The 144,179-nt window shown below is 46.8% G+C and overlaps 1 protein-coding gene across 4 annotated transcripts; it reads left to right on the top strand.

The window, feature by feature from the left end:
- The first annotated feature begins 54,917 nt into the window (after positions 1 to 54,917).
- On the top strand, positions 54,918 to 124,921 carry RAD9A (RAD9 checkpoint clamp component A). 4 transcript variants are annotated; one of them, XM_086953261.1, is made up of 12 exons: positions 54,918 to 55,092; positions 64,563 to 64,767; positions 69,677 to 69,747; positions 73,244 to 73,384; positions 74,219 to 74,333; positions 78,054 to 78,153; positions 79,265 to 79,374; positions 91,163 to 91,269; positions 93,413 to 93,477; positions 103,837 to 103,959; positions 104,776 to 105,082; positions 124,457 to 124,921. In XM_086953261.1, the coding sequence occupies exons 2-12, from the start codon at positions 64,734 to 64,736 to the stop codon at positions 124,559 to 124,561; spliced, it is 1,278 nt and encodes a 425-aa protein (XP_086809387.1). In that variant the 5' UTR covers positions 54,918 to 55,092; positions 64,563 to 64,733; the 3' UTR covers positions 124,562 to 124,921. The 4 variants fall into 4 exon arrangements, with proteins under 4 accessions (XP_086809387.1, XP_086809388.1, XP_086809386.1 ...); XM_086953262.1 differs by having other exon boundaries at positions 55,049 to 55,357; XM_086953260.1 differs by having other exon boundaries at positions 55,087 to 55,222.
- The last annotated feature ends 19,258 nt before the right edge of the window (positions 124,922 to 144,179 follow it).

Below are 144,179 nucleotides of genomic sequence, written 5' to 3'. Positions count from 1 at the left end.
CACTTGTGAAGTAAGTTTAACTTTTGAGTATGGTTACCGCTTTTTGATATTCACAAACTGAGGGCCTGATTCACAAAAGTAAACTTAGACCAAAAGTCTAAGGGCCCGAATCACAAAAGTAATCTGAGACAAAATCCTAACTTTACAACTTTCGGTATTCAAAAAGGGCATTTAGGAGTAATAAAGTTAGGATTTTGTCTCAGTTAAACTTAAGTTTTACTTAAGTTAAACTTAAATCAAAACTTAAGTTTCACTGAGACAAAATCCTAACTTTACAACTTTCTGTATTCACAAAGGGCATTTAGGAGTAGTAAAGTTAGGATTTTGTCTCAGTTAAACTTAAGTTTTAATTAAGTATAATTTAAGACCAAAATTTAAAATTAACTGAAATTAAATCCTAACTTTACTACTCCTAAATGCCCTTTGTGAATACCAAAAGTCGTAAAGTTAAGATTTTGTCTCAGATTACTTTTTCGAATCGGGCCCTAAATTTAGACCTAAAGTCTACCTTGACCACTACTAAAGTTAAACTTTTGGTCTAAGTTAGACTGTTGGTCTAAACTTAGACCACAAGTCTAACTTTAGTAGTAGTACAGTTAGACTTTAGGTCTAAACTTAGACTTCAGGTCGACACTTAGACTTTCGGTCTAACTTTACATTTGTGAATCAGGCCCTCAGACTATAAGTCACTACTAAAAAAACACAAATAGCAGTAAGTCCAGCACTACACATGGCCAACCATTGGTACTGCAACATCCTGTCATAAAAAATAAAGAAGATAGGCACTTGAAATAAATTCAATAGAAAATTATGTTAAAGTGAATTAAATGAGTTTAAATACAATTGAATCTAAACAAACGCTAAAAAATATACAATAGTACATATTTATTACTTAATTATAAAATATGTAACAGTGTATTTTGAATGTAAAAAATAATGTAATAATACATTCTATAGAAATAATTGTATTGATTTTTATAAATTCTTTATTTCACTTTTAATCATTATTAAAGTGTATTGCAGAAAATATACAACAGTTATAATTTAATTTAATATATTTCCATTGATTAAAGTTTTAATTCAAAATTAATTTAATAGCGTTGTAGCATTTTTTGTTTTTAAGTTAAAATAAATATATACATTTAGAATAATAATCAGCATACAAATATTTGTGATATTTCTTTTCGAGTTAGATACACTTTTTTATGTTCCCCTATACTTTCCCTATATAATTTCTACTTGAGCAAATCTAATTTTGCATGGTAAAATTTGCATCTTGCACATGAGGACATTTCGGTACCACCCCACCTCTTTTTTTCCGGCATCCTTCCAAGGATATGAATGAGAGTGCTGAACATGACCTGTGCTGCACACCTCTTTGGACTCTCTCCAGAGATGTCAAGAAGGCCTTCTCACATTCAGCAAAAAACTTCACCCTTTATATTAGAAATGGGCTTACCAATTCTACAGGGGGTAGCATGGAGCAGAGCGGGCAGGCCAAACTCCAGAGGACATGTGTAAAGCATGACCCACAGACGACACACCGGGCACACTACAAAAGAGACACGACACCGCTTCTGATTGGAAAAAGAATAAGTTTTGTATTATCTCCAACCTGCAAAGGTAAAACACAACAATAGCAGTAATCACAAAAGGGCGCTAACTGGCGCCAGGGCAATGAATGCAAGGGGGATTATTTACAAGGAAAAATGGGAGAAATAAGAAAAAGGGTTAAGGAAGTCCATTAGTGTCCGGCTGAAATAAAAAGAATGTCAGGAAATGCATAAAACATAGGATCCATATTGCAGGGCAAACTCAGATATTAATCCTTGGCCTCACCTAGAAGTAAGCTGTAGGGGTAAAATAAATTATTAGGCGTGAAGACCCCTCATGCATGGCTTCAGCATACAATCCATCAATAGTCGTAAAATATTAGCCTCAGTGGTAACATCAGTCTGCATAGAACAGCCAGCCCTCTGCATAAAGATAAACATTAGCCATGGAAGCCCCTTGTGGATAAACTCCTTAGGCCAGCAACACTGTGCAAATATGAATGGCATCAACAGCGTTAACAACAGGAGGTAAATCTGAAACCTGTCAGGCCTAAAACACCTTTAACAAGGGACCTCAACATCAGCACCTGGGGCATATATCTCCCTATACCTCAGGGGTGTACTGAAGATGAACCTGGGGGCATACAACCACTAGACTTAACTCAGGGCATAGGGCATCCTCCTCGATGCGAGTACACCATTTAATACATCAACCCTAGGCATCTGGTCTATTGATGCCCAGCTCAGGAGCCTCAGTTCCTTTTGAGCCGCTTCAGTTTACCAGGGGCCAACGGGACCCAACTACAGTCTCCAGGGGGCAGGACGGCCTCCGTGGCAGCCAAACACTAGTCCCGGGGGCAATGAGGGATAGGCTCCCTCCTTGAACAACTCTGCATACAGGCGCCACAGCTCCTTGAGGGCACAATCCTCCCAACACAGCGCTCAGCAGGTACAGAGCTTAGAGTACACAGCGGCGCTTTGGGGGCAGTCACAACAGCGCTGACAGCACTCAGGCCAGCAGCAGGCAGTACAGTTCAGGCAGTTTAAGACCACCCAGGGCTTCTGCAGCACAGCGCTTCCACGATTATAGCGCATAGCAGGCACTCGGCAATTCAGTTCTTTAACAGGTCAGCGCTTCCCAGATTATAGCGCTTGGCAGGCAATCAGCAGGGCAGTCTTGGTCGCAGCGCTCTTGGGACACAAGCAGTCTTCTGCAGGCCAGCACTTCCAGGCACACAGCGCAAGGGGGAGGACAGTCCCAGCAGCAAGCCCCGGGGTTACACTCTTTCACCTCCTGGGCGGGGGTCCAAGATGCTCCTTCCCTTCTAGGTGCTTCTTTGCGCAAGTCTTGCGTGGCGCAGGGTCCGGGCAGCTTCAGGGACCTGGGGGGGCCCTCCTTCTTCAGGGGCCCGGGAGACAGAGCAGTAGGCACTACTGGGCCAGGTCAGCCGGTAGTGGGGGCATCTTTAAAACAGGGTGGTAGGCTTTCACCACCCCCACTCCTCCTACACAGGAGCCTGAACTCCTGAAGTGGGGCTTCTACTAGCCCTGGGGACAGTAGGGGGGTCCTAGATAGGTGCAGGGCCCAGCGCACAGGCCCAAGTGGTGGAATCCCCTGGCAGCAGGTCCCCTCACATTCCTGTCCCAGCTCTGTCTCTGCACATCACATCTCTACTGCTCTCCCTATACCAGAAAGGCTGGAAGCTTCTAGAAGGTCCCTCCAAATGCTGGGGTTGCTGGGTACCAGACAAGCTAACCCACCTCAGACAGGCGAACTAGTTATACTTGGCTCAGGGGGACGAGTAGAGCACCCTGGGTGCCAGGCTTTCTCTCCAAATGCAGGGGTGGCTGGGTACCTAACAACTAGACTGCTAACCTCCTGCAGTCAGGTGGCACAACGCATAGCCTTGGCAGCCATTTTAAATGCAAAACACAAATGCAGCATTTCACCAGGGTACATGTTTACATGGGGGGGAAATAAATGTACACACCATTGCATTGCATTTAACATTAACATGGCGTCTCACACCACACATGGCCTATTCAGTAACCTTTACCATGGGGGAGACATCCTACATTAGGGGGGCGGAAAGCGAAAATGTTTGGAAAAAGGGGCCAAGTGCAACACTTTACCACTCAAGCACTTTTTGATTTGGCAAACCACGATCTCCTTGACCTTCTGCACTGTCTTCCCACTTCCTGTCCTTTAACGCTGCCCTTTATCCACTATACCTTTACCTACCTAGAGCACTACTTCTTTTCTCATCTTATAGCCTCATGTCTCATCCTCACACTCCTCTGTTTCCACCACCTAGACACTTTAACTCACATAAGATCTCCGCTGACCACCTACCTCTAGCTTGAGTGCCACATGCTTTGGTAGTATAGATATATTATAATGCTCATTAATTGTTAACTCCAAGACCTATACCCCACAGAATGTTCCAACGTAATCCTGAGGCCTTCGTCTCCAATGTTTATCTATACTACTATTATAAAGAGAGAACTGTGACCTTTGAGCCAGGTAAACTCGAAAACTACACCACCAATCCAAACACCCAATACATGTTTGAAAACGTCAGGACAAGCAGAAGGACATAGGCTATATAAAAAAAGATATATATACCTTATTTAAAAAATTTACGATAAAAAAAAGTAGTCCCTTGGAAGTAGCTCCGGCCGCGACGTGCGTGCTGACATCAGCAGCGCAGGGAGGAGCGGCGTACAGGAGCCCGAGGAACAGCGGTGGACATGAGCGCGGGGAGGAGCGGCGAGAAGCGGAGGAGCAGTGGAGCGATAAAATCAGCAGCGCGGGGAGGAGCGGAGGAAGAGGTGAGAGAAGCATCCGCAGGTGCGCACCGAGAGACGGGCGGGGGCCATGAACACTGAGTGCTCAAAAAGCCTTTTCCTCAAAGTCGGGACTTAGGGGTAAACAAAGCGTGGGCAGAAGCAGCCAGGACCAACGACGGCGGGGGCCATAAACACTAAGGGCCAGATGTAGGAGCCCTAATACCGGTCGGCAATGGCCGAATTCGGCCGTTACCGACCGGTATTAGGGTTTCCAGATGTAGGGGGCCAATATTTTACCGATTCTGTAAATTTACTGAATCAGTAAATTTACAGAATCGGTAAAATACCGAATCGGTATATTTACCGATTTGGAAAATCCACATGTAGGTGGCACTCCTAAGAGTAACACAGGCCCTTTAGAATCGGTATTTTACCACCCAATCCTATTGGGTGGTAAAATACCGAATTCAGGTGTGCATGCACATCTGTGCATGCACACCTGTGCAATGTGACACACAGACATGCCCTCAGGGCATGTCTGTGTGCCACATGGCACACAGGTCTGGAATTGGGGTGCTAGAGGGTGTCAAAGTGACACCCCCTGCACCCTTGCAGGATTCGGTTTTACCGAATCGGTAAATACCGATTCTGTATTTCCCATTGATTCCTATGGGCTTCAAGGCCCATAGGAATCAATGGGAAATACAGAATCGGTATTTACCGATTCGGTAAATACCGACTCTTACAGAATCGGTAATTTTTTACCTACATCTGCCTCCTTCCAATTTACCGACTCTTAATTACCGAATCGGTATGAGTCGGTATTTAAGAGTCGGTAAATTGGATTTACCTACATCTGGCCCTAAGTGCTCAAAAAGCATTTTCTTCAAAGTCGGGACGGCGGGGAAAACAAAGCGTGGGCAGAAGCGGCCAGGACCAACAAAACGGCCGCTCTGCTGCGCCACTCCTGCTGCGATGCTGCCCCCAGCCCCCTTATGCCCCGGGCAACGCCGGGGCGGGCTGCTAGTTTTACTATAAAGTGCACTGTCACCTCTTGGTAGAGTTATCTATACACAAATGTAAAATAAATAAATATGTTACAGTCTATGGAGAGGTAGGAGTTAGAAAGTGTAGAGAGCCTGCCAAAACAACAGGTGATCTTTACACGCTCCAAGACCCAGTGCAAGAGACAATACTCTGCATTCTGTGTATTTGTCACATGCACTATCACCTGCGAGGGTAAGCGGATGCTGAGCAGGTGTTTGTGCCAAGCACTACCAAGGGTGGGTTGGTTAATTGAAAAGCCAGGTTGTCAGATTCTTGCAGAATTCAAGAAGAGAGGAGGAGGCGCAGATTTGAAGTTGGAGGTCCGTCCGCTAAATGGTATGACAACGATGTGACTGGCCAGTGGACACATATCATTATCATATGCAAATGAGTCCTGGTTAAGGGAGACTGGTAGAACATTTTAAACATGGGAGGGCAAAAGCAATCTCCCTTGATGGGGATAGGTATGAAGACCTGCCCCTTCACCAGGAATCCACCATCACCAGTCCCACAAAGCCCGGTCACCAAGGAGAGCAGTCTCCCTCAGAAAGAGGGGGCCCTTTGGCTGCCAACCCCACCTTCACAGCACCGCTCTGGAGTCCCATACCATGGTACAGGAAGTCCCTCCAGTCAGCTTGCTTGAATGTCGGGCTCACTGGTGGCAAAATGAAAAGAAAAACACAACAGCCACACAGGTAAGAAGGACATAGGGCTAGGGAGCCCCGTGCAGGCCTTTCTACTCCAATGTATTTATTTAGAAGCTTATAAAGCGCACAGCTACCCCCAACGGGGGTGTCCCGGCGCTACGAACGCAACAGACATGCACTCATTTGTCCTGACAATACTTCTCAGTCCAGCACAGGTTTGTGAATGAGTCTGCAGGTGTATGAATCCAACAAGCATGGAGTGTGTATGGACAGTGGATGTGATTTATCAACAAGAACAGTGTCAGAGCTCTACATGGCTTTTCCAGAGATCTGAGCAGTGCATCCCCGTGAGGAGGTTTCCTGGGGCCATGGAGCGGTCAGTGGTAACAGCGCTGCATCCTGTCTGGAGACGGTGGCTGACCCCTGGTCTCCTATGGATACACTAAGATTGCAATCCTTTCCTGCACTTGACCCTCTCAGCGATGAGACAGCACTCAAGCTTTACTCCAGGAGGTAGAATCCCAGACACATAAACATCACTCAATGAGGTCAAAGTTCACTCAGTGCTGAATCCTCAAAATGGCTTTTAGGGACCTCAAGGTGTTAGCTGCTCCTAAGGATGGGATACAACCTCAGATATTACTAAAGGCAGCTTGCACCTTTGTCCTGGGGCCTTTACCTGCTCTGCAGAGCCTTGGGGACTAGAGGCACCTCAGGAACCTTTCTTTCAGGTCTGACCACCTCTTGCCAGCAAAGGTGGGAGCCTGCAGGGAGAGTACAGTGTCACCCACGATTCGGTATATAGCCTGACCCCTGAATTCGCGATCCCTATCCCCAAAATGAGATTTCACCATTCATTCCTGTTAATCTTCCCCTGTCGGTCTGTCTGGTGACTCCTCCTCTTGGCCGGACACAGATTCACAGCCTCCACCACTCATCCAGCCTTTCAGCAGGACATGCTGGGCTTGTAAAACCAAAACACCTGAAGGCTAGGCCCCGAGAGGGCGGGGCTGTGCGGGGAGAGGTGTTCTCATGGCTGCTCAGAGGAAGGTGTGACTGAAGAGTTGTGGAAGTGAAAAACCACCAGTGGTGACCCTGCAACGCACAAGGCTGCTAACGTGATTCCTGCACCTCGTGGGGTTGGCCGGGCCAGTTCCAGTGAGTCACAGAGGCCAGTTTGGTGTGTGTCTGGTTTGAATCAACATAACCTCCATTGAAGCAGAGAATGGCTCTTTGTGGTGAGCTCAGCGGATGACAGTGGGCCTGATTCACAAAAGTAATCTGAGACAAAATCCTAACTATACAACGTTTGCTATTCACAAAAGGCATTTAGTAGTAGTAAAGTTAGGATTCCTAAATTTACTACTACTAAACTGAGAAAAATCCTAACTTTACGACTTTCGGTATTCACAAAAGGCATTTAGTAGTAGTAAAGTTAGGATTCCTAAATTTACTACTACTAAACTGAGAAAAATCCTAACTTTACGACTTTCGGTATTCACAAAAGGCATTTAGTAGTAGTAAAGTTAGGATTCCTAAATTTACTACTACTAAACTGAGAAAAATCCTAACTTTACGACTTTCGGTATTCACAAAAGGCATTTAGTAGAAGTAAAATACCGAAAGTTTTAAAGTTACTGTTTTGTCTCCGATTACTTTTGTGAATCGGGCCCACAGACTGCACAGGTCTGAAGGAGCCAGCAGTGCACCTTTACAAAGGCGCCATGACTGCTGTACACAAACACAGGGCTGCTGTCTGCACATTCACACCCTGTGGAAGCAATGAAGCAAGTGCCCGGCTTGCAGAAAGAGAGATGTACTCGTAGCTGGCCTACTATGAATCAATGCATAACTATGTACACTTAATCAGATGTATTTCAATGATAGAAAGTCAAAATTCCCTCCTGCAATTCGCATAAGGCCTAAGAATGGAGCAGAATAACAGTAACATTCAGAATCATTACTGGGACTACTTTGACAACGGCGGAAGGCTACAGTAAATAAGTTGAATATCACTTTTGCCTTTCACAACACAATCAAATTGCATGCTAGACAGAAAGAAAAATAACTTGTGGAGTTTGATTTCCACAACTGTGCACATCTTCAAACAGGTGTTAAACTGCGTGTTACACAAACCGATCATGTGAGCATGTATGAAATAGAATTTAAAGAACACAGTACAAAAATGTAACTCAAAATCAAGGCATATATGCTGAGTTGGCAACTCCATTGTTAGATTACAGACAACAGGAAACAACAAAAACAAGGGAAACATTTTTGACTTTCTCATACTTTAAAAAGGAAAAAGAGCAAATGTTTTTGAATGCTTACATAATATCCACGTTCAAACAAAAGAGTGGGTGAAATAGGAGATATACAGCCTTATTCATGAAGGCTAAATCGGCTCGCAAAGGGCCGGATTCTGAGAATCCGGCCCTTTGCGAGTGCGATTTTTGCATTTGGGATTCAGCATCCCAAATGCAAAAATCGGTAATTGCTAAATCGCTAAATTGCGAGGAACTACATTTAAGGAATCTCTATTTGAGATTCCTTAAATGCAATTCATGAAGCATTTGAAAATTGCGAAAATGCAATTTTGGGCCGCTATTTACCGAGAGGTCAGACCTCTCGGTAAATAGCAAAAACTTAGAAAAATGCTTTTAAAAGCATTTTTCTAAGTTGCATGTTGCACACACACATGTCCTTTGGACATGTGTGTGCGCAACACCTGTTTCAATTTGCATTTAAGGGGTGCTACAGGGTGTCCTTTGGACACCCCTGGCACCCTTTCAATCGCTATCTTATTTGCGAGTAGCAAATTGCTAATCGCAAATAAGGAATACTCCCCATGCATTCCTATGGGCCTTTTGGCCCATAGGAATGCATGGGGAGTTATTCCTTATTTGCGATTAGCAATTAGCTAATCGCAAATAAGGAATCAGTGGGAATCGCAATTAATATTGCGATTCCTACATGATTACCGTTTTGCGAGTCTCAGATAGCGATTCCTTATGATTCGCTATCTGAGCCTCGCAAAACGGCCCGATCATGAATCAGGCTGATAATAGCTTTAATAGGATAACTTGATGTGTTGCACTTTAGAGAGCCCAAGCCAATTGCTGCAGTCTGTATGCAGTCACACAGAGAATATAACAAGCATTGGCAATGCCAGTAGGCCTTGTTTATAAATAAAAGTGTCACTGATGGTTTTGGCACTCAATACGTCATCGTACAAGCACTCTGCAACTCATCTTTGCACTCACACATCCATTCATCCATCCACCGATTCCTTCTTGCATTCACCCTCGCACACAACCGCAATAAAACACACACAAGCAACAGCATATGCAAGGTAAATTAAAATAATGCAAGTAGAAAAAGAAAGCATGCTGCTGTCTAACCATGGAGGGCATATGCATGCAGTAGTGACACTGAATATAGCAGTGGAAGGGTAAAACAGTGATACTACATGGACAACAGCATTCCACAATAGCCTCCTAGTTTAGAGGAGGCATCCATTTGGAATGCAGCGCACTGCAGATGAAATGTGCGGCAAGCAAGTGACCCCTTACCACTTCCTGGAGAGCCCTATTATCCTCTCAAGAAACAGTAAAAAGAGGAGAAGCAAAGAGATGAAAGCAGAACTATAAAAGGAGAAAATGAAAGGAGAAAATTGAAAATTAAAGGACTAGCCAAATAGCCCTGACACTGAAGCGTACTCATTTTCCGTTGGATATACATGTTGTTCAGAAAATGCCATCATTCACAGGGCAAAAGAGCCTATGATTGATGTCGACTCAACCCTTACCCCAAGTAGTACACTCATGGACTGAAGCAGAGTGTAAATGGCATTCAGACTGACCAATGGCAAGACAGAGTTGACCCAAAGGCCCACGATGTGTTTTCATATATATATATATATAGATGTGATCAAGCCTCTAGGTGGAGGCGAAACGCGTCATGGCGGATTGCTGGCTTATTATTTGCACCAAATAAAGCACTAAGGATTTGCACCAGTACCTGGGTCTACTCCTCGTTGTTCTTTTCCATGAAAGGGAAGTTTTGAATGGCGATTTTTGGATATATATATAGATATGTATATATAGATAGACTAGCAGCCCGTCCCGACCTTGTCCGGGAGCAATCGGGCTTCAGGGCCCCCGGCCGCCCTGGCCCCCGCCCGCCCCAACATTGTCCGTGGGTCCCCCGGAGTAGCAGCCCGTCCCGACCTTGGCTTTAGGGCCCCCGCCCGCCCCGACATTGTCCGTGGGTTCCCCGGAGCCTTACCTCATCCTCCGCACCTCCCCGTGCTCCTGAGTTCACCGGTCCGCCGCTCCTCCCCTCTCCTCCCCGCCTGTCCGCCGCTCCTCCCAGCCTGTCCGCCGCTCCTCACCGCTCCTCCCCACCTGTCCGCCGCTCCTACCCGCGCTCATGTCCGCCGCTCCTCCTCGCTCTCCTGGACGTCGCTCCTCCCCGCGCTCCTGATGTCAGCACGCATGTCGCGGCCGGCGCTACTTCCATGGGACTACTTTTTTTTTTCTCATAAATTTTTTAAATAACGTATATTTTTTACATTTATATAGCCTATGTGCATCTGCACACCCAGACTATTTCAACCTGGACAGTGAATTTCGACCATGAAAATGTTTTCTTCGCCCCGATTGCTGCTGGAAATCAAAATGTCCGGGGAGCAAGTGGGACATAAATGTTCATACATTTAAACATGCGCACAGCTGCCTGAGGGGTACTAATTCATTAGGCCCAGGGCAGAACCAGTTAGTTATAATCTGGATTAATTGAACGATCATGCCTCAGAGTTGACTTCATTTGATAGCAAGAAAAGGCAAACTATGCAGCATAATGCATCACATTTTGTGATAGTATTACTTCGTTATTACAATTCTTAACACTGTCTGCGCGTCGGTTTTACTTCATTAATAAAAGTTTAACACCCTGATATAGCAATATTCAAGAGAAAGGTGACCAGTCAAACTTTGTGAGGGGCCTTCCATTGCACTGCAACTTGTAACCACACTTTTAGTCACTGTTGATAGGTGTGAGCTACAAACAAAACATTCTTTTTGTTAACCTCATAGAGGCTCGCAAACATCCCTCCCCAGTGCTGCGCTGGCCATTGGAACTAGTGCTGAATGGACGTCCAATGGTCGTGCGCAGCACTGGGGAGGTAGTGCTGCCGTCGGCCAACGCCCCGACGCAGCACTTAAGGGGTTAAAATCTTCAGATTATGCAGCAGTTGATGGATAATGTGGCAAATGTGGCAAACGACACAAAAATAGCATGAGTGCAGTGACCATGATTATAAGCACTTGCACAGGAAGACTCTCCTCAGACCCCCCAAAACTCGAAAAGAGGTGTGCAGAGGGAGGGATAGCTACGAACCTTACCTGAATTTTGGAAAAAGAACAGCAAAACACGTCTTTTCCTAGAGGCAAAACTCATGTGCTATACTCCCATTCTTGTAGTGTTGGGTCAGGTAAAAGCAATCAGTGGTTAGATGACTGGTTCTACAAATCATTAACCTGTCCTACACATTTCTTCTTGCGCCATGAGTACTGCATACATTCAAACGGAGCTCCCGGTCTCTGCAGGAACCAACCACACGTCATTAATAATTACGGTGCAGAGGCAAAGCAGAGGCACAGCACTGATGTCAGCACGCACGTCGGGGCTGGCGCTACTTCCATGGGACTACTTTTTTTTTCTCGTAAATTTTTTAAATAACTTATATTTTTTAAATTTATATAGCCTATGTCCATCTGCACACCCTGACAATTTCAACGATGTATCGGGTGTGTGGATTGGCGCTGTGGTTCCCGAGTTTACTCGCCTCAAAGGTTCAAAGTTCTTCCTTTATAATAGTAGTATAGATATATATATATATTTCTCCTCACTACGCCTCACCTCGGGAGGTATACGGATTTTATGCTTCTCCAGGTTTAAACTTTGTAATTCCGGGGCAGCGTCAAATTGCATGGGTGTTGCGAGGGAAAACCCACCGGAATGCCCATGGAACGCCTCCCTGGCGCAGAGTAAGGTGACACAGCAATGTGTGCGGCCTCCCCTTACTCATGATCTACGCGGGCCCTCAAACCCACGCACTGTGACTTTGCGTGGTTTCATAAAATTTTAGGAGAGCGCTGCGCCACACAGGTACTCCTTTATGCATACCTGCCAACTTGAACAAGAATCTCACTGTGTGAGGCAGGAGTGAGGCGTAATGCCGAGAAGTACCGAAGAGCAACTTTTGCCCCCAAACCTACTTCACCAAAAACAAAAATCTTGCTAGCCAGTGCCGATGTCCTGGGGTGTTTTTCCACCCCTTGATGCCCATGGGCAGTTCCAAGCCTCGGAAAAGCTGGAAGTCCACTCTTCACAGTGGTTTTCATCTCATTTCCTTGCCACAGTCTCCTTCGGCTCCTCACCGTGTGACCGTGTGATGGCAGTTGATATCGAGAGTCACACGGTGGTGCCGTGTGAGTCTGTCTAAGTGGTGCAAAGGTGAAGCATGAACGAGCCCCTGGCTTCGGGGGGCTCGTGTGGCCTGTGGTGGGCCTCGCCAGGTGCTTGTGATTCTCCCCGCCCTGTCCGAGGGGCTTTATTTCACCTCCGATCCCCGCTGGGGCTGGAAGGCTGCTGATCTCGGGGTGGGGGCCAGAGGGGCTGCGGAGGAGCGAGCGGTGCCTGGAAACCGTAAAAGCCGGCCTGCGGCTTTCCGGCGACTCCTGCCCTGGCGTCCACAGATTCCAGGAATTCCCTTTGATGCCGCGTGTTACTTCACCTCCTTCTCTCGCATACACTATTGCATTACCTTTTTTATTACTTTAATATACAACGTGCACTTTTCACTCTGTAAAAGTCAAATAAGCAAACAGGGTGGCGTATTACTGGTGTTCCTTGGTGATAAAACAATTTGCTTTTATTGGGGATGCGTGCGGCCGCGCCCCCTGCTCACATCTCATTCTTCAGAGCAAGAAGTGCTCAGTTTACAGAGCGGGCATCAGGTGACAGCGTGTGACGTGTATGTACTGATCGTGGGGTATTGTGTTTTACGACGAAGCAACGTGAATGTGCGTTCGCACGCGCACTGTCTGCTGGTGGGAGGCAGGCCGCCCCTCCCTGGTTCACGCCGGTTCACCCTGGTTACAGGCATGCCATCTCTAGCGGGTTAAAGTCATGCCACCTCAGACTGGTTAAATGCATGCCATCTCACGCGGCTCTGGTTAAATGCATGCCATCTCAAGCTGGTTAAAAGTATGCCATCTTGTGCTGGTTAAATGTATGCCATCTCATGTTGGTTAAATGCATGCCATCTCACACTGGTTAAATGCATGCCATCTCATGCTGGTAAATGTATGCCATCTCACACTGGTTAAATGTATGCAATCTCATGATGGGTAAATGTGTGCCATCTCTCGCTGGTTAAATGCATCCCATCTCCTGCTGGTTATATGTATGCCATCTAACACTGGTTAAATGTATGCCATCTCACGCTGGTTAAATGCATGCCATCTCACACTGGTTAAATGCATGCCATCTCACGCTGGTTAAATGCATCCCATCTCCTGCTGGTTAAATGCATCCCAGCTCCCGCTGGTTAAATGCATGTAATCTCGCGCTGGTTAAATGCGTTAAATGCATGCCATCTGGCGCGGGTTTAATGGATGTCATCTCACGTTGGTTAAATGCACGTTATCTGGTGCTGGTTAAATGCATGCCATCCCGCACTGGTTAAATGCACACCATCCCACACTGGTTAAATGCATGCCATCTCAAGCTGGTTAAATGTATGCCATCTCACACTGGTTAAATGTATACCATCTTGTGCTGGTTAAATGCATGCCATCTCATGCTGGTTAAATGTATGCCATCTTGGGCTGGTTAAAGGCATGCCACCTCACGCTTATTAAATGAATGCCATTCCTTGCTTTTTATGCGTGCCATCTCACACTAGTCAAAACCATGCCATCTCAGGCTGGTTAAATGCATGCCATATCACACTGGTTTAATATGTTAAATGCCTGCCACTCTCATGTTGGTTAAATTCATGCCACCTCAGACTGGTTGAAAGCATACCATCTTGCACTAGTTAAATTCATGCCACATTACCATGGGTAAATGCATGCCATCTCTCGCTGGTTAAATGAATGTCATTGTTTGCTGGTTAAATGCATGCTTACTCTTGTTCGTTTAAATGCATGTCATTTCACGCAGGTAAAATGCATGCCATCTCACACTGGTTAAATGCATGCCATCTCACACTGGTTAAATGTATGCCATCTTGTGCTGGTTAAATGCATGCCATCTCACACTGGTTAAATGTATGACATCTCATGCTGGTTAAATGTATGCCATCTTGTGCTAGTTAAATGCATGCCATCTCACACTGGTTAAATGTATGCCATCTCATGCTGGTTAAATGCATGCCATCTCACACTGGTTAAATGCATGCCATCTCACACTAGTTAAATGCATGCCATCTCACACTGGTTAAATGCATGCCATCTCACACTGGTTAAATGTATGCCATCTCATGCTGGTTAAATGCATGCCATCTCACACTAGTTCAAATCAAATCAAATCAAAATTAACTTTATTCGGATTTCATTATGAAAACCACAAAAGTACAAATTTATACTGTAAAAAAACACTGATAAAAATAGATACATTTAAAAAGTACATGATATGAATTAAAATGTGTTCACTGTTTTCTGTGCAAATGCATTTACTAGAGGCCGTTTTTAAATGAGTTCACGGAGTGCTCATAAGTTCATACGGTGTTTAAGGCACACTCTAAGATAATGCGCCACGGATCTTGAGACTGGTAGATTGTCCAAATGCTGCAGTGCCAAAAATGCTGGGCGACATCTTCTGATCTTCATTACTTTTAGGATAGGTAGAATCCATCTCTTCCGGAATGGTGTGTAGAAGGTACAGAAGAAGAGGACATGGATTGTGGACTGTGGAGAGGTGGAGTCGCAGGGGGATGGTGTTCTAGTGTATGTCCAGTTGTTTTGGGTGGGGAATGAAACCATGATGTGGAAAAGATTGAACCTGAAACGGGTTAACAGTAGCTTTTCAAAGTGTGTCAGGTCTTCCTGTAGATACGGTTGTATGGATGGAACAGATTGTATCATGAGGCTATGTTGAACTGCTGGTTTACCTATTTCTGACATCAGTCTTAGTTGGTTTAAGTGGGACAGACATATCTTTTTTAGTTCCTTTTTTGCTATGTCTGTGACTGACTGTGGGTCGTTGAAAAACCTCGATAGACCAATATCTGTGAGGAAGGTTTTTACATAATGAAGCCACCTGATCTTTTCCATGTGTTCTAAGTTCATGCAGTCCTCAATGATTGCTCTTGTGAGTGTACATTCTTCCGTTGCCCATATTCTTCGCCATAGCATTATGGGTTGGATCTTGATCAGATCTGAGATATATTCTAGTCCAAGTTCTAAATGGCATCCAAGGGTGGTCGTGCTCTTAGGGACTGCTAGTAAGAATTTGAGGAAGGTGTTTTCAACCTTTTGGATTTGCTCAGCGTTTGCCATTCCCCAAACTCCTGCACCAAAGATAGCCGTGGTGATGCATTTTGCGTTATATATCTTTAACATCTCCGACAGGGGTTTTTTCCCTAGGCGGAGAGAAAAGGCTTTTAGAGCGCCGACTGTTCGTATGAGCGATAACTTGCGGGAGTTAATTGCATCTTTCCATTTGAACTCCTCATCGATGGTAATTCCGAGATATGAGTAGGTTTTTGTTGTTTCAAGTGGTGTGTTATCTACTAAAATTGTTTTCATCCTTTTCCTTTTACTGCCGACATGCATCACGAAAGTTTTCTTTATATTTACTTTCAGATTGAGGTTGGTCATGAAGGTACAGTAGTAATTTACGGCTTTTTGCAGCTGTATTGGAGTTCGGGCAAGGATCACCGCATCGTCGGCGTATAGCAGTGCTGGAATTGGTCGCCGTCCTGCTGTTGGAAAATCTTTTGTGCCCTGCAGCATTGCTGCCTCTAGACCGTTGGTATACAGCGTAAATAAGAAAGGGGCCAGTACACACCCCTGCCTGACCCCCTTCCGTATTGGGAAGCTGTCTGTGAGCTGTCCTTCCAACCCGTATCTTACCTTGCCTGTGGCGTCAGAGTATAACTCACGTAGAAAATCTATGATTGGGGGGTCAATCCCCATGTCCTGCATTATTAGCCATAGTTTTGTGTGTACCACACAGTCAAACGCTGCCGTAAGGTCAACGTAGACTAGGTGGAGACTGGTTTTTTTGACACTTGTATACTTTGCGGCCAGTAGAGTTAGGTTCAGAACTTGGTCCACGGTGCTCAGGCCGGCCCTGAACCCGTACTGAAGATCTGAGAGGACCCCGTGTTCCTGAGACCATTCCTGTAGACGATTGAGGAGAATCCTTCCTGCCATCTTACCCACAGAATCCAGAAGTGAGATGGGCCGGTAGCAGGAAGGACTGTCTCTGTTACCTTTCTTGAAGATGGGAATTAGGATTGATGTTGACCAAGATTTAGGGAGGGTGCTTTCTTTAGCTGCGTTCAGTACTTTTGTTAGAAGTGGGGACCAAAGGTCAGGAAGGGATTTATAGAGGTCCATTGGAACGGAGTCTGGGCCTGGCGCTTTACCATTTTTTGCCGAGTTAATGGCTTTCTGTATCTCGTTGATGGTAAAGTGTATATCTAATGGATACTTCACCGGTGAGAGCGCTGGTCCAGTGGGTGGAGCTTCAGTTCTTGCCTCTCCGAAGACTTCTGAAAAGTACATCACCCAGTCTTTCGCGTTGATTGCTACGTCTAAGGATGGACCCTCCTTATTCCCCACCAAGAAAGGAGTCTTGAGTATTCTCCAGAATGCTATGTTGTCTTTTTGCAAGCTACTATTTAAAAGCTGGGTCCAGAGATTGTGTTGAATCTCTTTTTTTCGTTCTTTAAGTGCTTGCGCGTATCTTTTCCGTAGTTTGGCTATCTCTTCCCTGTTTCGTTCTTTCTTTGCTAAGGCTTTCTTTAGGGTAGAGTAGGCTTTTGTGCACTTGGTGTTAAACCATCCTTTTCTTTGTGTGTTGTTTTGTTTTCTAGGCTTAGTTAATTCATTTCCTATGGTTTTCACTATTCTGTCATAGTCAATCAGGATTTCGTCTGCGCCTGCTAAAGGATTTAAGCAGCTTTCGATGTATGGCCTGCATTTATCCACTATTCTTTTGGTGATAAGTTCCTGGTCTAGGGTGTCCCATTTTAAGGTAAAGCCATTTAATCTGTTTAACGTGAGATTGTCTTGTAATAATAGAGTTTGGTTGTCCTTTACTCGATTCTTGTGGCGATCAGGTTCGAGGTATATTAATTTGAGGGGATAGTGGTCACTAAGTACGTTGTTAACCACTTCAAACTGCTTTATAGAGTCTGCGTTGATGGTAGAAACCAGGATATAGTCAATTAGTGTTTGCGCCCCTCTTCCATGAAAGGTTGGCTTGAATGGGGTTGTTGGTGACATTATCATGTTTGCAAACCCTAGGTCCAGCTCAAAGATAGTGGCTTGTGTATTGTTTCCTTCTTCCGTGTGTTCCAAGTGAGTTAGGGGATTGTAATGCTCGTCGATGATCCCACAGGTAGGTGCATTACTTTGGCTGCAGATGTGTAAGTTAAAGTCTCCTCCCCAGATTATTGTGCGTGTAGTTTTTGCAAATTTGGTTTTTTGCATGTTTATTTTTTCAGTTATTTCACTTAGTGTTTTGGATAGGTCTTCTGAGCTCATATTGTTGTAGAAATTTACTATTGTATAAGAAATATTGATGGTAACTTTGATATTGATTATTTGATAGTTCTGGTGAAGAACTACAGGTGTTATATCTTGACAGGGCCAAAGATTCGAGATGTATGTTATTAGGCCTCCTTTGCTTCTCCCTGATTGCGATTTGGTAGCTTTTGAAAAAAATGTTCTGTAACCCTGTAGGTGGACTGGGTCAGTCAGCCATGTCTCCTGTAGACCTCCTGTAGACATATTAAATCTTGTGTGTGCGCCAGTTCCAGGAAGGCTTTTTCTTGATGCTTTGTTGCAAGACCCGCCACATTCCAGAACAACAGATTCCGCTCAACTTTGTCTGTCAGATGGTTGTTAAGAGGGATGAGTTTTTCTTGTGTGCTTGAGTTTGGATAATCAATTATTTGATTTGTTTTGAGCAGACGTTTATTTAAAGGTGATGATGACAGTTTTTGCACAACCGGGACCAAATTACCATGTTGTCGTGTGGGTTCGGTCTGACGGGCTCCATTTGGTTTTCCCTGTTTTGGTGTATCATCATTTATTCTTAGTTTTGTTACGGGCTGAGTTTTTTGTATGATATTTATTTTGGAAGCAGTAGGTGGCAGAAGTGGTGGCGTGATGGTTTTATGCGGAAGATTTGAAGAATGGGGCTGTGATGGTGGTCAGTCTACCATATCTAGACAGCTAAAATGGTTAAATGTCGGAATTCCCAACCATGGTTCGTTATACATTTGTTGATGTGGTCTTCTACCGGAATTCCAGTCACCTCGGTCGCTGAGTTCGTATCCCCAGTCGTTCTGCGGATGGAACCTCTGGTTATATCCTTGTCCCCTATTTCCCTGATGCCAATTTCTTGGTCCTTGGTCGGGTTGGCTCCAGGACCAATTTGATGGCCAGGTAGGGTCCTCGGAGCGATGGGATTGTCGGGGGTAGAAGAAGGATAGACGTTTAACACTTATTCCTTCGTTGTATTCTGGGGTATCCCAAGAGCAAGTGTAATCGACTGCCCGTGGATTTTCAAAATTTATGATTATGCAGTCTCCTGGGATTGTTTTGGGCTGGTGTCCAATCCACGAGACTCTTCTTACCGTGGTTATTCTGGAAATGTTATTAGGGTGGTTGGGCCTGTTGATATTTAACCAGTAGCGTACTTTGTTTAGTAGGGACCATGTAGGTTCTTCTGAGTCTCTGCCTAATTCGGGGACGCCCGTTAGGATGGCTACGAACGGAGTTGCTTCGGGAGGGAGATTTACTACCTTTCTCCATCTCTTATTTGGTTGTCCTGTTTTGGTATTGTGGGTCTGTGTTTGTTCGAGTCTTGAAGGAGTCTCGGTTGGTGGTTTAGAAGGTTTATTTGTCTGTGCGACGTTTGCTGAGTTGGAATCTGTGTTTGATTGGTTTTGAGTACCTGTGTTGAGTATTGGTTTATTTTGATCGGACTTTGTTTTTACGGTGTTAGTTTGATTGATAGATTTGTTTTCTGGTTCTGTGACTGTTTTCGTTGTAGTTTTTGTGGTGGTAGTGTGGACTGGTTTGTTGACTGTTTGTTTTGGTGGGTTGGTTACATTTCTTTTTCCTGGGTCGATGGCAGCGCCTAGAGAAACAGGAAGATCATTTTTCTTTGGGATGGTGGTTGTTTTTGCAGAGGCTATTAATATGGCCACTTGTTTTTCTATTACCTCAAGGCTTTTTTGTAGAGGTTGTAGTTGATGTCTTATCATTTCTGCGATTTTGTTTAACAGTGATATATCTACTTTAGAATGGTTTGTGCCTTTTTCTGCTCGGGCAAGTGGTTTGTCTTGACGAATCTTATTGGAACTGGGTCTATTTGCGCGATCTTCAACTATGAGGACATCGGATATGATATTCTTAGAGGAATCTGTGACGACGATGTTCTCCTGAATTTGTTGACTAGCAGTATCTGGATTAGTGACACTTATGTGAACTGGGCTGTTAGATCGTAATTGTGAGGGGTTTTGTTTTGGAATTGCTCCTTCTCTTATGCCTCTTAGTTCTTGTTGTGTTGGATCATTGGTTGTTGGTTGGAGGCTTGCGAAGATATCAGGGGTCAGTTCAAGATCCTGTGAGGATTGCGAGTTTGACAGTTGTGACAATTGTGTGGTAACCGATAAGTCAACAGTGTTAGGTAAGGCGTGTATTTCAACATTTGTATCTGTAGTAGATTTATTTACGGGTATCGCATTTGGTGTTTGAGCCTGTGCCAAGGTGCCCATAGATGAGCGCCGTGCTTGGTCTAGCTCATATGATACGCGACGATCAAGCAACATAACTGTTTGATCTATGGTTTCGTTTACTTTATGTAGGAATTGTTCAATTGGACCGACAGTAGTTGTTACTTTTTTTTCATAGTTTTGCTTCTGGAGCCTCTCGTGGTCATTGTATGATTATTGAGCAGGTATGGAGCAGAGGTAATGACCTTGGGTGAATTTGGTTCAAAAGGGAGGAGTGCTTATACTTTTTTTTTGAGGAGCCTGTCCTCAGTGATTTACCTTTACTTAGTTGTTAGGGGGGTGCGCCCGGCCCGGTCTCCTCCGGTCTGTGACGGGCTTGGACGGGCCCACCCTTGGCCCAGGCTTCGCCCAGCGTCCCGCTCGCGTCCCGCGAGGGGGGCAGTGACGCCCTTTATGCGCCTCCTAGCGCGTCGTGAAGGGGGTGTGGCTGGAGACCTCGAGGGCTGCCGGGAGTTGTAGGCAGCCCCTCGCCTCGCTCCACTCGGCGGCCCGCTGTCAGTTGGCAGAAAACAGCAGGACGGCGGTGGAGAGGCGGTGGGGGGTCTCGACAGCGCGGGAGTCAGTGATGATGGCAGAGCCTTCCTCGCTCGCTCGGCAGAATGCAGGTCAGGCCGGTAATACAGCTGGGGTGCTTTGTTGAGAAACAGCGTGTGTCAATTTCCCTGTGGCAGAAACGCCCTTTATGCGCCTCCTAGCGCGTCGTGAAGGGGGTGTGGCTGGAGACCTCGAGGGCTGCCGGGAGTTGTAGGCAGCCCCTCGCCTCGCTCCACTCGGCGGCCCCGCTGTCAGTTGGCAGAAAACAGCAGGACGGCGGTGGAGAGGCGGTGGGGGGTCTCGACAGCGCAGGAGTCAGTGATGATGGCAGAGCCTTCCTCGCTCGCTCGGCAGAATGCAGGTCAGGCCGGTAATACAGCTGGGGTGCTTTGTTGAGAAACAGCGTGTGTCAATTTCCCTGTGGCAGAAACGCCCTTTATGCGCCTCCTAGCGCGTCGTGAAGGGGGTGTGGCTGGAGACCTCGAGGGCTGCCGGGAGTTGTAGGCAGCCCCTCGCCTCGCTCCACTCGGCGGCCCCGCTGTCAGTTGGCAGAAAACAGCAGGACGGCGGTGGAGAGGCGGTGGGGGGTCTCGACAGCGCGGGAGTCAGTGATGATGGCAGAGCCTTCCTCGCTCGCTCGGCAGAATGCAGGTCAGGCCGGTAATACAGCTGGGGTGCTTTGTTGAGAAACAGCGTGTGTCAATTTCCCTGTGGCAGAAACGCCCTTTATGCGCCTCCTAGCGCGTCGTGAAGGGGGTGTGGCTGGAGACCTCGAGGGCTGCCGGGAGTTGTAGGCAGCCCCTCGCCTCGCTCCACTCGGCGGCCCCGCTGTCAGTTGGCAGAAAACAGCAGGACGGCGGTGGAGAGGCGGTGGGGGGTCTCGACAGCACGGGAGTCAGTGATGATGGCAGAGCCTTCCTCGCTCGCTCGGCAGAATGCAGGTCAGGCCGGTAATACAGCTGGGGTGCTTTGTTGAGAAACAGCGTGTGTCTCACACTAGTTAAATGCATGCCATCTCTCGCTGGTCAAACACATGTCACCTCACGATGGTTAAATGCATGCCATCTCACACTGGTTAAATGCATGCCATCTCACACTAGTTAAAGGCATGCCATCTCACACTAGTTAAATGCATGCCATCTCTCGCTGGTCAAACACATGTCACCTCACGATGGTTAAATGCATGCCATCTCACACTGGTTAAATGCCTGCCATCTCACACTGGTTAAATGTATGCCATCTTGTGCTGGTTAAATGCATGCCATCTCACACTGGTTAAATGTATGACATCTCATGCTGGTTAAATGTATGCCATCTTGTGCTAGTTAAATGCATGCCATCTCACACTGGTTAAATGTATGCCATCTCATGCTGGTTAAATGCATGCCATCTCACACTAGTTAAATGCATGCCATCTCTCGCTGGTCAAACACATGTCACCTCACGATGGTTAAATGCATGCCATCTCACACTGGTTAAATGCCTGCCATCTCACACTGATTAAATGTATGCCATCTTGTGCTGGTTAAATGCATGCCATCTCACACTGGTTAAATGTATGACATCTCATGCTGGTTAAATGTATGCCATCTTGTGCTAGTTAAATGCATGCCATCTCACACTGGTTAAATGTATGCCATCTCATGCTGGTGAAATACATGCCATCTCACAATGGTTAAATGTGTTAATTCATACCTGCTCACGCTGGTTAACTGCATGCCATCTACTGCTTGTTAAATACATGCCACTCTCACGATGGTTAAATGCATACCATCTTGTGCTGTTAAAATGCTTGCCATCTCACACTGGTTAAATGTACTATCGCATGCTGGTTAAATGCATGACATCTCACACTGGTAAAATGTATGCCATCTCAAGCTGGTTAAATGCATGCCATCTCACGATGATTAAATGCATGCCATCTCATGCTGGTTAAATGTGTTAAATGCGTGCCATCCCACGATGGTTAAATGTATGCCATCTCGCGCTGGCTAAATGCCTGCCATCTTTCAGCGCTTAAATGCATGCCATCTCATGCTGATTAAATGCATATCATCTCACGCTGGTTAAAGGCATGTCATTTTATGCTAGTTAAAGGCATGTCAACTTGTGCTGGTTAAATGCATGACACCTCTCGCTGACTAAATGCCTGCCAACTTTCAAGTGGTTAAATGCACGCAATCTCACACTGGTTAAATGCATACCATCTTGCGCTGGTTGAATGCATGCCATCTCGCACCAATTAAATTCAGGCCTTCTCACGCTGGTTAAATGCATGCCTTCTCACGCTGGTTAAATGCATACCATCTCAAACTTGATAAATGCATGCCATCTCTCACTGGTTAAATGCATGTAATCTCGCGCTAGTTAAATGCGTTAAATGCATGCCATCTGGCGCCGGTTTACTGGATGTCATCTCACGTTGGTTAAATGCACGTTATCTGGTGCTGGTTAAATGCATGCCATCCCGCACTGGTTAAATGCACACCATCCCACACTGGTTAAATGCATGCCCTCTCACACTGGTTAAATGTATGCCATCTCAAGCTGGTTAAATGTATGCCATCTCACACTGGTTAAATGTATGCCATCTTGTGCTGGTTAAATGCATGCCATCTCACACTGGTTACATGTATGCCATCTCATGCTGGTCAAATACATGCCATCTCACACTGGTTAAATGCCTGCCATCTCATGCTGGTTAAATGTATGCCACCTTGGGCTGGTTAAAGGCATGCCATCTCACACTGGTTAAATGCATGCCATCTCACACTAGTTAAATGCATGTCACATTACGCTGATTAAAAGCATGCCATCTCACACTGGTTGAATGCATGCCATCTCACACTACTTAAATGCACGCCACCTCACGCTTATTAAATGAATGCCATTCCATGCTTGTTTTGCGTGCCATCTCACACTAGTCAAAACCATGCCATCTCAGGCTAGTTAAATGCATGCCATATCACACTGGTTAATGTGTTAAATGCCTGCCACTCTCATGTTGGTTAAATTCATGACACCTCAGACTGGTTGAAAGCATACCATCTTACACTAGTTAAATGCATGCCACATTACCATGGGTAAATGCATGCCATCTCTCACTGGTTAAATGAATGTCATCGTTTGCTGGTTAAATGCATGCTTACTCTTGTTCGTTTAAATGCATGTCATTTCACGCAGGTAAAATGCATGCCATCTCACACTGGTTAAAGGCATGCCATCTCACACTGGTTAAATGCATGCCATATCTCGCTGGTAAATGCATGTCATCGCTCGCTGGTTAAATGCATGCTTACTCTTGTTTGTTTAAACGCATGTCATTTCACGCAGGTAAAATGCATGTCATCTCACACTGGTTAAAGGCATGCCATCTCACACTAGTTAAATGCATGCCATCTCTCGCTGGTTAAACACATGTCACCTCACGATGGTTAAATGCATGCCACCTCAAGATGGTTAAATGCAATAAAAGCATGCCCCCTCAGGCTGGTTAAACACATGTAATCTCTCACTGCTTAAATGCATGCCATCTCAAGCTGTTTAAATGCATGCCATCTCACACTGGTTAAATGCATGCTATCGCACGCTGGTTATGCATGCCATTTCAGGCTGGTTAAATGCATGCCATTTCAGGCTGGTTAAACGTATGCCATCTCATGTTGCTTAACTCATGCCACCTCGCTCTGGTTAAACGCATGCTATCTCTCGTTGGTAAAATGCATGCCACCTCACACTGGTTAAATGCATGTCATCTCGCGCTGGTTAAATGCATTTCATCTTGTGCTGGTTAAATGCATGTCATCTCTCGCTTGTTAAGTGCACACCATTTTGCACTAGTAAAATGCATGTTATCTTGTGCTGGTTAAATGCATGCCATCTCCTGCTGGTTAAATGCATGCCATCTCAAGCTGGTTAAACGCAGGCTATCTCAAGCTGGTTAAATGTATGCCATCTCCCGCTGGTTAAATGCATGGCATCTCAAGCTGGTTAAAAATATGCCATCTTGTGCTGGTTAAATGCTGGTTAAATGTATGCCATCTAACCCTGGTTAAATTGTGGAACTTGACTAAAAAGCTCCCTTTTTCCCCTGCCGTCCCATCATGCACCCTATCCACCCTGACATCGACCAGGCAAGCCGATCCTCCTACTTCAAGCACAAACCCCGATGTACCCCCTCTTGCCTGCTCTCTTTCTCATAAAGCTGACACATGCAGAGAATAATGACCAGCTACCATGTAACCTACGGGTTTCCGTCCCGTTCGATATTTTCCCTTAGACAAGAATGGAGTCAGTCGGATGGTTGACTCGGAAACCCCCCCCCTCCCTAACTCTGTCACTGAACGAGCAGCTCTCGCTCATCAATGATTTCCTACGTTTGCGAGGACAGCCACGGGTTGGGTTAACAACCAAGGGAAAACCTAATCAAGCACACGAGACAGCCACAAAGAAGAATAGTTTAATACAGCCCATTCTCCTTCTTCCCAGCTGCACACACATACCATTGTGAGACATCACCGCCCTTTGTGTACGAAGTAAAGAACGCACAATGCCTCGTCCTCTTTACCTTTCCGACAGAAATGACCCTGTAACAATGCCTCAATTCTCTGTCCTCAGATACTAGCAACTCTGTAACTTGTCACCACAATCACGCCGATGCAATATGTTTGTCTATGTGTAAATGCTATTCAGGTTATTCTTTAAACGAGAACATGTATGCTATGTCTTCTGTATGATTACATCATGAAATGATTGAATCAAGTCTAAGGGAAACTCCTTCTTTTTGATTGTACTCGTACTGTATATAAGTGCTGTTATGTTTCAAGCAAAGTAGACTACTCCTGAACCCGCTTGGTGAAGGAGCTCTCCCTTCACTCGAGTTCTGGAATAAAACCCCTTCAACTCGAAGACCACGGACTCTGCTCCTCATTTTATGCATTACAATTTTCTTGGGTAATTATAGAAATTCCGAACGGCGTAAATAACTAGTTTTTTTATTTACCACATTAATTGGCGCCCGAACAGGTACGCTCCCTCTTCCCTACGCGCCGGCGATGTAAGTCGGGTCCTTGTCCCTTCCACACTTTCGACGGACCTCAAGTGCACACCAGCGGGGTGTTCCCGCTAACTCCCTCGAGACGAGGAGGAGGCAGACTGCGACTGATCATTCACACGAGGCGGTGAAGAAGATAGCGGAGCGTCCCAACCCAGAGCCCGACCAGTGAGAGTGCCGAGTCCGAGGTCTTTTGAGCCCCGAATTCCTGCGCAAGCGTCAAGAGTCCGATGACCAGGTCTTCAAGTTTTGCTTCTTGGTGAGTACCACTGAGATAGTATAAAGACGGGTTCCATTTTTGGGAAAACGGTAAAGACGTGTTTCATTCGTGAAACCGGTATGGTTGCACTATATTCTAGTGTATAAAGCGTTCGTTTCGTTTCTGTATATTCCAAGTCTTTTAAATCATAATTTGTTGAGTTTAAGAATGCCTCTGTTTTCCAAATTACGTACAATTGGCACCAAAAAGAATCTTTTAGAAAAACCAGTTAAAGTCCCGCCTAGGGACACTCCTGGATATTTCATGTACAACAAGCATGGATTGAGTGCCATATTATTTTTAGACCTTTGGGTAGACTATACCGAGAAATTAGAGATGGCGTATAGGTGGCCTGCCACAGGTACATGGGATATAGAATGTATTATGAGAGTGGAGGAAGAGTTATGGAAAAGAAAGGCGAGGCCCTCACAGACAGAAGCCATTGAGTTATGGCATAAGGAAGCGCATAGGAGGGCCCAGAAAGAACTAGGGAAAGTCGAGAAAAATAAGAGAATGTCGGAACAGGCTAAAGAAAAGCAATTACAGGAAGAAGGTGAGAAAGTCTTAGCTGAACAGGTAGAGAGAGAGAGAAATGCCCTTGTTACTGGTATTTATCCCGTTTTTGTCTGAAGAAATTGCAGAAGAACACCCCAAATCCCCGGTGAAAGTAATTCCCACTGCTCCCAAAAATTTCCTCCCTGCCTATCTGTCTGAACCACCACCCGCTTATGTAAACATGCCTAGAACACGCCCGCCTGCACGTGCTCCAGAACTAGTAGCCGGTGGTTCTACCTCTGATTTAGGAGTGTCCGGGAACGGGGCTGAGGATAAAGACGATGTCCCGCCTCTTGAGTGTCCTTACGACCCCGAACCCGGTAGTGGCCCAATGGCCACGATATCAGAGAGATTAAGACTAGCCGTGGGTCAACTCCAAAAGGTCCCTGATATAACGAAGCATTTGGATAGAGTTTACGAATTCATACGGACAGGTAAAGGTCCGGATACTCTGGTCCAGGTCATGAAGAACAGAAAAGTTCCCATCAGAGGACTGCTCCTGCGGTTCATCATAAATTGTCTGATCCGGGAACTAGACCTAGGTAAAGGAAGCGTAGACTCTGAGTTAATAGATCTTAGCGATCAGATACACCGAGGAGCACACGATCTGGGACATCAGATTGACAAAATAACTAAAAGACTGGTTAAGAAAATTGTCACTATTCACTCTGAGAAAGTCACACAGGAGGACGACTCAGAGGAAGATGATAGTCCGACACTAGATAGAATGAATTTCCTGGGTGTAGCGCGACATTGTCCTGGCTCCAAGTGGCGAACCCCACGAATGTTGCAGAAAATCAAAAGATTAGATCCTTCTTGGGAAGATCTTTTTCAGTCCACAGAAAGAGCCCTAGACGAATGGATGGACAATGAGACTCCCCTTACACAGCAAGTAAAAGAATTGGCCCGATCTGCCACCCATTGGATATCACAGCACCAAGTATATGGCCCAGATATAGTAGCGCAAATGTTCTTGGCTCTTCCCCTAGCAGAACAACGACTAGCAGGTATTTATATGGTCCAACACCTGGCTACCTTATATGAGAATAACTCCCACCGACCAGACAAGCTATACAAACTGTTACAGGAAGTAGTGACAGATAGATGGAGGTCTCGGGGACCGGAATTGATCAACACCGTTCTGGACCTGCACCTCCGTTTCCTGCAACTTACCTTAGCCTCCTCAGATCATGAACCTTACGGTATAGGCCAATATCCTTTACGAGAAGTCCACCCCATATCCCAGCCAGATGGTACACTGCAACGAATACATGTGTATACTCCCCTCACCAAGTTAGAGATAATGGAAATGAAAAAGATGGTGCCCTCTCACGAAAAAGATCCCGGAGGATTCCAAAGGGAACTGAAAGATATCCTCCAAATGGGTAGTTTTACATATCCAGATATAATAATACTCCTTAAAGTAATTCTACCTACAGGCATATTTGATAAATTGAAGGAAAAGGATTGGGAGGTGGGTGGTAAAAAGATCACGTGGACTGCCCTAGAACAAGAAGAGACAGACAGAAAACCAGGTGAAGGTTTAGGTGAGCGCGTAAGAGAACTGCCCAGTCTCCTCATACAGGTCTTGCCTCTGTTGTTGACAACGAAAAAGGAAGATTGGGATGCCATTTCTGCCTGTAAACAAAAACCAGACGAGGATACAGGTGATTACTACACCAGATTAGAGAAATGTTTTTCTATAAATAGTGGTCTTGCACATAACAGCGAGGCATATCCTCATCTTTTTGTGTCCAAATTGGTGGACAACGCCTTACCCTCCATCAGGAATAGAGTGTTGAAAGTTGAGAGTACCTGGCAAGCGAATAGTCCTTCACAAATGTTGCAGATGTTACAGTACCATCACAACAGAATAAGGGAAGAACAGGAACAGGAAAAGAAAAGGGTAAAAGACACAAAAAAGAAGGTACTGGTTGCACAGACGGCACCAGTAAATACGGGCCCCAAAGGTAATGTAGGGGCCAATAAAGGTACTTGCAACTACTGCAAGCAGCAGGGCCATTTTGTGAAAGAATGTCCAGTTCTGAAACATAACATAGCGACAGGAAGGACAAAAGAACGCCCACATACTCCTAGACCAGGTAACACTCAGCAGCCTCAGACCATTACGCCGCCACCGGTTCAGAAGCCCGCTACTGCTACCACACAGATGTACCAGTAGACAATCAGATTACCCCGAGTTTGAACCGTGTGCATGAGACAGCCTTGAGAGAGAAAGTGACTTGCCCCTTATTCCAGTTCCAGTAGATCAGAAAGGTCCATATGTACAAGCTCACTTACTGGGACAAGACAGAAAATTCCTCATAGACACGGGGGCGAGTAGGACTACCATAAGTCATAAGGAAGTCCCAGAGGTTCCTCTCTCTGGCTCACATAATATATCTCTGGGCTTTTCAGGAAAACCGATCATAAACAAAGTATCTGAACAAGTCTCTTTAGGAGTGGGTCCTCTGACACGTACTACTGATTTGGTCCTTACAGAAACGTGCCCAGAGAATTTACTAGGTATCAAGACACTCAAAGAACTAGGAGCAGTAATATGCTGTTCACCGGAAGGAGTAAAATTGTTCCTACGAGATTTCAAAGGACATTTCACAGTCAAAGAATTCGACCCCAGACTAAAAGACATCCCACAACAAAAAGCTCGACTGATGTCGGTTACATGGACATCACCCCACATCAAGTCACACTGAAGGAGGGTGTAGTCTTACCCCGTATACGACAATATAAGATTCCACCCGAGGCTGAACAAGCCTTACTAAAAATAATCCAAGAACTCATAGAGCATGGTGGGGTGATCGAGACTGATTCAAATGTTTGCAATTCTCCAGTTCTTCCGGTCCTTAAAAGGACTGATCCTCAGGCACCCCCGGTCTACCGACTGGTGGTTGATCTCCGAGAACTGAACAAATGTGTGATCCCACAATATCCGGTGGTCCCAGATATTTCTTCACTATTTACTGCCATAGATCCCGAAGCTGCATTTTTCACGGTCATCGACTTGAAGAATGCGTTTTTCAGCATTCCTATGCATCCCGACAGTCAATATCTTTTCGGATTCAGTTTAAAATGACGAAGCTTCAGGTTCACTAGAGCTCCCCAAGGCTTTACAGAAAGTCCAAGCATCTACAGCCAAGCACTAAAAAGACAACTTGACAGTATCAATATGCCTGCCAACACAGCGTTGATACAGTATGTAGATGACATCCTCGTCACTGCAAGGACAGAACCAGAATGTGAAAAAGCATCTCTCACAGTCCTACATTTCCTAACAGACAAAGGTCACAAGGTGTCTCCCTCAAAATTACAGTTCTGCGCACAGCAAGTGGCTTACTTAGGACATTTGCTGTCGAAAGAGGGTAGGCAACTAACACAAGAACGAATCCAATTGATTTCGACAATTTCATAGCCAAAGTCACAGAAAGAAGTCCGCGCATTCATTGGTCTCACTTCATATTGCAGACAATGGATCCCTCAGTATGCCCACATAGTCAAGCCACTCATACAGTTAACCACAGTGGAAGCAGCCACTCATACAACTCTCCCTTGGACATTGGAACACTCCCAAGCATTTGAAGCTCTAAAACTAGCTCTGTGTCAAGCACCAGTTCTGGCCACCCCGAACTATAGCAAGCTTTTTACCCTGTTCGTGACAGAACGTGACGGAACAGCACTATCCGTCCTCACACAAGACCAAGCAGGAAGAAACAGACCCTGTGCTTATTTTTCTAGCACATTGGACCCCGTAGCACAAGCTTTGCCTGCATGTCTGAAATCCGTTGCGGCTACAGCCCTGGCCATAAGACAAAGTGACTCAATAGTGTTAGGACATCCCCTGATAGTACAAGTACCACATGCTGTGGATGTCCTTCTAAACAGAACTCAGACACAACACCTGACTGTAGCAAGACTGACAGGATACGAACTAACGCTCTTTCAGCCACACATAGAGATCAGACGATGCCACGTATTGAATCCTGCTACCCTTTTGCCCTCAAGCTCAGATGACACAACACAACATGACTGTGTGGAAATGATCGACGTAGTGACAAAACCAAGACAAGACCTAACAGATGTTGCACTCCCAGATCCTGATGTAAGACTCTATGTGGATGGATCATGCATGAGGACAAGTGCTGGAGAGTTAGTAGCAGCCTATGAAGTAACAACGGACTGTAAAGTTATAGAGACCCAAAGAATTGACATTCTGTCAGCTCAAGCAGCAGAGCTCATCGCTCTGACACAGGCCTGCATATGGGCAAAACAATTGAAAGTGAACATCTATACCGATTCCCAATATGAATTCGGTGTAGTTCACAATTTTGGAGTGTTGTGGCAGGAACGAGGTTTCCTTACCTCACATGGGGCCAAACTACAGCATGGTCCCCTGATTCAAGCCCTACTAGATGCCATACACCTACCTACAGCCATAGCTATTCTGAAATGCAAAGCACATACCAAAGCTACAGACACCATATCCAAAGGAAATGACTTAGCGGACCAGACTGCTAAACAGACAGCCCAGAGTCCAGTGAACACATCAGACTCTCAGGTACTAACACAGACTGTCACTATGGTAGTGAGAGACCCCTTGAAAGATGTGCTAGACATACAGACACATGCCACCTCAGATGAAATAAAGAAATGGGCTGAACAAGGAGGGGTCCAGACAGATCAAGGTTGGATGACCAAAGACCGAACAGTGTGGTTTCTCCCTGATTCCATGGTACAAGTCATAATTGACACAGCCCATAGCCCCGCCCACCTAGGCGAGAAAGGTATGCTGGATAGTTTACGGAATATCTGGTTTAACAAACATCTGAGATCTGCAGCCAAACAAAAAGTAAAAACTTGCATGATATGTTGCCAATTTAATCCTGGTAAAGGTGTATCAGTAGAACAAGGTGGATTCCAGCCTCCTGACCATCCCTTCGAAGTCCTCCAAATGGATCATATCCAGATGGACAGATGTAGAGGGTACAAATATGTGCTAGTGGTAGTATGTACACTGACACGATGGACTGAAGCATATCCCGTCCCAGACTATGGCGCCCAGACAACCGCTAAGCAATTAGTGAGAGAATTCTTCCCCAGATATGGGTTACCAAGGGTCATTTATTCGGACAATGGACAACCTTTCTCCTCCAAATTGATGGAGGCTGTTTCTCTACTATTGGGATATTCCTGGAGATTTCATTGTGTCCGACACCCTCAAGCAGCCGGCCTAGTCGGGCGGCACAACCAGACCTTGAAAACAAAACTAGCCAAAATATGTGCAGAAAAAGGGATAGACTCGGTCACTGCCCTCCCGGTCGCTCTCTTTTATATGCGAATGGTGGCACATTCCCGGACGGGACTGTCCCCTTTCGAAATAACATTCGGGAGACCTCCTAACATCTGGGGTGTCCCTTCTCCTAGAAAACTGACTGACATTGATTCTAATATGTTGACAGATTACCTGGCTTCCTTGATGTCTGCACTCCAATCTTGTCGTTCACAGGTCACAGCAGCATTTCCAGACCTCACCACGCCTGGAGAACACGCAATCAGGCCCTGCGATTGGATATTGATCAGAAAGTTCGATCGTACCAGCCCCCTGGAGCAGAGATGGACAGCTCCTAAGCTGGTCCTCCTAACTACGAGGACCGCCGTCAAAGTGGAAGGACGCAAAGGATGGCTCCACGCTAGCCACTGTCGGAAATTTTTTGGACCTACACCCACAGACACTGTGCCTTGTCCAACAGCTACCAACGCCCCGGATATAATTTCACCAATTCCAGAACTCACTCCTCAACAGGAACACCGATCGCGGCTGCGATCTCACCAAAAACAGACTAAAGACATTGCACCTGATCATAACGCACCGGTGGCTAATTAAGCCCAGGAACAAGCTCTTGGTGAAGCGGCTGCTGGGAGACGTTTTGATCTTGTGTTCAGAGACATCTTGATACTAAATCCATAGGCATCATGAGGAGAAATGACGCGGTGCTTCAATGGAAAAAGACTAATTATGTAAAATTACTGCATAGCAGGTTCTCGATTTTTCTGTTTACAATGTTGCTTGTTTGCTGTGTAGCAGCCTGTCTAGGATGGATCTTATGTACAGTTTTCCCTCCACATTCTTCCACGTTTGTAAAGAATACCACTATGCATTCCTATGTTGATCTCCCCCCACACCTCGAGGACAGAAGAAAGGAATTTATAAATAATACATTCATTTCCACCCTCCATAAACACCAGCTCATAGTCAACAAGACAAACTGTTGGGTTTGTGGCTTGATGCCACATTCCGTGCATAAGGGAATGCCCTTTTTCTCCCTCCCGTTTGGTTATTCAGGATCCGCCTATGCCTGAGCCATGATATTCTCTGCCTCAGTCAGAAACATTCCCCCGACCAAATTGAAAAACGAAAGTAATTGGAACGAGGTAAAGACCAAAATAGTAAAGGCTGTTTCTAAAATGGTGGATCTCACTGTTACCTGGGGGAGGGCCGAAGATCACGAAAATATCAGGTACTCTCAGTTCCATGACATTGCTTCCTTCAGGGAAATGTTTTCCGTCGATCAAAGACGGACAGATCAAGGAGGTTGGGTAGTACCGCAAAACGGCCGGTTTTGCATAATGGGGAAGGGAAAAGGAGAAGTAATGGGGAACAGCGAGTGTGACAGGACATACACACTGCCCGCTCCCGATTTTCCGACCATAGTAACTGCCCCAAACACCTATTTCATTTGTGGACCCCATGCGCGCACCTGGTTGCCCCAAGGCTGGTCCGGAAAGTGCTACATCGCATTCCTATTACCACCGACTTACACAGCCCCCGCCAATTACCACCTGATTGACCCTCTGACCCAAGTTAGAAGACAACGAAGGGGGGGTCATAGATGCAGAAGATACTACAGGACAAGAAGTAGGAGACTTCTTTAAAGGTTTTCTCTCTTTCTGGGGACCTATAGCAAATAGTCGCCACATCCGGCAACTAACCCGTGTAGTTCAGGCCGCCATAGACGAAACAACTGGCGCCTTAAATAACATCACAGCTGAGGTCGCTGCAGACAGGCTCATGACACTACAGCACCGTATAGTTTTAGATGTCCTGTTAGCCGACCGTGGTGGTGTGTGTAAGGTAATAGGGTCCAGTTGTTGTGTATTTATTCCAGACAACGCCCCATCAGTTTATTCTGCTATATCCCGCCTCCATGTACTATCCGATAAATTGGATATGGACACCGGCACATGGTCCCTGACCGGCTGGTTATGGGATCTCCTGTCCACCTGGGGGTGGAAGGCACTAACAGTCCTGGGCCTTGTTTTTGCCACTATCTTCACCTGTTGCCTCTGTGTCCAGTGTGGCCCCGCCCTTTGTGGACTATGTGCCATTTCCTGTACTCCTCGTCCACGAAACAGAGGAAAGAGAAATGAAATGATCATGTTACAGGAGCAAGTATACGACCTAAGGAATATAGAAATTGATTAAGAATTTCTGTAATAGGGTTTCTATGGGACAAGGATGGAATGTGGAACTTGACTAAAAAGCTCCCTTTTTCCCCTGGTGTCCCATCATGCACCCTATCCACCCTGACATCGACCAGGCAAGCCGATCCTCCTACTTCAAGCACAAACCCTGTTGTACCCCCTCTTGCCTGCTCTCTTTCTCATAAAGCTGACACATGCAAAGAATAATGACCAGCTACCATGTAACCTACGGGTTTCCGTCCCGTTCGATATTTTCCCTTAGACAAGAACGGAGTCAGTCGGATGGTTGACTCGGAAACCCCCCCTCCCTAACTCTGTCACCGAACGAGCAGCTCTCGCTCATCAATGATTTCCTAAGTTTGCGAGGACAGCCACGGGTTGGGTTAACAACCAAGGGAAAACCTAATCAAGCACACGAGACAGCCACAAAGAAGAATAGTTTACTACAGCCCATTCTCCTTCTTCCCAGCTGCACACACATACCATTGTGAGACATCACCGCCATTTGTGTACGAAGTAAAGAATGCACAATGCCTCGTCCTCTTTACCTTTCCGACAGAAATGACCCTGTAACAATGCCTCGATTCTCTGTCCTCAGATACTAGCAACTCTGTAACTTGTCACCACAATCACCCCGATGCAATATGTTTGTCTATGTGTAAATGCTATTCAGGTTATTCTTTAAACGAGAACAAGTATGCTATGTCTTCTGTATGATTACATCATGAAATGATTGAATCAAGTCTAAGGGAAACTCCTTCTTTTTGATTGTACTCGTACTGTATATAAGTGCTGTTATGTTTCAAGCAAAGTAGACTACTCCTGAACCCGCTTGGTGAAGGAGCTCTCCCTTAACTCGAGTTCTGGAATAAAACCCCTTCAACTCGAAGACCACGGACTCTGCTCCTCATTTTATGCATTACCATTTTCTTGGGTAATTATAGAAATTCCGAACGGCGTAAATAACTAGTTTTTTTATTTACCACAAAATGTATGCCATCTCATGCTGGTTAAATGTATGCCATCTAACCCTGGTTAAATGTATGCCATCTCACGCAGGTAAAATGAATGCCATCTCACAATAGTTAAATGCATACCATCTCTCGCTGGTTAAACACATGTCACCTCACGATGGTTAAATGCATGCCACCTCAAGATGGTTAAATGGAATAAAAGCATGCCCCCTCAGGCTGGTTAAACACATGTAATCTCTCACTGCTTAAATGCATGCCATCTCAAGCTGGTTAAATGCATGCCATCGCACACTGGTTAAATGCATGCCATCGCACGCTGGTTATGCATGCCAATTCAGGCTGGTTAAATGCATGCCAATTCAGGCTGGTTAAATGCATGCCATCTCATGCTGGTCAGATACATACCAGCTCACCCTGGTTAAACGTATGCCATCTCATGCAGCTTAACTCATGCCACCTCACTTTGGGTAAACGCATGCTATCTCTCGTTGGTAAAATGCATGCCACCTCACACTGGTTAAATGCACGTCATCTTGCGCTGGTTAAATGCATTTCATCTTGTGCTGGTTAAATGCATGTCATCTCACGCTGGTTAAATGCATGCCATCTCAAGCTGGTTAAATGCATGCCATCTCGTGCTGGTTAAATGCATTCCATCTCAAGCTGGTTAAAAATATGCCATCTTGTGCTGGTTAAATGTATGCCATCTAACCCTGGTTAAATGTATGCCATCTCCTGCTGTTTAAATGCATGCCATCTTGCGCTGGTTAATTGCATGCCATCTCATGCTGGTTAAATGCATGCCATCTCACGCTGGTTAAATGTGTGCCATCTCAAGCTGGCTAAATGTATGCCATCTCATGCTGGTTAAATGTATGCCATCTCATGCTGGTTAAATGCATGCCATCTCACACTGGTTAAATGTATGCCATCTTGTGCTGGTTAAATGCATGCCATCTCACACTGGTTAAATGTATGCCATCTTGTGCTGGTTAAATGCACGCCATCTCACACTGGTTAAATGCCTGCCAATTTACACTGGTTAAATGTATGCCATCTTGTGCTGGTTAAATGCATGCCATCTGACACTGGTTAAATGTATGCCATCTCATGCTGGTCAAATGTATGCCATCTTGTGCTGGTTAAATGCATGCCGTCCCATGCTTGGTAAATGCATGTCATCTCACACTGGTTAAATGTATGCCATCTCATGCTGGTTAAATGCATGCCATCTCACACTGGTTAAATGTATGCCATCTCATGCTGGTTAAATGCATGCCATCTCACACTGGTTAAATGTATGCCATCTCATGCTGGTGAAATACATGCCATCTCACAATAGTTAAATGTGTTAATTCATACCTGCTCACGCTGGTTAACTGCATGCCATCTCCTGCTTGTTAAATACATGCCACTCTCACGATGGTTAAATGCATACCATCTTGTGCTGTTAAAATGCTTCAGAAAAGGGGGTGGTGATGAACAGAGTGTCTGAATTAAGCAGACCACTCTTACCCAGTCCAAAGATCAGGGCTTGATCCATCACCGTTATTTATCTCACTGCACCATCCCAGCTCAGAACCTGGCTATATGCAAATCAGTCCGTCCCTGACCCAGTGCATCATGGGAACAGGGCAGACCAAACTACTAAGCCAATTCTTATACTGGGAAGGAAACAAGCTTCCGGGGACCGGTTTCTGGCATTACAGCCGTCTTCGGCCCGGCTTGCTTGAATCCTGATGGTGCAATGAGCAAGGGACTCACATCTGAGTATACCCTTCCACGCTTATGGTGGACAAAACGATTCAGAAAAGGGGTGGTGATGGACAGAGTATCTGAATTAAACAGAACACTCATACCCAGTCAACGTGCTGAGTGTACGATATTCGGAACGTGGATAAATTCGGAACTTGGATAAACCATGCAAAAATAAGAATAAAAAGAAGGTACGGGCTTTTTAATAAGGCGTGTACCAAGGTGTGCGTTACTCTCGCTTTACGGTGCACGATACTTAAAGGGTGCATACCTGTGCTAAACAGTCCACTAACCTGAAGCTTTAACATAGGTCTCGCTTCGGAAATAATGTACACGTGAGTTCTGAAAGAATATCAAACTCAGCACATTCAACGTGGAACTTTCACACCACAAACTGAATGTTACATGATTGAGCCAAATAAAATTACACCTTATGCATGGTTACTCACTTTGCCTTTGTAACCGTACACTGCACGATCCTCTGAAAGCACTGGAATGCTCAGATTTGATGTATAAATTGATAACAACAATTTGATTGATACTATCGCTCCTTATTAATGCTTGTATAGTCTGGATTAATTTGTAGAATTAAGACACCTGAAGAAGGGCCACAGCCCGAAATGCATTGGGCAAAAAAAATCGATATGTTATGAAAAATTAATAATGTATTGAAGAGACACATATGAAAATCAATATGAAAACGAAAATAAATATCAATTACTGAATGGAAAAAGAACAATAAGAATTGTTTCATGACATTTTTTACGAGTGCACCAAAGGGACACTACACGCGTCACGTGTAATGCACATTTAAATGCACGCACTCTCACGCTGGTTGAATGCATGCCATCTCGCGCTGGTTAAATGCATGCCATCTCGCACCAATTAAATGCAGGCCTTCTCACTCTGGTTAAATGCATGCCATCTCACTCTCGATAAATGCATGCCATCTCTCACTGGTTAAATGCATGTAATCTCGCGCTGGTTAAATACGTTAAATGCATGCCATCTGGCGCTGGTTTAATGGATGTCATCTCACGTTGGTTAAATGCACGTTATCTGGTGCTGGTTAAATGCATGCCATCTCGAGCTGGTTAAATACACACCATCCCGCACTGGTTAAATGCACACCATCCCACACTAGTTAAATGCATGCCATCTCGCGCTGGTTAAATGCACACAATGTTGCGCTGGTTAAATGCATGTCATCTATTGGAGGTTCACGCTGGTCGAATGATTGGCATTCAAATGCATACCATCCCATGCTTTTTAAATGCATGCCATCTTGTGCTTTTTAAATGCATGCCTTCTCACGCTGGTTAAATGCACGTTATCTGGTGCTGGTTAAATGCATGCCATCCCGCACTGGTTAAATGCACACCATCCCACACTGGTTAAATGCATGCCATATCGTGCTGGTTAAATGCATGTCATCTCGCGCTGGTTAAATGCACACCATCATGTGCGGGTTAAATGCATGCCATCTTGCGCAGGTTAAATGCATGTCATCTCGCGCTGGTTAAATACACACCATCCCGCACTGGTTAAATGCACACCATCCCACACTGGTTAAATGCACACCATCCCACACTGGTTAAATGCATGCCATATCGCGCTGGTTAAATGCACACCATCTTGTGCGGGTTAAATGCATGTCATCTATTGGAGGTTCACGCTGGTCAAATGATTTGCATTCAAATGCATACCATCCCATGCTTGTTAAATGCATGCCATCTTGTGCTGGTTAAATGCATGCCTTCTCACGCTGGTTAAATGCATGCCATCTCACGCTGGTTAAAGGCATGCCATCTTTCGGTGGTTAACTGCATGCCCCCTCAGGCTGGTTAAACACATGTAATCTCTCATTCCTTAAATGCATGCCATCCCATGCTTGTTAAATGCATGTCACCTCTCGATGGTTCTCACTGGTTAAATGGGTGGCATCCAAATGCATGGTATCTCACGGAAGTTAGAAGTTAAACCGCACAGTGAGTGACGTCAAAGTACATTTTTCAAAGACTGGCCAATGGCGCCACCATGTGGTAGATGCGCGACATAACATCACCCCGCCACCTTTTGCTTAAACTAAGTAATCGGTAACAGATTATTATAAAGAGGGGGGAAGGAAGGAAGTCAGTCTGACCTCAGCCCTCAGGTAATACAATGTTTCGTGGAGTCGTGCCCCCGCAGTGGAAGGGCAGAGGAAAGAGACTGGCTCAGTAGAGCGAGAAGCAAGGACCAATTTAGGGGGAGAAGCTTCAGCGTTGTTGTGCTGTACAGTCATAGCTGCCAAGGTTTCAGATTGCTTTGTGTGACATTTTCATAATTTCAGGGTTATTATGAGTGAACATTTAAACAACTATGAGTGACACTTTCTCGCGAGCAAAATCAAGCAATGAACACGAGGGAAACATAAATATCATAAATCACACTATCCCTGCCAAGTACCCCGCATCAGGGGTAGGACTAAAAAACACACAGCTGCCAGGTTTTCCGCATGCAAATGAGTGACATTTTTATGTTTATACTCTACTTATGAGAGACATTTATGTCTATCACGAGTGACACTTTGAATAACATTTTATCCAGAGAAATTAGGAAGAAAACGTGCATGGGACAAAATAGCAAATCATCCATGCATTGTAATACCTAGATTAGATCACCAAATCCAACAGTGGTTTCTAAAGTTGTTGTGCATCAACTCCCTTATTACTCTTTTGAACCCCCCAAACCCCACCCCCCGCCCTTTTAGGCCTCAAAATAAACAAACCAAGGACAGAGCAGAGACCCGAGGAGGGGGCAATAACAGGGTCTCCTACAGGGCAATAACTACATCAGAGGGGGCAAGAAGAAGGCATCAGAGGGAGCATTAACAGGGAATAGTGCGGGCAATAACAATGCATTCGAGGGGCAATAATGAGGCATCAGAGTAGACCTTACCGAGACCGCAGAGTAGGCATTAACGCCACAATAGAGAGGGCAATACTGGCATCAACGTTGGCATTAATGAGGCATCAGAGGGGGTATAACAGTGATATCGAGCAGGCAATAATGGCATAAGGCGGACAATAATAGGACATGGAATAAGTAAGGAAATCATACTGCACCAGAGAGGGCGTTAGAGGACATGGGGGGGGGGGGGTTCACATAGCATCAGAAAGGACAATGATGGGACCTCAGAGGTGTCCACAGTGGAGCATCAGTGGCAGGAATAACAGCAAATGATGAGGCAATAACAGGGCGTCGAGAGGACTAAAGTGGCGCTTCAGAGGGGGTAATATTAGGGCACCAGAGGGGCTATAATGTCATCAGAGGGCGCAATAACAAGGCATCAAAGAGGACAATAACAAGGCGTCTGTGAGAGTAACCGGTTAAATGCACGACAATCATATAGCACCAGGAAGGGCAATAACCAGGTACCAGACACAATAACGGGGCATCATACAGGGCAATAATGAAGCATCAGGACCAGAAATAACATGATCTGTCTTATAAACTAAACACAGGCACTGGCTGGTACGTAGTGGAGAAGTGTGGCTCAATGATTAGAGCGGCAGACCCTGATGCAGAGGTCTAGCCCAGGACCAAGGTTCAACTCCCCGCCTCGGCGGGTCTTGGGCTCAAAATTCCACGGACCTGATAATACTCGCCTCGGTGCCTATTCCAATCATGGAGTCCCACTCTGCAACTCTGGGCAATAGCTTGCTTAATCTCCACTACTGCCCCCACAACGCTGGGATGCCTGGCCTCCACCTTGGGGGTGCCCAGGAGTGGACGCCTCACAGGGAAAGCCAGGAAGGGTTCCACAGCGGTATTCGTACAAGCGCCTTAAGACCCTTGCGGGTGAGTAGTGCGCTATACAAGTATCAATTTTTACGTACTTTAGCCACGGCTCGGCCGCAGATGTTTCGGAGTGTTTGCATCCGGAGGAATATGACTGTGGTGTTGCAGGTGGGTGGCACCTGTAGGCGCTGCAGTAACACTTTTCGTCCTGCAGGCACTGCAAGCACTGCAGGCACTGCAGGCAGGCTGAGTTCAGGCGAGGCCACAATCCCAGGCCCCTTTTCTGTCCTGCTTGCGTAGGGTGACCAGACGAATCTGTTTTCCCAGGACGGTCCCCGTTTTTGGAGAAGTGTCCCCGTGTCATGACACTTTTCTCCAAGTGACTCAAATGTCCCCGTTTTCAACCAGTGTCCCAGGTAAACACAGAAATGTCGCTGTTTTTCATTGTTCCAGTTGAGCATGCACACGCAGGCTCTCTTTGCACTGGCATTTGCTAACCTGTGATGTTTTATTGATTTTTGGCAAATATATGCTGTAGTCCTTAAAAGTGTAAATGCAATAAGAAGTACTAATGCTGCTGTGTAAAGGAGAGGGGTGCCAATAAAAGACCTCAGATTTGTTGTCTGTAATGCTTCATCTCGGTCTGTGGAGGGAGCTGTTGTTGTTGTCCCTTTTCTATGTCTATGACAGTTGTCAAATAATCCTACTTTTATGTCGATGGTTACTGCAAACCGTAGTCCTACTTCTATGTCCATGACCTGTCCCCGTTTTTTGTTTTGAGAATCTGGTCACCTTATGCTTGCGGCCTGCACACAGTGACCGGGCTGCAGCTGTCCTGACTCCTCGTGAGTTAAGTGGGGGTCGGCTAGTAATATTGTCCTGGTGGCTGCTCAGCGCTGCAATCCCCAGTCACTTGTCTCCGATTCGGGTGCATTTGAGGGGAAAAATGTGCAACAGCTGTGAGCTAGCACGGTTGGGACCCGGATGGGTGCAAACTGCCTGCAGGGGAGCGCTGCGGGCAGCGTTATCCTTGAAATTGCGGAGCTGCCCGCAAACCATACAGCCCGGAGCAGCCTTACTCAAATCTCAGGGCACCAGGATGTGATTTACTCCGCAGCGCCGGCATATAAGCAAGCAACCTGACTCCTGTTCCTGGTGATCATGAATACATTGTAGCACAGCAGACTTTGAGCCTGCCAGCACTGCAGCCTTAGCTAACCGTGGAAGCTCTGACGCCTGTGGGGGAGCACCGCGCCTGCATACCTACCACGGGCATTGGCGCGCTGCCAGCTGCATCCATCACTTGGCTTCCACAGTGGCAGCTGAGACAGCTATGCGTGACAATGCATTTCAGTACGGTAATGTGGAGAACCACACTGAAATGCGTGATACTTGGCAGGACGGTGTAAACTTCAACAACCATCTAGAGTTATGAGAGAGAGAGAGTTTTAGGGATGAAGGAGAGGAAAAGATAAACAAGACACTTACTATATTTGGCAGTAGCTAGAGCCGGATGTAGCTAAATACAAGCACCTTCAAGGCAGTTATACGCCTTCTCCCAGATCTGGAAGGTAAGAGAGCCGATCGCAATTAGGATGATCCAGGAAGAATTACCCTTTCGTAAGGCACTAAAAACTTTTCTCTTTTGTTAATTCCCCCAGGACTATCACTCTGCTTTCACTCAGAAGCGCCGGGACACCCCGTTGGGGTAGCTGCGCGCTATATAAATTACACAAAATAAATTTCTATCATGATACTGCATTAACACCTCTTTAACTTCTTTATTGCAGAGGATATGATTACCCTTGTAGTGTGGAGAACGTGATTACCACTGTATGTTAGATTATGCCTGTTAATGCTTACGCAGTGCCTTGCATAAGTTAGCATCAGCTGCACGATTTTATGTTTAGACGCCATTTTAAAAACAATAGAAACTAATCTTTGCTATTCCTGGGAAATGCCCTTTGTTGAGTTTTGTTTCTGCAATGAAGAAGTTAATGCAAGCGCATAGCTTTCCCACTGGATAGAGGCCCTCTCCCACTTGTCTGGAAGCATCATCGCAGTACCAGGTGCAACAGCCTTGGACTGTGCTGGGATTCGAGAGCAGAAAATCTTTTCTTTGTATTTTGCTGTCCAGCTGCATCTGCCTGGAAAATCCCACTATGGGCGTGTTCTTAACCAATCATGAAATATACATAATGTATCTCTATGCCTCCAGATCTTTAGTTCCCTCTGTACCACTCCTAGAGACTGTGCAGACAGGGCTCCACTCTGAGTGTATACGAATAAACAGTTATTGGTAAATATTCTCCACTGTTTCTCTGATTTTTCATTTGGTGTGGAAGGCTGAGAGTTGGTCTACTAGCGACCCAGGTGACCCCAAGCGGGCCACTTCCTTCACTGTAGTGCAAAGAGCGTGATTTCCATTGTAATGCAGTGTGATTACCTCCATAGTGCGGAGAACGTGATTACCTCTGTAGTGTACAGAGCGTGATAACCTCCATAGTGCTTAGAACGTGATTACCTCAGTAGTGCAGACAGCATGATTACCTCTGTAGCGTGGAGAGCGTGATCACCTCTGTAATGCAAAGAGCATGATTACCTCTGTAGTGCAGAGAGTGTGATCGGAAATTGGGAGGGGCTACATTAAGGAGTGTCGCACGGAGATCGACGTACATAATTCGGAGTTCCGGCTTTCTCTCGAGGGAGAAGGAGAGAACTGCGGCGGTATCGCCGGGGTTCGTATTCACGGACTGTTTTGAGGTCTTCTCGCCCAATGCTGAGGATTCAAAGGTCATGGATCTTTAGAGGTGAGTGGTGTGTGTTGCGGAGCGGCTTCCCTTGAACACACCGTGATTCTTTTATGTGTGTGCTGTGGTGTCGTTCCTATCTTCCTGGATTCTGTGCCGGAATGCTGTGGGAGGCTCACTACGCATTGCCATTACGAATATTTTCGTGGGTGCACCTTTTTCCTCTGACCTACACTGTTAAGACTTCGGGTGACAATTACCTGAGCGGAAAACAGTGGATTAGCTATCACGTTTTACAGTATCTGGGTTTTCTTCAATCTCTGCATGGATAAATGAATACCAGAGCGGAAAGCAGTGGATTAGCTACCACGCTTTACCGTATCTGGGTTTTCTTTAATCTCTGCATGGATAAATGAATACCAGAGCGGAAAGCAGTGGATTAGCTACCACGCTTTACCGTATCTGGGTTTTCTTGGCATCGGTATTTTGGACATTAAATATAAGAGCGGAAGACGGTGGTGAAGTCAACCACATCTTTTTCTTCTAATGCTTTTGGGGTATGAACACTATCCCCAAGAACTTTGTTCCAGGAACAGTGTTGTGTTTTAATTCCTTATTGGATTGAACCTCAGAGTCTGGGGAGTTCCTTTCTTTATTCCCTCTTTTTGCGAATGGATATTTTCATACGCTTTGGCTCAATAGCAACCCTTGGTATGTATGTATATGACTGAAGGAGAGATGTGCAAGGGGTATGCTTTGGTGCATTGACAGTATATGTTCTCTCTTATAGATAAGGAGATTGACCGGAGAGCTGTCCTAGGAGTTTTCGTTTCAGAGGATGCATGGAGGTCAATCACGGTACATCAAAGCTACTTAGTGAGAATCTATGAGAGTAGCCTCATTACATGCATTGCTTAGAACCGTGTTTTTGTTGTTACAGGTTCCTTTCCCCACTGTTACTTCCCTATCCTTTCCCTCGCCTGATCACTCGAATACTCTGTGTAATTATTAGAGTGTTGGTGACATCGGGAGGTGGACTCTTTCTTGCTGCAACTGGATTCAGCGGAGTGTAACCTGACATAAATCACCATAAGGGTTGCCTAGAATGGTGCAGGGTGCCTACTTACATAAGTGAACATCATATACCAGGCCAGCTTCTGACAGTCATCTTCCTTAAGTTAGCATGAGCATGCTGCAGACTGTCCACTGCTTTGCGCATGTTACAACAGGAGTTTATTTAACAAATGCTTTTTTGATATTTTCACATGAGAACCTACTGCTCTGTTCAAGCTATGCAGGTTCCTGGGATTTAATCTGAACATTGTGAACAAGGTCGAACAACAATGCACCTTGTTATTCTGTTCTGGTCAAGCCCTAGCACCTAGACAAAACATACAGATGCAGCTGTTGTTTGGGAATACGTACTTTCGTGATTTTGGAATACATGGATAGGTAGCACACACTTGGAGAGGGACATTTCCAGGGAGAAGAGCATGATAACACCTATGATGTAGATCTACCATCTATAGACTGAGGTATGGGGTCCGCAGATAACGCCCAGAGAACGGTATACAACCTTTACAACGCAACTTTTACAACGACCTACCATTACAACGCAACTTTTACCACGCAAACTATTACAACGCATTGCGCTGGGGGGCGCTCTAGGATAGGGAATAGGTTAATTTACTATCCAATAACCTTCCCTACTATCCACGGGGACTGGAGTTGGAATAGTAAATTAAAATATTCACTATCCAGCGCCTAAAAGCATTATGCGTTGTAATGGTATGCGTGGTAAAAACTGCGTTGTAAAGGTAGGCGTTGTAAAAGTATGCGTTGTAACGTCATACATCCCCAGAGAACTTCTCAAATATAATCATCCTGCTTCTATACAAGAGGAGGGAGGTTAGGCTGTGCTATCTTTCACTATGACAGCTCCTTTTATGATTTACAGACTACTTGCTATGCTGACCGTATTTGTGTTATGAATTTTTCTGCTTATTGTGGCATGTATACTGTATATTAGAGCACGTTAGTTAAAATAAATATTTTAAACTTGTTTGTGTATCTGTCAGATCTTATTGTGGACGAGTACAAAAGTGTGAGCAAAGGGTGTGTCTTGTGACCGCAATTCCTGAGAGAGTCGGGAGTGTTGTGATCTGGGGTGTCTAATCACTTATTCCTCTGTAAGTGAATAGAAGGGCAAGTGAGGCACTATAGTTAGTTGGTCCTGGGCTCATGGGTATTAAGGTGGTAGGATGACTCAGTCCCTATATACTAAGGTCCCATAATCCTATGCATAGTTCTGTGTTTGCGCGCAATCCCTGAAACCAGGGCTTTAACCCCTTCGCCGCGGGGGTTATTTTCCCGCTGTGCTGGGGGGCAGAGGGGCGCACACGGCGCCCGCATGCTCATGACGAGCTGAGCTCGTCATGAGGCATGGCACTCCTGTGATCATGACGAGCTCAGCTCGTCATGACCACACCCGTTCCCGTGGAACGCTCAGCACAGCAGGGGAATTATCCCCGCATGCGAGCGCGTGGCTCATGACGAGCTCAGCTCGTCATGAGCATGGAAGGAGTTAAGTGGGATGAAAAAATGGGGGTTGGGGGTTCTCTCAAATGGGCGTGGCCAACGTAATTAAGTGCAAGGCTTAAAAACACGTAAGCTAAAAATCTGTGCTGAGCATATGGTGCCGCCCGACTTGTATTCTGCTGTTTCTGTAATTGCATCTAGGTATATGATACAAAAAGTAACATCATACCTACAAGTCAGGACAATTGGCTTTGTCAATGGTTGTTACTTGGATAAGATAAATAAGCAGTAACTTTCGTCTACAACGCTCACCTGGGATGACGTCATGCTGTAACTTTTCCACTAGTGAGAAGTGAGCAGTGTGACTACCTAGCACTACCTAGTGCTGTAAACCGAAGACTGAGTGTGTCACCTATCATCATAGTTTATCCGTGCTCAGGGGTGTAGCTATCACTAGTGCAGCAGATGTCATGGCACAGGGGCTTGAAGGCACAATACTAGATATTTCCCTCAACGACCTTCACACTTTTAGCCACTGACTTGGTTCATATACATTTCATCAAATTTATAGACATTAAGAAAGCAATAGTGACAATTCAACTCTTCTCATTATTTTTAATATTTCATATTCTTTTTTTCTCATTTCTTTTTTTAACATTATCAAACTCATATTTTCAAAAAGCTTCATTTCTTTTAAAATTGTTCATCTTCATAATTTCATATTAATACAATTCTTTTACAATCAGAAACATACAACATTTATAAATAAGTTATACTAAAGAACATTTCCTCAGAAACAATTTTTCTGCAAATTACCCCTGGAAGAGAATAAATACATACAATCAAGTAACAATCACACAGATACACACACTCTCACCACGACTACATTCATACTCTATCTGTACACAGTTGAGTAACTCCTGGCAAGACGATACTCCTGCCAGCATGTGAGTCCCGGATGAACCAAAAGACTCCGCACAAGGTCGGCGCGCGTTTCGGTGGACAGCAGTTTTATAAGCCACCTTCCTCAGGACCTATCCAGATATCACGCAAACAATTCCCAGGGGACCTATATAAATATATAAGATAGTCAACACTATTGCAAATATGAAAGCAACATTTTTTTTAACTTTATTCATAAACGTTTGTTCTGATAAGCCCAAAATGCAAACATACAATTCCTGCCATGAATCAAACCACACTAAACCGTTTATTAAGTCAAAAAGAGAGAATGAGATTTTTATAAAGAGTGACAGCCAGTGTGTATAAAAGTATAATATCAACATCACCAATAAAGATAGACTTAGAAATTTGGAACGACATAACCAACACCCTGTGTCCCAAACAGTTCCTCATACCAAAGATACATGAACTTTTGGCAGCAATAGTTCTACCTTCAATTACATAAAATAAAATCAAAAGGGCTAGACTCCTGCACCTTGGTGCTATCATTCCAAAATATATGAGTTCATATAGCTGAATGTCATTAAGATCTCCCACAATCAATTTTCAAAGATATCCTAGAAATGGAAGGTTATATTTTAAACTATTTCTTTTATATTCTTGCAAAACTAAACGGTAGAGAGAGTTTTCTACCACATCCTCTTACCGAAAAGAAACTTGTTGTTTGTATATAGATGTATCCACTTCAAAAGTCACAGCAAGTCAACTGAAAGAATGGTGTATTAAAATCTAATTAGTATTTGCTGTTGTTACTAATTCTAGCTAGCATCAATTCTATTAGTACCAGATATGTACTGGTTCACAGACATGAGTCCTTGGCAAGCCAACCCGATTATAGTTATCTCCACTTTAATCCAACACAGTATGGTATGATACCTATAGAAAGACATCAATATTCATGTGACTTGCTTATAATCTTTAAAGATCAGAGAATTTAAATTATTGGTGCTCTAAATGCACAACTATGCATGGTGACCTCTAACACAATGCTCCTCAATGACCCTATTATTGTTGGTTACAGATACACTTTTCCTCATATATCGGGCGACACTATGACTCAGTCTATCGCCTAATGTGATCAGTATAACAGGAATTGCACCCCGTTGTAATCCTATTGACAATGTGTTGATGGTAGTACTACCCGCATCAGACAGTGGGACAACCCCGCTGTTAGCTATATTTCACCTAATACGAGTATGCGGTCACATTAATCCTCAAAGCCCACGGGGTATACTTAACCTAAACTAAGGGGAGGATGTGTGACAAGTAGTCAGAAAAGGATCCCAGTCTCCTCCAATGTATTTACACATATTTCCACAAGCACTACCCCGTTTAAAATAATGTTGGTATGTCTAGCATGACGCATGTGTCTCTACTTGACATTAAACTCCATGCATGGCTTGATAAATAGCTCTTTACACATCCTTATGACTTACTGCCTCCAACAAGAAAGTGTCAACTATACCCCCCAAGAAACAGAGGCTTGAAGGGCCCACAACATCCCAACTACAGCTGTGATTTACTACCCACGTATTACTGGATGTTGACATAGACGACTCTCTTTGCTTCACCATTTTGAAATGGTCGAGGAAGATTGTGTGGATGCTACCTCTTCATGCCAGCGTACCGTAGTCCAGGCCCTTGTTACATCCAGGCTGGACTACGGGAACACCCTTTACTTGGGAGTCAACAAAGAGGTAACGCGTAAGCTGCAGGGAGTGCATAACTCTGCTGCTAGATTGCTTTGCCGAGCGTCCAAAACTGCATCGACGTCCGGGCTGCTATGGAACCTCCACTGGCTTCCAGTGGAGAAACGGGTTAAGTTTAAGGCCCTTACCTACATGTTCCGTATCAAGCATGCTAAGTCTCCCTGCTACTTGCAACATCTAGCCTGTCCTTATCTTCCCTCTCGCACTCTTCCGTCTTCCACCCAAGAGAAATTCCAAGTCCCTAGAGTTAGACTTTCTCGAATGGGAGGGCGCTCGTTTGGCTTCTTGGGTCTTGTTTTATGGAATGCTCTGCCTCTACCCCTCCGCATGCAATCAAATCTCCTTTTATTCCGTAGGTCTCTCAAAACTTGGCTTTTCAGATAATAGGTCTCTCCACTCTCTGCTGTTTCTCATGGCGCCGGGAAACCCTTTTTGGGTAGCTGTGCGCTGACATATAAATTTAAACAAATAAAATTCAAGCAGTTGGTGAGCATCCATGTGGCGACTTCGGTCATGCAGCATTTTTTTTTTTTTTTTTTTTTTTAAACCTTTATTGATAAAAAGCACAGTACACAGCGTCTGCCTACAACCCCTCAGGGCCGGCTGCTATGACATATAGGAGAAGGATATAATAAAACCAATCGGACAGAACGCCTTTAAAACAGTCTCTGAGCACATAATATCGTATGGAGCCTAGAACCATAGTACAAGGATAGAAAAAGGTTTAATTTTATGATTTTGTGGAGTACAATTTCTAAAACTACAAAGAGAGTAGAAGCTAATAACTGACCAGGATAGCTATCATCATCCAAGGAGCACCCAGGAAGGAGGCGTAATAGAGGAAGGCATGTGTCAGAAGGCAATCTCACCGTCCTCAAAGAGCGAAGGCCAACCGCTATGTCGCATAATGTTACGAAGCAATAAACCCCTTGACAACACTAAACTCCAACCCCAAGGAAACAAAGAGGTGTAGAAGAAAAAGAAACAGAAAAAAGAAGAAAAGGAAAGAGGGCCATAGAAACAAAGAGAAAACATACAACACATCCCATCCCCCCACCCTGCATACCAGCGGAAGGCCACGGCCCACCCCCCCCCAATAGGCATGCCTGTCGCCCCAAGAGAACCCCCAAGTGGGAAAGAGAATAAAGAGAGTGAGAGAAAACCGTCCCACTCTCCAACTCTCAGAAGAGGTGGGAGGAGGCAAATTTAGTACACTCCCGGTCCCCACCGGCCCCGTAAACATCCCCCACCCACAATTATCATCAGCACGACAGTAATGGCAATCAAAACTGGAGGTGGGGAAAGACATTTCCAAACATGCGAATAAATCAATCAAAAAGCAGTCCCATCCCAGTCCCAGCCCGTCAACACGTACATAGCACTGAAGAAGTCGCCTAGCCCTGGCCCGATCCTGGGAGACCCCGTGTATCCACCCCCCGCAAGAAGCCACAACCATAGGAGAAGGGAGAAAGCAAAAGAACAAAGAAACCGCCTAACCCTGGCCCGATCTCGGATATCCCTCAGGACACACCCCTCGTCGAGCGCCAACCCCCTCCACAACAAAGAGACCAGATGTAAGCAAAGAAGAAGGGGGAGACTCACGGTTACAAAATGGACGGCGCAAAACACCCATCAATGTATTGATCCCAAACAAAAGAGTCTCAAATTTTTCCTGATAGCACAAACACAACAGGGGAAAAAGCGCAAGCTGCGACGAAAGAGTCTTCAAGGGGGCCAAAAATCGCTCAGCTAGCAGTCCCATTGCCGATGATGGTGGTGGAAACAAAGAAGCAGTCCCCAAATGTGTAAACAATGTATCACAGGCAGAATCGGTAGGCCGTCGTCCGCAGGCGCCAGTCAAGTCGTCCCGGGTCTCACCACCGCTAGAATCATTTGGTAACACTGTTGCAACCCCAGGCACCAACAGGGAAGTGTACAATTGTAGCTGGGAATAGTCTCTCCGAGTCAGCTCCGAATCGAGGGCTATGCCATCGAGTTTCTCACACAGCCTGTGGGAGTCGTGAAACAGCACCGATCTGAAGTCGCTGAGGGCAGACAGGATATCAACATAGAGCAGGATAGGCTGCGGTCCCCCTGTGCCCGGGACACAAGCGGGTGTAGTCCAGTCAGTCCCCGGCCCAGCCATGCTGCCGCAGGCACGGAGCGAGGGTGGGCGATCATCTTCACTCCGAGAGTCGGCGGGTACAGCCATATCGCCCACAAGCCGATCTCGTAATCTTGGGGGGGTCAGACAAAAATCCCCAGTTGCCTCGTCTCCCATTACAGCCAGCTGTAGTCCCAAGTCGCCAGTGAGGGGACCCCCTTGGCCGGAACAGGGCGGCAGGGCGGGCGGGCGAACCACAGTGTCCGAGCAAGTCCCGTTGCGTAGTCTAAGCAGCCCTCGCCCAGCTCGTAGCAGAGGAGCCGGCCATATAGTGCGGTCCACTCACCGAGCGCGAGGTGGTCGCGGTATCTAACACTCAACAGCAACCAGTGCGCCGCGGTCCGCGATCAGGAAAGGGGCAGCTCCTCACGGGCTGTGGGCATCTTGCGGGCAGGCCGGTCGTCTTTGCTCCGTTGAGGTCCGGCATCCGGTGGCGATGTACGCTGGGGACAGGGCGTCGGGACGGGTACCAGGCTATCTCCGCCTTCCGGACGAGCTGAGACTCCGGAGGAACATGGGCGATGTCAGCGCGCTGTCTCCAGCCGAACAGGCGTTGAATTGAGCAGGATATAGAGCAGGATAGTACTGCGGGACTAAAGGACCGGCGGAGCCGGGAGCTTACGCGTCCGCTCCGGTCGCCATCTTGGCTCCTCCGGTCATGCAGCATTTGAAGTTGTCTATGGTGTTGATGGGGTCTTCTGAGAGGGACAGGACGAGTTGCGTGTTATCGTGTATAATGTGTACATAAGGCACTGGGACAGCACACATTAGCACCCAGAAAACGTACAAATACCAAAGCGGAAACCAAAAAATTGGCAACTGTGGCTTACGATACTGCTGCACAGGGCACCAAAACGGGCCATCGGGGTAAAGCAGACATAGCATTAAAATACAATAGGTAGCCCCTACAAATCACCCCCTAGTCTACCAGCTCTGGAGACCATATTCTAATATTGATGCATAAAATAGTGGTGGGTATTAGTGCAGATGCACAGTCGACTGGGACAGAAAAGAGGTCCGGGCACCAAATGGAAAGTAGCCCCTTTAAAGAATCAATTTGTGCTTTCTGTGTGCAATGATTTAGTCATATCAGAGAAATGAAAAGGAAAAGAAAACGGCCACTCAACAACAAAACAGGCCAACAAACATCCAAAATCGGCCCACACTCTGACCTGTAAGGCCAACTATTCTGGGGCTAGCTGCCAGAGTTCTGTATAAGCAGACCCTCCAGCATTTTGCGATTCACAAAAAAATTGCGAAATCGGCAGATTAGCGCGGTGGCCGCGATATTTGCTGATTTGGCCGCTAAAAAGGGTCTCCCTCAAAAAAGGAAATAATGAAGGCTTCTTATTGGTTGCACGCGGCACACACGTCACTAGGTGTCGCTGTGCAGCCGTAAAATAGCTGCTACCTCTGCATAACTCTGTGTGAAGCTATTGTCGTAATTTTAGAGCTCTAGGAATGGGGCAGATTTGTACCCACTGTACCCAGTGCGGAAACTGAACATATCAAAGTGCTGGTTTTCACTGTCTCAGAGTACTTGCTGCATCTGAGAAGTACCAGTATATTCTTTTAAAAGTGCTGCATTCCGGTTGAGAAGTTGAGGTTCTAAGTCACTGTGGCTACGCTTTGGCACTACCTGGGCGAGGCCTCCCGTGGCTTGGAGGCAACTGCAGTGAGTGGAACTGAGCCATGCTGTTCCATGCCTTAGAGAAGGTTGTTATACGCCATTTTACAGCACCCGTGCCAGCTCAATGTTTATCCGGCATGATTTGCATGTATGTAACTTGACAAAGGTTGTGCATGCTGTGCCACGTCACTGTTATAGTGTGTGATATGTATTATATACTTTGACGAAGGCTGTTCACGCCTGCCACGCCACTGTTTATGGTGTGCTATATACGTATATATATATATCTCTTGCCGAAAGTATGAAAGCTGTTATATCACCTGAGTCACGTCATTGTTTATCATGTCTGTCATTCATTTCTTTGTGTAGCTGAAGGTTGTGCCATGCAATTTTACGCCACCCGGGGACGTTCCACATCAATATTTATCATGCTTCTCCTTATCCTGATTGAAGGTAGTTCCATAAAATGTTATGTCACGTACAGCAAGTCATTTACACTATATGTGATATGCCATCATGAAGGATGTGCCATGCCATTTTATATCACGTGTTCCACGCCGCTGTAATGTGTGCCATGCATTTGCATACACCGATGAAGCCATGTCACATTGTATATTCTATGTGCCATGCATATCAATTTTGATGAAGGTTGTGCTGTGTCATTGCATATCACATGTGCGTGCCGTCATGTGGCTTTATGGACATTCCTTTAAAATCTTATTCACTGATCACACGCCAGTTGTTTGCAGCTGCTTCAATCTCATATTTCCCCAAGGCAGTGGCCTGGCAGCCCTTTGTAGTTCCCTTGCAGAACAACACAGAAATCTAGGAAGGAAAGCCTTACATCAGCGTTCCATTCTGATCTCTAAGCTTGCTGTGTTGTTTATCTCTGCCTTGTCTTAACCATGCCCCTTTAAGCAAAGCACCCAGTGTATGCTTGCAAAAGTGAAAAAAATTTAATTACGTGTCCCACAAAACTTCAAATGGTGCTAAAAGGAGGCAAAGTTCTTCCTTTTACCCATCTGGTCTTCACTTGGATTTGCATAACTGCTAAAATAAATGTGCCCCTAAAATCGTAATGACTACAGCACCAGAGTCAAGAATGTCATAATTTAGTCACAAGGTAGATAAATGTTCTTGGAACATTCCGGAAATGAGTGGGGTCATAATAACTTAATCGGCAGCCGTCTGCAATATCTGGAAAATATTTAGATGTTTTAGGAAATATGCCAGAGAATTGCTTCCAGATATTTCTGACAATTACCCTGAGGTGAGAGGTATAAAAGCAACACATCCCTCTTGCGCCGTTTCAGCTCCTGCTAATTAGTGGAAATATTTGCAGTACCCCAGAACAGGAAAACATGTCCGGTCAGTCGCCGCTCGCAATTGTCGTGGGGGGGGGGGGCATGGGGGTCCCGTGGGTGTTACACGGGGCGGGGGTATGAGGTAGAATATAACTAAACTTACCTGATCCCGGTTCTGTGCCGCCACTGCTCCTGGGCCGTCCAGACCAGGCATGCTCCCTCCCCTCTTGTAGCAAATCACAACGCTGCAATGACAGCGTTGTGATAGGTGCGGAGTCGCGGGCAGCGCCCCGCCGGGCTCCTGTAAGGATGCCATTTTCTCTATGTAGGCAGCCTGCATAGAGAAAATGTAGAGTTTGCATGACTGCTTTGGTTGGCCCCAGGGCCGACCAAGTAGTCATGGCACTCCAAGTGGTGCAAGCCACTCCTCTCCGACTCACCCACTCGCCCACCCCTAACCAGACATATGCTCCCGCCCGACCCCAACCAGGCATACCCCTGACTGCTTTCTCACAGCAAGAAGCAGAAAATAAAATGGTATTTAAAATACCATTTTATTTTCTGCTTCTCGCACTGAGAGAAAGCAGTGGTGCTGTGCTTTCGTAGAGCTGCAGACACTTTATACATGCCAATGCAGCAAAAAATTGGAATTCTCTCCCCAACTGGATCCGCGCAGAACCCTGTCATCTTAAGTTTCGAAAGGCACTTAAAACTATTCTTTTTCCCAAGGACCCCTAATTATTGGTTTCATCCTCAGTTTGCTTTTTGTTCTATTTTCTGTTAGCGCTGGGACGCTTTCGGGCAGCCATGCGCTTTATAAATCTAATTTCAATTTCAATTTATTGCAAAGTGGAATATTCTGCTGTAGCTTTTTCCATTGATTTCAGACTGAAAATGAATGATTATGAGTAAAATTAAGTGCCGCAAAAATGCCGCTAAATTTCCATATTTGTGCCGCTAAATTTGCTAATCCATGCCGCTATATCCTGGGGGGTCTGTATAAGCCAATAGGTCCTGTGCAAATGCAATAGGAGATAAATAAAGGCACGCCGACTTAAAAGAGTTAAGCCAATAGGACCCTGTGCAAATGCTAAAGGAGATAAATAAAGGCACGCCGACTTAAAAGAGCGCACTTGGCGAAGTGTGCCAGTGCAGACTACCTCAAAGGGACAGCACACCACTGCCAGCTCGAATGATGCCAAAGACATTCAACGTTGAGCCACATTGTAGAGGTAATGTGGCCTTCCAAGATGGCTGCCGCATAACACCATATTTGCAAGTCTCCTTTCTGTAGCGACTGCAACGTTTCTCTTCTTTTTGACACGTATTTTCACCTTCCTTTTGGTATTATAGGGATGTGGTCCCATTCCAACATGGTCGCTGACCCAACACGTGGTGACGTCTCTCAAGCGCAAGCCATGACCTAATGGCGAACATCGATATGAAAGTAGGCGGGGCTTACAGAGTGAGCGCAGCCAATGGCGCGGGAAGAAGGAAGAGAGGCGGGTGCTTAAGAAACTCGTACAGGCCGGGATGGCGGGTGAGTGAGGATGGAGTAGAAAGCGCACCTGGGGTGACCCCTGGCACGCGGCTGCAGTCCAGGGGGAATGTGATTGGTCGTTGCCTGGGCACCTCATCATCTGGGCACTCGGTGCAGGGATGTGATTGGTGTAGGTTACTTTGACGTGTTTCAGTTGTTTATGGACCACGCCATACTGCAGCATCGTCTCCTTCATGTTTACCCCCACTTCATTCCGGCTCTCAACAGATGGTCTGCTTTCACAGCACAGTCTGCGGACCCCAGGGTGAGGACCGTTTCTTTGGAAAGAGGGATAATCAAAGAGGTTCAAGCATTTAATTGCTGCAGCTGTAAAAGACAAGAGTGCAGAATCCCTGGGCCCCAAGGCTCCCCAAGAGAGCGGTCCTTCCCACCCATGGCAATGCCCCTAGATTCTGGGGTCCATGCTGGAGGACCTCCTTCCTCTCTGCAGGTTTGTGCTGTGCATGCTGGGACTGGTAGTTCTTATTTTATAGTAGGATGCACAAGACTAGTAGTCCAAGGATGTAAAGCTGAAAACTGCCCAGGGTGACATTCTAGCGCATGGGCCTGAGAAACGTGAGAGCTCAGGCATCCTGCTCTTTACCAGCACTGACCCAGGCTCTTTTATCACTAATTCACCCCAGCTTTAGAGGCACCTGCAACATAAATGTCAGGTGCCTGCTGCTTCCCACTCTCTCCACCAGTCTCATTTTGCAGTTCCTCCCTTCGGCCACCTACAGAATATACATAATTTTCCGGTCCTACTACTTCCTTTTACCTCTAGCCCAGCTCCTTCCATGTAGTCCCATGCGGTGCTCACTCCATCCTTATTAATATAACACTCAGTTGCTTTAAACCTCCATCATAGACTCTAATCGCTGCAGCGAAGGTAGAAGGTCCAGGGGTCCCAGGTCTATATCTTACCTTCTTAAAAATTCAAACGACGGAGGAGCCGTACTTGAAGCTCTGGACCACGAAAGCTTTATAAGACAGTTGAGGTTAAGTGCGAGCATACGTTCCTTCCTTTTAAATAATAATTCATTCAACACGGATAAATCCTTGTTATCTTTGTACTGTGATGGCAGAGTCTGTTACTGCATATTTCATCCATTCATCTCTTAATTAGTCCATTTCACTCTTATTGTAGGTTTGTAAAACTTTATTGAACAAGAAACCAGGGCAGCCAACACATGTTTCACCCTCTATGGCGAATAACGCCAGGGCTTTCTCAAGGCTAAGCAATTTACCACATCATTCTTTTACTTTTTGCTACAGAAGATATCGCAATGTTGTTGATGCACATCCAATTTTTCTTTAGAGTAGAAGTCAGAATCCAACGAAGTCCTCCGGATAATCCGGTGTTTGGCAGTGAAATTTCTGCGAGGCAGAGATGATTCAGTTCTTTATAGGTTGAAGTAGCAAAGGTTTTGCGAGAGAGGATTTTCTTGTCAACATTTTGCATCTTACACAAAGGTCGAGACAGGACAACAAATAGGTTTTGTTACATTTTTATGTGACATCAGGTGTGTTTTTGTGTGTAGGGGACTTGTGTCACGAGTCACTCCAACAGATGCTCAACAAACATTTGTTTTCCTCGCCCATACTGTGCTAGATTCTATGGATACTGGGTATACACCCAAGTGGTGACTCCTGTCCCTATGACCGGGCCATGACACAACTAACAGTTAATGGCAGCTGATTAATACTCATGAGGTGCTGGCTTTGTCTGTGTGTGTAAATCTGAGTAGTCTTTCTTGACTAGACCCCATGAATCCTGCTGACTACATGTGATGTTCATGAGTAGTTATTGGGTACAAGATATGCAGGGTAACCATATGTGTTTCTGTCTCCCTGCGCTGTTCCTTCCCCAACTCATCATAATTGCAAGTGTATGTATCTGAATTGAATTCACATGAACCCTGAATGTGTTATGACTGTCTATGTTTACCCTCCTTGGAAGAAGTCAGCTCCATCTAGTCAGCAAGTGGTCCCTGAGATACAACACGTTGTGAAAGAGCAGTAGACAAAGGCGTGACGAGGGCCACACACCTACACAAAATAGATGAACTCCATGCCTTGCCCCACATCCTGTGACTGAGCTGTTGATGAAGCAAGAGCCCAGTAACAGTCCCACATTGGCCAGCGGGCTGTCCACCTCTAGTCTATAAAATAAAGGGGACATTATAGGATCCTTGATGGCCCCAAGAAATTAAGGTAACAGTCCTTTTTTGGTAGCTGGTTACCTATAACTAGACAACACCTAAAGAAAAATGCTCTTTTTAATGGTGCATTCCCACTGGAACATTCAGGACAATTTTAAATGTGGGCGCTTTCTTGCTCAGAGGTTAACCTCCACGTTTCTGAATACAAGCTAACTTGCTTTATTGTGAGTTCACCTTTTTACTAGGAAGATCACTGTACATCTGTGCAGAGATATAATCTGGCATCTGGGACAGGATAATGTGGCTGTCTACCCCAGGAGAGTAGGCAATTCACACCTGGACGGAGTAAGAGATTTTGATGCTGCTACCTGAAGCGAGTAGGAGATGAAGTACTTGGCAGATTGCCATATGTTATCTCCGAGCCTGAGTCTAGCTCTCCATTGTGCTGCTGAGACTATATAGACCAGAGATCTGCAACCACAGACCAACATGCCTTTGATTCTAACTTTTGAGTGAGTCATGGGATGTGTGGACAGAGTTAAGATCTAGTTGACACAGAATGCAAGTGAATGCTCTCCAACTTCGGTGTGGCAATCATCCATATGTGATCATGTGGGTGAGGGCCCAGGAGCCTATGCACCTGTAGCCTCCACATCCTTTCATGTGTTGCTTCTGATGCACAATTAATCAAACAATCAAGGTTTTGTAATGGTGAGTGAAGAGTTGAGTATGATGCAGAGGTTGCATGTGTGATCTGTTGGGGTGTGTGGGTATACCCAGTGTGGGGTCCCCCCAGGTGTCGACCCAGGCGGAGGGGGTGGATCTGAGGATGAGGACTTCTGTTTTCTCAGAGTTGAGCTTCAGGCAGCTGTTGCTCATCCAGGTTGTGACGGCTTTTATTCCTTCTTGGAAGTTGCACCTGGTGATGTTGAGTTCCTTGATGAGGGAGAGGATTTATTTTATTTATTTTATTTTGAAAGTTTTATATAGCGCGGACAAGATCCTTGCGGATATCAGAGCGCTTTACATAGAAAAGTACATGAGGGATCATGGTTCAGATGAGAGAAACAATACATCGTCAGACAAATAAATCAAAAGAAGCAATCAGTACAGTCAGGTAAATCATGCATAGGGTGCAATATGATCTGTGCATCAAAAACAGGTAGAGGTATAATACTGCAGTAAAAGGCATACATTCACTAGTTGATGATAATCTAAAATAGGCCATTTCTTAGGGTGCTATATGATCTAATGATCGGAGTATTATAAACAAGTTCACTCGCTATGCTATATGGGCTAACTATCGGTGCATTAGAAGTGGTTGGAGGTATGATACTGCAAAGTGGAAGACATTCGCTAATTATTATTAGCCTATGAGGGTTTCTAATGAGGGTTCCCTAGGGTGAGTTCGAGTGGTGAGAAAGACTAGTCCAGCATGGCCGACAAAGAGAGGGAGAGACCAGTCTAAGATGGCAGCCAAAAAGCAAGGATTCCAGAGTTTGGTTTCTCTTTCTACTCTGGGGATGTCGAATTAGTCCATCTTCCATGTTGATTGAGGGGGGGAGCAGAGTTCAGCTTCTATGCTGCTGGATGGTGGCTTATCTCTGTTTTGCTGCTCCCTGACCGCGTTGGTATGTAGCTTCATGGTGGTCAGGGGGGCGATTTATGGTTCCAGCTTTACGGCCCCAGCCAGGTTGACAATGGAGAGTGAAAAGCCCGCGAAAATAACAGCCACATAGAAGTCCGGGCACAGCGTAAAAAAGCCTGCATGAATGTATGATATGAAGTGAGTGCATGTCGTTGCCCTTCGCGTCGCCCCTGAGGCTGTTTAAATAATTTTGTGCGCTGTATTCCGTGCAGAGAGTGAAAAGACCTGCATGGAAGCCTCCCGCCCAAAAGGCTGACATTGTCGCACCGGAGCCGCTCCAGATGCCCCCATTCGGTACTCACCGAACCACTGGACGGCGACGGGGGGGGGGGGGGGGGGGGTATCTGTCTTCCGTCGAGTCACTGCTGAAAACACATCCCGGGGCACACCGGAGCCGCTCCAGACACCGACCGCTCCGTCTTGAAACCTTCCTTGGAGGGGGGGGCGCTTGTTCACCCGCGCCGGTTCAGCCGACGCTGACCCCCTTCCTCAGCGTCACCGATCCTGTGCTGCCGAGGGTGCCCGCCCAATCATGAGTTGGGTGTCATCGGCATAGGCGACTATGTTGAGCCTGTGGTTTCTAACGATGGTTGTGAGGAGGGCCATGTAGATGTTGAAGAGTGTGGGGCTTTGGGAGGATCCTTGGGGTACTCCACATATGATCTCTGTCGGTTCTGAGAGGAAGGGTGGTAGTCTTATGCTCTGTGTTCTGCCTGAGAGAAAGGATCGTATCCAGTCTATGGCTTTTCCTTGGATGCCGGCGTCGTGGAGTCTGTTGGCTAGAGTGTGGTGGGAGACGGTGTCGAAGGCTACTGTTGGGACCAGAAGGATGAGGGCTGCCATGTGGCCTTTGTCGAGGAGGATGCGGATGTCGCCGGTATCGGCGAGGAAGGCAGTCTCGTGCTGTGGCTGCTGGGGAATCTGGATTGAAAGATGTTTAGGTTGTTGTTTGTTTCTATGAAGTGTGCTAGCTGGGTGTTGACTGCCTTGTCAATGACTTTAGCCGCAAAAGGAAGCAGTGAGATGGGCCTAAAGTTCTTGAGGTATGTTGGGCCTGCAGAGGGCTTCTTTAGTAGGGGGTTGACTTCGGCCTGCTTCCAGTTGTCGGGGAATGTGGTTGTGTCGAGGGAGCAATAGGTAGTTCGGTGTAGCTGGGGTGCGATGGCAGTGGCAGCCCTGTGGAAGATGTCGGGCGGGCAGTAGGTAGAAGGTTCTCTGGAGTAGATGCTCTTCCTTGTCTTGAAGGTGTCTTCTGTGATGAGAGGGGTCCAGGTGAAAAGGTTCTGTTGTGTGCCGTCGGTGGGGGTGGGAGTTTAGGTGGTGCCGTGATCTTGGTCATCGAAGTTGTCATAGAGCATCTTGATTTTGAGGTGAAAGAAGGATCTGAGTTTGTTGCAGAGTTCTTGGGAGGGAGGGACTTCGGTTGTTTTGCTGTTGGGTTTGGCGAATTCCTGTATGATGGGGAAGAGTTCCACGGAGTTGTGGGCGTTGGAGATGATTCTGACTTGGATGACGTTTTTCTTTGTTGATTTGACAAGTTGCTTCAGCCCCATGTTCGTGAGGTTCTCCAGGAGGGGGGTGGTTTTGGGATCGGTGTAGTTGTTCAAGTCTCTGAGTAGTATGGAGGCAAGGGCATGGGGTGCGATGTGGTCAGCGATTTACGTTGGTGAAGGGGGTGCAGGGTCCAGAAGGTCTGTAGGCGAGTGTTCCGCCAAGCATCCTTCTGGGGTTGGGTTGATCTGGAAGTGGATGTGTTCCATGGGGGGCGAGGCGTCCTCTGTGTTGGTGGTTGTCAGTCGGAGTGAGCTCTTGTGGACAATGGTGAGGTCTCCTCCTGGGTGGCTGGGGCGGTCTTTTCTCAGGCCCATGTATCCGTTGCGGATGGCGCTTGCAATGTCTGATGCAGAGCAGGCGCTAGTCCAGGTCTCTGAGGACTGCGACGTCTGGCACGTGAGTGTTGAGGAAGTCCCAGGTTCCTACGGCATGTCTGTGCAGGGAGCGTACGTTGAGGAGGATGCAGCTTAGTGGTTTGTGTGCATTGGCGTCCGGTGGTTTGGGGGGTAGCTGCCGGTGTCCAGAGGTGGGTAAGGGTGTGGGGGCAGTGTCGGTAGGAGATCGGGCCTTGGGTGTTGCTCGGTGCCGAGAGCTGGCAGTTGTTGTTGCGTCCAGGGTTGACTGCACTGATTAGCTAATTAAGATGGTTGAAGCGGAAGATCTGGACCGTGTGAGTCTTCATTAGAACTTGCGAGTCTTTGTAAGACTTATTTCAAGGCTCATGCACCTTCACCTGTGCAAGACAGAATTCCAGAATACACCTTCATTGCCTTGTTCAAAAATATATGCATTACAGAAAGCAAAAAGTAATTAGTTATTAAATTAAGAATTAGCATCAATAAAATAGTCAAGACAGTTTTGCAACAGGACTGCCATAAGGTTAACCTCTGAAGGAAGCCCAATGATTGAACTAAGTATTAAGCAAATAGACTAGCGAAGTGTCTGCCCCCAAAGAAATAAGGTAGCTTCTATAATGTTTTCAGACAATTGAAACACACAAATTCATAGGATGACATTATGTACATGGACTTTTCTTATATGATACTCTTCCATTGCAGCCAATCAATTTATTAATTCACAATCACTAAACACATCTACTTCCAAATGAGTGAGATTGTTTAAACAAATACATGCTCTAACTACAAAGAGGAAATAGACATGAAATGAAACTGCACAATGAGCTTCTTCTGCATATTTAAAGCCAGGGACTTAACCGTGTAAATTAATACTTTTAATTGTAGTGGAGGGAAACTAATAAAATGTTATTTACCAAGTTAAGAACGCAGAGACCGTGATTTGCTTCTGATTAAAATGATTTTCTGAAAGAGAACAAACACACAAGCGTGCTTAGCTTCTGCATAGTAGCAAATTAAGGAAATATTTTGACACCTTATTTAACACAGCTTTACAATGGTTTGTTTTGCTAATGAAGAAAACACATGCAGGAAACGATGGCATGTTACAAAGGAAAATCCTGAACACTGCTTTCTCGAGTGTAACGCAAATACTAATTTACAGACTTTGTTTAGCCATCTTTTTCAATGATTTCACTGAAATGGAAAAACGTTCAAGCCTACAGAAAGAGGCGTTGCTCAGATTAAATAATCATGCACTATTATTCTGCAGATGCAAATAGTTGTCAGTGCAAACTAAATGAGGCCTATTCAGCTTATTCGAAATTATTCATCATTTCGAATTATTAAAAACTCTTCTACCCTGCTGACCCCTTTGTACTAGGGCAAGGAGGCACCCACCCTGGCTTGAGGTATGACAGTCTCTATCTAGAATCAGCAACTCTGCGATTTGTTCTGCTCCTAACATAAGTAAGTCTGAAGCCGCGAGAGCCAGCATCTCTCGAAGCTCAACCCCACATCTGAGATCTTCTGGCTGTGATCAGTGCAAGATAAGGAGACTTTAGCTGAAAAAATGGATGTTTGAGCAACTTGAGCCACTTCTGATTGCAAGCCATCTGCAAACCTGAAACTGTGTTTTGGTTAAACATTGGCTTTATTCTAACGCTATTGCACAGGAATATAGAACCCCTGCCGTAAGCAGTAGATAGAGAATATCCACAGCATCCTTCTCATAGCGGTTAGTGCAGTTGATAAAGTTACTAACCAGTCTGATACTTGACACAAATATTAATCTCTTTATACATAAACTGCACCAGTCTGTGCAACAAATTCATTGTGAGGAATCCAAGTGCTAACTGAAGCTAGACGTTCTACCCACTAAGCATGGGCGAATTTTGCGAATCTCGCGTTCGCGAATTTTGCGGATTTGCGAACTCGCAATTCGCAAAATTCGCGAAGTTGCGGATTTTTTTTTTGTGTTCGCGCGGGTTTCTGCCAGTTCGCGAGGGTTTTGTACAATGTCGCAAACGCGAACTTACCTGTCGGGTCGCAAGTTTTGCGAACTTGTTGTTTCTACGTGTCCAGCCTGTTTGGGACACTCTTCTTCATCACTGCCACTCTCTGTCACCACTGCCACTCTCTGACTACTCATGCCACCCTCTGGCCCACCCATGCCACCCTCTGTTTCATCACAGCACCCTCTGGTTGTCCAGTCAGTGTACATTATTGTGGCAAAGCAAAGCACACCTTCCCTGCCTCAAGTGACCTGAATTAATTTGGGGCTGATTAATGTGTCACAGAATATTTTTTTAGCTGGCACCTGCTTCCTTAGTGCTTCCTGATTAGTGATCTTTTGCACTTGCTAAGTGCTTTCATTGTTGCAAAATTAGTTACAACACCTGCCCTGCCCCAACTGACAATAATGAATTAGGGGCTGATTAATGGATTTGAACTTCCAGCCTGGCTCCTGCTTGTCTCCCTTAGCTGTAATTCAGGACCTTTGTGGCATATGTGTAACTATTCTGAGGTTCAGAGCAGGGTCACATAATAGTTGCAAGTAGGCAACTGAACTCTGGAGGGGCCCCTCAGGAAGCACTACAGGAAATGGCTACTAATGATGAGCCTGAACTTTTGAACCTGGTAAGTAGTTTCAGTTTTGCTAAGATCGTATTTCTGCAATTTAGCGCTTATTCGCGGCGCGCGAAGTTGTACTGGGAAGCCGCGAACTCACGCGAACAGTGCGAGCAAGCCATAAAATCCGCTGCTCGCGGATTTGCGGATTTTGCGGGAGATTCGTGAATCTCGCGGATTGCAAATTTACCGAAAATCCGCGAGCGAAACGGATTTTCCGCCCATGCTTACTACCCACACCACTCTCAAAGGGTCTCCATCACTCTTCGGTGTCCCCTGAATGTCAGAGCTTATAATAGAAGTGAGTGTGCAGCAGTATCTGGTTTCTGTAGTTTCAAGGACAATCGAAGTATTGCCTTCCATAGGACCTAGAAAACCGACACTTCATTTTTATGAATCCAAGAGAGAACTTGGCGACCGATGGCGGACGGACTTGAGTCCACCTCCATTGTAGCAGGTATGGGACCGCCCGCCTGTAAGGCGATGGTCCCGCATTCCAAATCACGATGTGACCGCTACCGTGGCGGTCGCATCCAGCGATTTTACATTTCGGACGGTGCTGCTGGCTACAGCACTGGCACGGTGGTGGAAATCGCATGTTGTACATTTCTATGCACAACGTGGCAGGCACCATCCAGTGCCTGCCACCTTGTTCATGGAAATGTAGGGGGGTACGCCCCCAGTGCACATACACCCTCCCCCCACACAGAGGGGTCCCGTAACGGGCCCCCAAACCCAGCCTCCGCCAACCTTTCCATAGCAGTTCCACCGCCATTGAAAGGCTGGCTGACGCCAGCATTGTAATCTGGTGGGCGGTGCTTGCTAGGCACCGCCTCTATTTTACCCATGCCGACCGCTCTGCCAGGCAATCGTGACGATTACCTGTGGCGGAAGCGTGGAGGGCGGTCTTTGCGACCGCCGCGGTAACAAAGCGATTTCCCCCGCCATCCTAGTGTGGCAGGGGGAAATGGGAGTCAGATGGCGGAGGGACCGCCGGCCCGGCGGTGGCGGTCCTTCTGCCATCATAATGAGCCCTTGGAGGCCAGCACTAATATCTGATAGGTTTGATTTGGTCATGTATACTAAAATCGTGTCTTGTACCTTTGTTTCCTTGTCTGTTAGTGATTAGCCATCACAAGTGGTGTGAGTAGGCTAGAGTCTTCTTCAGACGTCAGTACTACAGGCTTACGTTGCCCAGTTTCGGACTGTTTCTTTCCCCCCATCTTGATGTTCTAACCCTGCTGATGCCGGTGCGTTGTGGGCATAATCAGGAGGTGGAGGCGTCTACACACAATGAAGTGCATTGTCACTGGAGGCAACGTAAAAGGTGAGATGAATTTTAGCTTGAAAGAAAACAGGCTTCCCTGAAGTTTAGGGACACCACTATGTGTGACATCATTTTCACCGTCTCTGTTAGTACATTCCTCTGACGCTTTTCATTCTTCCGAACTCCCTTCCTTTTTTCCATCCCTACCTCCCCTTCTCTTTGTTTAGCTCTAATTGTGGCATTTTTCCAAGCTGATGTGCAGTCTACCTCTGGTTCTGTGGAAGCTAGCCTTGATCGTTCTTGATATCCAGCCTCTTATCTTGCTATCTGTTTATGCCAAGATCACACATAAACTTCCATGCCATCCAGAATTTGTTTCCGGCAGGTGCGCACCCCAATGGAACATGAACTCCCATTCATTGTGCAGTAATAGCCCCCAGACATGTCCAGATTCAAGATTGTCTTCTTGATACCATTTGTGTTACGAACAATGAGCCAGATTTAAGCTGTTGAGCCACTTTTAGAACAATCAACAGGGTTGCTCACTAGAAAGCATAGTTTAAAAAGAAGAACCCTAAAAGATTTGCCTTCCCATCTTGAGACTTTAACTTAGGATGGTGAATAGTTTGGCTGCTGGTGATCAATGAATCAGGGAGTACCTAGTAAGATGCAGTTCCAGGTACACTGGGTGGGCATAATAGAAGATTCTGAACAAAATACAAAGAACTTTTGAAAGCAACCCTTTCTGACTGGGAGCCGGTGCTGCAGTTTAAGCTTGCCAGAGCTGGATTCTAATTTATGAATATATTAAGTAGTGACGTAGCTGAGACATTCTGTATGTGTTGAAGTGTTTGAAGTTTATTCATATGAAAGCATATTCGTCCACAGTGAGATGCTAACATTTGGAGTCACAAGTACTAGGGACAATTATGTGGGATCATTACTTCAGTATTTGAGGGCTTTGATATGCATCCACTTTCTGAGCCCATGCAGTGATTCTTGAAGTACCCCGGGGTCTTGATCCCCCGAACATCCAACAATATCTGAATATCATCATCATCATCATGCATAATAAAATTGAGGCCTTGGCAACACAGAGAAGAGGCAAGTGGTTTCAGACACTTTCAAATTTCTTGAGGTGAAAGGGCCAAGTCAAACCAATTGTTTCCTATCGCTAAGAAAATTGGTAAATCACTTTAAAGTCAGCCTGCTTAGAGAGATGTAAGTCAGTCAGTGAAAGAGGATCTGGTGGTCTGACAGCCACCGACAGCTCAAATAGGACCAAGGCTCCACGCCGGCTCTATAAAGGATGGTTTGGAGGTCATCTAGAACTAACGCAGTACTGAGACCAGGGCACAACCCTGACTTATGAGAACCAAGAATTTAGTTGGTCTTGCAGTTCAATAGTTACAATTTTTCCCAACAGTTTGAAGATGTAGGGGAAAAATGATATTAGGCGAAAGTTAATAGGTTCCTCAGGAGACATTTTTGAGCTGTTGACATCAGAAAAACCACTATGTCTTATGCTCACGGAAACTTGGCTCAATGAGTCTTCTAACCCAGATATTGCGGCAGCCATTCCTTCCGACTATATACTTCACGGACAGGATAGGGTATTGGGTAAGGGTGGTGGAGTCGCACTTGCAGTTCAAAGATCTTTCGCTTGTGCGATCATACCATCCTTGCCTATTTCTGGTTGCGAATCCCTCGCCTTTTCCAGCACTCTGTCCCCTCACCAATCGTTTTCTGGGCTCCTGATTTACAGACCTGGCCTGCGGGGTTCTTTCTTTGATGAGTTTCAATCAGCTGTCACCACTCTCTGCCTGGAGGTTAAACATTGTATAGTGCTAGGGGATTTTAACATCCACATGGATGTCGAGTTAGACAGTGAAGCTATCAAAATCAATGACATCACCGCCCCTTTAGGTCTAACTCCTTACATCTCGAGTGCGACTCATGACAAGGGTCACACTCTGGATCAAGTGTTTTCCACCATTCCCCTTATTACGACCTGTTCTATCCCTGTTCTCTGGTCTGACCACTCCTTGATCAGTTTTTCAATTCAGGGCAGAAGTAAATCATCCTGCATAAACTCTAACCATCCTAGGCACCCCAGTAGACCTTGCCATAAAATCACTCCCGAAAGCCTTGCTCAAGAAATGGCTGACCGAGAGGCTTGATGATCTTGCTCCACTTTCTACGCCTCGTTCATCTACCAAGCGTAGTTCGGCTCCTTGGTTCTCAGTCACTTGCTTTGGCTCGGCGTAACTGCAAGTTAGCCGAAAGACTCTGGCGGAAGCAATACGATGCGGAAGCCAAGTCCGCCTACAAATCTTCCATCAAGTCCTATCACGCCGATATTCTGGAGGCAAAAAAGAACTATTTTGCCAACAGAATTGAGTCAGCATCAAGCTCCTGTAAAGAAATCTTTACCATCGTTAAGGAGTTTGTCTCTCCTAAATCCAGCACAGTTCAGTACAAGTTTTCGGAACCTTGGGTAAAGGAGCTGGCTATTTTCTTCACTACTAAAATCAAACTGATTCAAGAATCTTTCCCTCCTTCTGTTCCCAGCTCATCTCTCACCGATTGTAATCCATCGTCCTTTTCATCTGATTCCTGCCCCGTTTTATCGGAATTTCCAGTTCTATCGGAATCTATTTCTCTGGATCTCCTACTTAGGATTAAATCAGGCTCTCCATTGGACCCCTGTCCGGCGACCTTTCTAGCCAGCAATGCCAAGATTCTGAACTCGTTAATTAATCCTGTTCTTAATCTGTCTCTGACAAGTGGCACTGTCCCGCCGGCCTGGAAGAGGGCAATGGTTGTTCCACTCTTGAAAAAACCTGGCCTTGATCCGGAGAAACATGCCAACTACAGACCCATATCTCTCCTGCCCAGTTTAGCTAAGATCGTCGAGAAGCACGTCCACTCTGTGCTCTCCTCCTTCCTTGAAGACCATGGGTTACTCCACCCTACCAGTCAGGCTTCCGCTCCAATTTGAGCACTGAGACCGCTCTATTGGAAGTAAATGAAGCCATCAAGGAAGCTCTCGACTCAGGCGGAAGAGCTATGCTGGTGGTGTTGGATCTGTCGGCGGCCTTCGACACCGTCCCTCATGAGGCCCTCTTGAGGAGACTTTACGAGATCGGTCTCAGAGGGACGGTGTTGAGCTGGCTGAGATCTTACCTAGCGGGTCGTCGGCAAGTGGTCTGGGCCCCCCCGTACTCTGACGAGGTGCCGCCGATGGATGTTGGAGTACCACAAGGGTCGGTGCTTAGCCCGACCCTCTTTAACATCTTTATGACTCCATTGGCGGTACTGGCGGAGTCTCTGGGTGCCCAGATCATATCATACGCTGACGACACCCAGCTTCTCTTCACCCGTAAAAAAGGCACGGAGTTCGACGGGGAGAGCATCCGCGGTTGCCTTGGGGCTGTCTTCGACTGGTTTCAGCGAAGCAGCCTCAAGTGCAACCCTGACAAACCGCCTTGGCAGGAATGGTGGCCAGTGAGTATGTCACCCCCTTCTTCTTCCTCCACTGTTGCTAAAAACCTTGGGATTAAAATTGACAACACCCTATCACTGAAATCCCAAATTACAGATCTCACCAGTACTTGTTTTGGTCTGTTAAAAATGCTGCGCAAATTCCTTCCTCTGCTCCCTCTGGTCCACAGGAAGCTGACGGTACAGGCTTTAATTTGTTCCAGGCTCGACTACTCCAATGTCCTTTACCTTGGTTTGCCAGACTACCTCCTGCACAAACTTCAGGTAGTCCAGAATTCCGCGGCAAGGGCCATTTTTGGCTTACCCCGCCATGCTAGGGCATCGGAGTTGCTTCTTTCCCTTCACTGGCTTCCTGTCAGGAAGCGGATTACATTTAAGGCTCTTACATTGGCCCATAAGGCACTCCATTTGGTAGGTGCCTATTACATTCAGAAACGGCTTTCTCTCTATAAGCCCACTCGATCTCTTAGATCTGAATCTCTTGGCTTGGCAACTGTTCCACCCATTAGGAGAGTCAGGATAGGTGGACGCTCATTTAAACATCTCGCCCCTAAACTGTGGAACTCCCTTCCCGTCGATCTGCGCCGCATTCCCAATCTCCTGGCCTTTAGAAAGGCCTTGAAAACATGGCTTTACAATCAATAACTGGTATGTCCCCTGCTTTACAATCAATAACTGGTATGTCCCCTGTTTCCTATCTCTCTTTTCAGCTACGGGTCAGAAAGCGCCGGGACACTCTTTGGAGTAGCCGTGCGCTATATAAGACACCCATTAACATTAACATTAACATTAACGAGGATACTTACTATCTCTGTCTGAAATTCGGGTGGAACAATCCCAGAAAGAGCGAGGCATTGACAGTACCTTAAATGAGAGGACTAAGTGAGAAAATCAAGCTCCAGGAACAAGGGAGTGCTCCAAATGAAGTGTCCAGGCTGACAGATGAACACTTCCCTTCTATTTGCTCTTTTGAATCATTTTTTACATTGACAGCAGAATAAATTCAGACTCATTGAGACCCATATAAAGTATTGTGGCTAGAGAATGAAATACTGTTTTGTTGATGTTGTTGTTTGCTGTCAATGCTCATTCCATGGCGGGGAAAGGAACGAGAGTGCTTTGTGAAATGAGGGAGAATCCTTAAAATCACAGCAAAACTGACGGGCCCTGGGTGTGTTACAGAGCCACACATTGATAGTTACTCTCTTCTTTCGCCTCCTTTATGAAGTTAATTGAAGCTACTCGCCGGCCCTCTCTCCATCCTCTTTCCTTTCTTACTTTTTCCTTTACCTTTCCTTTAATCAGATTTCTGTCTGAATCTCTTTATTTCTCTCTTACAGAGTCTGGTCTTTCCACTCCTGACCTCCAATAATTTTTTTAATCTCCCACTCCTTTATCTCTCACAGTGTCTCCTCCTCCGCACCCTCTTGTTTGTTAAAGGTTTATGCTCTGTCCCTCTCTGCAGTGCTGGGGAGGGCGATCCATTCCCTCTCCCGGATTGGAGATGAACTGTACTTCGAGCCTTTAGAAGATGGGGTAAGTACTCAGTTTGCATCAGTTTGATGTTGATGGTCGTTTTGCCTAACCCTGCTGTCTCTCTCCTTCAGGGGCTGCCATTGGAATGATGGGTGAATGTTGAGGACTCTCTTCACCTCTGTCTCTCTTCTCAGGGTCTGTCTTTGGGGAATTTATAAGATGTTTTGATGGCTAACTAAGCCGCAAGGGAAGTCCTTGTTTCAATATGGTCTTTCGGTACAAATGTCTTTCTGGTGTAGGCCTGTCTTGTGTCTAGTCTAGAGTATACCTCTGGTTGAAATGCACCTAGAACTCTGTCCTCATCATTGTCCTCAACTCTGGGTAGTTGAGAGCTATCTCTGCCCTATTTATTCTCATAGTGTGCTGTAGATGTGAGTAGGCTGAGTCTCAGAGGGCTTTGTTGTGTCCCTTCTGGAATGTTTGTATGGCAGTCCTGCAAGGTTTACAAGGACAATGTTGTTGTTGGAAATAAGTTTGTAGTCTTATCGGTTTCTGTGTAAAGTATACATTCACTTCATGTTTCGCCAATAGGCCGTCGCTCCAGAGCAGAGGCTAACTACACTGCAGACAATATCTCTTTAAATGCCATACTTTACCCAAACACTTTGTATTGCGTTGTATAATCCTTGCACGCATACCACCCACCCTGAGTTTCCTAGGATCAAAAACCTCTCACAGTTGACATACTAACTGGTATTCTGTTTGGGATTTAAAAGACCGAATCATCACTTACTTGCCTACCAACCAAACTGCAATTCAGCTGGGAGTTCAGTGTCCCGGGCAAGCTTTCGGAAAAGTGCGCTGTCTGTTTACATATTGTGACTGGTACACAAATAAGACGAATTTATTAAGACCCCCATTCCTGGGATTACACAAAGATATGCAAAGTCTTTACATTTCTTTTTTAAAATAAAACAATTTGGTAGCTATAATGAAGAAATGTAATTTCCTTTCTCATTTAAAACCCCCCAATTCATTTTAAAGAGTCACTAGTATAAGTAAAGGGACTGAAACCGTCTTTCACAAATTCTTTTTACGGTATCAAGGAAAAAAAGATTTTTTTGTAACGTTTTATATTTTCATAAAAAATAAACACAAGCCCTGTACATATGAATGAATACCAAGGGGCAAGCCTCAATCAAAATTATAAAACATGTACGTTATAGTATTACATAGCTAGACTACGATACACAACTGTACTATAGAAATTATATGTCATAGCATAGTCTATATCATGAATATTCTTATATGGACTCGCTAATCAACTGATTCTGAAAGAGGGAGTAGAAGACGTATGTAGGTAAGCCTGCAAGTAAAATAGGAAGGGAAGTTGAATAAAAAATAATGGTGTGTGGCTAGACAAGAGCAGACTGCTACAGGCATTGCATAATGTGTGTATAATGCAATGTTCACTATGTAGTGTAGACCAACCTCTTTCCATATGGTCTCAAATATGACATGAACCCCCTTTTCAGGCTCCAAAATTACTCTTTTGCATGTATGGGAGCGTATGTATTAGACCACAGTGTAGGCCATTAAATACTGAACGCTTGGTATTATCTGACGGCCACATTCGGAAAAGTTTCTGTGGCATCAGTATGGGTTTAGTACATAGTAAAAAAACATTTTTGCATTCTCGGATCTTGTGATTTTGCGAATCGCAGGGTTTGCCAGCTCGTAGTATTTTTTTTTTTTTTTTACATCTAGCGCAAGGTTTTATAAATTACAACTTATAAATCCATAACCACCTGTCTTGGTTTTTTCCTGACTCTGTAGGAACGTCTAAAGCAACTTAAATGCTGGCTTTCATACACCATTAAGTGAGATTAATGTTATTCTTTATTTAGTAGTCCTTCTTTAATTTTTTATAGTGTCCTCTACATCAACCTTTGAAGGCCCAACAGGATGTGTGTACATAGGCACCAGATACATTTAGGAGACCATTTATTGTCTAAACTTTCCACATACCTCTTATGGCAAGATTTAGGAATTTGGAGCACTTACGTTTTAGAGAGATTGAGTCTGTATCCTGAGCACTGGCTGGAAGTCTCAATAATGTTTAAATCTTGTGGTATGGACTTGCCAGAGTTTGGGAGAAGTAGTATCATTCTGTCGGTGTAGGCTAGCATGTTGATATTAGATGTCAGGAGATGTAGCTTCCAGACAGAGTACGGTCATTTCTTTGATGTATAAGTAAGGGCTCTAAAACAAGACCATGGAAAATTTGAGATACTGGACAGCCCGGAAGAGTTCCTTTTCTATAAATGAAAGGTGCTGAATATAAATCCACTGGCTGCTGACTTTTAAGGCTGAAAATGACATTGTTACTTTGAAGAAATCAACAACAGTACAGCAGCTCACACGCTGTATCAGCAGTTACTTCAGTCCGTAATAATCATCCCTGCGTTACCACCACGAAGAAAGGGGGCTGTTCGACTATGTTCATAGGCAATATACGCATATGGGATAGTATACTACACCTGTGCATTACAAGGCTGTTGTAAGTCAGTGAGGCATTCCATGACCACATAAAGGGACAAGATAGAAAGCAACGTTTTTAGAAGGGGATGGAACGCTGTGGTGGGTTGCTTTGGCCTCATAACGCACCTTGTTGGGGGTATGTTATCTCATATAATGGATGGCTACATTATGGTGCTTCTATAAAGGCCTCTGTCCAGACACAGTTCTTTCCTCTGTCAACTGACTCCCACTTCCCAGGGGTGAGGACACAAAGGGAGAAAGTGGGATAATTGCATTTGCAGCAAATTTGCTTATGCCTCTACTTGCTTGCAAAAGTTTATTATAATTGAGTAGTGATGTAATATTCTTTTTGTAATTCTATTCTGACATCAACAGAATAAATCTCTCGCTTAGGAGCTGTTTTAAAAGTGCTATGGTATTCTTAGAAGTTGAATGAACTATTAATTCCTAATGGGTTTAATAAGGAGAACTATAATAATATGATGTAATCCTTTTGATGAAATCCTCAGATTTAGATAGATGGCTGTAACCCTGTTGATATTACCAGAATTGAGCTCTAGGGACACGATTCTGTATAGTCACACTGTATTCCTTTGTAATAATTCCTTTTTAAACCATTGAATCTTTACCAAAGTAGTCACCTGTCATTACTAACTATTGCCTTATTTTTAGCCTAGTTGTATTCCGTCTCAGGAGAGTGAAGACACTAGGTGGGATGATTTACCATGGATAAAACATTTCACCCACCTACAGTTCTGCACTGTTGGACTTATAGTATCCGTCCCTCCTGTGACCACTTCTTCTTGAATTGTGTGGTCTGCTAGATTGTACACACCATCTCATGCCTCATTGTCAGCCTCTAGTGGGTATCGGCAGAGGCCTGTTATACTGTATTTCACATCAGTCTGTTGCCTAAGTCTATTTTCTACGACTAGTGAATCTAGGCTGGGCTGTTACTTGATGAAAAAGAGGCAGCTGTGAACCTTCTACTCACCCTGGTCCTTCTCTCCTGTAGCTCGCCCTGCGCACAGTCAACTCCTCGCGCTCGGCCTACGCTTGCTTCTCCTTTGCACCGCTCTTCTTCCAGCAGTATGAATCTGGCATCGGGGAGGAGCAGGATGGAGACCAACCTTTCCGCTGTAAACTTCTCATGAAGGTACTGAGGGCCTCACATCACAGACAGCCTACTTGGCCACATTACTCTTACTTCTGTCCCCCTCAGAAGCCTTTCTTTCTTTCTTCTCCCTCACCTTTTGTCCCTTCTCGTATGTTAATCGCTTGTCTTTGTTCAGCTTGATGGAATGGTGCAGGAAGGGGACAATTCCTGAGGAGTCTCCCAGGTAGATTGTGAGACTACAGAGCCCATTCAGATATCTTTTTAGGGGAAGAAGGTCCTGTTATTTATCCTCTTTCTCTCATGCCCTGTAATTTTATATTTTCGTCACTGTCCCCTCTCTTAGGCTTCCTTGCTCCGCCATTGCCCTAGCTTTTGAAACATGCTCTGCTTCTCTTCCCCGTTCTCCTTATTTCTCTGCCTCTGTCCACTCTGCCATCTCATTTGCGTTTTTTCTCTGTCTTAGCTCAATAGCTTCCTTCACCTCCTACACTTTCATTTAATATTAGTTCCCCACCTACTCTTCCCTCCGTGCTCCGCCTCTATCCCTGCCTTGTGTCTTTGCTTTGCTCGGTGCCTTACCTTACTTCTGACTCTTTTTTTAACATTAATCCTTCTACTTTTCTTCCCTGCTTATTCTGCCTCTTTACCCTTCCTCAGTTTCTCGGCTTAGTGCCTTCCTTCGCCTGATACTTTCTTTTAACCTATCCTACTGCCTCTTTTCTTTTCATGCTCTGGATCTGCCTTACCCGCCATCTCTTTTCTCTTTGTTCAGCCCCCACCCACACCCCTCTTTGGTTAGTCCCTCCCCACACCTGTCTTTGATCAGCTCCTTCCTGCACCTCTCTTTCCTAATGTAGTATCTCTTTCCTGCAGTCGGTGCTAAGTGTGTTCCGCTCCCTTGCTTCTCTGGAAAAGACGGTAGAACGCTGTCGAATCACCCTGAACCCTAAAGCCAGCCGCCTCGTCATCCAACTTCTCTGCAAGTATGGTGAGTGCCCGGGGGCAGGGTGGGAGGGGGGCTAGTTTGTCCACTGAGACCATGTACAGTCTTTCTCCATCACTCAGTCCATCACTTTCTTTTCAATTTCTCATAGCTCATTTTCAAATGGGCGTTTGTCCACCTTTATGCAACAGATTAAAACATACTAATTGAATTGCCGTTGCCACGTTTAGCAATGTTTGTTTATATATGCCACTTTAGTTATATACAGTGTACCAAGAAACACGTAGGTTGGCGAATACTGTACAGCGCCGTGCATGTGCTACAGAATATTACAAGGTATGCATAAATTTATTTATGCAAAAAATATATTAGCCCTCTCTAACAGTTTGTTAGTGATGCTTATTCCGGCGGCCACAGTACTCATTGTTCACAGAAGCCTCATGTCTGGTTTTATTTGCTTGGCTAGTAACAGAGCTGCAATCTAGAGTATATTGTCGAAAGATATACCGCCTGTTTGCTGACACACAAGGGGGGATGTTCATACTCTTGACCATGCTCGGGGAATGGACCAGACTACCCAGATTCCATGCCCTTCATTCACCCCCAGACCGGGCGACCCTCCCCTATCCTCATTAGCAAATAACGTTTTTTTGTTTGTGGTTGACTGAAGGAGTGGGGGGATCATATGTATACTGACTGATTTCATTGGTTATTCCTTCCTCACTGGGAGAAGTGGATGGCTCTTTTCTTTTCTTATTGAAAAACTGTTCTACAACTATGCATGTAACTGTTGCTGCGGGAACACGCAGTGTATGGTCCGAATTGTATGAAAAACAAAGAATTGTAATCCAGAAAAAGGCTATTGCCGAGTTTACGCCTCGGCACACCCATCTGACCTCTTTAATAACTCTTTGTTATCCCCTTCTTAAGTCTACGTATCCTCTCCCATTCTCTCTCTACCAATTCACGCTCCTTTCAGAGCCTCTCCCACAATCCCACTAAAGATGGCAAGTCTGTGCTCTCCTGCATAGAGCCATGACTGCTGCATACACTAAAGATGGCTGCTATGTGCTGTGCTGCATATAGTGATGATCGCTGCACACACTAAAGATGGTGGTTCTGTGCTCTCCTGCATAGAGCCATGATCGCTGCACACACTAAAGATGGCGACTCTGTGCTCTGCATAGAGCCATGATCGCTGCACACACTAAAGATGGCGGCTCTGTGTTCTCCTGCATAGAGCCATGATCCCTGCATGCCTCAGTTGAACCAACCTATTCCACGCTCAGCAGGGAACTGCACAACCAGCGACTTTCATCTGAATTTGAACCAGAACTCCAGACTGGGCAAGCGGAAGGGAAGTGGACTTAAGGGCTGGAACTGAGAGGTGTCTACATAAAACTGTTAATCACCATAAGGACTACGTACTTACACCATGGTTGGGAAAGGGGCCTTCATTTCGGAGCACATTACCTCTACTTCCAGGCTTCTCCCTCTCATGAGCGGGGTGAGAATGTGGACAACTTCTTTACTTGGAGGATACTTTATGCATATAATTCCCTGAAAGAAGGGGAGCCTTGGGAGCCCAAGAGTCAAACGTTTTCTGAGGTGTTCGGGAGTCCAGTGAATTTGCAACCTTGCTGCCTATTTTTAAGGCCAAGGGTTATGCCGCCATTGCTGTAATGCTCGTTTCTGCTATGGTTGCCTTGGCAAGGAAGAGTACGGTAGCTTCCACTACCCTGTCTACTAGGTGAGGAAGACTAGTAGGAGTTCCATACACTGCGCTAGAAGAACAAGACTGGTATGGCTTTTGTCTGGCCCAGAAGAGGGAGACTAGGATGGTTTCCACTACCGAGTCCCTCAGCTGAGGGAGCTTGACTGGCTTCTTTTGACTAGACAGCTTGGTAGTAGATGAGGGCTAGGCCATGTGACCACTCTGTCCTAGGTGAAGGTGAAGGTGTAGGTATCGGACACCATTAAATTTATAACGGACGACGGCAAGAAGGCAGTCTTGATTCTTTTAGACTTGTCTGACGCATTTGATTCCATCTCACAGAACATCCTGCTAGCCAGACTGAGATCTTGTGGCATATCCGACTCCGCATTGGCAAGGATTACATCTTTCCTGTCAAAAAGAAAGCAGGTGATCTCACTGGGATCTTACCTCTCACCAGCACGTACCTTTTCTACTGGTGTGCCACAGGGGGCTTCTTTAAGTCCACTTTTATTTAATATATACATGGCCCCTCTTATTTAGTTGATTTCGACCTATGGGATCGAAATCACATCGTATGCCGACGATACTCAATTGATTCTGTCATTAGACAAGAATTCTACCGATGCGGAAGAAAATTACAAATCTTGTTTTACAGCAGTTATAAAATGGATGAAAGAACCATCTCTGCTGTAACTGACAAAACAAATTCCACCCATCGGTAAAAACAACTTTTTTCAACCAAAGGACTGGTGGCCAGATAATACCACAGCCCACCCCCCCCCCCCCCCCCCCCCCCCATCGACTGTAGAGGTTGCCAAAAATCTAGGCATGTGGTTTGATTCTTCCCTTTCGTTTAAACCCCATGTCCTGAAGATAACCTGGACTTGTTTTGGGCTTATAAACACCTTGAGAACGTTTTTCAATCTGATTCCGTTGGCCGCAAAGAAAACAGTGGCAGTGGCTCTCATACAATCGCGGCTGGACTACTGTAATAGTCTCCTTGCAGGAATCAATAAAACTATCCTGAGGAGACTACAGGTAGTCCAGCACGCTGCAGCTCGACTCGTTTTAGGGCTGCCGCGCAGGGCGTCGGGCTCGGCTGCCCTGAAGACTCTCCACTGGCTTCCTGTCCATAAAATAATTCTGTTTAAACTAATATTGACGACTTTTAGAGCACATCGTCATTTGGTCCGGACATATATCTCTCAGCAAGATTCAGGCCTTATACGACAGTAAGAACATTGAGATATAGTGCTGCTAGCCTGCTCAAGGTGCCGGGCTTTAAACTGGTTACTAGAGGAGGGAGATCAGCTACCGTACTGGGAGCAAAGGCCTGGAACCGTATGCCAAAGGAACTTCGAGTAATCGTACAGGAGGGGCAGTTCAGAAAAGCATTAAAGACATGGATCTTTGGAATATCTGATGTCTGCTGTCTAGACCTTATCTAGGTCTTGTTCTATACAACTGATCCTTGTCATTTACAGCGCCAGGAGACTCCGGTAGGAGTGACAGTTGCGCTATAGAAGACCCACTTTTCATTTCAAGGTGAGTCATATTGTGTGCAAGGCTGAGTAAGAGTAGAATGACCCCTACTCCTCCCTGCCTGCTAATGTCTGAATACACTCCTGGCTTTTTGGGACTTGGATATATATATATAACGTCCTCCATGACACAGATATAATATATATTCTGTGTCATGGAGGACGTTATTCTCCAGCATTCCTGATCAATCGTTTTTCTAGGAAAAAGAAGTCCCAGCTCCTAAAAAAAGTTTCAGCTCAGTAAGTGTTATGAACCCTCCCCTAATGCGGCTGGTGAAGTGCTTTTCGTAAGTAGACGGAGTCGCAGAGGATGTTCCACATAATAGACCAGACTTTCCTCTTAGTCATCCAAAGTACTTAATACCCCCGCGCCTCACTTTACTTTCATTACACAACCGCTCTGGCTGCTTCTTCTGCTTCTTCTCCGCTTTAGTCGCAGCCTTCCCTTTATATTTCTGTTACTCTCTAATGCTCCCTTTGTCTCACCTGACTTTCTTGTCATTGCAGGAGTGACGAAGACCCACAACCTCTCCTTCCAGGAATCGGAGTCCCTGCAGGCCGTTTTTGCCAAGGACACATGTCTCAATGTACTTTCTGCACCAGCCAAGTATGTAGGTTTGTGTAGGGATGGGGAAGATAACCAGGGCATAGGATGAAGGGACCCTGAGGAGAGGCAGGGAGTAGAACGGGCGAAAAGGAGGCCCTTTGTAGCTATTTATTTGAGGTTAATATCGCGCAGAGCATGTATAGGTTGACTTTGGACGACTTAAAATGTGTGTTATATGTAAAGCACAGTGGTTAACTATAGTATTCATATTACCAGTGTAGGAGATTGCATTTTAGAACAATGGTGGTTGTATTGTATACTTTTCACCAAAAGAATGTCCTTTCAGTGATGTATTTGTAGGTTCCTCTAAAACTAGGGGATAGCAACAAAAAGGCAACTAACAGTGGGTGGGGAGTACGTAAGTTTGTGGTGGTGGTACTCGCCAGGGCAAAGATCTCGAGAGGTTTTGTAAGTATAACCAACCCGTTGTTATGGGTGGGAAGGGAAAAAGACCCTTTTTTTTTAATAGCCCTCACTCACTCTAATAGTGGCATGCTTCATCATAGTCCTCACCTCGACTGCTAAAAGTCGGGGTGGGCTCAACCGTGTTTCAGGGAGCAATCTGTTTGAAGCACTTTTTCAAACAGATACTGGTCATCCTTTTTTTTTCCAACGGTCAGTTGCATCTTATGAATTTGCATTAGTGTTGTGCGATGTCAGATGTTACTGTTCTGAATTCCCTTTTCAGATAGAAATCTTCTTTTTCAGTTTTTCAACAGTTTACTACAGAACGTTGTAGCTCTTGGGCCTTGATTGCATTTTTCAAAGATGTACAACAGGCATACCAAAGATTGTTATGCTAATTGCAGTGACTTGGATCTCGGTAGTGTTGCTATATATCACCTAATTTTATGTATTTTTATGCACAGTATTTTGTGATGTGCTTAGTTTTGAATCCCTTATTCAGCTGCTAGTTTTGCTTCTTATCCTATTTGAGTCGGCCCATTAGGGGCTGTTACTCCGACCTCAGGCTTCTTGCACGTTGATCATGCAAAGTTGGCAATAGAAAGTAAGATATTTGTTCTCCTTCATCGCTTGCGGCATGCGATGCATATGGCCTGTGGCCCAGCTCACTCCCCATTAACACAGTCCTTGTCCCCTCTGTTTCCAGGGTACTGGTGGATGCTGTGGTCCATTTCCCACCGATGCTGGCGGAGGTGACGCTTGCCCCGAGCCGCTCTGGAAAAGTTCTCTTTAGAAACTACCTGGAAGAAGAGACGGGTGAGAGAAAGCGGAAGTACAATTCTGTGAAGTATAAAGAGGGAGCACACAGAAATCTGGACAGTGGAAAACTGGTGTAGAAGGAGAATGCAAGTCAACACAGTGGGCAGCATGGACCATATAATGGTCTTAAGGATGGTAGAACGAACAGAGATGAAGCGAGACGAGGGAGTGTGTCACGAACCAGTCCTGACCCCTGGTACTTCCTAGCACAGGGTGTGTTTCTCTCCTGATTATATTATTTCTTCTACCATAAGTGAATGGAATTAGTTTCCAAATACCCGAGATCTTAAAAAAAATGTTTGAAACCCCCATCAGAAACCTGCAATTACTAAACAGCGCACGCAGTGCCTGCGTCTGTAGCCCCTGGTTTCCTTTGTAAATATTTACACTGTTCTGTCTATTGATGAGAAGTGACTTGTTGGGGCATACAAAAGGCTGGACTGGTCATCAGTAAAACGGTTAGGGATGTTTTCCTCCGATGCTATGAAAAAATCCCTTCTTATGGGAGGTATCGGATTCACGCAGGAGCACACATTTGTGTGGCCTAGATAGGCATCCTTGTGTGTCTGGTGCATTCCTTGACTGAGCTCAGAAAAATGTTTCTATGATGTATGAGTGCTGAACGTGTCCTGAGCTCATGGCTCAAAAGGTTCTCTGTCTTATTTACTTTTGTTGTCGCTCCTCTCCGTGTGGACCAGGAGTCCAGATTCACTCAGTTGAATGCCAGAGGTTCTCCCAGTCTCTCTGAGCCAAGGTGCTATGTAGGTTGGTGTGATGCTACTCTTTCCTGCTTAGATTTAATGTTGAGTCTGCCTAGCATCAATGTGTGGTCCGATTTAAAGAGGGTAGATTGGTAGCCGCCTTCATCCCGGGACAACACACAACAACTGTGGCCAGGAGATGGTGCACCATTCGGAAGAGAGTGCCTGGGCTCAGCGATCGTCCGGAGGCGGACACACCTGCTTACAGATTCCCATTAAGGGCTCCGTGATGGTCCAGAGGCAGGCACACCTACATACAGATTCCCATTAAGGGCTCAGCGATGGTCCTGAGGCGGGCTCACCTGCTTACAGATTCCCATTGAGGGCTCAGTGATGGTCCTGAGGCAGGCTCACCTGCGTACAGATTCCCATTAAAGGCTCAGCGATGGTCCTGAGGCGGGCTCACTTGCATACAGATTCCCATTAAGGGCTCGGCGATGGTCCTGAGACGGGCACACCAGCATACAGATTCCCATTAAGGGCTCGGCGATGGTCCTGAGACGGGCACACCTGCATACAGATTCCCATGGAGGGCTCAGCGATGGTCCCATAGCAGGCACACCTGCATACAGATTCCCATTAAGGGCTCAGCGATGGTCCAGAGGCGGGCTCACCTGCGTACAGGTTCCAATTGAGGGCTCAGCGATGGTCCAGAGGCGGGCTCACCTGCATACAGATTCCCATTAAGGGCTCTGCGATGGTCCTGAGACTGACTCACCTGCGTACAGATTGCCATTAGGGCTCAGCGATGGTCCTGAGGCGGGCTCACCTACATACAGATTCCCGTTAAGGGCTCGGCGATGGTCCTGAGACGGGCTCACCTGTATACAGATTCCCATTAAGGGCTCAGTGACGGTCCCGAGGCGGGCACACCTACATACAGATTCCCATTAAGGGCTCAGCGATGGTCCTGAGACTGGCACACCTGCATACAGATTCCCATTGAGGGCTCGGCGATGGTCCTGAGACGGGCACACCTGCATACATATTCCAGTTGAGGGCTGAGCGATGGTCCTGAGGCAGGCACACCTGCATACAGATTCCCATTGAGGGCTCAGCGATGGTCCAGAGGCGGGCTCACCTGCATACAGATTGCCATTAGAGCTCAGCGATGGTCCTGAGGCGGGCTCACCTGTATACAGATTCCCATTAAGGGCTCGGCGATGGTCCTGAGACGGGCTCACCTGTATACAGATTCCCATTAAGGGCTCAGTGATGGTCCCGATGCGGGCACACCTACATACAGATTACCATTAGGGCTCCGCGATGGTCCTGAGGCGGGCACACCTGCATACAGATTTCCGTTAAGGCCTCAGCAATCGTCCCAAGGCAGGCTCACCTGCTTACAGATTCCCATTAAGGGCTCAGCGATGGTCATTAGGCGGGCTCACCTGCATACAGATTCCCAATAAGGGCTCGGCAATGGTCCTGAGACGGGCCACCTGCATACAGATTCCCTTTAAGGGCTTGGCGATGGTCCTGTGACGGGCTCACCTGCTTACAGATTCCCATTAAGGGCTCAGCGATGGTCCCGAGACGGGCTCACCTGCATACAGATTCCCATTAAAGGCTCGGAGATGGTCCTGAGACGGGCACACCTGCATACAGATTCCCGTTGAGGGCTGAGCGATAGTCCTGAGGCAGGCACACCTGCATACAGATTCCCATTGAGGGCTCGGCGATGGTCCTGAGACGGGCTCACCTGCGTACAGATTACCATTTGGGCTCAGCGATAGTCCTGAGGCAGGCACACCTACATGCAGATTCCCATTAAGGGCTCGGTGATGGTCCTGAGACGGACTCACCTGTATACAGATTCCCATTAAGGGCTCAGCGATGGTCCAGAGGCGGGCACACCTACATACAGATTCCCATTAAGGGCTCGGCGATGGTCCCGAGACGAGCACACCTGTATACAGATTCCTATTAAGGGCTGAGCGATGGTCCTGAGGCAGGCACACCTGCATACAGATTCCCATTGAGGGCTCGGCGATGGTCCTGAGACGGGCTCACCTGCGTACAGATTACCATTTGGGCTCAGCGATAGTCCTGAGGCAGGCACACCTACATGCAGATTCCCATTAAGGGCTCGGTGATGGTCCTGAGACGGGCTCACCTGTATACAGATTCCCATTAAGGGCTCAGCGATGGTCCAGAGGCGGGCACACCTACATACAGATTCCCATTAAGGGCTCGGCGATGGTCCCGAGACGAGCACACCTGTATACAGATTCCTATTAAGGGCTGAGCGATGGTCCTGAGGCGGGCTTACCTGCGTATATTCATTGAAATGAAATGAAATGAAATAAAACGTATAATGCGCGACTTTGCCCAGAGGCATCAAGGCACCTATAAAAGAATCATAAAAGGCAAAACCAGAAAACTAAGGGTGAGCTTTGGCAAAAAGCCATGTCTTCAGGGCCTTTCTAAAAGTTTGCATCGATGGCAGAGTCCTAATTTCATAGGGTACAGTATTCCACCATCTAGGAGCAAGGCTGGAAAAGGCTCTACCTCCCCACTTGGCTCTTCGAACTCGGGGGACTGATAGAAGAAACTTCTTTGAAGAGCGGAGGTTTCTGGGGGGAGCATAAGGAATCAAGAGATCTTTTACTCCTCCTATCTCTTTTCTGTTCAAGGCCCCGTAAACCAAACAAAGAACCTTAAAAGAGATCCTGGCTTCGATTGGAAGCCAGTGCAAGGATTTCCTGGCGACAGTAGCCGATGACCTCCTAGGCAAGTCCAGTACAAACTTAGCCGCGGCGTTCTGCACAGTTTGAAGTCGTTGTAGCAAGCATTTATTTACTCCAGCATATAGGGCATTGCAATAATCAAGCCGAGAGGCTATCAATGCAACCACAATTTGCTTCCGGGCTTGTACGGACAAATAATGCCTAATCTTCGGCAGGATCTTGATATGGAGATTGTCCTGTTGACTTGATGACCCATAGCAAGGGCCGGATCGATCATGACCCCCAAGTTTCGTGCTAAGAGGGTAGGTACAGGGCAAGTCCCCAGAGATATGGGCCACCATTCCGTCGACCAGATGTCCTCCTTCCCGCCAAACACAAGGATCTCCGTCTTCTCGCCATTTAGCCTGAATTGTCAATCATCCATTGAGCAACTGCCTCCATACAGTGTCTAAAATTGGAGGCAGAAGAGCTGGCAGGCTGAGCAAGAGACAGCAAGATCTGGGTGTCATCGGCGTAGGAAACTGCCTCCAGCCTGAACGATCTTTTGAGCCTGGCCAGTGGGGTCACATAGATGTTGAACAGGGTCGGACTTAACGCCGACCCCTGTGGGACCCCACACTTCACCGGCAGGGATGGAGATAGGAACTCCCCCAGCTTCACTCTCTGTTCCCTCTGGTCCAGGAAGGAGGCCAACAGACTTAGGGCAGGCCACTCCACCCCTATCTCCCTCAGTCGAGATGTTAAGACGAAGGGAGACAGGGTATCAAACACAGCCGTGAGATCTAACAGGATCAGCAGGGTACTCAAACCCTTATCAACTGTGGTGTGGATGTTATCAAGCACCACAGTAAGGGCCGACTCCGTGCTGTGACCCTTTCGAAATCCGTGCTGTGAATGATCCAAGAGACCAGAGGTTTCCAGAAAGGATGCAAGATGCTGGTTAAGGCGGGTTTCCAGCATCTTTGCTGGGGCTGGGAGCAACGAAATGGGGCGAAAGTTTTTGAGAACTTCCGGGTCTAAGGTAGGCTTTTTCAAGAGGGGTTTGACCACCGCTCTCTTCCATTGGGAGGAAAAAATGCCATCCCTCATTGCCCTGTTCATGATCTCGAGTAAGGAGGGTATTCTTACATTGTTTAAGGAGTTTCATTTATTCATTGTATCTTTATTTCGACAAGTTTTGTCATAAGAGTTCACAAAATTGAGCATTTAAATGAAATGATACTGTTTATACAAATAATCTATTTAGCAAAAGCAAGAAAAATACAACTGCCCATAAAACCTGTTAATACTTGGCAGACACAGTTAATTAAAAGAATCCATGAATTCATCCATTACATATCTAAAATTTCAATACATCCATCTATACATCTATACAACTATACGTAACCGATATAAAAAGCTTGCAAAGAAAAAATCTACATACAGGCAATGCTTGTTAACATCCTTCTCTTGTTCCACATGGCTGCCAGGAATTTTGCTACAGCAAATACAGTCACAGCAGATCTGTTTTAAAAATTCTGTAGGCTTGCATACAATGTGTAAAGCCCAGATTTTTACATAGGGGAATAATCCAATACCTTCTAGAATTTTGATAGGCTGGACTAAAAAACAATATATGCAATGCATTTTCCTGCTCATGATTACAACCAAGACAATTTTTTGGAGAGGACGAGCACCAATTACTTGTGAAAGCTCTAATTGGCAAGGTGCCGTATCTCCATTGTAGGTACAATTTTCTAATTAAAATGGGATAAATATCATCTAAAACATGCTCAAAGTGATAAAAGTCTTTAATCGTTAATGTTCCAGATAGGGTGCCGATTTGTGCATTCTGTGTAGTGGCAATTAGTTTGCTTTCATAGTACAACTTTGCCAGGTGCTTGCGTGGGACCCAAATGCAGGCTGTCTCCGGGTCAGACCACAGTAGGGGAAGTCCTATCCTCCCAAATTCATCTCTAAAATACTTGTACCATGGGAGTTTCCCCACATTCGTGAGTCTTAGGATTTCCAGAAGCTCCTGCCTGTAATTCAGGAGCTCTGGGGTAGTCCAAAGCCTCCGCCAGAATGTTAACGGTTTGAGGCCCAATTCCTCGTCTATAGGTCTAAGGCCCAGGTCGAGCCTCAGTGGCAAGAGAGGCGTGCTAGGGAGCAAAGCCAAAAGCTGTCTTATAAATTTATTTTCAGTGACGACAATCTCGGGTCTACACAAGTAGCCCCAAAGTTCACCGCCATAAATTACTGCCCCCCTTGCCTGCAATTTGTATATTTCTAGGGGTGGGCCAAGCGGTTTGTCGGAGGAGAGCTTATGGATGCCCCCCGCTAATTGCGCTAACTTAAGTTGGGATTTAATTTGATGTGGGGCCCAGGTCATGGTTTCATTTAAGGTCACGCCCAGGTACTCCAAGGTCTGGACCCTTTCCAACCTAGCTGTGCCTATCCTCGGGTTTGGGCGTGTAGTTGCTGGGGGATTAAAAATCATAAATTTGGTTTTGAGGGTATTTATCTCTCGTCCCCTTTCGAGACAAAATGCCTCAAAACCATCCAGCACACGTTGAATACCCATGGGGAATTTAGACAATAGCAGGGTATCATCTGCGAACATGATCGTAGGCACCCGGCAACCAGCGAGCTTGGGGGCATCACTATTTGGTACCGCTTTCAGGTGGGCGATTACCCCATTGACATAGAGGCAAAACCGGGCCGGTGCCAAGACACAACCCTGTCTCACCCCCCTGTCAACGCGGAATCTAGATGACAATGCGCCATATTTCCACGCCTGACCTGTGCGAAGTTCTCCTTATGGAGCCGCATTATCATGTTCAAAATTTGGCAAGGAATGCCCAGCTCTAGGAGCACAGACCATAATTTTCCCCGTGGGACCAGGTCAAAGGCCGCACGCAGGTCCACAAAAACGTGTCTAGTTTACCACCCTCAATTCTAACGGTTTTCCAGAATAACAGGGTCAAACAAAAAATTTGATCCGTAGTGGATGTATTTTTCCTAAACCCTGCCTGGTAGGGACTCAAGATTGAACACTCCTCCATCCAGTCCAGGAGGCGGTCTAGAATCAGCCTCGCGAAGATCTTTTGCGGCACATCAATGAGGCTGATAGGCTTGTAGTTGGCAGGGAGCCCTTCTTGAAGATAGGGACAATCTCTGCTCCCAGCCAAGTACTAGGGACCGCCATACCCCTCTGGACTGCATTGAATATAACCATTAAGTAGGGGGCCCAGACCATGGGTTCATGCTTATAGAGGTCACCTGGGAGTTTGTCCAACCCCGGTGCTTTACCGGCTGCAAGTTTGGAAATTGCAACACAGACCTCTCCCTCAGTAAAGTCAACCCCATCAATTTGGGCAGTAGGATTAAGCAACAATCCCCCTTGGTCCCCATCAGGTTCTCCATTGCCCCCTCCGTACAGGGTGCGGAAATGATCCTCCCACACATTTGCGGCAATGTTAGGCACAACTGCCGGTGGTGGGTCGGCCGACCCCTTATTGACAATTAACCAGAATTTCCGAGCGTCTCTTATCTTAAGAGCAGACGTTAAGTTGGCCCAGTTATCATTATCCCATTCGATCTTGGCATGGTGGATTAGCCGCTTGTATTCTAATCTCCTAGCTCTTATTAGTGCCTTATTATTATTTTGCTTCACAGCCTGAAGAATTTCTGCCTTCACCTTTCTGCAGGCAGAGTTGTACCATGTGGCTCTCTTGCCTCTCATTATCCATTTTGGCCCCAGGGGGTTAAGAACCTCTACTAAAGTACTAATTAGCTCCTGATGGAGGTCCCCAAGTTTTTGGTATATGTCAGAAGTGGAATGCTGCGAAATTAAGGCGCCAACAGCTTCCAATACCGGGACAGTCCGAGCATAAAGCTCGGCCACTTACTCGGGATGTGTTACCAGTTTATCCCATCTAACTCTGCGCCTATTGTTAGATAGAACTGCCTTTGAGTCGAGAGCATCATTGGGCATGCAGAAGTCTTTAGGGATGTCCGGGGAGGAGAACTCCAAGATCAGCGCATTGTGGTTGCTCTCACCTCTACTATTAACCCTGAAGTCGATAACCTTCGCCCAGGCACAGCTTTCAACAGATATATAATCCAAGCGTGACTCCTGGCCAGGCTTATTGAAGGTACATTTTGGGGGGATATCAGATTTTACACGTCCTTTGCAGGCCCTAATTGAATGGTTAAGTGTTAGAGCCATGATTTGGACTGCTGACGGCGTCCATGCCCTGGGTGGAGGGCCCACTGTTGGGGGTATTTTCCACTGCTCGTCCTCCTCCAGGTTTGCGCCATCCATCAAGCCCAGGAGAGGCTCGAAGTGGCAATTCAGGTCACCCCGACCACAAGTGAGGTACCATGAGGAATGGTGTTAAAGAAAGCTCCTCGATGGTTCTAGACTTGCTTGTGATGTTCACAGGTCTGGAATAAACATTAACCAATGCGAGCCTTCAGGCGTTCGGCCACTCTAAGACCAAGCATTGGACATCCTCAGACAAAGTGTTCATGGCCCTAGCTTTATAGCCCAGGTGGGAGCCCACCTGAATAGTTAGGCACCCAGACGGGCAATACTAACCCCCCCCCCCCCCCCCAACCTAGCCAGGACTGAAAACAAAGCAAAACCACTCCATAGTTGGTCCCCCCTAGCCCAGGTTTCCTGGAAGAGGCACACGTCATTCTTGTCTATAAAGGAGCCCCACTCAGGACAGGCCATTTTATTGCACAGACCTGCCAAGTTCCAGGACAATATTGTCAGTGAATCCACATTAATTCTGGGTCCCCGTTTTGGGGAACTAGATCCCATTTTAGTTATGTTAGCTAATAGGGTATGTCAATTATTTGGGCCCAATATCCGGTTGTCACAACTATTGGGTCCAAAAGGTGTGCAGGCCAATAGTCTTAGGTGGTTGTTCTCCACGTGATCAACTCCTTGAGACCTGCCTTCACTCTTGCATGTGACGGTCCCTCTATGATGGATTAGGTTATGGGTAGGACCGTCAATTACCCTAGGTCGACATACTACTCCATGGTTATATTGTAGTCAGTCAACCTGGTCCAGGTAGCTATACTGATTGTAGTTAAGATGTTGGGTAGACATATAGGTGTTATTAGTCTTGTCCCTAATCCCTCTACTCTGCCCTCTAGATACCACCCTTGTCCAACCCTCCTCTGGCCCCAGTTTAGGACAGAGAGTGTCAGATGTATTAAAGAAGGACAGTGGGAGGGGCTGAATTATAGTATCGGAGTCACCGTCCGGCCAATTACAAATGTGAGATACTGTTCTGGGGTCCCTAAAGTTGACCAAGACGCAGTCACCATTAATGTATTTGGTAGTATTGCCCACCCAGGAAACCCTTTTAACCATCAAAAGTTCACTGGAAATATGTTCAGCCAGTTTGCAACTTTATTTTTAAGTGATGCAAACGGTTCTACAATTGAATTACCAAGCTCAGGAACTCCAGTTAGGACCACTACAAGGGGAGCTGCTTCCGGAGGTAGATCTATTACCATTTTCGTACTCGATGTATTGCCCTCTGGAACTTTTCGCTCACCATGCAAGTTAGGCTTTTTAGCCAACCTCAGTGGGCTAACAGGAAGGACAGAATGGGCATTCCTATTTGTGGTACTCTGTACTATAGGGTGGGGGGATTTCTGGGGGGTGGTTGTTAACTGTAGACGCTCCCCCTCATTAGTATCAGGCTTCCCCTGCGTGATCTTAGCTGTTTGCAAAAAATCTCTCATAGCCCCAGTAACTTTTTCTATGTTTGTCAGCCTAAGATCAATTTGGGCAAGTCTTGCATCTAAAGGGCCAAGCAGGGACTACAAAAGGGTGCCTATGTTGAAAGTCAATTGGTCATCCCCAGCCCGAGTTACACCACCAGTATTTGGAATGTTAGGCTGCACTGTAGGGGAATTCGGGGCAGTGAAAGTAATAGTTTCACTGGTTACTGGGGGAACCTCCTTGCCCTGGGCCCTGCCCTTAGAATCAGAGTAACTAGAACATTTGGCTAACTTCGCCTTTGTCCACCCGCCTGTCTGTGCCCCGTGTTTTCTTTTTGGAACAGCACCGTCCCGATTCCCTCGGAGCTGACCAGTATTAGGCTCTGGCAAGCTGTCAGGTATCGAGTTATCACAGATGTTAGGCACTAAAATCGATTCAGAGATAGCCGGTAGAGAATCTCTGCACATTGCAAGGCTACTCCTGGGCTTTTTCAAGTCAGTAGTTAATAAATGGTCATAGTGGTTTAAAGAAACAACAGAGGGGACGGTGCACCTTTCGGGAGTTCTAGAGTTCGCTATATGCCCCAGCGAGGATCTCTAAACATTGTCAATTTCCTGGGAAAGTCGCCGTTCTAAAGCAATTATTTCATGAGATAAAACCGAACTTGCTCCGACCAGAAAATTGTCCAAAGTACCTGCCACGTAAGTGCCCGAAGATGTTGCTTTACTCCTGGTCTCTCGGCCCGTCATTATCCTTCTTGGCGAGTGGTAGTGTGACCAGTATCAGTAGAAAGCCCTGAACACACCACAAAGTTCGCAATAATAGGCAAGAGGGGTAGCCCGGTCTGGTCTTTCGCGGTCTAGAACTGGCCCGCCCGGCGCATGCCCGCACGTGTTCCGCATGGCGAGAAGCGTGCGTAGGGATATAGAACGTGTGGGGGAGGGGCGGGAAGAGCACACAGCATCACACCCCACGGGCTGCTGGTCCTCGCAGTTCCGCTACTTCCAACAATGGCCCAGAGTTCACACTGTGTCCTTCTCACAAGCGATGCTCCTGAGGTGGGCTCACCTGCGTACAGATTCCCAATAAGGTCTCAGCGATGGTCCAGAGGCGGGCTCACCTGCGTACAGATTCCCATTGAGTGCTGAGCGATGGTCCAGAGGCGGACTCACCAGTATGCAGATTCCTATTGAGGGCTCAGCGATGGTCCTGAGATGGGCTCACCTGTATACAGATTCCCATTGAGGGCTCAGAGATGGTCCTGAGAGGGGCTCACCTGTTTAGATTCCCATTGAGGGCTCAGCAATGGTCCTGAGATGGGCTCACCTGTATACAGATTCCCATTACGGGCTCGGCGATGGTCCTGATGCTGGCTCACCTGCGTGCAGATTCCCATTGAGGGCTGAGCGATGGTCTTGAGGTGGGGACACCTGCGTACAGAGTCCCAACGAGGGCTTAGCAATGGTCCTGCGGCGGGCTCAACTGCGTTACAAGATCTGTAAGGGTGTCCGCTTATGCATCAGGACTGCAGCAATCCTGCAGCATGTTAGGAAAGAGCTGAAGGCGCAACTATTAAAAGAACACTACAACGTAAAAGTCAACTTCTTGTTTCAGGACCCAGCCATGCATCCTGTTCATTCATTATGGAAGTGGATAAAAAAAATTGAGAAAGCAAGGTGTGGCTGGAGGACAGGTCCTGTGGCTGGCCCAGTTATGCAAGGCTGAAGGCTGAAGGCTTGTGCACTAGGGGTTGGCCTCCTGGCTGATGAAGGCAGTCTGCAGCCATCTCTCACTGTGCAGGGTCTGGCTGGAGGACAGGCCCTGTGGCTGCCCTTGTTATGCAAGGCTGAAGGCTTGTGCTCCTGGGGGTGGCCTCCTCTGGCTGTTGTCTGCAGCCATCTACCTCTGTGCAAGGCCTTGCACAGCGCTTTTAGCCGGCCGCAGCTACTCCCTCTGCAGTTTTCTGTCGGAAACGTTTCCAAACATTTGTTCCTTATTTTGAACAAAGTCTCAGACTGTTCTTTGTCATCAGGGGTGTTTCTTTATTATCCTGGTTTTCACAATACTTTATATTTTGTTTGATCGAGTTTCAGTCCTTGAGTTGTGGGTTAGGTTTGAAAGCATGGAGTTTAGAAAATGACAATCGCTGAAAGTGGAGGAAGTTTTTAAAGCCTCAGGGGAAATCTCTATCTCTGAGTATCTTGAGAACAAGGTTTAAGATTGTTCTTTTACATATTCATGATTGTTGAATTTATTGGCATCACCAGTTCCATTGAGGGCTCAGCGATGGTCCTGAGGTGGGCTCACCTGCATACATATTCCCATTAAGGGCTCAAGACTTCCAGCACTTCCTATCCACAGGCAAGCGCCAGTAGTCGGCCATCCCAAAGACCTGTGGCACTTTACTAGACTTACACTGGCCCTGACGATGGTCATCTCAGCATGGGGAGAGGGGCAGTAACTACCCATCTCAGGTTTGAGGTTCACTGTAAGTGGTCCCAGCCTGCAGAGCTTAGGTCTGCTGACAAACAGCACAGCAGACCTTCTGGACGTGCGATTGAATGCACCATGGGTGAAGGAGGCTGACTTTGCTTCTCTCTTTCCAGATCCCACCAAAGTGATGCTGACAGAAATGACTCTTCACGCAGAGGAATTTCTTCACTTCCAGGTCCAGACGGAACCGGAAATTACCTTCTGTCTGAAAGAGTTCAGGGTGAGTAGCCTAGGTGTGGGACTCAAGGTGCCTATGGAAAATTGAGGGAAGGAAGAAGAGGCCATGAAAGAGAAGTGCGATCTGCGCCATCTTGGAGAAAGGTACCTTCTGGGCTGGTGACAGAGGGATAGGGGACCTCTGCACAATGGGAGAAGTAGGGGTGGGGGCTGCTGGCCTTGAGATAGAGGGAGCCTATGAGGGGGCATGATGACTAAAGTCTGGGTGAAAAGGCTATGTGGTTAACCCTGAGAGCTAGGTGGGCTGTGTTGTATGTGAGGGTATTGCATCTGACACGTAGGACGAACTAGAACTACTGACACCTGAGAGAGGAATGCTGACACATGAGGTGGAGAGGGGGTTAGGCCCTACCTGCCCATGAGAGTGGGATGCTGCCACATGAGATGGGAGAGGCACTACTGACACCTGGGAGAGGGATGCTGCCACATGAGGTGGGAGAGGTATTACTGACACCTGGGAGAGGGATGCTGCCACATGAGGTGGGAGAGGCACTACTGACACCTGGGAGAGGGATGGTGCCACATGAGGTCGAGAGGGGATTAGACCCTACTTGCACATGAGAGTGGGATGCTGCCACATGAGGTGGGAGAGGTATTACTGCCACCTGGGAGAGGGATGCTGGTACATGAGGTGGGAGAGGTATTACTGACACCTGGGAGAGGGATGCTGCCACATGAGGTGGGAGAGGCACTACTGACACCTGGGAGAGGGATGGTGCCACATGAGGTCGAGAGGGGATTAGACCCTACTTGCACATGAGAGTGGGATGCTGCCACATGAGGTGGGAGAGGTATTACTGCCACCTGGGAGAGGGATGCTGGTACATGAGGTGGGAGAGGCACTACTGACACCTGACAGAGGGATGCTGGTACATGAGGTGGAGGGGTACTATTGATATCCGAGAGAAGGATGCTGCCACATGAGGTGGGGTGTGGCACTACTGACACCTGAAAGGGGAATGCTGCCTCATGAGGTGGGAGAGGCACTACTGACACCTGAGAGAGGGATGCTGGTACATGAGGTGGAGGGGTACTATTGATCTCCGAGAGAAGGATGCTGCCACATGAGGTGGGGTGTGGCACTACTGACACCTGAAAGGGGAATGCTGCCTCATGAGGTGGGGGGGGGGGGGAGGGGGTACTACTGACACCTGAGAGAGGGATGCTGGCACATGAGGTGGTGGGGTTACTGTTGATACATGAGGGAAGGATACTGCCATATGAGGTGGGGGAGGCACTACTGACACCTGAAAGGGGGATGCTGCTTCATGAGGTAGGGGGGAGGTACTGCTGACACATGAAAGGAGGGTGCTATCACATGAGGTTGGGGGGAGGTACTACTGACACCTGAGAGAGGGATGCTGCCAAATGAGGTGGGAGAGGCACTACTGACACCGAGAGAGGGATGCTGCCACATGAGGTGGGAGAGGCACCACTGACACCTGGGAAGGGGATGCTATCACATGAGGTGGGGGGAGGTACTACTGACACCTGAGAGGAGGGCGCTGCCGCTTGAAGTGGGGGGAGGCACTACTGACACCTGAGAGAGGGATGCTGCCACATTGGGTGGGGAGGGGGCAGACTCTGCAGTCTTGAAGGTACTAATGGTGTGTGTGTTTGACTCCTATGACACTAAAGGGGCTGTAATTACTTGGAGAAAAACGGTCTCCAACCCCCTAAGAGATGGATGTAGCTCCGATTCCTCGGCGGAAGAGTTGGCACAGATGCTATTGGAAGTTGGAATCTGACTCCTAGGAGGATGTCTGAATCCTACTTGTGAAGGTCTCGGTCGCCTTAGGGGGGCGGGGTGTGCTATAAACCCTAGGAGAGTGAGATGCTTCTACAGTGAGGATCTGAGTCCTCCGGGAGAACGAGAGTGTGACTCCTAGGCAGGTGGAAGGGGACTCTGTGGCACCTAGTGAATGGGCAAACTTTTCTGAATCATTCTCCTCCCCAGCAACTAGGGGGCGCTGTCGATGAGGACCTCCAACACCTGGAGCAGGATGACCTTCACCACCAGAAGACGTTCCTCGTCCATGACACATGTTAGATGACACTTAGCCCTTCATCCTGAGGCCTGAATCCTCTGCACTGGATGCTTATAATCTGGTTGCTTTTTATTTCAGGGTCTGCTGAGTTTTGCCGAGTCCTCCAACCTTCCTGTCAATATTCACTTTGACTCAGCTGGACGGTGAGTTCCAAGCTTGCTTTCTAACCATTCAAAGGGCGCACAGAAGAGAGGAGGGGAGAAAGTGAAAGAGGGTGGCGATAAACAGAGAGCTAGAGAAGATTGAAAAGATTATTCCAGGATTTAGAATTCTGCAAGTCCCTAATCCTCAGCATGCCTTCAGTTCACCGCTGTTGTCACCTCCCTGCATCACCAGCAGCACCTGGTAGTGTAAATCAGCAGACGGTGCCTGAATAGTGTATCACTCTGCTTAATCAACATTTCTGGGAGTGATATTTCCATGAGTGCAAGATTCAGATGTCTGGCCTCTTCATTACCTCCATCCTCAGACCACCATGACACCCTCTGCAGCTGCCGCATAATCCTCCACATAATACTCATAATCTGGAGCAGTTTGAGCTTGTTTAACACATGCGGCATCCGCCTCCTCCACAAATCTGGTCAATCGGCTGTAAATGAATTGCCTTCAGTCTGGCTACAGGTAGGTTTGCAGCAATGTTTCCAAAACAGATAAAAAAAGAGGAAGCAGGACCGTCTTAGAAAGTGCCACCCGGGCTTTTTCAAAATGCCAAGTCTCTTGAGATGCCGATATTGCTTTGGCGAGACTAACTTCAGTAATCTTTAACATAGTTTGGCATATTTGTATACCTATTTATTTAACTAAATGTTTCCAATTTTCATTCAGGTGGTGTTTCAGGAAGTTCCCATTAGTACAAATCACTGGCTGCCCATAATGGAAACATGCAGGATTTGTCTGTGTTGCTTTTCAGACCAGACCGATTACTTAAGGTCTCCAGTTTGAAAAGGCCTGTAGAAGTCCATTCAGTACACTTCAAATGTATAGGGAGCCGTTATCTGCATACAGGGTGGAAAAAAAGTCCAAAAAAATATATATATATACCCATTCAGTTTGTTCCCTTATTTATTACCTTGCTACCTTCCTTATCCGCTCACCTAACCGCTCCATTGCAATTGGAAATAGTGGTGGCGACAGTGACTTGACTGTTTCTAACTCTAGCAGTTGGACTCCCATATAGAAATGTATTCCAACTTGTTTTTTCCTTTCCAAATACCATTCCTTTGAAGACTGCACACACGTAGGTCTAATTTAAGTAGTCAAATGCCTTCTCCAGGTCTAGAAGCCACTGCCAACAGAGGGCATCACAAATGGACTGGCTAATACACAAACCAATCTTTTGACATCAGTAGATGCCCTTGTTTGTTGCAAAGTCAGATGCATCTGGTTGAACCAAACATAGTAGAACTCCAGATGTTCTGCTTGCCAGCATCATCCTTTGCTTCTTACTATCTAGGTTTAATATTGATAAAAGTACACATGCGCCAGCATCTCGTGGGTCCCTTCCTGGTTTCGGATTGGCCACCACAATTGCTTCTCTCCTAGTGGGAGGCAAGCAACTGTGTTCTTTTGCTGCATGATACATTTCCAACAAGTGGAACTAATAGGTTTTGGTATATCTTCTAGAAATCCGAGGGTAGTTTGTTGCTGCCTGGTGATTTGGCGGTCACCAGTCGTATACCTGCATCTTCAGATTCTGCTCCGCGAGTGGAGCGCCTGGCTCCTCTACTTGCATCTGTTACTCGTTTCAGAACTACAGATTTGACATAACCTTGTACTGTATAGTTCTCTCCTCCCCACATAGCTGCATACACCATTTCTTAGTAAATGTATTAGTGATCTTCAAAGGTGAATAGGCCGCAGGACCTTCAGGAGTCAACAGAGCAGAAAGTAGGGCATGCAATGCTTCCCTCTTTAGAAAGCAGGTGACCAGTCTTGTTCTCTTCCTCATGCTGTCTGGCTGGGTATTCTCAGTAGTCTTGAGTCCTTGATCCCTCCAATACTTTCAACTATTTTACATGCATTTTCATCAGCTTTGACCCATCCTGTCATTTAGTTAGTGATTCCACTTTCAGTATATTTATACCTTGCTCTATTTTTCCAATCTCTCTATTTAGTGTTTTCCTCACTTCACTTGTGGGTCCCATACACTCCCACCACTTAAAGCTTCTCCCATTCAGTCGACCCGTCCCTGAAGATCCAGCATTCTCTTGTCAGAAGTTTTCTGTTACTTATGTGAGGTTGGAGTCTTTCTGGCTGCCTGAAGACATGCTACTAAGTCTCTTCGCGCTGGTTGCTGGGAAACGTTTGTATTTTGGTCCCACCCTGCAGGTTTGAACTCTTTTGATCCTTGCTAATCTGATGTTCTGTGCTTTCCCTCACAACAACGATTGACAGTGTCTCCCGTGAAGGAGTACTGAGCAGCCTCCCTGACTTTTTATGCCTCCCTGTCCAAGCTTTCTTATGTTCCCTGTCATGCCTTTTTTTTTGGCAGTAGGACTTTAACTTGGCTCCCGATTTAGAGTTTAGCAGACAGTCTTGAATCTACTAGTCCTGTAAAAAAAATCCACTTGTCCCTTTGGTGCCATGTAGTGCGGCAATAAATTATGGCAGATTTCATCAAAATGGATAGGACACTTGTAACCACTTTTTCCAAGAGATATATTGAAAGACCCTCATAAACGTTGTGTATCTCGAGAAGCGGTATATCTTGTTCTCCGCCCCACACAAACGTTATGGCAACAGTCATTGGGTTTATTCAATCAGTATCTTGCCAGCCTCACCCGAGGCAATCTCTGGTTTTATCGTGGCAGTATCCAGAGAAAGTTGGAGTCACCCCAATGAAACTGAAAAATGAGTAAAATAGTTTCCAGACGATAATGTGCTTTATTTAAATCGCTGGACCACTAATTAAAAGTGTTATGGGTATGCTCTGGGGATAATTAGGAATCCTCAGCATAGGTCATTTTTGGACAGAAAAAACGTCAACATGTTTCTGCTCTCTTAGCCCGTGGGTCTAAGAGCATTTGTCAGGACATATAACAAAAAAACATACACAGTAAAAGGTTGATGCCACTATTTGTGACGTAAATGGGTCAATATAACATAATAGTCTTACCCATGAAGGTTCTTAATAGTCACCTAGAGGATTAGAAAAGAGATGGGGTAACTAGTGGCATTTTAACAAATTTATGCTAAAAATCGTGGTCTAAGAAACATGCATTGTGTTTATCCAAAGGTTACACGCTCTTTTTTAGAGACATTGTATGTAAGTTGTGAGGAAACAAACAACAGTGGTGACATCATGGCGAGTTAAATAAGGGGATAACGATATTCAGAGACTAATGTGTCTGTAGTATGCAAAGCACAGAAGGTTGTATAGTTGGTGACTTATATAGTTAATAAATCATACCTCTATGTTAGGTGTACAAAGGTTGAACCTGGATGGAAAAAACGGAGGTAATATGAAATACTACTCTCACGAATTATAAGATGCTCGGTTACCTCAGGAGAGGTCTTACCTTAAAGTAATTTTTACCAGGTCCCGTCAGGAGGTACGGACTTTCGTCCCAGGCTATAAAGACATCAGAGAAGGATTTGGTAAAGTCGATGTCTGCCGGTGACTGATAGGCAGCGAGCGGTAAAGAAAACACTCGCGTTGGAAGCGTGTTCCGCGTCTTGTGCTGGCTCTGCCTCCTGGACGGTGGAAGCACGCTTCCGATGGCGTTTTCTGCATTGATGGCCATAGAGCTGGAAAGAGGACTATGTTTACGAGGACAGATTTAAACTCTAAATTAAAAGGTTTAACTTTCTTGAAATACACTCATTTCTATGTTGGCGTTGATAGCAAGGGTCTTATATAATTATCACAACGCTAACAGCGAAAAAACAAAATTGAAAAATCGGCAGAGTCCAATGCTGGGCTTGCACCTATATAGCATTCGCTTGTGTTACAGAAAAGTGTAAATAAAGTCAACGTGCAAAATGATGCCATGAGATGTCATCGTTCAAACCATACTGATTAGTTTTGAGGCGATCCACCCAAAGTTGTTCTTTTTCATATAGTACTTTTTCAGCATTGGGTGTCGCTTCTGATATTTTTTCTATGACTGTCCATCTCAAGTCCTCGATGCTATGTTTTTGCTCAATGAAATGGGAACAGAGTTTTGTTGTATTCTTTTGAAGGCGAATATTACTTTTGTGTTCTCCTATACGTAATTTCACCTTTCTGCAAGTCATCCCAATGTATTTCTTTTCGCATGGACAGGTGACCATATAGATCACATGGGATGAATTGCAGTTGCTGTGTTGTCTCTGTGTCCAATTAAGTGTAGGGGAAAGTTGCAGTGATTTTGAGCTGGTGGTTGATTTACAAGCCAAACAAGAACCACATGGATAATGTCCTGTTACTGGAGCCATGTGGGCATTTCTGATTGGTTTTGCCAAGATTGTTTGTCTGGGGCGAGTATGGACCAACAGATCACGTAAGTTCTTAGTTCGTTTATTTGCAAAGCGTGGTTTTGGCCAGTTGAATCTTCCTGTATTCACGATATGCCAATTTTTCTGAATGAGCTTGTTCACTTGGTATGATGCTGGGCCAAACGTAGTCACACACGTCATGAGGTCCACATTTTCTCTTTTTTCAAATATTGTGAGAAGGTTTTCTCTTGGTTGATTCATGGCTCTTTTTTGGCACTTCCTTATGGTTGATGCTTTGTACTCCCTTTGTTGTAGTCTAGTGCTAAGATCATTCGATTGCATCTGATAATCACTTTTTTGACTGCAATTCCTTTTGAGACGCAGAAACTGACTATAGGGTAGATTGTCTCTTAACGGTTGGGGATGGTAACTTTTGTAAGACAATAAGCTGTTCTTGGCAGTGGGTTTTCTGAATGTTTTTGTCTCGATTTTGTTTTCCTTTGAATATATAGTCAGATCTAGAAAGTCAATGCTTTCTTTATCAGCTGTATATGTAAATCGGAGCCAAGGATCACGTGTATTGAGCCATTCCACAAATGTTTTTAAATCTTGATTGTTTTGCCAAATCAGGAGAACGTCATCAATATAACGTTTCCAGTAGAGTATACTGGAAACGTAAGGGTTGGTTTGTGTCAGTACGTGATTGGTTTCAAAATTACTCACATAGAGACCTGCCACCGAGGGGGCAAAAGCACTCCCCATTGAAGTGCCGTGGCTCTGTAAGAACAGCTGGTCTTCAAATTCAAAATAATTTTCAGTAAGTGCCATCCGGCAACATTCTAGGACAAAATGTCTTGGTGTCCTGAAATCCCAGTTTTCCATAAAGAGGACGTCTTCTAACATTTCTAGCGTCTCTTTTTGGGGTAAGCTGGTGTATAGGGATTCAACATCCAATCCCACTAGGAGCATCGTTGTGGGGTCAAAAGATTGATCTTTAAGTTGATTTAGCAGATCTCTGGTATCTTGTAGGTAGGTAGGTGTTTTTTTGACCAGAGGTTGAAGGAATTGGTCTGCAAATTTTGAGAGGGGTTCCAACACTGATCCTATGCCCGAGACTATTGGGCGGCCTGGTGGTGGAGTTCTATTTTTATGGGTTTTGGGTAAGGAGTAGAAGTAGGGAGTTTTTGGATTGTCTGTCAGTAAGAAATCTGCTTCTTTCTTGCTTACCCAACCATTTGTTTCGGCTTTATACACCATCATAGCAATAGTCGTTTTTAATCTTGGTGTTGGGTCCATATCGATTCTGGTATAGAATTTTTCATCCGCCAATAGTTCCAGGCCATGGGCTCGATAGCCTTCTTTTCCAAGAATGACCACTCCTCCACCCTTATCTGCGGGTTTGATGACAATGTTTGTGTTTGTTTGTAGTTCTTCCAAAGCTTTTCTTTCTAATCTAGTTAGATTTTGAAAGGGTCTTTTAACATTGTCAGCCATGTTGTCAATGCCAGTAAGGATAGCCTGTTCGAAGGTAAGTATTTCTACTGGTACCGTATTGATAGGTGGAGTGAAGTTCGACTTCTTGCGGAGGTTGGTGTCTCCAAGATCAGTGAATGGTGCAGATTCAGAGAAGTGTGCTTTCAGTTTGAGTGAGCGACAGAATTCTGATAATTCACATTTAAGTCTGAAGAGGTCAAGGTTAGGAGTAGGGACATAGCCAAGTCCCTTGTTAAGGACATTTTCTTGTTCCTTTGATAGAGTTACTGAACTTAGATTCACTATTAATGACTCGTTTTGCTGGTTCCTGGCTTGGATGATGTCATGCTCCTTGTTTGGACATTCGGCTGTTGGTCTTGCCATGATACGTTTCTTCTCCTTCCTCTTTGGTTCTGGCCCCTCAATAAAAAAGGATCCTGATTCTGATTATTGTTCCCTTGTGATGGTATGCCCATAAAGTTCTGCATTTGCTGGGACCCTTGATTGTACGGATTCATCCATCCAGTATATGGTTGCATATATGGTTGGAAGAATTGCATGGGTGGACCCATGAAGTGTTGTCTTGGCCATCTATTGCCTCTTCTCTGTGGTCGAGATCGGAAGTGGCCTCTACCTCGTCTGTGGCCCGAATCTTCAGACCCTGTGTCTGAACCTGCAGAAGAGTCCCAACCATCGGAATCATTATCTGTTTTTGAGTCAGTTGGTTTATAATCCGTTTTCGTGTAGGGATGCATTTTGTCATGACTGAACTTTTTTATGTCTTTGCTTAACTTTTGTAGTTTGTTTTGCATCAAGAAATCCTCACTGTCTGATATTTCTTTATTTAAGTCCTCTAGTCTTTTTTTGTAGACTGCTGGTTGTATGCCTTTTTTCAGTTCGGCTTCACAGGCTTGAATCTCTGTTAGTAGGGCTTCTGATAGTCTCTTGGCAGTTTTTACTATTAACACCAGATAGTCAAGGGTGCATTTCCAAGAGATTGCGGACCAGTCGCGCCTAAAAGCCAAGTCATGGAGGAAAATTCTTGGTGCATTGGTAATCCAAAGACCTCGAGGCGCTATTTTTGCGCGTAAATATTCTGTCATGATAATTCCGTGAATGGCGACCCTTATTTGTTCCTGCTTTTTTGCTGTAAGACTGTCCCAATCATCAGTCTGGGCCAGTACTTGGACTAAGTCCGTGTTTTGGATTAAGGATTGTGCTGCTAGAATCTCGCTGATATCACTCCCCGTAAAACTCAAACCACTCATATCCTCCATGTTGAGTTTCCAAAATGATGTCTTGTTTTTCTTGACAAAAGTCAGAGACACTTTTCCCGCAGCTGTGCGCTGCTTAATATGAGTAGTTTATCAAAATGAGGGAAGAGGAATGGCTGTCCTATCTGTTCCCCAGAACTACGTAGATTTCATCAAAATGGATAGGACACTTGTAACCACTTTTTCCAAGAGATATATTGAAAGACCCTCATAAACGTTGTGTATCTCGAGAAGCGGTATATCTTGTTCTCCGCCCCACACAAACGTTATGGCAACAGTCATTGGGTTTATTCAATCAGTATCTTGCCAGCCTCACCGGAGGCAATCTCTGGTTTTATCGTGGCAGTATCCAGAGAAAGTTGGAGTCACCCCAATGAAACTGAAAAATGAGTAAAATAGTTTCCAGACGATAATGTGCTTTATTTAAATCGCTGGACCACTAATTAAAAGTGTTATGGGTATGCTCTGGGGATAATTAGGAATCCTCAGCATAGGTCATTTTTGGACAGAAAAAACGTCATGTTTCATGTTTCTGCTCTCTTGGCCCGTGGGTCTAAGAGCATTCGTCAGGACATATAGTCCAAGTACTGGCCCAGACTGATTAACGGTATTCAGGCCGTGTGCAGCCCGTGATTAAGCCGTGATTAAGCCTTGTACAGCTTCGGTCTCCAAGTGCGGGTGAAAATTATTCGCTGTGAACTTCAAATTCAACATTTTGCTGACGGCAACCGGAAAAACCGACTGGTGCCGTGACCTTTTAAACAAAAAACCACCCGATAAGGACCGGGTTGGAATTATCACCGGTTCCCCGACCACGCGCCTCGATCATTAAGATCAGCCCTGAAGAGTCACATCCACATGCTGGGATGAAACACGTGTAGGCTTGAGTGACAGGTACAGTGATTCCCAAGAGGTGAACACTGTTGATGAATAAAACTTTTGAAAATTTACGTTTGGTTTGATCTATCCCGAATGAATGAATACTTGAAGATGAGAATATCATTTGGATACGTATAGTGTGCTCTGGATCCCTGCCCAATCAGAATAAGAGGGAGGTTTTTGTACCTCTTCTCTTTACAGAGGTTAAGGTTTTCCTCTGGCCAAGAAGCACCTACCTTGATACCACGACAATCTTATACTTTACCGTGAGAAGTTGAGCGCCAAATTTCTGAACACTTAAAAAACCTACCCACAGACTATACAAAAATCTGAGTGTTTGCAAGTTCACTTTCCCTCCAACCACTTTATTTTTCCAACTCTGGAATAAGGTTTAAGTTGGCAATTTGTCAGCAGTAAATTTCTAACATTTCTCAGTATGGTAAAAGATTAGAGAAGAGTTGTTGAAGACCTTTAAAACACGCAAGTTAGTAGGTTTGCACAGACTCAAAAGGGCATTCTAACCCTGGAACTATTGCTTACTATTACCATCAGCCCCAGTATGTAGATCTGCAGAATCACAGCAACATAAGGGGACTGCAAGTATTCAAACACTACAATGGTATGAGCCCTGGCATAATCAGAGAGGCTATACAAGAGCTCTTACATAATAAGAGTGCTGCCATAATTTATTGTCGCACTACATGGCACCAAAGGGACAAGTGGATTTTTTTACAGGACAAGTAAATTTAGGAATCAATGTGCCCCATGGACAAGTAGATATTTTTTTACATTCCACACCCCTGAAAGGGAGTGGAACGCATTAGTTTTTCAGACAAATTCCTAGTTTAGAAGTTTCTGAAAAATGAAAATATTTCAAAGGTTTGGGGGACTGCCGTCAAAACCAATGATGGCCTACCATCAAACTTAAGGTACACTTGAAGGATCTGCCATGATGGTGGTTCCCTTCTGTGTACAGAGATGACCGCTGGGCTAGTGGCCATCTCTCAATGTGGCTGGGGGACCTTCTAGATGGCCAAGGCAATGTCCTCTGCCATCTCAACACACTACTCTTGCGAGACTTTAATTCAGTCCCTATTCGAAAACCAGTGGTTCTGGTTATTTTTGAAGGTCAAGACCACTTTTGGTGGCAGTTACTTCAGCCCGTAGGGTCCGAGAGTGGCAGCTCTGTCGGTCTGCCTGCTATTTACTGTATTCTGCCTAGACAAGCGGGTTCTGCGTACTTGGCCTTCCTTTCTGCCAAAAGGGATGATTGCCTTCTGTGTCGTTCAGTCTGTCACTCTTGTATCTTTTCCCATGCTCTCCTTTCTATGGAAGCAGGGCAGTTACACATGCTGTCCCCTAGGTGAGCATCTCCTGCTGCAGTGACCAATGAGATCAGAGCTTTGCTGTACATATAATTATATATTGTACGACAGGAAGGTTAAGAAAGCTTTTAAAGATTTCCACCCAGCCACAGCCAGCCTGCCGTATTTGTAGTTTCTCACGGTGCCATCCAATTTTTGTAAAAACCTTTTTTAATTGATAGCCGTCAACACATTCTTTTTTTTATCAAAGACCGATGCCTGAAGAAGCGTTCCTTCTTTTATTAGAAAAAAAATTAGTGTCCCTGGAGCTGTGGGAGTTTTCTCCTTTCTCTTGGGGTCTCTGCTGTTTGGAAGTCCTGAATATAACAACTAGGTGGGTGGACTTGACATCTGAGAAGCAACCTCAATGTACACCAGCTGGTGCACGTACAGAAGAGATTTCCCATTGGTGGAGCCAGTAAGGTGTCCGCCCTTAAGAGATCTATTGTCCCTGACTGCTAAATGTAGGCGGAAGGCAGCAGGTAGCCAGCCTGGCATCCACCCCTTTTTGGCCAATTCCCTGATATTTCCCACCTTTAACCCCCTCCATGATTTCCCCAGAAAATATTTATTTATTTGTTCTGGTGCCAAGGCTTTCATTAGTAACCAGCTCCTCAGATATCAAAGGAGTATTTTGTGTTTTTTGAATAAACATTAGGTAGCATGATGTGTTGCTAAAACACCTACAACTGCTTTGCTACTCTGAAGGAGGAGTACTGCTGTTTTTGGGATGCAGCAGTCATAAAGCAACATTGGAGCCTCACACCACTGTACAATTATTTTTGGTTGTGAGTTATTATGGCACACCGGTTTACACCAGTTTCCAGTGCCTGTGATGCAGCAAAGATACCAGTTCACTCTGATGTTATTTAAACGGTCTTTCCCAGGAGGCCACAGGCTGATTGAATGGGCAGATGCGCATGAGGGCTGAACTAGACATGAATTCCTTAGATTTGACACTCTGAGCAGATTCCCTCATAGGACAGAAAGCAGTCTGATTGGTAGTTCATCCCAAATATAGATGCACTGGCCTTGATTATCCCATTTGATAAGCTAATGCTTTTTGTGTATGTTTTCTGTTTTTTCTGTTTTTCAGGCCAGTGGTGTTCAGTGTGGAGGACTCTGTGTTGGAGGTGCACTTTGTTCTAGCCACTCTAGAGACGAATACTCTTAGCTCCCAAAATTCTATAAGGGGAGCAGATACAAGGACGGAACAAAGGTACGGGGACTTGATGTCATATGGATTACGCTGCTGCTTACCTAACATCAGCCACCACCTACCTTCTCACTTAGCATTCTTGCTCGAACGCCAATGCATGAACTTCCAGGTTTTTAGACAGCTGCTGAAAACCTTGCTGTTCTGATTCGTCTCTCCTTGATTAGTAATGCCAGTTATAGCGCGGAGATACACCTAACGGGGTGATTGAGCGCTTTATAAAATAAATGAACTCTGATGATTTTTTTCCTGATATTGAGAAATTTTTCCGCAAGTTGTATGTGTGGACGTGACCACCTACCTCTGATCTCAGTAATGTGAGGCCTTTCCAAGTTTCTTGTGGCGATGAGGAAGTGTGCTTGCTTGTACACCTGAAGAAGTTCAGGACTGAGTGAACATTACCACCTCCAGGACAGGGGTGGATTCTATGGTGGAGTGATATGTTTATAGTGCTGGTCCCATTGCTGGGGAAAGTGTTTGTGTCGAAGTGCGCGTGTGTGTCATCCAGGGTGGGCCACATTGGTGATAGTATTGTGTGTGAAGAAATGTCCTGCAAGTTCGTGTTGGTTTTCTTGGTAAAGCGGTTTATGTGTGTGGACTTACTGGTTTTGTCTCTCTGCAGACCTTCAAACAAAAAAGAGGCAGCAACACTTTCTGATGACTTCCTAAATGATTTGTGTCGAAGTGCGCGTGTGTGTCATCCAGGGTGGGCTACATTGGTGATAGTATTGTGTGTGAAGAAATGTCCTGCAAGTTCATGTTGGTTCCCTTGGTAAAGCGGTTTGTGTGTGTGGACTTGCTGGTTTTATCTCTCTGCAGACCTTCAAACAAAAAAGAGGCAGCAACACTTTCTGATGACTTCCTGAATGACGACATCGACTCCTACATGATCGCTATGGAGACTACAATAGCGGAAGAGGCCGCAGCCCAGGTCCTGCCTCCTCCTCGGAGCCCCACCTTTCCCTTCAAAGCCTCGGACCGCTGTGGGGACAGTGCCGGCTCGGTGGTGACCATAGACACTCCACAGAGAAACGAGTTGTCTGTACTTCATATGGCGACTGACAGCGAGGGTGAGGCTGACGAGGAAGAGGATGACGAGGTGCCCGGGACACCCCCCAATAAAAAGGTACACTACTGGTGGCCACCCTGATATTCACAGTCTCCTACTGTAGAGAAGATGAGGGTTTAAAATTGTTTTTTGATTCAGATTAAGGGCCAGGCGGGATGTGGTAGTGGAGACCCTGGCGCAGGAGAGCATCCATTCTAATGAGTTTGGCGGAAGGGGATGGATTTTCTTTCTTATTGGAGATTTCATTTTTCACCAACATCAGGAAGGAACTTTTAAAACGTGGCTATCTGGTTGGTGCCCTTCCGGGGTCATGAAACGTATGGCTGTGGCCAGTTTGCTTGGATGTTGTGTTTTGTTTGGTGCCAACAGAATGGGGAGTTGAAACTTTACTCTGTGCTGCTTAACTCTTTTTTTGTTTTGTTTTTGTTAGAGTCACAATCTGAAAATTGGATTTTGTTGAAATTCATTTGCATTGTAATGTATGCCACTGACGAGGCTTGTCAATGAGCCACAAATAAGTAGGTTTTGGTAGCAAAGAAACTGAATAATTTGGGGCAGCTCGCCCCGGAGTCTCGCTTTCACCACCTGGAACTCCTGTTCTGAATAGTTTGACTCTGATGGGGTTCTGTGATGAGTAACTCTGATTTTGACCTTCAGGAGATATTTTATGTGCTTTTAGTTCTTTCGGTTGAGTACAGCCTCTGCTCTGAAGTGAAGATGTCCTTGCACACGGTACCTGCAGGGGGCCTCTGTGGACATTCCAGTGTTCCATTTGGTCTTTAGGGGTGTGTACCACTATCTCAACATTGCCCTTCTGTTTGGCCATACCTACCTACAAGGATATTTACAAAATCCCTATCTGTAGTAACAGTGCATCTTTGTCTGTAAGAGCTGGGTACCTGTCGTTAATAGAACTTATGTCTGCTTTGAGAATCTTCTCCATTCCTGCTTCTTTAAACATGGTGTTGGAGCTCTTCTATTCAGTGGGTTTGCAGATGAACAGGCGTAAACTGTGCATTCAGTCATTGTGTTCCATCCCCTAGAAGAGACTTTTAAGTCCTTTTAGGTACACTGTGAGTAAGACTTCTCGACAGTACACAATTAGTTGAGTGTGGGGTTTTTCTTCACCTCAATGGGCAGTGGGCGTATTAGCTTTCATTTGTTCAAACCTTGTTCCCTGCCATGACCCCATTGCCTCTCTTCCAGATGACTCTATGTTTACTTGAGGTTAGGGCTCTGTGTGTGTGTGTGCGTGTCTCAAAGTGGGCTACCACGGAAAACACTTGTAGACCTCCCTGGGGGCTGTCTCTGTCTCACTGCGGCTGTCCTTCATACCCACCAATGCGCAAGCCAGTGCAGCAGGCGTTCTGGTGTGTCTGTGTTGGGTTGATAAATACTACAGTGCAGCAGAGGAGATATCTTTGTGTTTACTCCACGGATCAGGGCGAGCGCCAGCAGGTCAGTCTGTAGCCTACAAGAAATGAGGAGTGTGAAAAGAAAGGCAAATGGTATGACCACATACTCTCACATGAGGCCAAGAGAGCTCCCCTCCACCCATCCTTGTTATCCTGTATTCAGCTCAGGAAGAGGAGCTGCTGTCCCATCTACAGACTCTGATATTTTTACTAGGCCTGACTTCAGTTACATCCCTCACAAGAATTATGGAATGTCTTACATTATCCTGAATTCTTAAACAAATACCTTTTCACTATGCGGCTGAACTTCATGCAGTGAGAAATACTGTTGTATACGGGTGGTTCCCACCAATGTTTCAATAGTCCCGGTACAAAGAGAGCCATGAAAAGTCTCCCAGAAGGGGCAAGAAGACTTTACACAATGGATTTCTTAATCTCCAAGAAAGCTTGTACTCTGCAACCGATATCAACTGCACCTAACAGAGTTTGAAAAAGCTTAATGCTGATGCTGTAATATATATCTGCTAATTCCTGACAGCAATGCTTGTGTCCGAGGTGCAAGTGATGCTTGCACTTCACAGCAGGCCTGGATCACCATACTAGGTTCATTTGTTAATCTTGAGCATGACTTCTGCTTTGAGAGTGTTCATTAATGCTGTTCGGTGGTGATGGGGGCCTGCATCAGAGGGGATGCATTCAATGTTTATCCATAACTAGACTAGCTGAGAGGAGAGTGAGAGGCAATCAGATTCTAAGGCGCCATCGTAGACTGCATGATACTGTGTCCGTTGCAGGAATGATCCATGGGCAGCCGTAGGAAGATTTTAAAGATCTAATTTTTCAAGTCTTTAATGCAAATCAACTTTGGATGAGATGTGTGATACAGCAGCATGGAACTTGGTCCATACTTTCAGGTGCAGTAACCAGATTTACTTTCCTTCCATTAAATCTGGGTTCCTGTTGGATAGACCCTTGCCTGACTCACATTTTACCTATGGCACCCGACAAATTAGTCCTACCTATCAAAGATGTGCAGTCAATCCGTAATGCTTCGGTGTTTTTGGCTCTGAATGAGACCATGGTGGTTTCTTTACTTAAAAATCCCTCCCGCAGATCTACTATATTCCATACATTTCAAACAATATGTTTATTGCCTTTTGCGGTCAAATAGAAAAGGAAGGTAACTTTCTTCAATTACCAACAACATTCTTGACCCCTCCCAAATACAACTTAATCACTGAATGGTTTACCTCCTTGATGAGTTTTGGATCAGAGAAGAGCTGCCCCGTGTAAGAAAGTGGCTCTGTATATACTGCACCAAAGTAAGGTACAGTGTGTACAGAGTCCACAGTCCCCAGAGGTTTGGCAGAGGTTAAAGTAAGATAGAACCTTACTCTCTAAAGCGGTAGCTTGGTCGAGCAGTAAGGCAGTATCAGAGGACAGTGTAAAGCATTTGACGTACACACTCAGTCAGCAAATGGTCTCCTTCACTCAAGAACCGAATTCTAGGCCAATAGTTTTTTATATAAAAATATATTGTTGTTTTACTTTAGAACCAGGGTTTGGTATAAAAATACTTTGTCAGAATGAAATGCCACAGTTGAATACTTTCAATGAGCAATAAACGTTGAATTCAATATGATACAGGGGTTGCAAGAGGCAACACAAACTTAACACAACTATAACATTGAGCTCAATGGGATTTTTAAGTAAACTGCAATATAATTTACGTTATGAACATGTTTCTTACTCAGGGCTGGGTCCTGGATTCAGCCCTGGTGCATCTGCTGAAAACAGTTGAAGGAAATCGTTTTTGTAAAACAGGCGATTTTTAAGGAATATTTGTATGTTGCAAAAATCGAACTTAGAAGAATTTCTGGTAAAAACCATGCAATGTTATCCAATTGGGGAAAATCATGTTATCAGAAAATCAGTCATAATCCGTTTTTTTCTGGTCAGTGCTGGGTACCTAAATCAAGCACTGGGATCTCTCCTGACAACAAGTGAGTAATTTTGTTTTCGTTGATCAGATGATTTTTAGTGAATATTTTAAAGTTTCATAACTCAACAGAAGAATTTCCAAGTGAAAACCAGACAATGTTACCCTATTGAGAAAATGTAGGTTATCTGCTTTCAGGTAAGTACTCGACTGGCAGAGTTATGGTTCTGGGGTAAGACTCAGGGGTCTCCCAGGTTCAGATTGGTACTGTAGTTACACCCTCAGCGGCAACTGGGTGCAGAGAGAGTAGGCCCAATGTTAGCCTATGGCGGGTAGGGGGGCCTTTGGTTGGTGGCTGCTAGCAGGCAAGCCACACGGCTGTGGGAGCTGCCCCTAATTTGTCTATTAATTCATCTGCTCTTGGGATAGGCTGAACATCTGTCTTGGTGACAGAGCTGAGCCCTCTTTAGTCCAAACAAAACCTCATTTCTCTCTTTCCACCCTGTGGATGAGGTTTGGGGACCAGAACCATTGGGCTGGCCCAGGGGCTCTCAGAGGGTCCAATAACCCCTAACTCCAGCGTCTTGCCGACTTCAGCTTTGATGCTTTCCTTTACTTGGTCTGACTTTCGATAGATTTTGTTCTTGACAGGTGCACTGTCAACCGGGGTCCACATCATGGGTACACCAGTTTGTCAGACCAGGGGTCAGGGAAAAGAGACTAGCATACTGTTGCAAGACTTGCTTGCAGTCAGTCTGCTGTTGGGCAGAGAGTGTGAGAAGTTGGCCTGATATATAATGTTCACTATTCTAGTGAGCACTTTGTATCAGTCCAAACAACCCTTATGGTGATTGGTTGTAAGTCAACCTTATAGACCAGCTATCCTAGTAGCGTGGATACGAGCAGTCTTCGGGCTAAACTCTAGAGGGCGTGTTAAGCCAGCTGTTATACCATCACATATACCCCTTGAACACCAAGTGAAAGGACACCACACAAGTGTTATGAAAATAAACAGTGTATTTATTTAGATCACAACAGCCCTGTACTCTTTATGAGGACAGGGTACTAAGCACACAACAAAACTCTTATGAAAATACTTCAAGTTGCACAATTTACACAAATGCCCGAGGGGCACGGAAAACCATATACTATGGAAGTGGAATGCGAAATTACTAGCAGGTAAGTACTGTACTAATAGGCTTTGGAATCGCTAGGACTACGTTACTGAACCTTCAGATTACTAGTAGGAGGCCTAGGGGACTCGGGTGCAGAGTGTGCACTCTCACGCGGGATGCGGGACAAAGTCTATGGGAGCTAGTAAAGGCAAAGTTAGTGTTCTCGGGCGAACCCGATAAGGAAGGTCGAAAACGACAGTGGATCCTGACCCTTGGATAGTGAGGCTATGCTGGGGCACCGAAATGCCGAAGTTACCTAGCCCAGGGGCTGCAGCTGCATAGGTCTCAAAAGACGTCAGGAATCCTCGTAGACGAACCAGGAGCCTGAAGAAAGAAGTTCCTGGCAGGCGACCAGTGAAGATTGTTCGAGTGATCCAAGCCTGGATCGAAGATGGATGACACCTGAAAGCAGAGGGGACCAAGTTCGTGACTACTAGCCAGTTTTCAGGTGGCACCAGGAGGGCACCGGATGGTAGTCACCTCGACTAGGTGAGTGGGCGACGCTGGGCCCTGCAGTCTCACGGACCAGGAGGCGTTGTCGGCGACCAGGATGGAGGTGCGAGCTGTCCCACGATGGATGATGCTGTCGACGTCGCTGGACCCAGGATTGGGGCAACCAGTCTTGGCAAATTCAAGCCCACGCGATGGACCTAAAATGGCGTCTGGTGTGGACCAGGAGGGTCCAGGGTGCTCCTCATTTGGAAGGGAGCAAGGGCCAGTCTGGAGCAACCAGACCAGCAGCAGTGATGTCGTCGGGCGTCGTTAAGAAGGCCACAAGCCAGCGGGCTAGTAGCCAAACAACGCGGTGAGCAGCAAAAAGCAGAAGGGCCCCACGCAGATCGTGGAGATGCTGGGAGGCTGGACTTCGGTGCTGGAGCTGCTCAGGGTCGAGGCTTCTCGGACCCCAAAGCACTCACCAGAGGATCCCTCGGCGGTCGTGCTGGATAGAAGTCGTGCAGGTCTGATGATGGCCGGTCCCTAGAGGTCTCGTCGCACCTACGGTTCTCAGCTTAGCTGTAGAGGTAGGTAGAGGTCAGAGGTGCCAGGGAAGCCGGGTCTCGTCGTGCTGGTCGGTCGGATTCCTGAGGAAGGACGTGCAGCAAACCGCAGAGTTCTTAGATGGTGCCTGCGGATGCAGGGTGACTACTCCTTAGCCACAAGGGAGAAATCTTGAGAAGAAGTCGAGAGTTCCTTTCGTAGAAAGTAGTTTCTTGATTCAAAGATGATCTAATTTGGAAGGGTCCCCGCTCCTGCCTTTATCCTAAAGAAAGGGGTGGGTACGCGACTAGGTCCTGCCCTAGGGGTGGGACCAGGAAGGGGGGTGGTTACACCCCTCTCCCATGCCGGACTTTCCCCAGGCCAGGGGCTGGTGTGCCCCTGGAACTGGTTCTATATTTTACAGAACAGAGGACCCTAGTAGTTTAAGGATCACAAGAATGATTGACATATACTAGATAGTATATATGACTTCTGTCCAGCCGGACAGATTTTTATTTTTCAATTTTTCATGTTAAGATTGCGAATATAATATTTGTACAAAAGTGGGCACAGCCTGTGACCCACAAAGGACAAGACAAAACATGTGACAAAACAATTATGTAAAAGCGCACAAAAGCGGTCTGTACTATTGATCTGTTTTACAGACTAGAATTAGATTGTAGCAACCCATTGTTTTACACAATACATGAATTCAAACAAACATATGGTGCAATAAGGTCGACGGCGTTTCGATGCAATTACTAAATCCATGCATCATCATCAGGACAAAAACTGGTGTGTCAAGTTTGTCTTGAAAGTTTTTTCAGTTTCATTACCCCTTATGTTTGCACGATTGCACTCTCGGGGGTACTCGGACTGTCTAAAAAGATTTATACAACAGCTTCGCCGGTACGAGTAATACGGGGGATTGGAGTAATAGCGTTCTCGCGGCGGTTCAAAAGTCCATAGTAGGGATTAGTTCAGGTCTGCTTGAGAGCAGAACAACTGGTTCTAGCCGGCAGATGCGTAGTGAGCACCGGGGTGCCACTTGCAGTCACCTTACTGTAAAGCCTTGCCTACCCAGGATACACAAAATTCTGTCTGGGATGGTGCTAGCACCACCCCTGACAGGAAACCCTTTGTCCAAGCTCTCCTCGCTGGAAGGACTCCCAGCAGCAGGAGGTCAGACTCGTGTCTGTGGTGGCAGCATCCATTTTGTGGAGCTGAGGCTTCAGTTAACTTTAACCGGGGTTCACAGTTACATACATGTCGTGTCCCTCTAGAAGGGTGGAATGCTAACCCCGTCGCCAGAATTGGCGAGGGGTTAGTATTCCAATTCGTATGACACCTTACTCGACATGTTTTGATAAAGCAATACCAAAGATAGCATTTAACCGCGAGGATTATAATGCACTTAAGAGTATATGGTATGCGTTATCATGGAACAGCTATTAGGACTTGGTTCCGCAAGCTGCAAACGGGCTCAGCTCATGCCAGAGCACCATCTCACACGATTCCAAGCACTCTGCCTTCAGGATTGTCAAGGCCTGCCATAGGAGTGAATGATAGGAATCTGTGTGTCCATTTTTAGGGTTAGATATAGGTATACTATATCTAAAGCAAAGGGTGATTACACCACCTTGCCCCAGCTGTCGTGCAGCCAGTTGTGTCAGATTTAGATGGCCATCCAGGGGTGGCATAATACATGCTTCAGCCCCTGGTAGGCCCTGGGTACACCTATGCCCTGAGTTACAGGGTCTGATAAGGTGGCCCAGTACCAATTGGATAATGCACCTAAGGCACACATGTCAATTTAGTGAGAGAACAGCTAGGCTGTGGGTCTGATTGGCAGGCCCACAGCCAGAGAAAGTCGTAAACCAGTGAAACAAAAGCAAAAAATCTGGGTGATCATAGGATTGCAGACCCTACTCTCCTACATGACCCCCCCCCCCCCACACTTAGGGACAATAAACTAACCTTGACCAGGTGAGTCTTCTTGCTCTAAGTGGAAATACATGGAGAGCCCATCTGCATTGCCATGATCAGTGCCAGGTCTATGCTCCACTGTAAAATCCATCCCCTGTAGGGAAATGGACCACCTAAGCAGTTTGGGGTTTTCACCCTTCATCTGATTTAGCCACAAGAGGGGCTTATGGTCGGTCTGAATCTTGAAATGAGTGCCAAACAAGTATGGCCTCAGTTTCTTCAGGGCCCAAACCACAGCAAAGGCCTCCCTCTCAATAGCTGACCAATTTTTCTCTCTGGGGGTCAGCCTTCTGCTTATAAAAGCAATGGGCTGGTCTTGACCATCAAAATTCAGTTGAGATAGAACAGCTCCCACACCCAACTCAGAAGCATCTATTTGGACAATGAATGGTTTGGAGTAGTCTGGACTCTTGAGGATAGGTGCTGTGCACATGGCCTGCTTTAGGTCATCGAATGCTTTTTGACAGCCTGCTGTCCACTGAACCTTTTTTGGCATTTTCTTACTTGTCAGCTCATTAAGTGGAGTCACAATTGATCCATAATTCCTGACAAACTTTCTGTAGTAACCAGTCAGGCCCAAGAAAGCTCGAACCTGAGTCTGGCTGGTTGGAGGAGCCCAGTGCCTGATTGACTGTATCTTGCTCTCCAGTGGCTGAACTTGGCCTCCACCTACAAGGTGGCCCAAGTATACAACCTGTGTCTGCCCTATCTGGCACTTTGTGGCCTTGATAGTGAGACCTGCTGCTTGCAGTGCCTCTAACACTTTCCTCAGGTGGACCAGGTGATCCTCCCAGGTGGAGCTAAAGACAGCAATATCATCAAGATATGCTGCACAGAAGTCATCCAGCCCAGTGAGAACATGATTCACCAACCTTTGGAAGGTGGCAGGTGCATTTTTCAAACCAAAGGGCATTACCACAAATTGATAATGCCCACCAGGGGTAGAAAATGCTGTCTTGGGCTTGGCATCCTCAGCTAACCTGATTTGCCAATACCCAGCTGTCAGGTCAAATGTACTTAAGTAGTTGGCAGAAGCCAATCTATCTATAAGTTCATCTGCCCTTGGTATTGTGTGGGCATCAGTCTTAGTGACTGCATTGAGACCTCTGTAGTCTACGCAAAACCTCATCTCTTTCTTACCACCCTGGGTGTGAGGCTTTGGCACTAGAACTACTGGACTAGCCCAAGGGCTATCTGAGGGTTCAATGACTCCCAACTCCAACATTTTCTGCACTTCTGTTTTGATGCAGTCTCTAACATGATCAGGCTGCCTGTATATTTTACTCTTAACTGGCAAGCTGTCACCAGTGTCAACCTCATGGGTACACCAATTGGTCTGACTGGGTGTTAGAGAGAACATATGCCTGAAGGATTGAAGAACTTGTTTGCAATCCTTCTGTTGATGTTCAGAGATGCTGCCACAAAAGACAACACCATCTACTGACCCATCATCAGGATTCTGAGTGAGCAGGTCTGGGAGAGGGTCACTCTCTTCCTCCTGTCCCTCATCTATGGCCATGAGCAAGCTCATGTCCTTCCTGTCGACATATGCTTTGAGCCTGTTGACATGGAGCACCCTGTGGGGGGTCCTGGGAGTTCCAAGGTCCACCAGGTAGGTGACCTCTCCCTTTTGCTCAAGAATTGTGTGGGGCCCAGACCATTTGTCTTTGAGTGCTGCTGGGGCCACTGGCTCCAACACCCACACCTTCTGTCCAGGCTGATAAACAGTCAGGACAGCCTTTTGTTCATGCCAAGATTTTTGAAGTTCTTGACTGGCCTTAAGGTTTTCAGATGCCTTTTCCATGTACTCAGCCATCCTGGAGCGGAGACCAAGTACATAGTCCACTATGCTGGTTGCAGGCTTTTTGAGAGGTCTCTCCCATCCTTCCTTCACCAAACACAATGGTCCTCTTACAGGATGTCCATACAAAAGTTCAAAAGGGCTGAAGCCAACCCCCTTCTGTGGGACCTCTCTATAAGCAAATAAAAGGCAGGGAATCAGGACATCCCATCTACGCCTGAGCTTTTCAGGTAGTCCATGAATCATCCCTTTTAGGGTCCTGTTGAACCTTTCAACAAGCCCATTGCATTGTGGATGATAGGGTGTGGTGAACTTGTAGTTGACACCACATTCCTTCCACATAGCAGTTAAGTAGCTTGACATGAAGTTTGCACCTCTGTCAGAGACAACCTCCTTAGGGAAGCCCACTCTGGAGAACACTCCAACTAGGGCTCTTGCCACAACAGGTGCTGTAGTGGTCCTAAGGGGAATAGCTTCAGGATACCTGGTGGCATGATCCACTACCACCAGTATAAACTTGTGCCCTGATGCAGTCTGGGGTTCCATTGGACCAACAATGTCAATCCACACTCTTTCAAAGGTCACCCCCACCACAGGCATTGGTATAAGGGGGGCCTTTGTTGTGCCACCTGACTTACCACTGGCTTGGCAAGTGACACAGGAGCGACAAAACTCCTTGGTATCCTCATTCATGTGAGGCCAGTGAAAGTGTGAGACAAGCCTGTCCCAAGTCTTTGTCTGGCCTAAGTGTCCTGCTAAGGGAATCTCATGGGCCAAGGTAAGAAGGAAACCTCTCTGAGACAAGGGGATAACCAGCCTCCTGGCCATGCCAGGCTTGGGGTCTCTTGCCTCAGTGTACAGGAGTCCATCATCCCAGTATACCTTGTGGGTACCTGTGGCGCTCCCAGCAGCCTCGGCAGCAGCCTGCTGTCTGAGGGGTTCAAGGGAAGGGCAGTCTAACTGTTCCTTCCCCAGGTCTTCTCTTGAGGGTCCCCCTGAGCCCAGAAATTCAACTTGATCAAGTTCAAATTCTTTAGGCTCAGTTTCCCTCAATTCCTGTAGGTCAGCCTCCTCTGAGACTTGATCCTCAACCTGGGGCAAGGGGGAAGGCAATGTCTTAACCCTACTGCTCTTCTTCTTGGAAGGTGTCTGGTCCATTGTTCCAGGATCCAGCACCTGTTCAGTGGGGCATCTTCTGGCCTGTGACCTAGTCACAGCAAGCACATGTGCTGGCAAGCCTAACATCTCCATGTGAGTCCTCTGCTCCACTTCTGACCATTGTGATGACTCCAAATCATTGCCCAACAAACAATCCACTGGGAGGTCTGCACTAACTACAACCTTCTTTTGGCCAATTACCCCTCCCCAGGAGAAAGCAACAATTGCCATACTGTGACTGGTAGTGACATTGCTTGCATTGGTCACCAGGAAATCTGTACCTGGCATGATCTGTCCAGGGTCCACATAGTTAGGTGTCACCATTGTGACACTGGCACAAGTGTCCCTATAGGCCTGAGCCATTTTGCCATTGATAAAAGGTGTCTGCCTGTATTTGCCCAAAGTATTGGGACTGACATCAGGGGATATATCCACATCCCCTGTACAGACAAGGACAGCCTGAGTGAGTGTGCCAACTAATTTGTCATACCCCTCAGAACCCAAGGTTAACCCAACTAAACCATTGGGAGGTGCACTACTACTGCTGGCTGTACTAGGGGGCACAGGTGCCTTAGGGGCTGCAGTAGTAGGAGTCTGCCCTCCTTTCTTGGTGCACTCACTAAACCAGTGAGTTTTACTTTTACAGTATTGGCACCACCTTTTGGACTGGCCTTCTTGATTCTTCTTTTTCTGGGAAGCCTGACCCCCACCCTCTTTGGATTGTTGGGGACCTGTCGAAGACTTCTGGTCATTTTGTTCACCTTTAGAATCTTTACCCTTCTGGTCTGCTTTCTTCTGACCACCCTGGTTCTGGCCCTGGTTTTGCCTAACTCTTGTTCTGACCCATATGTCTGCCTTCTTTCCCAATTCTTGGGGAGAGGTCAGATCTGAGTCAACAAGATGCTGATGCAACAACTGGTTCTGACAATTGTTTAAAATCTGTTCACTCATGATCAGATTATACAATCCTGTGTAATCAGTAACCTTACTGCCCAGCAACCAGCCCTCCAAAGCCTTAGTGGCACAATCTACAAAGTCAGACCAATCCTGAGACTGAGTTTTCTGGGTATCCCTGAACAGCAACCTGTACTGCTCAGTGATTAGGCCAAACCCATCTATCAGTGTATTTTTCAGGACTTGGTAATTATTAGCATCCTCAGCTCTAGTAGTGAGGAGCTTGTCTCTACCTTTACCTTCAAAGGAGAGCCACAAGATAGCTGCCCACTGACTCTCTGGGGGACACACTGTACAGTGCAAGCCCTCTCCAAAGCAGTTATCCATTTGTGGATATCATCCCCTTGTTTAAAGGGGGGCACTATCTTACTCAGGTGCCTAGTATCTAAACTCCTGTTTTCCTTTGGGGGAATGCTGCCACCAGTGGACTCTTGTCCACTTAACTTTTGCTCTCTAGCAAAGGCAAGTCTCTCTTTGGCCAGGGCAAGTTCTTCCCTTTCAATCCTCAGATTGACTTCCCTTACTTTGGCTTCATATACTCTCCTCTGAGGGGATGTCATCCCTCTTTGAGAAGAGCCCTGAGAGCCATTGGTTCGAATGGATCTGTTAGAGCCTCTGGATAGAGACCTAACTCGTCCATTCCCAATGTTAAGCTGGCCTGAGAGGGGCCCCAGGGGTCTCCTAGTACCATTCTCATGCCTGCCTAAGTTGTCCCTAGTTAGCTGGCTAACTACTTCTGGACCTTTGTCTGCCTCGTCCTCAGATGGCTCTAGATCCTCATCCTCCTCTTCACCTTCTGCAGAGAGATGGATAAGGTCAGGGTCACCTGAGGTTCCCTCTAGGGGGGGCATGTTCCCATCTGGATTAGAAGGGTCTGGGTTACCAGCCCTCCTGGCATCATAAGTCTCTAAGAGACCAATCAGAAAAGGAATTGTGGGGTTAGACCCCTGTTTTAGTTTCCTGGAGGTACACACTTGTCTCATCTCCTGGAAGCTAAGAGCAGCATATCTGGAAGTGACCTGTGGAGGGTCCACTGACACAAGGGGAGACTCAGAGTTTCCTCCTTTGTCTGACATGCTGATTCTAGTGTGGTGTAAGTGATGCACCTACCTACACTATATGTTTGCCTACTGATCCCTTGCTAAGAGTTGTAGCCAAGGTGTGCTAAGCCTTGAGGAGCTACAACAGCTGGTTCAGTAGAACTCAGAGTATTCTAAGCTAAGTTATATGTACCTGAAGTACTTATGTGATCTTTCACAAGATATTCTTAGGATACGTGTGGTAAAACAACAGCAAGCTCAAATCCCAACCGCTGCTCACCAATGTGAGAAGTTGGCCTGATATATAATGTTCACTATTCTAGTGAGCACTTTGTATCAGTCCAAACAACCCTTATGGTGATTGGTTGTAAGTCAACCTTATAGACCAGCTATCCTAGTAGCGTGGATACGAGCAGTCTTCGGGCTAAACTCTAGAGGGCGTGTTAAGCCAGCTGTTATACCATCACATATACCCCTTGAACACCAAGTGAAAGGACACCACACAAGTGTTATGAAAATAAAAGGATATTTATTTAGATCACAACAGCCCTGTACTCTTTATGAGGACAGGGTACTAAGCACACAACAAAACTCTTATGAAAATACTTCAAGTTGCACAATTTACACAAATGCCCGAGGGGCACGGAAAACCATATACTATGGAAGTGGAATGCGAAATTACTAGCAGGTAAGTACTGTACTAATAGGCTTTGGAATCGCTAGGACTACGTTGCTGAACCTTCAGATTACTAGTAGGAGGCCTAGGGGACTCGGGTGCAGAGTGTGCACTCTCACGCGGGATGCGGGACAAAGTCTATGGGAGCTAGTAAAGGCAAAGTTAGTGTTCTCGGGCGAACCCGATAAGGTAGGTCGAAAACGACATTGGATCCTGACCCTTGGATAGTGAGGCTATGCTGGGGCACCGAAATGCCGAAGTTACCTAGCCCAGGGGCTGCAGCTGCATAGGTCTCAAAAGACGTCAGGAATCCTCGTAGACGAACCAGGAGCCTGAAGAAAGAAGTTGCTGGCAGGCGACCAGTGAAGATTGTTCGAGTGATCCAAGCCTGGATCGAAGATGGATGACACCTGAAAGCAGAGGGGACCAAGTTCGTGACTACTAGCCAGTAGTCAGGTAGCACCAGGAGGGCACCGGATGGTAGTCACCTCGACTAGGTGAGTGGGCGACGCTGGGCTCTGCAGTCTCACGGACCAGGAGGCGTTGTCGGCGACCAGGATGGAGGTGCGAGCTGTCCCACGATGGATGATGCTGTCGACGTCGCTGGACCCAGGATTGGGGCAACAAGTCTTGGCAAATTCAAGCCCACGCGTTGGACCTAAAATGGCATCTGGTGTGGACCAGGAGGGTCCGGGGTGCTCCTCTTTTGGAAGGGAGCAAGGGCCAGTCTGGAGCAACCAGACCAGCAGCAGTGATGTCGTCGGGCATCGTTAAGAAGGCCACAAGCCAGCGGGCTAGTAGCCAAACAACGCGGTGAGCAGCAAAAAGCAGAAGGGCCCCACGCAGATCGTGGAGATGCTGGGAGGGTGGACTTCGGTGCTGGAGCTGCTCAGGGTCGGGGCTTCTCAGACCCCAAAGCACTCACCAGAGGATCCCTCGGCGGTCGTGCTGGATAGAAGTCGTGCAGTTCTGATGATGGCCGGTCCCTCGAGGTCTCGTCGCACCTACGGTTCTCAGCTTAGCTGTAGAGGTAGGTAGAGGTCAGAGGTGCCAGGGAAGCCGGGTCTCGTCGTGCTGGTCGGTCGGATTCCTGAGGAAGGACGTGCAGCAAACCGCAGAGTTCTTAGATGGTGCCTGCGGATGCAGGGTGACTACTCCTTAGCCACAAGGGAGAAATCTTGAGAAGAAGTCGAGAGTTCCTTTCGTAGAAAGTAGTTTCTTGATTCAAAGATGATCTAATTTGGAAGGGTCCCGCTCCTGCCTTTATCCTAAAGAAAGGGGTGGGTACGCGACTAGGTCCTGCCCTAGGGGTGGGACCAGGAAGGGGGGTGGTTACACCCCTCTCCCATGCCGGACTTTCCCCAGGCCAGGGGCTGGTGTGCCCCTGGAACTGGTTCTAGCCGGCAGATGCGTAGTGAGCACCGGGGTGCCACTTGCAGTCACCTTCCTGTAAAGCCCTGCCTACCCAGGATACACAAAACCCTGTCTGGGATGGTGCTAGCACCGCCCCTGACAGGAAACCCTTTGTCCAAGCTCTCCTCGCTGGAAGGACTCCCAGCAGCAGGAGGTCAGACTCGTTTCTGTGTTGGCAGCATCCATTTTGTGGAGCTGAGGCTTCAGTTAACTTTAACCGGGGTTCACAGTTACATACATGTCGTGTCCCTCTAGAAGGGTGGAATGCTAACCCCGTCGCCAGAATTGGCGAGGGGTTAGTATTCCAATTCGTATGACACCTTACTCGACATGTTTTGATAAAGCAATACCAAAGATAGCATTTAACCGCGAGGATTATAATGCACTTAAGAGTATATGGTATGCGTTATCATGGAACAGCTATTAGGACTTGGTTCCGCAAGCTGCAAACGGGCTCAGTTCATGCCAGAGCACCATCTCACACGATTCCAAGCACTCTGCCTTCAGGATTGTCAAGGCCTGCCATAGGAGTGACTGATAGGAATCTGTGTGTCCATTTTTAGGGTTAGATATAGGTATACTATATCTAAAGCAAAGGGTGATTACACCACCTTGTCCCAGCTGTCGTGCAGCCAGTTGTCAGATTTAGATGGCCATCCAGGGGTGGCATAATACATGCTTCAGCCCCTGGTAGGCCCTGGGTACACCTATGCCCTGAGTTACAGGGTCTGATAAGGTGTCCCAGTACCAATTGGATAATGCACCTAAGGCACACATGTCAATTTAGTGAGAGAACAGCTAGGCCCACAGCCAGAGAAAGTCGTAAACCAGTGAAACAAAAGCAAAAAATCTGGGTGATCATATGATTGCAGACCCTACTCTCCTACAGAGAGGGTGTCTGAAAAGACAACCCCATCTACTGACCCATCTTTTGGGCTGTAGGAGAGGAGATCAGGGAGAGGTTCACTCACTGCTTCTTGTTCCTCATCAGTCAACATCAACATGGTGATGTCAGCCCTTTCATTGAAGAGCTTAAGGCAGTTCACATGGATAACCCTTTTGGGTGTCCTGATTGTGCCCAGGTCAACTAAGTAAGTGACCTCACTCTTTTTCTTCAGGATAGGGTAAGGGCCACTCCATATATCTTGGAGTGCCCTTGGTGCCACTGGCTCAAAAAACCCACACCCGATGCCCAGGTTGAAATTCAACCAGTGCAGCTTTTTGGTCATACCAGTGCTCCTGAAGCTCCTGGCTGGCCTCAAGATTCTTGGATGCCTTTTCCATGTACTCAGCCATTCTGGACCTTAGGCAAGCGCATAGTCCACAATGTCTTGCTTGGGTTCCTGGAGAGGCCTCTCCCAACCCTCTTTCACAAGACAGAGTGGTCCCCTCACAGGATGATCAAACAGAAGTTTAAAGGGGGAAAACCCTACTCCCTTCTGTGGCAATTCTCTGTAAGTGAAAAGCAGGCATGGGAACAAGATATTGCATCTCCTCTTGAGCTTTTCAGGGAGTCCCATGATCATGCCTTTCAATGTCTTGTTGAGTCTCTCAATAAGGCCTTTGGTTTGTGGGTGATATTGTGTAGTAAACATGTACTGCACTCCACACTCCTTCCAGGTGTGTTTCAGGTAAGCAGACATGAAGTTAGAACCTCTGTCTTAGGAAACCCTACCCTGGTAAAGACACCCAGGAGAGCCTTAGCTACTGCAGGAGCTGTAGTAGTCCTAAGTGGGATTTCTTCAGGGTACCCAGTAGCATGATCCACACCACTAGAATGAATTTGTTACCTGAGGCTGTGGGAAGTTCAAGTAGACCCACTATATCCACACCTACCCTGTCAAAGGGAACCCCACCACAGGCAGTGGTATCAGGGGAGCCTCTGGGTGGCCACCTGTCTTGCCACTGGCCTGACAGGTAACACAGGAGCTGACAAACTCCTTCACCTTTTGGTGCATTTGGGGCCAGTAAAAGTGGCTAACTAGCCTTTCCCAAATTGTGGTTAGGCCCAGATGTCCAGCTAAGGGGATGCCATGAGCTAAAGTTAGGAGGAACTCCCTGAACTTCTGTGGCACTACCACTCTCCTGGTGGCTCCAGGATTGGGGTTTTTCCCCCCAGTGTACAGTAATCCCCCTTCCCAATAGGCTCTGTGGGTACCACTGACATCTCCCTTTGCTTCTGAAACAGCTTGCTGCCTCAGGCTTTCAAGGGTGGGACAGTCTTGCTGACCCTGGCACAGTTCTTACCTAGTGAATCCCCCTGGGCCCAAGAGTTCAACTTGGTAAGGGTCAAGCTCCATGGACCCCTCTGGGGTGTCCAAGTCCTCTCCCTGAGGAGAGGGGTCCTGGTTTGTTTGCTGTACAGAAGCTGGTCCCTCAGTCTTCTTAGCTTTTCTCTTGGTGGATTGGGCCATACTTTCAGTCTCCAATCCTACTTTATCACCCTGCCTTTTGCTCTGTGCTCTCATTTGTACACACACAAATTCAGGAATACCCAGCATTGCTGCATGGGTTTTTAATTCAACCTCAGCCCAGGCTGAGGTTTCCAGGTCATTGGCAAGCAGACATGCAGCTGGTAGCTTGGAGAGACCACTACCTTTTTTCAGGACAGTAACCCCCCCCCCCCGCTTAATGTCACCATAGCCATTGCATGATTGGTGGTAACACTGTCAGTATTGGTAGCTGGGTAAGTACGCCCAATCAGATATTGCTCAGGGGAAACCAGTGTGTCTCTCACCATAGTGACACTGGCATCTGTATCCCTCAGAGCTTCTATCGTAGTTCCATTGACCTAAGGGTACTGTAAGTATCTCTTCAAGTTTGGTGGCCACATAGCTTCTGTGGTAAACTCAACTTCCCCCTCTGAAACTAGAACTGCTTCAGTGTGCATCCTGATTTGCTCTGGGCACACTGTTGATCCCATCTGTAGACTTGCTACCCCAGAAGTAGCTGTACTTGTTGGACTAGGGGCCTTGTTGTAAGGGCAAGACTTGTCTACAGTTAAGTGTCCCAACTTATTACAGTTGTTAAAACAGTCCTTTGCAGGATAAACGTTCTTCCCCCTATAGGGCTGAGGCACATAGGGAGTAGTTTGGGACCCACCCCCCTGTACAGATTTTTGGGGCCCTTTGGAAGACTCAGACTTTTTATCTTGGGGATTCTCATGGCTGGTTTCTTGTGCTAAAAAGTTCCCCTTTTGGTTAGGGGAGCTTCTCATCCGACCAATAAAAAACAAACAAGACAATAACATTTGAGTGTGATCTTATCCTTTCCTAAACGACACAAGACAATACCTATCAACGAATATAGGTTGTGTGCGCTTGACTTTTCTTGCATTTTACAGGAGGGAGAGCTCCTCTCCCCCTTCCTTTCTCGGAGACCAGGGTTATCTCTGATCAAGAGGCACCAACCACCTAGTCCTCGCAGCTACCATTTGACCACTACCTGTAGAGCGCCATCGCATTTCTGAACACTCTAATAACCCTCCGCTGAACTTTTTAATGAACAAATGTCTTTGCTACCAAGAAAAGATTCAGGGCCCGATTCACAAAAGTAAACTTACAGTTTAAGATTGTTTGCAATTCACAAAGGGATTTACGAGTAGTATCTTTACGAGTGAGGAGTCTCCGCATATAAAAAGGTGGGACAGTCCTATATTTTTATGTTATTATAGCTATTTGGTATCATTGCTTGTAGATGGATGTGTTGTTTTTAACATGCCCTAAACCTGGCTATCTCCGGTCTTGAGGTCAAAATATTTAACCAAATGTATGCAAGTAATGTCTTTTGCCTGCGAAAACTTTCCTAGGGCAGTTTTGAAACACTGTCTTCCTCCCCTTGAACACAATTGACAGTAGGGTTTGTGGCCTTTGGCTGAAAGTGCTTCCGTTAGTCTGCTTTCAGAGGATGTTTTATTTTCAATCAGGTGTCCGTGACTTTTAATTATTGGCTGTTCCCCTTCTAAGCATCCCACAGTGTGTCCCAATGGATGAGCATTCATGCGGCTCACACTGAAAGCTCAATTGTGTTTTGAGGTTGTCCCATCAAGCAATCTTTGATGGACATCAATAACCCTGAGTCAGGGGCTTCTCTTTCCAGTTTACAGAGGAATCGGACTATGACATTAGGGCCCATTAGGGTACCATCTCCGCTTTGCTTCACTTGTATTTCTTAGTATACTGCTGAAAAGAGACTTTCAAACCATTCAACCCAATTAGATGAATAATGTGCAGATGAATTGCTCTTGTTGGTTCAGCTGCGCTGCTGAAATCACTACAAGAGATGAACAAAGGTGACATTCACTCATTCTAACATTACAGCAAAATCCTTCCTCTTATCTGAGCTGTAACTTTACAGGCCACTGGGAACGAGAATTCCTGTTTGGACTTCCCATGCTGGTGAAAGCATTGTACTGTGACTGCTTGGTTTGGAATTTGTGCTAGAGCCCAGACTGTTTAATAACTGAGAAGGTTGGATGTGGCAGTCTGGTGAATGGGTTTCTTAAGAGGTGGTGTGTAAGGGGTAGGGAAAAGACAGATGTAGCATGTGTCTGTCGGAGTCTATATTTTAGATCATGGAGTTTGGGCGTGAGGTAGGACTATCCAAGAGGCATTTTGTTGGGCAGACTTAACTCACCCCCTGTCACAGTTTTGTCATGGTGTAGTTGTGACTGCCTCATCAGAACTATGATGGATGGGGAAGTTAGGCTTGTCCTCTGAAGGTAAAGCTCTGACATGATACCCTTTAGGTCTGGTGCTGGTGGTGAAGCGAGAACTAGCTCATCTGGGAATATTAGCATGGAGAGCTGGGAGTAGCCCATCATGGGGATTGAAGGGAGGGGATTAGTAAAGAATTTTCAACCCAAATGTAAATCCTTGCTATCTTCTCTTTTCCCAGTTCCGCTCTCTGTTCTTCGGTTCTGTTCTGTCTCAGACGAGCACTGCAAACCGGACAGGCGTCAGCCAGGAGGTATTGGCAGAAGACAGCGATGGAGAGCAATAACATTGGTGTATCACCCGGGGGGGTTTGCACCATCACTGAAGGGGATGTAGCAAGACGGAAGATGAAACGGATTGTCGTCTCCTTGTCTTGAATTCCTGCTCGCCCTGAGCATGAGCCCAAGTGCTTGTTCTTCTTACGCTGTATGGCAACTCTGATCAGCAGGAGCTTGAGTCTGTCCATTTGGGGAAACCATTCTCTGCATCAGCTTGGTTCGAGTTGACTGGTGGAATAGCTCTTTTGCTCAGTTGAGAGGTCGAGGACATCGAAACTAAAGCAATATGGCTTTCACATTTAATGTGATACGGGGTTGTTACAATAGAATCCTATTTGCGGAAGTAAATAAAATTAACTATTTTTTGACGTACTGGTGATGTGTGAATCCATCGCTGACAGAGAAAACACATTCATTGGTTCTTCCATCGTACAGGAGATGCTTCACATTACCATTGCTCTGTAGACACATACCTGGAGTGACCTCTTTGCACTGATAGTTCACTTGCTCTTTGCAACTCAGACAAAAAAATCTATTGATGCGATTCATACATTTTTTAATCTTACATGTTAACCTTATGGCCACCTCAGAGTGTCTTAAAAATTTTTCAATAAGGAGAGATGATGGTTTAGATGGAAAGCTGATGGGTGACTGCAGCTTAAACTGGTGTATGGCGGTTGGGCAGGTTCACCTAATCGCAGATGTCTGTGGAGGGGTTTATTCACTAGTGCTTTCACGGAGTGTCAAATGCTTTCTGAACAAGGTAGTTCTGAGATATTTATTGTACGGCAGGGTTACATTAGGTCAGGGATCTCCAACCTTTTCTGTAGTGAGAGCTACTTCTGATCAGTGAAAATCATTGTGAGCAACTGAAGGCTGAGCCACTCGCGCAGTGATACCAGACACCCCCACTCTCATTGAATTTAAGCCTAATATCCATAAAGCCAAAGACTAATGGTCTTCCATTTGAAAAAAATGACAGTAGTTTTCAGTTCTAAATACGGCACAGTGTCAACTGGGAGCGAGAGGCCTGCTGTTTGTAAATGCAACACTTTGAAGTGAGATAAAATTAAAAATGAAGAGTTAACTCTTCATTTTAATTTTCTCCCATTTAACAACATTCAGAGCCATCATTTGTTCTCATGCTCCAATATTGAGTTGGCGTGGGCTTTTGTTAAAGATTTAAATACCTCAGTGCTTCAGTTCTTCACCCCTGTGCCCGGAGTCATAACTCTGAATCCAGCACTGCTCATTATTAGGCCCTGCTATCTGCAGCTGGAAGATAATAATGTAAAATAAACACTTAACTTTAAAAGGAAAATGTGTCCTTGTGCTTATTTAAAAATACAATTGAGGCTGTGAGCTACTGGTAGCTGGCGAGACTGATTCTTCTTGACCTCACTGCAGCTTTTGACACTGTTAATCACAACACCCTCCTTAACGTTCTTCAACAGAAAATGGGCGTGGATGACCCAGTACTCAAATGGTTTGCCTCTTTCCTCTCGGACAGAACCCAAATGATCAAGATTGCAAACAGTCTCTTGTCTCCACTGGTAGTTGGTCAAGGCGTCCCTCAAGGTTCTATCCTTGCTCCCACTCTGTTCAATCTCTATCTGGACCCATTAGGGAACCTTCTAAGCAAATCTGGAATCCTCTACCATCTCTGAGGATGACACCCAAATCTCCCTCAAGGTGTCTTCCCTTCATGATCTCTCACTACTCAGCTCTACTCACATCTAGCTCTCTCTCTCTCTGCCTCCTGTTCAAGCCTGGATGGATCAATCAAATCTACTCAACAGTAAACCCATCATTGTGGACAGCGCTAAATCCTTAGGTGTCATACTTGACAAAAGACTCAACCTAATCTCACACATCAACTCCATGGCCTAGAGCGCACGTTATCAACTGCGACTTTTATGGGGGATTCGTCGATTCTTACCAGAGAATGACCTAAAAACCTTGGTCCAATCGCTAGTTCTCTCTAGACTTGACTATTGTAATTCTCTTCTGACTGGCCTTCCCAAATCTCACCTCTCCCCCCTCAAATCCGTCCTTCATTCAGCAGCTCGCTTCATTTCAGGGTCCAAACGAAGTGACCACATCACTCCTATCCTGTCTTCTCTCCGAAGGCTTCCCATTGAGGCTAGAGCTATCTACAAAACAGCGTGCATCACCCACAAAGCTTTGCACTCTTCCTCCCCTTGATATCTGGCGAATAAACTCAAACTGTCTGGAGGCTCAAGACCTTCTCGGAATGCGGAAAAGTTCCTTCTTGAACCCCCCTCCTTCAAAAGAGAAAAATTGTTGGCACAATCGTTGTCAGGTAATGCGGTTAGAATCTGGAACTCGTTTCCTCCTTCGCTCCGTGCCATCACCTCCATCCAGATCTTCAAAGCAAACCTCAAATCTCTTTTATTCCAAAGACACTTGCAGAACTAATTCCCTCCTTCTCAGACCCCGCCAGGAATTTCTTTAGTCATTTTAAATTTGTCACATATGTTTATATTTTTGTTTGTACGTCCTGTGCTTGCTGCGAAAGAAAGGGAGGGGGAACAGAATGTACCAACATTGACATTTAGGAAATTACAACACATATGGTATCTGGGCAGGACATGGAACGTTGGAGACAAGGTAAAGGCCAAGCTCCCCAGATCTTCCCACTTGTGATGTTCTAGTTTCTGAGAGGCTGGAAGACTACATCATGGGGGGATTACCTTTGTGTGTGCTGTTCTGTTATGGGGTAGGAGATGTGTTGTAATTTCCTAAATGTCAATGTTGGTACATTCCGTTCCCCCTCCCTTTCTTGCCCCTGTTGGGCTTCGATCGTGATTCCAGTTACCTGCATCGAAGAAAGGCTTGCGCTTCTCGATTCCAGCGTTCGTCGGGCCCAACTGCGCCATTGGGCCTTTGGCTCATGGAAAGAACACCCTTCAAGAAGTGCCCTCCGTGTGGACACAAATTCCCCCACACTGACCTACATGAGGTTTGCAATCTATACTTGTCCCCAGAGCACGAGAGTCGAGATTGCCAGGTCTGCGCTTCGTTACGGTCAATGAAAACCATCAGTGACCGTCGAGCTCGAAGAGTCATGGCGCAGTCCTCTTCATTGACACCAGACCTTATCATAGACGAGGCTCCAATCGATCTAGAGTCCGAAGAACAACCGCAGGACGACATCGTTTCCGAAGCAGAGGATTCAGCTTCTGGAGCCGAAGGAATATCGGAAGACGACGATCTTCTTCCAGCTGATCAACAGGTCGTGAGTACAAGCGTCGACCCTGTTCACACACCCATACCGGGACAGGCTTCAGTTCCACTTCCACCTCCGGGTCCAGGTGCACACCGACCAAAACCTTCAGATGCCCCGCCTTCTGGCTCGCGGTACAAAAGGGGGTGGTGATGGCTCGGCAGCAAAGAACCCAGAAAAGCCTCCAGTCGACTCTGGCTCGAGTCAGTTTGTCGTTCCCGACAAGCAAAAGGTCCTAAAACCAAAACTAACTTTGCCGAAACCGGTCGAGACGAAAACAAGCTCAGCACCGAAGGCAGTTCCCAAGCCTATCGAACCGAAGACAACTCCGGTTCCGAAAAAAGTCGACCAGAAGCCCATCTCAAAGTGACCTCTGACCCTGCTCAAAGGCCGGGTCGCTCCCCTACCGCCGAACAGCACCACCTGTGCGCGTTCTCCCCGCTGCTGCCACTCCAAGTGTGGGTTCGATCCTCCTGTGCCCAGGATCAGACAGTGTTTGGTTTGTGTTTTTCTCCCTCTTGACTGCTGTGTTTTGCTGTATTTGGTATTCGCTCTGCTATAGTATTTATCGTTTTTAGCCCACCTGCTCCCCCTCACCCTCCCTTTTTTGCCTTCTGTGACTGTTGTTTTCCCGCCGCTATCCCCCGCGGCCACGCCGCCCAGCTCACGCCTCCTAGCTGCTCCTCCCTCCATCCACGCCTCAAATGGCGGCCGCTGTCCGGACGCGCAGCAGGCGTGCCGCTTGTGCACCGAAGGCACGCCAAAGGCAAGCCCATCTGCGCCCGTCCATGGCTGGACCGCTCCCAGCACCAGAACCCCTGGACCCCGCACACGCCACATCGCCAGAATCTGATACAATGAAAACATCCTCCACGCTCTCAACACGGCCGAGACCATCGCTGCTTCCAGGCTGCCCCAAAACGCACCCACAGACCCTTCTGCCACACCTGCAACTTCATATGTGACAGAACCACCAAAACCCCAAAGAATGGACCCAACCACCTCCGCTGCTTACTCCTCAACACCCGCTCCGTACAAAAACATGCCTTCCTGACCAACACCTTGTTGAACGACTCCTCAGGACCTGACATCACCATAGCCATCCCGGACGACTACAAGATCTCCCGCAGAGACCGCACCAACGGGATGGGAGGAGGAATAGCCATCGTCCACAAGTCCACCCTCCAGGTCCACACCCTCGCAGACGACTCCCTCAACTCCGCCAAATACCTTCACTTCCGGATCCACACCAACCCCAACACTACCCTCAGAGGAACACTCATCTACAGACCCCCTGGACCACGGTCCCTCTTCAGCGACTCCATCGCCGACCTCGCCAACACCCACGCACTCACCTCCACGGACTACATCCTTCTCGGGGACCTGAACTTCCACCTCGAGAACGACGCCAACTCCATCGCCCTGATCGCCAACCTCGGCCTCTGACAACTCGTCACTGAACCCATCCACGCCGCCGGCCACACGCTCGACCCCATCTTCTCCACAAGCACCCACATCGCCTTCAACCACACCACCAAACTCCACTGGACTAACCACCGATGCATCCACTTCACCTCCAAGAAACCAACTAGGCACCCAACAACTGCCTGGAGCAAAGTTACCGAAGACCAGCTGACCTCCACCCTCACCCAGAACCCACCTACTACCGACCCAGACGGCGCCGCCCGAAATTTCAGACAGTGGATCGACGACTTCGCCAACACCCTCGCCCGATCAAGAAACCCTCCATCAACCACCACAGAAAGAAAGCCGCCTGGTTCACCGAAGAACTTCAAATCTCCAAACAAACATGCCGGAAGCTGGAGAAGAAATGGCTCCACGACCACACACCAGACAGCCACGCAGCCCACAAAGACGCTATCCGCAGACATCACCACCTCATCAGAACAGCCAAGAGATCATCCTTCAAAGCCCGACTGGATAACAACGCACACGACAGCAAAGAACTTTTCAACATAGTAAAGGAACTCTCCAACACCAACGATATCCCGCCCTTGCAGGATCTGTGCGACTCACTGGCCACCTTCTTCCACCGCAAGATCGCCGACATCAACGACAGCTTCAACTCCTCATCCGCCCGACCACAACGGACCACACCCTGAACACCACCAGCACCAACCAGCTGACCTCCTGGTCCCACGTCAACGACTAAGAGACACGCAAGGCCATGAACACCATCAACTCAGGATCCCCATCAGACCCTTGCCCACACCACGTTTTCAACAAAGCTGATGCAACCATCGCACCCCAACTGCGAAAGATCATCAACATCTCCTTCGACACAGCGACATTCCCGGAAAGCTGGAAACACGCCGAAATCAATGCGCTCCTCAAAAAGCCCAAGGCGGACCCCAAAGACATCAAGAACTTCCAGCCCATCTCCCTGCTCCCTTTCCCAGCGTAGGTCATCGAGAAAATCGCCAACCTACAGCTGACCCGCCACCTCGAGGATAACGGCATCCTAGACCCATCCCAGTCCGGATTCAGACGCAACCACAGCACCAAGACTGCCCTTATCGCCGCCACAGACCACATCAGGCGCCAGCTAGACAACGGCGAAACTTCAGCCCTCATCCTCCTGGATCTGTCAGCCGCTTTCGACCACGCCTCCAAGAAGCCGGAATCCAGAAGAAGGCCTTGGACTGGACTACATCCTTCCTCTCCGGCAGAACCCAGAGAGTCCGTCTCCCGCCCTTCCAATCCGAAGCCACCGACATCATCTGCGGCGTACCCCAGGGCTCATCCCTCAGCCTGACCCTGTTCAATGTCTACATGGCCCCCCTCGCACATGAGGGCCGCCAACACGACCTGAAAATCAGCTCCTACGCCGACGACCCCCAGCTCATCCTCTCCCTCAACAAGGACCCGCACACCACCAAAACCAACCTCCATGAGGGAATGAAGGCCGTCGCCGGGTGAATGAGGAGCAGCCGTCTGAAATTGAACTCAGACAAGACGGAGGTCCTCATCCAAGGCCCCACCCGATCTGCCTGGGACGACTCCTGGTGGCCGACCTCACTGGGAGCAGCCCCTACACCCACGAACCACGCACCCAACGTAGGATTCATCCTCGACTCTTCCCTCTCCGTGTCGAAGCAAGTCCTCCTGCTACAACACCCTCTGCATGCTTCGCAGGATCTACAAGTGGATCCCGACCGAAACAAGAAGAACACTGACCCAAGCCCTCGTCAGCAGCAGGCTCGAGTACGGCAACGCACTCTACGCAGGAATCCCGGCCAAACACCTGCAACGACTACAACACATCCAAAACACCTCAGCCTGACTGATCCTCAACGTCCCCGCCGCAGCCACATCTCCCCCCACCTTAGAGACCTGCACTGGCTTCCCGTCAACAAGAGGATCACCATCAAACTCACCCACGCACACAAAGCACTCCACATCATCGGACCAGCCTACCTGAACGACAGACTCTACTTCTACACCCCCGCCAGCCAGCTCTGTTCCGCCAACCTCACCCTTGCCGCCATCCCACGCATCGAACGACCGCCGGCGGCAGATCCTTCTCCTTCCTCTCCGCCAAGACCTGGAACACCCTCCCCACCCATCTACTGCAGACCCAGGACCTGCCCCCTTCAGAAGGCTCCTCAAGACCTGGCTCTTCGAGCAGTAGCAGAACCGCCCCGCCTCCCCCCCCCCCCCTTTCAGAGCCTTGAAACCCTCACGGGTAAGTAGCTTGCTTTACAAATTCACTGATTGATTGATTGATTGATTGATTGATCTCGGTACTGAAACACACTTCGGCTCCAAAGGTCGACGATCCCAAACGGGCTTCAGGACCAATAATTCCGGATCCGAAAAGCTCCGATCCGAAAAAGAAACACAACACCAAGTCTTCGGATCCGAAACCAAGATCTGCTCCAAAGACTGCAATAGACACTGTAAAACCTTCCAAACAATTCGGTCCCAAGCAAACAAGTCAGCGCCGAAAAAGGATAGTTACACAGAAGAGCTTTTCCGTCCAGATTCGAGACAAAAGATTTTTCAAATTCATCCAAAGACTGGATATATAATTACAGTGCCTGAAAAGAGGAAAATGGACTCTCCCAAGCCTCCTCCAGTTCCTCTAAAAAAACATGCTCAAACTTCCCCCATAAGAATTCCTTCACCGTTGCCAGAGATACCACTTGACATTTCCCTGCGCACTCACCATCCACCATGCATATTCCTATACCAGAGGATGATGATGAGATTTATTCACAGGGGATAGAAAGTGAGCAACACATAGATGACCCAGACAATATCCCTGGGCCATCAGATGATCTCTGGGAAGATTATAATGCGCCAGATGCACCAGATCTGCCACAAGATGATGTATACCCTTCTAGACCATCTCCTCCAGATGACACTATTGGGTTTACGCAGCTTATTCATAGAGCAGCCACTTTTCATGGGGTGGATTTACATGCAGATCCAGTGGAAGAAGACTTCCTTATGGATACATTGCTGTCATCACACACAACCACATTACCAATACATAATGGAGTGGTAAGACATGCACCAGAGGTATTCAAAGACCCAGTCAGAGCCAAGGTAATCAACCACAGACTAGAAAAAAAGTATAAAGTGGTTCCAACTGACCCAGCATACATCAAGGGTCAGCTGCCATTAGACTCATTAATAGTCTCAAATGCAAGGAAAAGAGCTAACTAGCAGACAACAGGGGATGCTCCACCCCCTGATAAGGAGTCCAAGCTTTTAGATGCCTCAAGAAAACGCACCATCTCACAAACAGCCAATGTCTGGAGAATTGCTAACACTGAAGCTTTGTTAGCAAGATCTGATCCAGCTCATTATGATGAGCTAGAGACACTCATGCAACATTTGCCAGAACAATATAAAGCCAGGGGTTCAGACTTAATACATGATGGCAATGTCATTACCAATACCTCAATCCGCTGTGCGTTAGATGCTGCCGACACAGCCTCTAGAGCAATAAATACAGGAGTATTGTTACGTAGACATGCCTGGTTACGCATCTCTGCGTTCAAGCCAGAAGTACAGGCCAGTATCCTAAATCAACCTTTTGACCAGCAACATCTTTTTGGTCCTACAGTTGATAATGCACTAGAGAAAATGAAAAAAGATACGGACACGGCAAAATCCATGGGAGCCCTAAAACCTAAGACCCACCGAGCGTACTTTCGTCGTTCCTCTTACAGGGGCGCCTCTAAAGGTTTTCAAACAGACAACACGTCTTCTTATAAAGCGCCCACCCAAACCTCGCCCAGTACAGGTTATTACAGAGGAGGATATAGAGGTAACAACAATAAAGGTAGAGGCAGAGGCAACAACAAGAACTGCAATGCCTCCACTTCCAAACAATGACTTCCCTCCCATCCCCCCAGACCATTCCACTCCTGTCAGGGGGAGAATACAACAGTTCCTACCTGTCTGGAACTCCATCACCTCAGACAGGTGGGTAAGACAAATAGTTCAGTCAGGTTATTGCCTGGAGCTCACTTCCACTCCAACAATACCACCCAGACAGCATCCCAAGTCACAGGAGCATCTCACTCTCCTAAAAAAAGAGGTTGCATCTCTACTGCAAAAGAATGTGTAAGAAATGGGGGGTACCCAAATCTCCAAGGGGGTAGCATGGAACCAAGCGGGCAGGCCAAACTTCGGAGGACATATGAAGCACTCGCGCAGTACCCACAGACAACACACCAGACACACCACAAAAGAGGCAGGACACCAGTTTGAGTTGGAAAAAGATAAGTAGTTTAGTAGTGTTTCCAACCTGCAAGGCAAAAATGCAAAACAGTAGTGTCACAACAGGACGCCAATTGGCGCCAGAGCCAAGTGTATAAAGGGGGATTATTTACATGGGAAGTAAGGGCTGAGTCTATAAGTCCATGCTGAAAGGAAAAAGGATGGGATTAAAATGACTTTAGATCTGGGGCCAATCTGGCGGGGCCAACTCAGACTCTCATCCTTAGGGGTAGGCTGTAATTGCAAAATACCACATTAGCATAGACATACATCATGCACAATAACGCCAACCCAACCCCTATAAGGGAAAAACATCAGGGCATCACAGTAAATCCCAATCAAACAAAAACACCTGCCATAAAAAATCAGTGGGATATAACCTTGGGCCTGGAATGACACGTCAGGCCAACCTATACACCAACATTAGGCAGAACATACCTCACCCAGCATTAAGATCAGGTAGGGGCCCTCCTCATAGACCAGGAACACCTGTAAGGAAACAGCTAGGCTCCCTCTACCATCAAACTAGGGGTATCAAACATCAGGGTGTACACAGCAGCCAACCCTCTTTACTTCTAGGCTCCCTTAGACATTTCCTTCCTCAGGCTTCCTTAATATCTGGGGACCTCAGGGCAACCCATACAGTAGGGACCTATATTTGCAATGAGGAGGAATAAGACTCTCTACCCCAAAATATGCAATAAGGGCAACCGGCTTGCTCCCGAGTTGTCTGGTAGGGCAGTTAGTTGCAGGAAAGTCAGGGCAGTTCAATAAATCTGGAGCCCAAGTTGCAGGTGCCCTCTACCATACGGGCACCTGATAAGGCAACACAGTCCCCAGGGCGGGCACCGGCAATGTACCCCGTTGCCCTCTCTGTCCCCCACACAGTTAAGCGTAGGCCCCACTCACCGGGCTCTCCTCGATGGCTCCTGCGGGGCTCAGTAGGTTCTGCAGGCATCTTCTGGGGTCTCCTCTGCAGGGGGGACCAGGCACCGACAATGTGCCTCGAGGCCCATGCCGCACAGCACTTGCGTCGCAGGGCTCTCCCCACACTGGGTCACGGACTGCAGGCTGGGCGGTTCCCAACGTCTTTGCGGCCAGGGAAGACACTGCTCAGATGCCTCGCAGTCCCTACACTTCTCTCTCCTCACCACGGTCAGCTGGCGGCAGGCACGGGGAACAGGCGTGGCTCTTTCTCGGCTTCCCCGGGTCCCTCCTCTCTCACGAGGACCCGGGACTTCAAAGGGGCCTTCGTGAGGCTGCCGGCTCCTTTGGGGCGGGGGCCCAGTGCAGGGGAGGCTCCCGCACAGCTCCTACTATCGTGGCGTCACCCGGGCCTCTCTTCCTCACAGGGGCCCGGGGGGGGGTTTAACACGGCCTCTCCATGGCACAATCGGGGCTCCCTTGAGCACACAGGAGCCCCGCAGTCACTCTGCTCCTCCGGCCGGCTTCGTCACCGGAGGCGGGGCTGGCACCGACAGTGTGCCCCGGCCCCGCCTATCTCACCGGCCCCGCACTCAGGGGCACAGACCGGCGGGGTGGCCTCCCACTCCGGTCACTGGCAATCTGGGCTCCCCCTCAGTCCCAGGGGCCCGTCCGGGCACTTCACCCGGGTCCCCCTCCTTCCTCACGGGAACCCGGGGCTTCGGGTCGGCTTTCTCCGCTTCTCTGGCTGCCCGGCCGGCAGCCAATCCCTGCGCGGCCTTCCAAGGGCACTGCCGCGCAGGCCAATCCGTGCGCGTCGTGGCTGGGGGCCTGGCGGAAGACGTCACCGGCGCCCCAGCCACGTGATGCGGGCCAGGCCGGCTTCAGGGCCTAGCGCGGCCCTCTCTCCACATCGGCGGCCCTCTCCTGGCACCGGGGGCCGCCGCGACGATGCACACCACAGCGGGGGCTCTCCACGACAGAGCCGGGCCGCGGCGGTGATATCGACAATTTACCAGTGGCGCAAGGCAGCGCCAACACTCCTCGGGCTGCGGCGGTGATATCGGCGGTAATAAGGGGTAGGCTCCCTTCTATTTAATTATTGATAATGCAGCAAGCGCGCCACAACGAGGGTAGGCTCCTCCAGCGCTATTTCTCCTCACAGTCTCCTCAGCAAACTGCGCTATTCACAGCGCACTGCTCCTCCCTCTGCCCACAACCTCAGCTCCTTTCTCAGGCCACGCAGAGGGGGCAGGAATTTAGCACTTCTCCAGCGCTTCCAAATCATAGCGCTTCTTCACGCAGCGCTGGCGTGGTACCCCGCCCAAACCGCTTCAGTGATCTGGGTAGGGGCCCTCCCTTGTCAGGGGCCCATGGAGACAGCAGAGGGGGGGTTTATAGGGGTGCAGGGCCCAGCTCACAGGCCCATGTGGCGGTAGCACCTCACAGCATGTCCCCTCTCTTCCTTATCCCAGCGCTGACTGACTCTCTGGTGGCACTTCCCCCTTACTTATACCCTCCTCCCAGGCAGTACCAGAACGTTGGCAAAGCGGGCCTAAACTGGCTCAAGGGGAGGGGGTGAGCACCCTGGGTGCCAGGCTTTCCCTCCAAAAGCTAGGGGTAGCTGGGTAATATTATCTAGACCGCTGACCTATGGCAGTCCAGTGGCAAAACCCATGGCCATGGCATCCATTTTAAATACAATACATTTCAGTCAGGTGCAGTTCTAAAATGGGGAAATTTACAAGTGCTCACACTATTACATGACATTACATTTTCAACAAGGTGTCTCACACCACTCATGGCCTATACAGGTTTAATCCCATGGTGGAGACATCCTAGACAAGGGGGTCAAAAGCGAAATTTTTTTGGGGAAAAGGCCAAGTCCAACGGAATGCAATAGAACCAGTCCCAAAACACAGGAGTTTACTCCCTATACTTTCTCATCCCCAAAAAGGACGGTTCCCTCAGACCTATACTAGATCTGAGGCCCCTAAACCTTTACATACAGTCCGACCACTTCCATATGGTCACACTACTGCAGGTTTAGCCTCTGTTAAAACAAGGCGACTTCCTTGCCACGTTAGATCTCAAGGACGCCTACTTCCACATTCCCATCCATTAAGCTCATTAAAAGTACCTTCGGTTCGTATTAGATGGTCAACATTACCAGTTCAAATTACTCCCTTTTGGAGTAACCACAGCACCTTGAGTTTTCACAGAGTGTCTAGCAGTAGTAGCAGCACACTTAAGGGACAACATTCATGTCTTCCCATACCTAGACGACTGGCTAATAAAATCCAAGTCATACCACCAGTGTGTGCAGCACACGCATCAGACCATCTGCCTGCTACACAAGCTAGGATTCACAATAAATCAAAAAAAGTCACATCTCCAACCATCCCTGTCTCAACAGTATCTGGGTGCCACAATAGATACCTCCAAAGCAATTGTATCCCCCAATCCAACAAGGATACCAAAATTATGCAAGCTCTAATACAAAGATTCCAGCCACAACACTCACTACCAGCTCAAGTGTTTATGCAATTAACTGGAATGATGGCATCTTGCATATTCATAGGGCCACATGCAAGACTCCAAATGCCCCCTGCAAGAGTCCTTAGCAAGTCAATGGAATCAGGCTAAACAACAAATAACAGATCTGGTGGTGGAGGACGACCAGACACATCGCTCTCTGCAGTGGTGGAACACCGAAAACCTTTCCAAGGGCCGGCTGTTCATAGAGCCTGTTCCACAAGTGGTGCTAACCACAGATGCATCTCTCACAGGATGGGGAGCACATTTGAAAGAACACACAGTACAGGGCACATGAACACTGCAACAAAATCTACTCCACATAAATCATCTAGAGCTGCTAGCAATTTTTCTAGCTCTAAAATCGTTTCAGCATTACCTATCGGGCAAGGCTGCATTAGTCTGTACCGACAATATGACAGCCATGTATTACATCCAAAAACAGGGAGGAACACACTCCTTAGAGCTCTCCCGGCTGACACAGAGCATATGGAGGTGGGCCATTCCCCAAAAAATCTTTGTTAGCAGACATCTACCAGGAGTTCACAATCAAGTTGCAGATCTGTAAAGTCGTCAAAGACAACAGATACACAAGTGGGAACTTCAACCTCTAGTTCTTCAACCTCTTTTTCATGAGTGGGGCCAACTAGAGATAGATCTGTTCATCCCCACATCGCAACTCCAAATGCCCAAGCTTCGCCGACAAATATCCCCACCCATTGTCCAAAGGCAATGCGATATGGTTGAGTTGGTCAAACAAATTTGCGGATGCTTTTCCACCTCTCCCACTAATTCCATTAGTGGTACGCAAGCTACAGCAACATTCCCTCACATTGATTCTCATATCACCAACATGGGCAAGACAACCGTGGTACACCACACGACTAGAACTCTCAGTAGTACCAAATCAAAAATTAAAACTCTCTCCACAACTTCTGACACAGAACCATGGAGAGATCGTGTATCCAGACCCAATGCAGCTCAACCTAGCGATTTGGCTCCTGAGGTCTTAGAGTTTGGAGACCTCAATCTTCTGCCTGATTGCATGAATGTTATAAAAAAAGCTAGACGCCCCACCACTAGAGCATGCTATACAGGAAAGTGGAAAAGATTTGTTGTGTATTGCACAAATAACAATATTAACCCACTAGATGTTTTTATACAAAACATCATATGTTACCTGCTTCATCTACAAAGATGTAGTTTAGCGTACTCCTCAATCAGATTACATCTTGCTGCTATAGCAGCTTACCTTCAAAACAGACAACATCTTTCATTATGTAGAGTACCTGCCATCAAAGCATTTATGGAAGGACTCAAAAGAATAATTCCTCCCAGGATACCACCCTCCCTTGTATGGAATTTAAATATTGTTCTCGCTAGACTTATGGGTCCTTCATTTGAACCCTTGCATAAGTGTGAATTACAGTTCCTTACATGGAAAGTTGCTTTTTTAGTTGCTATTTCCTCACTTAGAAGAGTAAGTGAGATCCAGGGATTAGCAATTCAAGAACCATTCATACAACTCCATCACAACAAAGTGGTTCTTATAACAAACCCAAAATTCCTTCCAAAAGTCATTTCACCGTTCCACCTCAATCAATCTATTGAGTTGCCATTATTCTTTTCTCAACCACAAACAGTTGCGGAAAGAGCTCTGCATACATTAGATGTAAAAAGAGCGCTCCTCTACTACATTGATGGGGCAAAACCATGTCATAAAAGCAAAACAGTTGTTTGTGTCCTTTTCTCCTCCACATAAAGGTAATCCCATCTCAAAAGCTGGAATTGCAAGGTGAATTGTTAAATGCATTCAAATTTGTTACCAAAAAGCAAAACGCACCCTATCCATTCCCCCTAGGGCTCATTTCACCCGTAAATTAGGGGCATCTATGTCATTTCTAGGAAATATACCCCTAGAAGGCCCATGTCGCAAATTGTTTGAGCTCTTTCATAGAGCACTCTCATTATCTTGACCCACATCAAGCAGGCTTTAGATCCAAACATTCCACTGAGTCTGTTGTCTTGGCGGCTCTTGACCAACTAAGGAAGGGAGCGGATCAGAACATCACATAGGCTTTGGTGCTCCTGGATCTCTCAGCGGCTTTCGACACCGTCGACCACTATCTCTTGGTCGACCGTGTCGAGAGCGCCGGGGTCCAGGACCCCCACTAAAGTGTATAGCATCTTTTCTTGGTAACCTCTATCAAGCGGTTCGCCTTGCCAATTTTTCATCTTTGAAGAGAAGAGTGACTTGTGGGGTGCCTCAGGGGTCATCCCTCTCGCCTCTTCTCTTTAATCTGTATATCCTTCCTTTGATTCTGGCCCTACGCAAGATGGAAGTCACCACTTTTAATTACGCCGATGACCTCCAGCTGGTTTTCAATATTGATTCCTCACCCTCCTCCATGGAGAATTTTCAAGCTACCATGACTTTTATCAGTAATTGGATGAAAGTAAACCAGCTTAAACTGAATCCTGACAAGACTGAGCTGGTTCTTACTGGGGGTCTAGCCAACCCTTGGAATTCCAACTTTTGGCCTCAAGCACTGGGTTGCCCACCTTCCCCTGCCAGCTCGGTTAAAAGCCTAAGTATCATCATTAGCTGTGACCTTACCATGAAAGCCCAGATAAATTCTGCGGTCTCTGCTAGTTTCTTCCATTTGCGAAGAATTCGTAAAATAAGTTGATTCTTAACTAACGAGTCTTTGATTCAAGTCATCTTGACTCTTGTCATGTCGGGTATTGACTACGCCAATTCTTTATATGTAGGAATCCCAGCATACCAATCACGAAAGCTTCAATTGGTGCAGAACCAAGCCGCTAGGCCTGTTTATGGCCAGCCTAAATCTCTCCATGTCCAACCATTACTTAAGAGCCTTCATTGGTTCCCTGTGACTCAACGTTGCCTTTTCAAACTTGGTTGTATTACCTTCAAGGCCCTTCTCGATCAGGGTCCAGCTTTCATCTCATCCAAAATACAGAGTTATGTTCCCATTCGTTAGTTACGCCCATCCAATATGAACCTTTTAAGTCCTTGTCCATTTAAACGTAAGAAACATAGCGGTCTCAGATTCTCATCCTTAGCCCCTCAGTTTTGGGATTCCCTCCCTCTGGATCTTCGTCTTTCCACTTCCTACTTTTCTTTTAGGAAAGCTCCTAAAACTTGGTTGTTTGCTCAGGCTTTCAATTAGATTATCCTCTGTGTCTGTTTACATGTGTGTCCGCTTAGCGCCAAGAAACCGTTGGTGATCGTGCGCTCAAGAAATATTTTTAACATAACAGATGATATCTGCAAAGCAGCTAAATGGTCTACACCGCACACATTTACAAAACACTACTGTGTAGATGTGCAGGCAAAACTACAAGCTACTGTGGGCCAGGCTGTACTCAAAACATTATTTCAAACTACTGCAACAGATACTGGTGGTTGCCACTAAGGGAGGAAACTGCTATGCAATCTATGGACTAGTGTGTGGTCTGCAGCCCATATGCCTCGAACGGAAAATGCTAGTTACCAGTATGCATCTGTTCTTGGCATGTAGGGCTGCAGAGCCACACGCGCCTCCTCGGCTACCTATATCTGTTCCAGTAATATCTTAATTAAATACACAAGACATGGACGTATTTTTCTGTACTCTTACAACTCCATCATTTCCACAATGGCGAAAACAATCTGAAGATGGAGTCGATGCCCATGCACACTACGCTCTACAGGAGGAGTCATCTACCAAACTAAGACACTTCCAAGACAACAACAAAGTGTAATCATTCGGGCCCACCACCAGATGCGATCTATGCACTAGTTTGTGGCTCTGCAGCCCTACATGCCAAGAATAGATGCATACTTGTAAGTAGCATTTTCCTTCTGCTTCCAAATGTAAGTCTAGCTCTTGGGTTCTCCTAGTTTTCTATTATGGCAATGTCAATCCGGGTGGACGTAGCACTCTTCACAAACAGGCAGAACCTAGAGTTGGTGATGGCTGCTGAGGACAGCTGGTGATGGCTGCTCAGGACAGCAGGAGATGGCTTCTCAGGACTACAGCGGTGTAGCTGACAGCCTGATCCATATTCAGTTTTTGCCGACCTTGTCCTCCTAGTTGAGAGATGCATGGGCAACTTTTCCAGTTGTGGTTTAATAACATAGTCACTGTGTAGTATCCCGAATATCCTACTCAGAGCTCGTAGCAGCCTACTGCAGACGGGCGCGGCTTGTAGGGGGGCCCTTTCGGAAGGTGAACTTGGATCCACCACTCACCCCTCACCAGTCACATTCAAATTATTGAGACCAGCAGAAACAGCCCGCCAGGTTAATGTTATGTTAAAACTGATTTTTTATAGCGCACGGCTACTCCGAGGAGTGTCCCGGCGCTTTGACAAAACCCGAGAAAGAAAATCCAGGGCAGATGCGAGGGCGAGCAGGAAAATTACTGGGTAAAATGCCATGTCTTCAGCTCCTTCCTAAAAGCCAGTAGGTTGCTGATTTTCCTTAGAGAGACGGGCAGAGAGTTCCAACATCGAGGTGCCAAGTGGCGAAAGGAGCGACCTCCAATTCTAGCCCGCGTGATGGAAGTAACAGAAGCCATAGCCAAGGAAGCTGATCTCAGAGTTCTAGAAGGCACATAGAAGGCCAGGCGCTTCCTAATGTATCTGGCCCCTACACGGTGGAGCGCCTTAAAGGCAAGTGTCAGTGCCTTGAAAGTAATCCGTCTTGAAACAGGAAGCCTCCCACTGTTACTAAGATCACAAGCTCACACTGTGAGCCACGTCTTGCAACAATGGCGCCTTTAGCGTCAGTCTGGTGCTCTCTAGCAAGGCCCTCAAACCTGTGACTTAACACGTCACCCCTGCACAGAACCTTCACATTCACCACTGTCTCCAAGGAAGATCCTTGCACTATGATTGAGCTATGAGGTCGCGCCTGATACCAAAGTGATGTCACTTTCAATCCCTTCATATTTATTGCAGGGGAGGATGCAACCCTGGCTGGAGCAGGATGGTTTAGTGGAAGCCAGGTTAAGCAACCCTGGCTGGATGATACTCTTCAGGAGGGTGGAGGATGGGAGGGCGGTAGCGCTGGAGTGGTTGCTATTTTACCTATATTTCTAGTCTTAGTATGTGTTATGGGCAGCAACAATACATGATAGACAAAGTAACTTCCACAGTAAATGTGAACATTTGACGAGGTCCAGTTTGCCTCTGGGTTTGGTGGGTGCATCAATCTTCAGGAGGAAGGGGCTGTGCTAGTTATGGTTCTGGTGGATGCGTCAGTCTTCAGGCGACAGGGGCTGTGCTGGTTATGGGTCTGGTGGGTGCGTCTGGTTCTTCAGGCGGCAGGGGCTGTGCTGGGTATGGGTCTGGTGGGTGTGTCAGTCTTCAGGCGGCAGGGGCTGTGCTAGGTATGGGTCTGGTGGGTGCGTTAGTCTTCAGGGGCTGTGCTGGGTATGGGTCTGGTAGGTGCGTCTGGGTCTTCATGCGACGGGCTGTGCTGGGTATGGGTCTGGTGGGTGCGTCAGTCTTCAGGGGCTATGCTGGTTAAGGGTCTGGTGGGTGCGTCAGTCTTCAGGGGCTATGCTGGTTATGGGTCTGGTGGGTGCGTCTGGGTCTTCAGGCAGCAGGGGCTGTGCCTGGTATGGTTCTGGTGGGTGTGTCAGCCTTCAGGCGGCAGGGTCTGAGCTGGGTATGGGTCTGGTGGGTACGTCAGTTTTTAGGCGACAGGGGCTGTGCTGGTTATGAGTCTGGTGGGTGCGTCAGTCTTCAGAGGCTATGCTGGTTATGGGTCTGGTGGGTGCGTCTGGGTCTTCAGGCAGCAGGGGCTGTGCTGGGTATGGGTCTGGTGGGTGCGTCAGTCTTCAGTGGCTTTGCTGGGATGTTATGTTAATGTTATGTTAAAACGGATTTTTTATAGCGCACGGCTACTCCGAGGAGTGTCCCGGCGCTTTGACAAAACCCGAGAAAGAAAATCCAGGGCAGATGCGAGGGCGAGCAGGAAAATTACTGGGTAAAAAGCCATGTCTTCAGCTCCTTCCTAAAAGCCAGTAGGTTGCTGATTTTCCTTAGAGAGGCGGGCAGAGAGTTCCAACATCGAGGTGGCGAAAGGAGCGACCTCCAATTCTAGCCCACGTGATGGAAGGAACAGAAGCCATAGCCAAGGAAGCTGATCTCAGAGTTCTAGAAGGCACATAGAAGGCCAGGCGCTTCCTATTGTATCTGGCCCCTACATGGTGGAGCGCCTTAAAGGCAAGTGTCAGTGCCTTGAAAGTAATCCGTCTTGAAACAGGAAGCCAGTGGAGCTTTTTAAGCAACTCTGATGCACTCACTCTCCACTGGAGGCCGTAGATAGCTCTTGCAGCCGAGTTCTGCACCATCTGCAGGCGCGAAAGAAGACATTTTGGCAGTCCCAGATAGAGCACATTCGCATAATCCAGGCGTGAGCCTATCAAGGCCTGCACAGTGGTCTTTCTATGCTCCAGAGACAAGATCTGAAGGAATTTTCTTAACATTTTCAAAATGCCAAAGCATTTCCCTGTAAGCCCAAGAATCTGAGGCCCAAAGGAAAGGCCGTCGTCAATCTGAAACCCGAGGTTCTTTGCCTTGGAAGAAGCGTCTGCCGGAGGGTGCATATCCGGGGGCCTGGGTCTGGTGGGTGCGTCAGTCTTCAGGGGAGATGCTGGTTATGGGTCTGGTGGGTGCACCTGGGTCTTCAGGCGGCAGGGGCTATGCTGGGTATGGGTATGGGTCTGGTGGATGCATCAGTCTTCAGGCGACAGGGGCTGTGCTGGTTATGGGTCTGGTGGCTGCGTCAGTCTTCAGGGGCTATGCTGGTTATGGGTCTGGTGGGTGCGTCTGGGTCTTCAGGCGGCAGGGGCTGTGCTGGGTATGGGTCTGGTGGGTGCGTCAGACTTCAGGCGACAGGGGCTGAGCTGGGTATGGGTCTGGTGGGTGCGTCAGTCTTCAGGCGACAGGGGCTGTGCTGGTTATGGGTCTGGTGGGTGCGTCAGTCTTCAGGGGCTATGCTACTTATGGGTCTGGTGGGTGCGTCTGGGTCTTCAGGGGCTATGCTGGTTATGGATCTGGTGGGTGCTTCTGGGGCTGTGCTGGGTAAGGGTCTAGTGGGTGCGTCAGTCTTCAGGCGGAAGGGGCTGTGCTGGGTATGGGTCTGGTGG

This window comes from Lissotriton vulgaris, chromosome 1_2, assembly GCF_964263255.1.
Source record: "Lissotriton vulgaris chromosome 1_2, aLisVul1.2, whole genome shotgun sequence".
Taxonomy (NCBI): Eukaryota; Metazoa; Chordata; class Amphibia; order Caudata; family Salamandridae; genus Lissotriton; species Lissotriton vulgaris.
Note: the sequence above shows the minus strand (reverse complement) of the source record. Positions and strands in the feature narration are given on the sequence as shown.

What these genes read in the sequence shown, in the direction of transcription:
- RAD9A (XM_086953261.1), top strand. Translation starts at nt 64,734, where the DNA reads ATGAAGTGCATTGTCACTGGAGGCAACGTAAAAG. An exon ending in CTACCTGGAAGAAGAGACGG is followed by an intron (nt 79,375 to 91,162) that starts GTGAGAGAAAGC and finishes CTCTCTTTCCAG; the next exon opens with ATCCCACCAAAGTGATGCTG. An exon ending in GATACAAGGACGGAACAAAG is followed by an intron (nt 103,960 to 104,775) that starts GTACGGGGACTT and finishes ATCTCTCTGCAG; the next exon opens with ACCTTCAAACAAAAAAGAGG.